This window comes from Jaculus jaculus, chromosome 6 (assembly GCF_020740685.1).
Source record: "Jaculus jaculus isolate mJacJac1 chromosome 6, mJacJac1.mat.Y.cur, whole genome shotgun sequence".
NCBI lineage: Eukaryota > Metazoa > Chordata > Mammalia > Rodentia > Dipodidae > Jaculus > Jaculus jaculus.
This window is the reverse complement of record NC_059107.1, coordinates 92,289,761-92,432,002: the sequence shown is the minus strand read 5'-3', so window position 1 is coordinate 92,432,002 and position 142,242 is coordinate 92,289,761. Positions and strand designations below refer to the sequence as shown.

Here is a 142,242-nt window from a genome sequence, read left to right as displayed (position 1 = left end):
CACTTTATCCGCTGAGCCATCTTCCCACCCCCAAGAGTCAGTAACTTGTTGAGTCCCTAGTGTGTACAAAGCATTTCCATAGTCATCATCAAAGGACAGGAGGTGGGCTGGAGAGATGGCTTAGCAGTTAAGGCACTTACCTGCAAAGCCAAAGGACCCTGGTTCAATTCCCCAGGACCCACGTAAGCCAGATGCACAAGGGGGTGCACGCGTCTGGAGTTCATTTGCAGTGGCTGGAGACCCAGGCGTGCCCATTCTCGCCCTCCCCCACAACCTTGTAAATAAATGAATAATTTTAAACAACAACAAGAAAAGACAGGAGGTGACAATGGTGTCACAGGAGAGAAAGCAGGCACTGCTTTGCTTTGAGACAGAGCCTTACTATGTACCTCATGCTGGCCTTGAACTCACAGTCTCGCTGCCTTGTGCTAGGATTATATGTGTGTGCCACCTCACCTGGCTTATAAACACTGTCCAATGTAGCCCCAGGAGGAACCCGTGCTGAGAGGCAAGGTGGAGGACTGAAGGGCCTCTGGCTCAGGGCTTGAGCTGTGAAGGGGCTTTGGGGCAGGAGGAGGTGGAGAGAAATGGCTAAAACAGTCTAATGTGGAGAGAAGCAACACTGGACTTCTATGCTTCCTTCAGCCTCCACAGCCCCACGGCATCCCCGTGTCCTCCTCCGTCTATCTTGACTGGTTTCCTGAGGCTGCCATAACAAAGCACCACAAAGGGTTATCTTAAAACAACAATTTGGGCTGAAGAGATTGCTTAGCGGTTAAGGCGTTTGCATGCAAAACCAAAGGACCCAGGTTCGATTCCCCAGGACCCACGTTAGCCAGATGCACAAGGGGACGCACGCTTCTGGAGTTCGTTTGCAGTGGCTGGAGGCCCTGGTGCGCCCATTCTCCCCCTCTCTCTCTCTCTCTTTCTCTGTCAAATATATACACATACAATAATTTGTTTTACCAGTTGTGGAGACATGAGCAGGTTAGTTCCTTTGGGAGGCTCTGGGGGAGAGCGCACACTGGCCCAGCCCCTGCTGGCTGCTGGCATTCCTTGACATGGCATGGCACCTTTCAGTGCTCTGCCATGGCCACCTTCACGTGGCCTTTCCCTCGCCTGTCTTGCTCTCCCTCTCCTTTCTCTGATGGGGAAATCTGCTTCTGGGTCTAAAGCCAGGATGATGACGTCATCTTCAGGTTCTTGTTTTGGAAAAAGATCCAGTTTCAACGTGTGATCACATTCACAGTACGGAGGCTTGGGATAGGGTCACATCTCTTTGGGAACCGCTGAAGGACCCACTGCCCTCTAGCAGCTATTGTTGAGTGATGGCTTCCACATGCCCCTTCCCCCACAACTGGGACCGTCCTCATTCCCAGTACCAGGCCCCCAGCAAGGCTGGAGAAATTCCACAAGCTGTTCTAGTTCACATATGACATCCATCTCTCCTCAAGTCTGGCTACTCCCAGAAAACCTGTTTTCCCTCTTACAGACTGTACTCTCCCACACCCCTCAGACAACTGGGACACTGTCTTCCCAACACACAACCCAGCTCCTCTCCAGGGACTCCATTCTCCTTTCTGGGAACACCCTGACAGAAGGAGAAAGCCTCACCCTTCCCTCACTACCGCCAGAAGACCCTTTCTTAGCTTCTTTTTTTTTTTTTTTTTTTTTTTTTTTGAGGTCAGGTCTCACTCTAGTTCAGGCTGACCTGGAATTTGCTACGTAATCTCAGCATGACCTCAAACTCATAGCAATCTTGCTACCTCTGCCTCCCAAGTGTTCGGATTAAAGGTGTGCACCACCACACCAGGCAGCCTTTTACTTTTCTCCTGAGCCACCATGTAGGAAACCCAAGAGCCCTGGGGGCCAGCACACTGAAAAGGCCATGTGTTAGGCGCACAGCCGGGAGACATAGCTCAGCCTTCCTGTCTCTCCTACTAAAGGGTCGGCAGTGACGGGAGAAGCCATATCAGAAGAGGCATCTCCAACTGCAGCTGTTCCAGCCCTCAGCTGTTTGAGTGTTCGCAGTTCATATCTAAGGCATCACGGAGGATGGACAAACCTCTTCTCCATGCCCTGGCTGAATTCCTAATCCACAGAACATCTATAGGCATAGTTAAGTGGCATGGTTGCCTGCCACTAAGTCTGAAGTCATTTGCTATGGAGCAACAGAAAGCTAGAACAGAAATTGCCACCTAGAAGTAATGCACTTCCACAATAGAATGCAAAACAGGACTGGAGAGTTGGCTCCACGATTAAAGGCACTTGCTTGCAAAGCCTGGCAGCCTGGGTTCTATTCCCCAGTGCCCATGTAATGCTAGATACACAAAGTGGTACATTCATCTGGAGTTCGCTTGTAATGACAGACAGAAAGGGACAGACAGCGAGAGAAAGGGAAAGAGAAAGAGAGCGCATGGACTTGACAGACAAAAACTGCAATGCAGGAGGCTCTGGCACACCCATGCGCTCGCTCTGTCTCTCTCTCTCAAATAAAAATATTTACAAATTTTTGCTTTAAAGTGCTGGAGAAATGGTAGGTAAGGTGTTTGCCTGCAAAGCCAAAGGATCTAGGTTTGATTCCCCAGGACCCATGTTAGCCAGATGCACAAGGGGTGCATGAATCTGGAGTCTGTTTGCAGTGGCTGGAAGCCCTGGTGTGCCCATTCTGTCTCTTTCTCTCTCTGGCTCTTTCTCTTTCAAATAAACAAAAATTAAATATTTTTTAGTTTGTTTTATTTATTTGAGAGGGGGCCAGTCAGAAAGAGTATGGACAAGCCAGGGCCTCCTGCCACTGCAAACGAACTCCAGATATATGCACCACTTTTTAAAAATTATTTATTTATCGGGCTGGAGAGATGGCTTAGCAGTTAAGCGCTTGCCTGTGAAGCCTAAGGACCCCGGTTCGAGGCGCAGTTCCCCAGGTCCCACGTTAGCCAGATGCACAAGGGGGCACACGCGTCTGGAGTTCGTTTGCAGAGGCTGGAAGCCCTGGCGCGCCCATTCTCTCTCCCTCTATCTGTCTTTCTCTCTGTGTCTGTCGCTCTCAAATAAATAAATAAAAATTTAAAAAAATAAAATAAAATAATTTATTTGTTTATTTGAGAGAGAGAGAGAGAGAAAGAGAAAGAGGCATTAAAAAAAAAGGGAGGATGGGGGCTGGAGAGATGGATTAGTGGTTAAGTGCTTGCCTGTGAAGCCTAAAGACCCCGGTTCGAGGCTCAATTCCCCAGGATCCACATTAGCCAGATGTACAAGGGGGTGCATGCATCTGGAGTTCCTTTGTAGTGGCTGGAGACCCTGGCGTGCTCTCTCTCTCTCTCTCTCTCTCTCTCTCTCTCTCTCCCCTCTTTCTCTCTCTGTCACTCTCAAATAAATAAGTAAAAACTTTTTTTTAAAAAAAAGAGAATGGGCATGCCAGGCCTCTAGCCACTGTAAACAAACTCCAAACACATGAGCCACCTTGTGCATCTGGCTTACATGGGTCCTGGGGAATCAAACCTAGGTCCTTTGGTTTTACAGACAAGTGTCTTAACCACTAAACCATCTCTGCAGCCCACATGCCCTCACTTTGTGCATCTGGCTTTATGTGGGTACTGGGAAATCAAACCTGAGTCATTGGACTTTCAGGCTGAGCCATCTCTCCAGCCCTAAAAATATTTTTTAATCTAAAACATATGATATTGGTTTGGGGACTAGGGAATGAGAGATATGTGGAAGGCCCCCAGAAGACTGGTCTGGAAAAGCAAGAAGAGCCTAAAGGAGGCTTCAGAGGAAGACAATCAGAGCAAAGTCTAGAAAATAGCTACTGGAACCTGAAGGAGCAAACAGCATCTGATAGTAAAAAATTTTAGCAAAACTTATCTGCACAAATGTTAAAAGCAGGAAAAGTAATCAACTGATGTCTCTGGCTAAAATTTCTAAGCAAAATGTTGAAAATGTCAGTCATGTATTTTGTTTTCGTTTGTTTACTTGTTTTGAGACAGGGGTTTACTATGCAGCCTAGGCTGGCCTAGAACTTACTATGCAGACTAAGCTGGCCCCAAACTCTAAGCATCTTTCTGCCTCCCAAGTATGGACATTACAGGTGTGTGCCACAACACTGAGCTTATTTTGGCTTTGTATCATAAGATACTGACCTGAGAGAAAAGCTAAAGGAAGGAGGAATTCATGTTTTTTCTTATTTGTTTGTTTTTTAAGACATGTTCTTTGTATATATTCCAGGCTGGCTTGGACCTCACATTCCTGCCTCAGCCTCCTGAGTGCTGGGATGTACCACCCTGCCTAGCTGGTTCTATGTACTGTTTTTACTTTTTTAAAATTTATTGATTGACTTTATTTATAAAAAGGTGGTATTTTTATATCCCTTCTCCCCTGTTCCCATTCTACTGATTCTGATTCTGTGGGGGAGGGGGGTTGTTTGTTTTTTGCCTGTTTGTTTATTTTGGATTTGCAAGGTAGGGTTTCACTCTAGCCCAGGCTGACCTGGAATCAGAATTTACTATGTAGTCTCAGGGTAGCCTTGAACTCCTACCCCTGCCTCCCGAGTGCTGGGATTAAAGGTGTGTACCACCACGCCCAGTGTTTATTCTGTGTTCTTAAGGAAAATTTGGAGGAGCTATAAAAAACCCACAGCCAACAGAGAATTCTCAAAGATATAAAAGGGCCTCAGATTGAAATTCAAAGCCAGGGAATCGTTTCTCAGAGTAGATGAAGCCAAAGGTAGAGAAGATGATGACATAACAGTAACACTAGTTGTTAAAAATATAAGATCTACGGATCTGGAGAGATGGCTTAGTGGTTAAGGTGCTTGCCTGCAAAGCCAAAGGACCCAGGTTCAATTCCCCAGGACCCATGTAAGCCAGATACACAAGGGGCGCATGGGTCTGGAGTTTGTTTGCAGTGGCTGGAGGCCCTGGTGCACCCATTCTCTCTCTCTACCTGCCTATTTCCCTCTCTCTCAAATAAACAAATAAATAAAATTTTTAAATTTTTTAATTCTCAATTCTCTCTCTCATAAGAAAAATTACAAAAACAGAAAAAAAATCTCTTATCCCCTACCAGCTAGTATCATATGAGGATAAAATACTTTCTGAGGCCAGGCATGGTGGAACATGCCTTTGATCCCAGCACTCAGGTTGCAGAGGCAAGAGTATCACTGTGAGTTCAAGGTCAGCCTGAGACTACATAGTGAATTCCTGGTCAGCCTGGGCTTAAAGCAAGGCCCAACCTTGAAAAACCAGGGAAAGAAAAATATAAGCTCTAGCCAGGTGTGTTGGCACATGCCTTTAACCTCAGTATTAGGGAGGCAAAAGTAGGAGGATCTCTGTGAATTCAAGGCCAGCCTGGAACTACAGAGTGAGTTCCAGGTCAGCCTGGGCCTAGAGTGAGGCCCTACCTCAAAAAAATAAAGGTTAAAATACAAAAATAAAAATGTAAGGTCTAATGTGGTACCTTAAAGAATCTCTGAGACAGGGCTGGAGAGATGGTTAAGCACTTGCCTGTGAAGCCTAAGGACCCCAGTTGAGGCTTTATTCCCCAGAACCCACGTTAGCCAGATGCACAAGGAAGCATACACATCTGGAGTTCGTTTGCAGTGGCTGGAAGCCCTGGTGCACCCATTCTCTCTGTCTACCTGCCTCTTTCTCTCTCTGTCTGTCACTCTTAAATAAATAAACACATTAATAAAAGAATCTCTGAGACAGAAGCACTCTAAAAGATACTAAGGCATTTGTTGCGGACACATTCTATTAAGCAGTATTGCTGCTAGGAGGTTGAAGTATATGTATTATCCCTTAGTAGCCTCACTGAGAATCCAAGCTAGAGAAGATCTTATCTTAAAGAGGCTTGTCTGGGCTGGAGAGATGGCTCAGCCATTAAACGCACTTATTTGCAAACCCTGATAGCCTAGGTTTGTAAAGCCACATGCACAAAATGGCACATGTGTCTGGAATTCATTTGCAGTGGCTAGAGGCCCTAGCACACCCATGCTCATTCTCCCTCTAGTGTCTCTCCTCCTCTTTCTCTCTGTCCAAATTAATATTTTTATATTTTATTTTTTTTAATTTAATATTTTATTTATTTATTTATTTGAGAGAGAGAAAATGGGTGAACCAGAGCCTCTAACCACAGCAGATGAACTCCAGATGCATGAGCCACTTTTTGTGCATCTGGCTTACATGGGGTACTGGGGAATCGAACATCGGTCCTTAGGTTTCTCAGACAAGTGCCTTAACCAACTATGCCATATCTCTAGCCCATAAATAAATATTTAAAGAGGCTTATCAGTGTAATTTTTAAAAACTTTTTATTACCCAGCATAGTGGCACACACCTTTAATCCCAGTACTCAGGAGGCAGAAGTAGGTAGGAGGATCATGGTAAGTTCAAGGCCACCCTAAGACTACATAGCGAATTCCAGGTCAGTCTGGGCTAGAGTGAGACCCTACCTTGAAAATTTTTTTTAAAAAGACCTAAAATATTCTTAGGGCTGGACAGATGGCTTGGTTATTAATGCACTTGCCTGCAAAGCCAAAGGTCCCAGGTTCCATGCCCCAGGATCCACGCAGGCCAGATGCACAAGGTGGTAAATGCATCTTGAGTTCATTTGCAGTGGCTGGATGCTCCAATGCACCCATTCTCTCTCTCTCTCCATCTATCTATCTGTCTGTCTGTCTATCTATCTATCTATCGCATCTCTTTCTCTATCAAATAAATAAAATATTTTAAAAATTGATTAAAAATTTTAAAATTAAATTAAAAAATTGATTAAAGTCTAGGTTCCATGTCAGGCTTATACTTGTAATCCCAGCACTAGGAGAGGCTGAGGCAGGAGGATCACTGCAAGTTAAAGGCCATCCTGGGACACATAGTGAACTACTAAGGGCGACCCTGTTTCAAAAAACCAAACAGCCAGATATGGTGGTGCATGCCTTTAATCAGGTGAGTTCAAGGCTACCTTGAAACTACAAAGTGAATTCCCCAGGTCAGCCTGAGCTACACTGCCTCAAAAAAAAAAAAACAAAAAACTTTTTATTAATCACTATGATTTTTTTTTTTAGTTTTTATTTTACTTATTTGAGAGAGAGAGGCAGATAGAGAGAAAGAGTAGGTTGCCAGGGCCTTTAGCTACTGCAAACAAACTCCAGATGCATGTGCCACCTTGTGCATCTGGTTTACATGGGTACTGGAGAATCGAACCGAGGTCCTTTGGCTTTGCAGGCAAGTGTCTTAACTGCTAAGCCATTTCGTCAACCCCCAGTGTGTGTGTGTGTGTTTAAATATTTTTATTTATTTACTTATTTGAGAGAAGGAGAGAAAGAGAGAAAGACAGATAGAGAGAGAGGGAATGGGTGTGCAAACAAACTCCAGATGCATGCACCACCTTGTGCATCTTGCTTACATGGGTTCTGGGGAGTTGAACCTGGGTCTTTAGGCTTTGCAGGCAAGCACCTTAACCACTAAGCCATCTCTTCAGCCCAATCAGTGTGATTTTTGTTTAATGAAATGATCTCCCAGTAAGACTCACATAAAAACTGCAGACTTAGCTTGGCATGGTGGCTCACACCTTTAATCCCAGTACTCGGGAGGTTGAGGTAGGAGGAAAGGATCACCATGAGTTGAAGGCCAGTTTGAGGCTACATAGAAAATTCCAGGTCAGCCTGGACTAGAGCAAAACCCTACCTCAAAAAGCCAAAAACAAAGCCAGGCGTGGTGGTGGTGCACACCTTTAATCCTAGCACTTGGGAGGCAGAGGTAGGAGGATCACTATAAATTAAGACCACCCTGAGACTACATAGTGAATTCCAGGTAAGCCTGGACTAGAGAGTGAGACTCTATCTTGAAAAAATACAAACAAACAAACAAAACTACAGTCTTTAGAAAATATAATTGTTTTGGGCTGGAGAGATGGCTTAGTGGTTAAGGCATTTGCCTTCAAAGCCAAAGGACCCCGGTTTGATTCCCCAGGACCCACATAAGCCAGATGCACAAGGGGGATGCATGTGCCTGGAGTTCATTTGCAGTGGCTGAAGGCCCTGGCACACCGGTTCTCTCTCCCCCCTCTCTCCGCCTCTTTCTCTGTCTCAAATAAATAAATGAATAAAATGATATATATTTGTTTTGATAGAAGTACCACTAACATACACTGAAAGAGACAGAACGATATAAAATGAAATTATCCCGAAACTACTCAGTTGCAAATATGGGCCATTTTCCTGCAAAGGAAACCCAGAGGGTAAAGTTAAAGAGGCACAGAGAGTCATTGTCAGTGAGCCAGGGACCCTAATCAAAGAATGAATACCATGTGCCCAGTAGGAGTTCAAAATTGCTGTGACCAGTGACTGCTGGGGTCCTCATTGTAGTTTCAAGGTGGCCTTGAACTCATCTGAGTGTTGGGGTTAAAGGCATGCACCACCACACCGGGCTGTTGGGATTTTTTTAAAATAGGGTCTCCCTTATTTCCTCCTTTTGAACCATTGTCTTATGCAGGTCCAACAGTCATGTGCTCTGTGGGGGTGGGGCTAGGGGACTAAAATTTGTCTCCCTAGTTCTAAAGTCTTCAGATTGACAGCAACCATAGCTCAAACCAACCCTGAGGAGACTTGATTTAGATGTGATTCTAGCCTTTAAGCCTGAGGCTGTAATGAAATGAGGTTTCTGGGATTTGAGGGAGGGGTGAGCATATTTTGCAAGGCTAGTGGGCACACTGGAGCACTTAAAGCAATGATTACAAATTCTTGGCCTAGTGGGATGTGGTGGAAGCCATATTGTGTGGATTTCCAGAGTTCTCTGGTCCAGAAAAAAAAAAAATTGTTTTTTGAAGTAGGGTCTTGCTCTAGCCCACACTGACCTGGAATTCACTATGGAGTCTCAGGCTGGTCTCAAACTCATAGCAATCCTACTTCTGCCTCCCGAGTGCTGGGATTAAAGATGAACGCCACCAAACCCTGCTTGTCCAGCTATTTTAACAAAAGTTCTGGCAGACTCTGCTAGGCTGTTCTGTGGTGCTGTGGTGGAATGCACTGACTTGACTGGTTGTGAGTTACATTACATTTTTATCCTTGAAGCCACATCGTGCCCTCCAAAGGTGAAGTGGTAAGGGATATTTCCCCAAATGGAAAACTGAGTATGGTTCCCAGGAGAAAGCTGGATGTCAAGCAAACAAAAACAACATATGTCTTACCACACAAAACATTGATCTTGTCTCAAGAAACTCAGCTGAACTAAAATATCTCTATCACACCATCCAAGGCTCAGGGTCAATGCAGAAGAGGTGGCAGAAAGAATGTAAGAGCCAAAGGAAGGGTAGGACTCCTTACAACGTGCTCTTCCAGACACAAAATGGCCTGGATATCCATGACCTCACAGTGCCTGACACTACCTACACAAGACCATCATAATAGGAGGAAAAGATCATGACATCAAAATAACAGAAACTGATTTGAGAGGAGGAAGGAATATGATGGAGAATGGAGTTTCAAAGGGGAAAGTGGGAAGAGGGAGGGCATTACCATGGGATATTGTTTACAATCATGGAAGTTGTTAATAAAAAAAAAATTGAAAAAAAAAAAGAAACTCAGCTGGGCCAGGCATGGTGGTGCATGCCTGTAATCCCAGCACTCAGGAGGCAGAGGTAGGAGGATCACCATGAGTTCCAGGCCAGCCTGAGCTAAGGTGAGGCCCTACCTCAAAACAAACAAACAAACAAAAAACTCAGCTGAGTGGTGTGGGGATGACAGACAGGAAGTACCTGTAATATGGAAAAGTGTATGCTAGTGCATTTGGATGGGGAGGGAGTTCATAAAGCCTGCTCCAAGACCTTTGAGCTGAGTCGTAAAGAATGTAGTGACACACGCCTTTAATCCCAGCACTCAGGAGGCAGAGGTAGGAGAATCACTGTGAGTTTAGGCCAGCCTGAGACTCCATAGTGAAGTCCAGGTCAGCCTGGGCTAGAGTGAGACCCTCTCTGGGGGGTGGGGGGACAGGGGGAAGAAATAACAAATCTGGGTCAAGCAGATGAGGGAAGGGATCTTTTTTAAAAAAATTTTTGTTTATTTATTTGAGAGCTACAGACAGAGAGAGAGAATGGGCACCCCAGGGCTTCCAGCCACTGCAAATGAACTCCAGATATGTGCGCCCCCTTGTGCATCTGGCTAACATGGGTCCTGGGGAATCGAGCCTCAAACCGGGGTGTTCAACCTTCACAGGCAAGCGCTCAACTGCTAAACCATCTCTCCAGCCCAGAAGGGGGCCTTTCAACAAAAGGAGCTGCTTACACAAAAGCCTGGTGTGAGATGTTAAAATGCATTAAGGGTTGGTGAGCTGCCTGGTGTAGCTGGAACAGGCAGAAGGGAAGACCGGCCACAGAGACAGGGCTGGTGTGGAGGACCTGCTGTGTCCTGCCAAGAAGTGGGACTAGATTGGGTAGGCAGGAGGAACACTGAATATGGTTAAGGAGCAGAGTGATAGGTCAGATGTGTGTTTGGGAAACAACTCTGAAAGACAATTTGGCAACATTTATCAAGTGACTTTCAAAACCATGTATTCTTTGGCCTAGAAATCACATTTGAAGATCTTTATCCTAAATAAATAATTTCCAAAAGGAAATCATTGAAGTAGTGTTCCTAGGCAGGAACGCTGGGAAAAATAAACATTAAACAATAGAAGGATTGTTTAACAAATTGTGGTGTGCATTATATTAAATATTTAGCAGCTACTAAAATTGATGATATGGGTAAATATTTATATAGCGAGTATTATAGCTTGAATATGAAATGGCTCCCATAAGCTCGTGTGTTGAAAGCTTAGTTTTTCACTGGTAATGCTATTTTCGGGAGGTCCTGGAGGCCTTGGGATGTCAGGCAGAACTGGAAGAGGGGGCATATCCTTGGGGGATAGATCTTACCCTAGGCTTCTCCAGTTTCTCTGTTTTCTGTCTGCCAGGAGGTGAGCTGCTTTGTTCCACCATAAGCTCTTATCATGGTGTTCAGTGTCTTTTCAGGCCCACAACAACAGAACCAACTGACTGTGGGCCACAAAACTTCTGAAGCAGTGAACCAAAATACATCCTTCCACCCTAAAGTTGTTCATGCCAGATATTTTGCTACACTGACAAAAAATTTAAAAATCTAACACAGAAAATGGTGTGGCGGTTTGATTCAGGTGTCCCCCATAAACTTAGGTGTTCCGAATGCTAGGTTTCCAGCTGATGGATATTTGGGAATTAATACCTCCTGGAGGGAGTGTATTGTTGGGGGCGGGTTTATGGGTATTAAATCCAGTTTCCCCATGCCAGTGTTGGGCACACTCTTCTGTTGCTATTGTCCACCTTATGTTGGCCAGGGGGTGATGTCCACCCTCTGCTCATGCCATCGTTTTCCCCTGCCATCGTGGAGCTTCCCCTCAAGCCTGTAAGCCAAAATAAATCTTTTTCCCAGAAGCTGCTCTTGGTTGGGTGATTTCTACCAGCAATGTGAACTGGACTGCAACAAATGGGCACTGGCAGTGAGGCCACTGCTATGACTACACAACTGCACAGATCTGGAGCCTCTGGAGTCATTTTGTGAGAGGAATTTGGTAAAGCTTGGGGAAGCAGGCTAGAAAAGGTTACGCGGCTATCAGTGAACCTTGGTGAGTGATTCTGGTGGGAGTTCAGAATGCTGAAAGCAAGGCAGATGCAAAAATCATGGGGCTAGAGAGACGGCTTACTGGTTAAGGCACTTGCCTGTGAAGCTTGAAGACCCAGGTTTGATTTCCCCAGTACTCACATAGGCCAGATGCACATGGTGGCACATGCATTTGGGGTTTGTTTGCTGTGGCTGCAGGCCCTGGCATGCCCATTCTCTTTATCTGCCTCTTCCTCTTCCTCTCCCTCTCAAATAAATAAATAAATGGGGCTGGAGCACTATGGCTTAGCAGTTAAGGCACATGCCTGCAAAGCCTAAGGACCCATGTTCAATCTCTCACTAGATCCCACATAAGCAGACACACAAAGCACAAGGTCACACATGTGCACTAGGTGGTGCAAGCATCTGGAGTTCAATTTCAGTGGCTGAGGCCTGGCATGCCAATTCTCTCTTGTTTTCACTCTCGCTCTCACTCTCTCTAAAAATAAAATAAATAACTTTTTTGAAATTATGCTTAGGGGCTGGAGGGATGGCTTAGTGGTTAAGACGCTTGCCTGCAAAGCCAGAGGACCCAGGTTTGATTCCCCAGGACCCACACAAGCCAGATGCATAAGGTGGCACATACATCTGTTCGTTTGCAGCAGCTGGAGGCCCTGACACACCCATTCTCTCTCCCTCTCTCTCAGTCTGTCTCTCCCTCTCTCTGTCAAAATAAATAAAAATAAAATAAATTATGCTCAGGCTGGAGAGATGACTTAGTGGTTAAGGTGTTTGCTGACAAAGTCAAAGGACCCAGGTTCGATTCCCCAGGACCCACGTTAGCCAGATACACAAGGGGGCGCATGCATCTGGAGTTCGTTTGCAGTGGCTGGAGGTTCTGGCGCGCCCATTCTCTCTCTCTCTCTCCACCCCCCATTCCCTCTTTCTCTGTCAAATAAATAAATAAATAAATATTTTTAAAAAACATTTTTTAAAAAGAAGAAGGCAGAGGCCCTGGAATGCTGAGCATGCTGGGGACCTGAGGGAAAAAAATAAAATAAAATAAAAAGAAGAAGAGCAAGGGGTGGTGGCGCATGCCTTTAATCCCAGCACTTGGGAGGCAGAAGTAGGAGGATCATCGTGAGTTCAAAGCCACCCTGATATCACATAGTAAATTCCAGGTCAGCCTGAGCTAGAGTGAAACCCTACCTTGAAAAAAGAAGAAGAAGGAGGAGGAAGAGAAGAGCTGGACATGGTGGCGCACGCCTTTAATCCCAACACTCAGGAGGCAGAGGTAGGAGGATCGCTGTGAGTTCAAGACCACCCTGAGACTACAGAGTTAATTCCAGGTCAGCCTGGACCAGAGTGAGACCCTACCTCAGAAAACCAAAAAGGTAAGAATAAAAGAAGTTTTGGTAAAGTTGAGACCACAAACTGTGTGGCAACTGCGGAGGTCAGGACCATCAAAAGGAAGCCAAGTAGGTTGCATGGGAAGAGAAAAGGTGCCTGGAAGGCATCACAGGACCTGACCAGACCCCACCCACTGCTGCTCAAGGGGATGAATGAATAATTTTTTTCTTTATTTTATTTATTTGAGTGGGGCGCAGGGGGAAGAGAATGGGCATGCCAGGGCTCCAGCCACTGCAAATGAACCCCAGATGCATGCGCCCCCTTGTGCATCTGGCTTATGTGGGACCTGGAGAGTCCAACGGAGATTCTTTGGCTTTGCAGGCAAATGCCTTAATGGTTAAGCCATCTCTCCAGCCCCATGAATAAATTCTTCTTTTTTTCTTTTTTTTTTAATTTTTATTAACATTTTCCATGATTATAAAATATATCCCATGGTAATTCCCTCCCTCCCCACCCCCAATGAATAAATTCTTGTTAGAGACTTACCTTTGAAAAGAAAACACTGTCAGGGAAACCTGTTCACACAGTGCCACCTAGGAAGTTGTTTCCCCGGGACCATTTCACCATGCTCAGCCACCCAGCACCCAGCACCCACCACTCAGCCACTCAACACTCAGCACTCAGCCACTCAGGCCAGTACAATTATGGACCTTGATCTCATTAACATGAAGCTGATTTTGCAGGCATGCAGCATATTGGAGTGGTGGGGTCAGGGAAACTTCCACCCAGAATTCAAAGGAAAGCTTGGGAGGCCAGGCAGTGTGTGACAGGATCAGAGAACCTGAAGGCCTCCCCACCCGGCTGCCACCAACCCCCCCCCCCGCCACCACCCTACCCCACCCCAGGCAGGAAACCAAGCATAAAGCTGTGAGGGTGAGACCTAAGCTGAAAAGGAGACACCCCCGCCCCCATGTCAGAAATGGCAAGAACACAGAATATCTACCAAGAAAAGCTGCAGGCAGCAAATAGAGCCTACCGAAGAGACAATACATGTGCTGGCAGCCAGCAAGGTTGTGGGCAAGCCCTTTGGCAGTCACATCATGCTGTTGTGTGCCCTGAATGCCAGACATGAAACAACAGGATCTAACCTTTGTCCTGCTGGGTTTCTGCCTTGCTGTGTGTGGTCTGACTTATCCTTGCTATTCCTCTGCCCATTCCTTTTGGAATGGGAATGTTTACAGGGGCTCACAGCTAAGAGTTTGCCTTGAGTCTCAGAGGAGAGTTTGAACTTGGATTTTTATTTATTTGTTTGTTTTGGTTTTCTGAGGTAGGGCCTCACTCTATCCCAGGCTGACCTGGAATTCACTATTGTAGTCTCAGGGTGGCCTCGAACTCACAGCGATCCCCCTACCTCTGCCTCCGAGTGCTGGGAATTAAAGGTGTGCACCACCACACCCGGCCTGAACTTAGATTAAAATTAAAATCCAGATGCATCCGCTACACTTTGTGCATCTGGCTTTATGTGGGTACTGAGGAATCAAACCCGGTCCCTTAGGCTTTTAAGTAAGCACCTTAACCACTGAGCCATCTCTCCAGCCTGAACTTAAGACTTTTTGTAGGATTCAAATATATATGCTTTGTTTGTTTGTTTTTGGCTTTATTTTTTCGAGAGGGTCTCACTCTAGCCCAGGCAGACCTGGAATTCACTATGTAGTCTCAGGGTGACCTCGAACTCATGGCAATCCTCTTACCTCTGCCTCCTGAGTGCTGGGATTAAAGGCGTGCGCCACCAAGCCCAGCTTCAAATATATTTGAGTATGATATTAAGGTGCATACAGATTCTTTCTTACAGACAAATGCATAAAAACAGCAGCTTTCTATGAAGATCCAGATGACTCACATGTGTCCACGACGTAAGCTGCTAAGCTGATGGAGTTACACCTCTGAAGCTGAGAGCCAAGATGACTTTTTCTCCTTTAAATTGATCATATAAGGTATTTTGTCACAGAGACCAGAAACTAATATAGTCATAATACTGAACAGTAATTTTTTAATTTTTTTAAAAAAAATTTATTAACAACTTCCATAATTGTAAACAATATCCCATGGTATTTCTCTCCCTCCCCCCCCATTTTCCCCTTTGAAACTCCATTCTCCATCATATCCCCCCAATCAGTCTCTCTTTTATTTTGATGTCATGATCTTTTCCTCCATGAATAGTAATTTTTAAATTTTTTATTTTATTTTTTATTTGAGAGTGAGAAAGAGGCAGACACAGAGAATGAGAGAGAGAGAGAGACAGAATGGACATACCAGGGCCTCTAGCCACTGCAAACTCCAGATGCATGTGTCACCTTGTCCATTTGGCTTTACATGTGAACTAGGGACTCAAACCTGGATCTTTAGACTTTTCAGGCAAGTGCCTTAAATGCTGAGCCATCTCTTCAGCCCCTGAATATTATTTTTTTTAATTTTATTTATTTATTCATTTGGGAGCAACAGACAGAGGGAGAAAGAGGCAGAGAGAGAGAGACGGAGACAGAGAGAGAATGGGCGCACCAGGGCCTCCAGCCACTGCAAACGAACTCCAGATGCATGCGCCCCCTTGTGCATCTGGCTAACGTGGGACCTGGGGAACCGAGCCTCGAACTGGGGTCCTTAGGCTTCACAGGCAAGCGCTTAACCGCTAAGCCATCTCTCCAGCCCTGAATATTTTTTTAAAAGCAAATTGTGAAGCTGGAGAGATGGCTTAGTGGTTAAGGTCCTTAAGCCTAAAGACCCAGGTTCAATTCCCCAGGATCCACATAAACCAGATGCACAAGGTGGTGCATGCATCTGGAGTTCGTTTGCAGTGGCCATTCATTCACGCTCTCTCTCTGTCTGCCTCTTTCTCTCTCAAATAACTCAAATAAATAAATATTTTAAAAATCAATTTTAAAGCAAATTTTGGGTTTGGGGAGATGTTCCAGTGGGTAAAAGTTCTTGCTGTGCAAACATGAAGCCCTCAACTTGATCCTTAACATTCACATAAAAGGGTTACTATGGTCAAACATACCTTTAACCACAGTAATGAGGGGGAAGCAGGATCACTATGAGTTCAAGGTCACCCTGAGACTACATAGTGAATTCCTAGTCAGTCTGGACCACAATAAGACCCTACCTCAAAAAAAACTATATGAAACCAGTGTTCAGAGAAGAAATCACAGGAGCTCAATGATAACACCACCTTCTCTCATGTGATTCCCTAACTCATCAATGACTCTTCATCTAAAATGCGACAGTCATATTTTCCATCATAGCCATCATATAACGCCCCTTCATGAGCTAAATTATGAACACATTAATATATTTCAGTTCTGATTTTTGTTTTTCAAGGTAGAGTCTCATTCTAGCCCAGGCTGACCTGGAATTCACTATGTAGTCTCAGGGTGGCCTTGAACTCACAGCGATCCTCCTACCTCTGCCTCCCGAGTGTTGGGATTAAAGGGGTGCACCATCATGCCCTGCTCAGTTCTGATCTTGACACAAGATCTTTGCCCGGTGTATACTGGAAGCTACATAGTCCTTGCCAACAGGGCTCCCAGTGGGCCCAATGCCTGACGGGGAGGAGCCAGAAGGCTGATGTCATCAGTTTTTTTTCCCCCCTCCTATTATGCAGGTCTTGTGTGGACAGTGTCAGCCACTGGGGCTGAGGGTTCCAAGTCAGCATGTGACCAAGTGAGACCCTTCCCTAATGAACAACAGAAGAGGAAACAAAGGGACTATAAATCAGGAAGCAACAAATACAAACCCAACATATAGCATATTTAAGAATGGCAAATCCAACCATCCATCAAATTTAACATATAATTTACCTGACATGGAAGGTGCAATTAGCACTTCTGATTCAAGCCTATATACCAGGCTTATCTGGCAGGTACTGACCTGGTGTAATCCCAGTTACCTTTTGGGATGATTTTGGTCTCAATTATGCTGCGCTCCTGCTTAGGTCCCTCATTGCTGCACTGTGGGCTCAGGTAGGCGGGTTGGGTCCCTGGATCGCTGCTCTGGTCGCCTGTGCTGGGTGCTGTGTAGGTGAGCTCCCTTCCCCAGGCCTCTGGTGCTTGCTGGCACTTACACTGGCAGTGGGGGAGGGGAGACTATGGGTGGTGGCTGAAGTTCTCTCACTGGTCCTCGCTATCCTCTTCCTCACTAGCTGCTCCTCCATCAGTCCCTGCCATCCTCCCTCATGGTTCTTGAGTTTGGCCACAGGTGGAGGCCGGTGTGAGTGGAGAATCCCCTCACCTGGCTTTTCCTGCGGCTCAAGCCGAACCTGGTGGCTGTGGCCCCGGCAGACCTGGTGCCTCTGCTGCTGGAGCCACTTCTGCCTGACTATGTGGTCTCTAGACGCTCTGGATCTCTCCTACTTCTCTGCTATAGTTGATAATTTCTTATACAGCTCACTTTTTAGTAGAAGAGTATATTTTCTTTAGCTTTTTCGCCCCTAGTCTGCTTTGGCGTGGTTCCTACACCACCATCTTAACCAGAAGTCCCCTTTTTTTTTTTTTTTTTTTTTTTTGGTTTTTAAGGTAGGGTCTTGCTCTAGCCCATACTAACCTGGAATTCACTCTGTAGTCTCAGGGTGGCCTCAAACTCATAGTAATCCTCCTACCTCTGCCTCCTGAGAGCTGGGATTAAAGGCATGCACCACCATGTGTGGTCAAATATGAGTCTTTAGGAGACATTTAATCATCTATCCCATAAAAACAGTAATAAACATATTTGTGAGGTACAGTGCTATTCCAATACATGTATACAATTTATATGATCAGATCAGGTTAATTGGTGTATCTATCATCTCAAATATTATTGTTCGGGGCACTCAGCCTGGGCCTCTCAGCTCTGGACCCACAACCATAGCCAGAAAGCTGACCACTCACCAGTGCTACCATCTTGGTTCCTATGTCCCTAAGGGGCACCTGAAAACATTTTTATTTATTTGAGAGAAACAGATAGATTGAGTATATGTGCACCAGGGCCCCACATAGCCCCCCACGTGCTGAGATTGATTACATATTTATACATATACATATACAACACCAGGACTGGCTGAGAATTCTTTTTTTTTTTAATTTATTTATTTGAGAGCAATAGAGAGCGAAAGAGAGACAGATAGAGAAAGAGAATAAGTGTACCAGGATCTCTAGCTGCTACAAATGAACTCCAGACTCATGTGCCACCTTATTCATTTGGCTTACATGGGTCCTGGGAAATTGAACCTGGGTCCTTTGGCTTTGCAGGCAAATGCTTTAACTGCTAAGCCATCTCTCCAGCCCAGAATTCTATATTTAAAAAAAAAAAAAAAAAAGGGCTGGAGAGATGGCTTGGCAGTTAAGCGCTTGCCTGTGAAGCCTAAGGACCCCGGTTCGAGGCTTGGTTCCCCAGGTCCCACGTTAGCCAGATGCACAAACGGGCGCACGTGTCTGGAGTTCGTTTGCAGAGGCTGGAAACCCTGGCGCGCCCATTCTCTCTCTCCCTCTATCTGTCTTTCTCTCTGTGTCTGTCGCTCTCAAATAAATAAATTAAAAAAAAAAATTTCTGAGGCAAGCCCAATGGACTGGACTTTTTTTATAAGAGAGAGAGAGAGAGAGAGTTGGCATACCAGGGCCTCCAGCCACTGCAATCAAACTTCAAACAAGCCGTGCGTGGTGGCACACGCCTTTAATCCCAGCACTCAGGAGGCAGAGGTAGGAGGATTGCCTTGAGTTCAAGGCCACCCTGAGACTCCATAGTGAATTCCAGGTCAGCCTGGGCTAGAGTGAGACCCTACCTCAAAAAAAAAAAAAAAAAAAAACTTCAAACATGTGCACCCCCTTGTGCACATTTGCAATCTTCTGCACTTGGGTCGCTTTGTGTATCTGGCTTGGATACATGCGACCTGGAGAATCAAATATGGGTCCATGGGCTTTGCAGGCAAGCTCCTTAACCACTAAGCCATCCCTTTTTAATGTTTTTGGCTTTTTGTTTTTTCAAGGTAGGATCTCATTCTAGCCCAGACTGACCTGAAATTCACTATGTAGTCTTGGTGGACTCAAAACCTCCCACCTGTGAAACACACCCAGTTACAGAGAGAATGGATGCACCAAGGCATCTAGCTACTGCAAACAGACTCCAGGTGCATGGGCCACCTTGTGCATCTGGCTTCACATGGGTGCTGGGAAATTGAACTCAGGTCATTAGGCTTTGCAGTGGCCATTGAGCCATTCTCCAGCCCCACACAGTCCTTTTTATTATTTTTTAACTTTTATTTATTTATATTTTACATTTCTATTTTATTTATTTATTTTGGTTTTTCTTTTATTTAATTTTCTTTGCTTTTGTACCAGGGCCTTCAGCCACTACAAACGAACTCCAGACGCATGTGCCCCCTTGTGCATCTGGCTAACGTGAGTGCTAGGGAATCGAGCCTCGAACCAGAGTCCTTAGGCTTCACAGGCAAGCGCTTAATCGCTAAGCTGTCTCTCCAGCCCTATTTTGGTTTTTCAAGATAGGGTCTCACCTGGTCCAGGCTGACCTGGAATTCACTATATAATCTCAGGGTGGCCTTGAACTCATGGCAATCCACCTACCTCTGCCTCCTGAGTACTGAGATTAAAGGTGTGCACCACCATACCCAGCTTTTTAAAATGTTTTTTAATATACTTTATTTATTTATTTATTTGAGATAGAGACAGAGGTAGAGAGAGAATGGGCATGCCAGGGCCTCTAACCACTGCAAATGAACTCCAGATTCATGTGACACCTTGTGTATCTGGCTTACATGGGTCCTGGGGAATAGAACCAGGGTCCTTTGGCTTTGCAGGCAACTGTCTTAACCACTAAGCAATCTTATCCAGCCCTAAAAATTTATTTATTTTTTTTTAATTATTTATTTATTTGAGAGCAACAGACACCGAGAGAAAGACAGAGGGAGAGAGAGAGAATGGGCGCGCCAGGGCTTCCAGCCTCTGCAAACGAACTCCAGACGCGTGCGCCCCCTTGTGCATCTGGCTAACGTGGGTCCTGGGGAACCGAGCCTCGAACCAGGGTCCTTAGGCTTCACAGGCAAGCGCTTAACCGCTAAGCCATCTCTCCAGCCCCTAAAAATTTATTTTAAGAGAGCAAGAGAGAGAAAGAATTGGTATGCCAGAAGCTGGGCGTGGTGGTGCACACCTTTAATCCCAGCCCTCGGGAGGCAGAGGTAGGAGGATTGCCATGAGTTCGAGGCCAGCCTGAGACTACATAGTGAATTCCAGGTCAGCCTGGGCTAAAGTAAGACTCTACCTCGAAAAAAAAAAAAAAAAAAAAAAAAGTGGTGCGTGAGAACCTCAGAACCTCAGCCACTACCATCAAACTCCAGCTGTTATGCCACCTAGTGGGCATGTGTGACCTTGTGCTTGCTTCACTTTTGCACATCTGGCTTATGTGGGATCTGGACAGTCGAGCATGGGTCCTTAGGTTTCGTAGGAAAGTGTCTTGACCACTAAGCCATCTCTCCTTTTTTTTTTTTTTTTTTTTTGAGGTAGAGTCTCACTTTACCCCAGGCTGACCTAGAATATACTACGGACTCTCAGGGTAGCCTCAAACTCATGGCAATTCTACCTTTTTGTCCCAAGTGCTGAAATGAAAGATGTGCACCATCACACCCAGCTTCGTTTTTGTTTCTTTTGTTTGTTTGCTTGTTTTTAAGGTAAGGTCTCACACTAGCTCAGGCTGACCTGGAATTCACTATATAGTCTCAGGATGGCCTTGAACTCTCAGCAATCCTCCTACCTCTGCCTCCCGAGTGCTGAGATTAAAGGGGTACACCACCATGCCAGGCTCATTTTTTTTTCTTTGCAATTTTTTTTCATTAACAACTTCCATGATTATAAAAAATATCCCATGATAATACCCTCCCTCCCCCCACTTTCCCCTTTGAAACTCCACTCTCCATCATATCCCCTCCTCCTCTCAGTCAGTCTCTCTTTCATTTTGATGTCATGATCTTTTCCTCCTCTTATGATGGTCTTGTGTAGGTAGTGTCGGGCACTGTGAGGTCATGGATATCCAGGCCATTTTGTTTCTGGAGGGAGCACGTTGCAAGGAGTCCTACCCTTCCTTTGGCTCTTAAATTCTTTCTGCCACCTCTTCCTCAACAGACCCTGAGCCTTGGAAGGTGTAATAGAGATATTGCAGTGCTGAGCACTCCTGTCACTTCTTTTCAGCACCATGATGCCTTCTGAGTCATCCCAAAGTCACTGCCATCTAAAAAGAGAAGATTCTCTACCAAAAGTGAGAGTAGCATTAACATATGGGTATGAACATTAAGAGAAGTGCTTACTGGGCAGTTTGATAAGCATAGTATATAGTATATACATTTAGTCAGATAGCAACAGACATTACACCCCTTGGGCTCATGACTACCCCTGTTTTAAGTTTTCAGTATCAGGGATGAATTCCCTCCCATAGTGCAGGCCTCCAGTCCAATTAGAGGGCAGTTGGTTTCCACCATGACAGATGTGCCACTATTGCACCTGTTAGCTCTTTTGTCCTGGCTGGCCAAATATAAGGCTTGCAATGTCCACTGTTGAGTATCTTCACTGGTGATTTTTCTTTCTCCCATTGAACTGCATACAGAATGGCTTCTTCTAGCTTTCTGTCAGCTGATCTACATGGAGGAGGTTATCAGCTCAGTTCCAGCAGGATTTCTTAGTGGCCTTGCACCAACTCATTTTTTAATATATTAATTTTTTATTTGCATATAGGGGAGGGCACATGTGTGCAGGTCACATGATAATCTCAGGGTCCTCTCCTTCCACCTTGTTTGAGAGAAAACCTCTCCTATAGTTTTCTGCTAGAAAGTCCAAGTAGCTGCCCTGAGTATCAGGATTCCCCTGACTCTGGCCCATTGCCACAGGTGCATTGGGATTATAGACTTGTGGGTCACTTGGTGTCTGGCTTTCTGGCTTCATGTGGGTGCTGAGGATTTAAACTGTGGGGTTATCATGCTTGCAGCACCAGTCCCTTTAACCACTGAAACATCACCCCAGCCCCTTGCCATTTATTTTAGAGTAAGTATCTCTAAGGGAGTGAGACGAGTCCTTAGGATATATGCCTAGGAATGTTATAGCTGGGTAACATGGTAGATCTAATTTTAGCTGTCACGAACCTCCACACTGACTTCCACAATGGCTGGACCAGATGGCATTCCCGCCAACAGTGTAGAAGGGTTCCTTTTTTTCCGCATCCTCGCCAACAGTTATGTTTATTTGTTTTCATGATGGTAGCCAATCTGACAGGAGTGAGATGGAATCTCAACATAGTTTTAATCTGCATTTCCCTGATGACTAGGGATGTAGAACTTTTTTTTTAGATGTTTATATGCCATCTGTGTTTCTTCTTTTGAGAACTCTCTATTTAGTCCCATACCCCATTTTTAATTGGGTTGTTTGATTTCTTATTATTTAATTTTTTGAGTTCTTTGTATATCCTAGATCTTAATCCTCTATCAGATGTATAGCTGACAAACACTTTATTCCCATTCTGTAGGTTGTCTCTTTGCTCTATTCACAGTGTCTTTTGCTGTACAAAAGACTTGTAATTTCACTAGGTCCCAGCAACTAATCTGTGGTTTTATTGCCTGAGCAATTGGGGTTATATTCAGAAAGTCTTTGCCAAGACCAGTATGTTGAAAGGTTTCCCCTACTTTTTCCTCTAGCAGTTTCAGAGTTTCAGATCTGATATTAAGGTCTTTGATCCATTTGGACTTAATTCTTGTGCATGGAGAGAGAGAGAAGGATCTATTTTCATCCTTCTACAGATACATATTCAGTTTTCCCAGCACCATTTGCTGAGGAGGCTGTCTTTTCTCCAGTGAATATTTTTAGCATTTTTTGTTGAAGATCAGGTGGCTATAACCACTGGGACTTACATCTGGGTCCTCTATTCTGTTCCATTGACCTACATATCTGCTTTTGTGTCAGCACCATGCTGTTTTTGTTATTATGGCTGTGTAGTATAGGTTAAAATCAGGTATGGTGATGCCACCAGCCTTATTTTTGTTGCTCAGAATTATTCTAGATATTTGAGGTTTTTATGCTTCCAAATGAATTTTTGGATCTTTTTTTAAATTTGTGTGAAGAATGCCATTGGAGTTTTGATGGGGATTGCATTAAATGTATAGATTGCTTTTGGTAAGATTGCCATTTTCACAATATTGATTCTTCTGATCCAAGAACAAGGGACGTCTTTCCATTTCCTAGTGTCTTCTGCAATTTCTTGCTTAAGTGTTTTAAAGTTTTAATTGTAGAGATCTTTCACTTCCTTGGTTAGGTTTATTCCAAGGTTCTTTTTTTTTGGGGGGGGGTTGAGGTAGGGTCTCACTCTAGCCCAACCTGACCTGGAATTCACTAAGGAGTCTCAGGGTGGTCTCAAACTCACAGTGATCCTCCTACCTCTGCCTCCAAGTGCTGGGATTAAAGGCGTGTGCCACCACGCGTGGCTTTTTCTTCTTCTTTTTTTTTTTTTGATGGAATTGTGAATGGGAGTGATTCTCTGATTTGACATCCTTTGTGTGTTTGTTGTTAGCATATAGGAAGGCTACTGATTTCTGTTTGTTTATTCTGTATCCTGCTACATGGCTATAGATGTTTATCAGCTCTAACAGTTTGCTGGTAGAGTCTTTAGGGTCCTTTATGTATAGAATCATGTCATCTGCAAATAATGATAACTTGATCTCTTCCTTTCCAATTTGTATTCCGTTTATGTGTGTCTCTTGCCTTATTGCTGTGGCTAAGACTTCTAGTACTATATTAAATAAAACTGGAGACAATGGACACCCTTGTCTTGTTCCTGATTTTAGTGGAAAAGCTTCAAGTTTTTCTCCATTTAGTATTATGTTGGCTGTAGGCTTGTCATAAATAGCCTTTATTATGTTGAGATATGTTCCTTCTATTCCAAGTCTCTGTAGGACTTTTATCATGAAGGGATGTTGGATTTTATCAAATGCTTTTTCTGCATCTAATGAGATAATCATATGATGTTTGTCCTGCAGCCCATTTATATAATGTATTACATTTATTGATTTGCATATGTTGAACCATCTCTGCATCTCTGGGATAAAGCATACTTGGTTGGGATGAATGATCTTTCTGATATATTCTTGTATTCTGTTTGCCAATATTTTGTTGAGAATTTTTGCATCTATGTTTATGAGGGAGATTGGTCTGTAATTTGCTTTTTTTGTTCTGTCTTTGCCTGGTTTTAGTATCAGGGTGAAGCTGGCTTCATAGAAGGAGTTTGGTATGATTCATTCTTTTTCTATCTTATGAAAAAGTTTAAGAAACAATGGTGTTAGTTCTTCCATCAAGGTCTGGTAAATTTCACTGGTGAATCCATCTGGGCCTGGACTTTTTTTAAGTTGGGAGATATTTTTTTTTTTTAATGATTGCATTTGGTTATTTTATTAAAATAAATTAAGTACATACTTAATCAGCAGAGATAATTGAACAAAAGGACAGAAAATCAGTATCCAAAGTTATAGCTTTACAAGGTGTATGGAGGGGAACAATCAGACTTAGCCAGCTGTCCTAAGTCAGACAGAGACCTCCATATTTATGTAGGGATCACTGCCTTCCGTAGACAAGAGTATTTTCTCATTTGTCCACAAGGTTGGTTCCTGTAGCCTCCAAAGTTGGGAGATTTTTGATAACTGCTTGGATCTCCATACTTGTTCTTCCCTGCTGTCCTCCCTTCATGTTTCTTGAGTTTGTGAGGAGCTCCAATGTGAGTGGAAAAATCCCCTCACCTGGCTTTTCCTGCAGCTCAAGCCGAGCCTGGCAGCTGTGGCCCCGTGGACCTGGTGCCACTGCTGCTGGAGCCGCTTCTGCCTGCCTATGTGGGCTCTGGACACTCTGGATCTCTCCTGCTTCTCTGATGACATGGGTAATTTCTTATACACCTCACTTTTTAGTAGAAGAGTGTATTTTGCTGTATTTTTTTAATATTTTTTTTTGGATGGGTTCTCCCCTAGGCTGCTTTGGCATCATTCCTACACCACCATCTTAACTGGAAGCCTGCCATTTATATTTGTAAAATTGGAAAAAATAAGATATTTTATTGAAATTGGTTACAGCTGCAATCTTTTTCTCTTCCTCCATGTTTCTGCTTTTGTTGGATAACATGGGGATGATAGCCATTTTTGGCTCCAGCTGAAGTTAAATTGAGTTGAGAATAACCTCCACTTGGGATCAATCCATAGGGTTTATAGTCGCGTGCATAGTTATTATGCCCTGCATATATGCATATACCTTTCAACAGTACTGTGATCAACTCATCACATGACTCACCTGTGTGGACACAGCCATAAGTCAAATAAAGACATTAAATGTGCTCAACAGCAACTAGAACTAGATGTCTGTAGGAGTGGAGGAGAATCAACATTTGAAAGTACATGAAACCAGAAGTTGGTCTGGGGAAAATTCTTCCAATTATCAGTCATGCGAGAATAGAAACAGGAAGCCAGGCATGGTGGCGCACGTCTTTAATCCCAGCATTTGGGAGGTAGAGGTAGGAGGATTGCCATGAGTTAGAGGCCACCCTCAGAGTGAATAGTAAATTCTAGGTCAGCCTGGGATAGAGTGAGACCCTATCTCAGAAAAAAAAAAAAAAAAAAAAGGAACAGAGTTTGGAGAGACAGCTTAGCAGTTAAGAAGCTTGTTTGTGAAGCCTAAGGACCCAGGTTTGATTCCCCAGAACCCACATAAGCCAGATGCACAAGGGGGCTCATGTGTCTGGTGTTCATTTGCAGTGGCTGGAGGCCCTGGCATTCCCATTCTCTCTTTCTCTCTATGTGCCTCTTTCTCTCTCTCTCTCTCAAATAAATATTTAAAAAAAAAAACAAACAGCTGTCTGTGGTGGCGCCACCTTTAATTCCAGTGCTCGGTAGGCAAAGGTAGGAGGATCACTGTGAATTCAAGGCCACCCTGAGACTACATAGTGAATTCCAGGTCAGCCTGGACTAGAGTGAGACCCTACCTCGAAAAAAGAAAAAAATAAAAAGACAACACATACAAAGTGTTTAAACACACAAACACAAAAGTGTTTGAGAAAAGCACAGTGACTCCAGTTTCTAAAATTGTCTAGTGTTTATGCTAGCTCCATCTAGTGGCAAAAGGGGTTTGTTCAGCTCACCAAAATCTGCCCTGTGTAGGCAGAGAGGCTCACACTTCATAATCTCAGTACCCAGGAGACTGAGGTGGGGGATCATTGAGTACAAAACTAGCCGGGCATGGTGGCTCATGCCTTTAATCCCAGCATTCAGGAGGCAGAGGTAGGAGGATTGCCCTGAGTTCAAGGACACCCTGAGACTACATATTGAATTCCAGGTCGGCTTACTCTAGAGTGTGAGACACTGCCTCAAGGAAAAAAAAAAAAAAAAACACAGCTGGAGAGATGGCTTAGTGGTTAAGCGCTTGCCTGTGAAGCCTAAGGACCCCAGTTCGAGGCTCGATTCCCCAGGACCCATGTTAGCCAGATGCACAAGGGGGCGCACGCGTCTGGAGTTCATTTGCAGAGGCTGGAGGTCCTGGCATGCCCGTTCTCTCCCTCTCTGTCTCCCTCTTTCTCTTTCTGTCACTCTCAAATAAATAAATAAAAATTACCAAAAAAAATTTTAATAAAAATAAAAGAAAGAAAGAAGGAAGGAAGGAAGAAAGTAGTGAAACAGGAAGTTAGGCAAAAAGGAAAGTACAAAATAAAAAGTGAAAAGAAGACTAGGTAGAGTGTCTGACTAGCATTCATGAGACCCCTGGGTCCAACCTCCAGTACTACATAAACCAGGTATGGCGGTGCATATCTACAATCCCAGCTCTTGGGAGGTGAAGGCAGGAGAATCTGAAATTCAAGGTCAGCAGGGCAGTGTCACACGCCTTTAATCCTAGTACTCAGGGGGCCAAGATAGAAGGATTGTTGTGAGTTTGAGGACAGCCTGAGACTGTATAGTGAATTCCAGGTCAGCCTGGGTGTGGTGGTTTGATTCAGGTGTCCCCCCATAAACTAAGGCATTCTGACTGCTAGGTTCCCAGCTGATGGAGATTTGGGAATTAACACGTCCTGGAGGGAGTGTATTGTTGGGGGCGGGCTTATGGGCTTTAAAGCCAGTTTCCCCTTGTCAGTGTTTGGCACACTCTCCTGTTCTCCACCTGATGTTGGCGAGGAGGTGATGTCCACCCTCTGCTCATGCCGTCGTTTTCCTCTGTCATTATGGAGCTTTCCCTTGAGTCTGTAAGCCCCAATAAACCTTTTTTATTTTGGGGTTTTTTGAGGTAGGGTCTCACTCTAGCCCAGGCTGACCTGGAATTCACTCTGTATTCTCACGGTAGCCTTGAATTCACAGCAATCCTCCTACCTGTGCCTCCCAAGTGCTGGGATTAAAGGTGTGCACCACCACACCTGGCCAAAATCTTTTTTAAAAAAATAATTTTTATTTACGTGAGAGAGAGAGAATGGGCATGCTAGGGCCTCCAGCCACTGCAAATGAACTCCACATGTGTGCAACCCCTTGTGCCTCTGGCTTACATGGGTCCTGGAGAGTTGAACCAGGATCCTTTAGCTTTGCAGGCAAATGCCTTAACCACTAAGCCTTCTCTCCAGCCCCCAAATAAACCTTTTATTCCACAAGTTTCTCTTGGTCAGGTGTTTTATGTCAGCAATGCAAACCTGACTACAATACTGGGCTGGAGTGAGAACCTATCTTGTAAAATGAAACACGAAAAAGAAATTCAAGGTCACCCTCCACTACGCAGAAAGTTAGAGGCTAGGGATGGAGGAGACAGCTTAGCCAGGAGAAGCGCTGGCTGCAAGCATGGGGCCCTGAGAGCAGCAGGTTCAATTCCCCTGTGCTGAGTGCTTGATGGCCTGGCTCTGGAAGAGTGTAAGACTTCCCAAGCCAGTGGCTGTGAAGAAGTCCCCAAGCCACCAAACCAATGGCTTTCAAGTTCTTGTCTCTAGCAAAGAACTGAAAAATGTAGACACAAAAAAAGGGTAAATTATGGAAAAATATATTTGTTTTTTCAAGGTAGGCTCTCACTTTGGCCCAGGCTGACTTGAAACTCAACTCTATAGTTCCAAACTGGCCTTGAACCCAGTGATCCTCTTCTGTCTCCTGAGTGCTGGGATTAAAGGAATGTAACACCAATTCTGGCTGAAATAATTAAGAAAGAATAGAAATAAGAGAAAAGTAGAAAAGCTCCCAAGCTAAGAGGGGTTTCTCCCTCCCAACCGGGTAGGGTCCACAGAAAGAAAACCCCAGGGAAATTCATGTGGGATCTTGGATCAGATCTTTTTAAATTAGACATCCAATTAGGATGAGCCTTGTTGGCTTGTTCAAATGTATATGCAGGACTTTGGTTGGTGGGCCTAGGAAGAGAGAGAAGACTCAGAAAGGGCCCTCCAGGGCTGGAGAGATGGCTTAGCAGTTAAGGCACTTGCCTGTGAAGCCTAATGACCCAAGTTCAATTTCCTAGGACTCACATTAGCCAGATGCACTTGTGTTTGGAGTTAGTTTGCAGTGGATAAAGGGCCTGGTACCCCCATTCTCTCCCTCCTCCCGTGTCTCTCTCTCTGTTTCTCTCTCTCTCCCTCTCCCTCTCCCTGTTTCTCTCTCTCAGATAAATAACAAAAATTGAAAAGAAAGAAAGAAGGCTGGGCATGGTGGCACATGCCTTTAGTCACAGCTCTTGGGAGGCAGAGGTAGGAAAATTACCATGAGTTCAAGGCCACTCTGAAACTACATAGTGAAATCCAGGTCAGCCTGAGCTACAGTGAGACCTTACCCTGAAAAACCAATAATAATAATACTAATAATAAAGGGTCCCCCAAGGATGGAGACACTGAAAGAAGGAAGAAGAATCTGGAAGCTGCTCCTTATCACCATCTTAAATTAGACTAAATCAGGACTAGAGAGATTACTTAGCAGTTAAGGTATTCGCTTGCGAAGCTAAAGGACCCAGGCTCAATTCCCCAGGAACTTCATAAGCCAGATGCACAAGATGGCCATGTGTCTGAGTTTGTTTACAGTGGCTGAAGGACATGATGTGCCCATTCTCTCTCTCTCTCTCCCTCTGCCTCTTGCTATTTCTCACTAAAATAAATAAAAAATGTGGCTGGAGGGATGGCTTGGCAGTTAAGATGCTTGCCTGCAAAGTGAAAGGACCCAGGTTCAATTCCCTAGTACCCATGAAGCCAGATGCACACGTGGGCACGTGCATCTGAAGTTCATTTGCAGTGGCTAGAGACCCTGGCATGCCTATTCTCTCTCTCCTCCTTGTCTCTCTCTCCTTGCAAATAAATAAATAAATAATTTAAAAAGAATTTAACATAAATAAAAATTTTAAATTACACTAAATCAGACTGGAACTCTGGTCTCACCAGGGCAGGGTTGTGTCCATGTTCTTTTGGGCCTGTTACTATAGCTGATCACCTGCAAAAGAATGTTCTTTCTCTGTTTCTCTTCTGTCTCTCTCTGCTTGCAAATAAATAAATAAAAATAGGGCTGGAGAGATGGCTTAGTGGTTAAGGCACCTACAAAGCCAAAGGACCACAGTTAGATTCTCCAGGTCCTACATAATCCAAATGCATAAGGTAGCACATGTGTTTGAACTTCTCTATCTCTATCTGCATCTCTTGCTCTCTCAAATAAATAAATTTTAAAAGAATAAATACTAGAAGCTGGGCATGGTGGCACACGGCTTTAATCCCAGCACTCAGGAGGCAGAGGTAAGAAGAATCAGTGTGAGTTCAAGGCCACCCTGAGATCACATAGTGAATTCCAGAAAAGAATGGGCTAGAATGAGACCCTACCTCAAAAAAAAAAAAAAGTTTGAGGCCAGTTCTGCAGAGTGAGTTCCAGGTAAGCCTGGGCCAGAGTGAGACCTTACCTTGAAAAAAAAATTTTAAAAAGAGTAGGTCTGTTAATGTTCACACTGATATATTAGTGTTACTTTCACTTTTGCTTAGAGAACCTTCTCTTTTCAGATGGCAGTGATCTTAGGATGACTCAGAAGGAACCATGATGCTAAGAAGAGGCCCTTGGTTTCCCACCAGGAATAGATGGTAAGACCCTATTGCTGAAGACGCCACATACTTGGGCTGCAAGGCCACTGAGAAATCCTGCTGCAATTAAGCTGATAACCTCCTCCATGTAAACCAGCTAACAGAAAGCTGGAAGAAGCCATTCTGCATGCAGTTCAATGGGAGAAAGAGAAATCACCAGTGAAGATACTCAACAGTGGACACTGCAAGCCTTATATTTGGCCAGCCAGGCCAAATGAGCCAATAGATGCAATAGTGGCACATCTATCATGGTGGAAACCAATTGCCCTCTAATTGGACTGGAGGCCTGCTCCATGGGAGGGAATACATCCCTGATACTGAAAACTTAAAACAGGGGTAGTCATGAACCCTAGTGTATCTGCTGCTATCTGGCTAAATGTATATACTGTGCTTATCAAATTGCCCAGTAAGCACTTCTCTTAATGTTCATACCCTTATATTAATGCTACTCTCACTTTTGGTAGAGAATCTTCTCTTTTCAGATGGCAGTGACATTGGGATGACTCAGAAGGTATCATGGTGCTGGAAAGAAGTGACCGGAGTGCTCAGTACTGTAATATTTCTATCACACCTTGCAAGGCTCAGGGTCTAATGTGGAAGAGGTGGCAGAAAGAATGTAAGAGCCAAAGGAAGGGTAGGACTCCTTACAACGTGCTTCCCCCAGACACAAAATGGCCTGGCTATCCATGACCTCACAGTGCCTGACACTACCTACACAAGGTGACTCATGCATCTGGGGTTCATTTGCAGTGGCTGGAGGCCCTCGTGTACCCATTCTCTCTCTCTCTCTCTTTCCCTCCCTCCTTCTTTCTCTCTGTCAAATAAATAAATAAAAATAAAAATATATTTTTTTAATGAGACAGAGAGATGGAGAGATGGAGAGATGGCTTAGCAGTTAAGGCATTTGCCTGCAAAGCCAAAGGACCTCAGTTTGATTCCCCAGGACCCACGTCAGCCAGATGCACAAGGGGGTGCATGCGCCTGGAGTTCGTTTGCAGTGGCTGGAGGCCCTTGCATGCTCATTCTCTCTCTTCCTCTCAAATAATTAAATAAAAATAATTTTTATAAAACATATGAGACAGCTAGGTGTGGTGGTGCACACCTTTAATCTCAGCACCTGGGAGGCAGAAGTAGGACGACTGCTGTGAGTTTGAGGCCACCCTGAATTCCAGGGTGAATTCCAGGTCAGCCTGAACTAGAGTGAGACTCTACCACAAAAAATAAATAAATAAAAAATAAAAATACAGAGGGATGGAGAGATGACCCAGCAGTTACATGCTCTCTCTGCACATACACAAGAGTAGATCTGAGACTGTAAAGTTCAAAAATCCAGATCCTGGGCAGGTGAGATGGCTTAAGGACCCATGTTCAACTCTCCTGATCCCTCTTTAGCCAGACACACAGTGAGGCATGTGCAAGGTTGCACATGTCCACTAGGTGGCACAAGTGTCTGGAGTTAGATTTCAGTGGCTGAGGCCCCAGTACACCAATTCTCTATCTTTCCTCTCTCCCTTGCTCACTTGCTCTCTCCAAAATAATAATAAAAAATCCAGATCACACTTAAAAAACAGTTGTGTGGCTGGGCGTGGTGGTGCACAACTAATCCCAGCACTCAAGAGGCAGAGGTTGGAGGATTGCCCTGAGTTCAAGGCCACCCTGAGACTACATAGTGAATTCCAGGTCAGCCTGAGCTTGAGTGAGACCCTACCTCCGGCAAAAAAAAAAAAAACAAAAAAAAACAGCTGTGTGTGTACCTTTAACCCTAGTCCTAGAATCACAAGTCAGGAGCTCAGGAATCAGTTTAAAACAAAAGAAAGCAGCAGGGTGTGGTGGCACACATCTGGGATCCCAGCACTCAGGAGGTGGAGATAGGAGGATCACCTTAAGTTCAAGGCCAGCCTGAGACTACATAGTGAATTCCATGTCAGCCTGGGCTATGGTGCGACCCTACCTCACAAAACCACCACCACCAACAGCAACAAATGACTCCTGCTCAAAACAAGACCAGGGCAGAAGAGCAATGGAGTGGAACAACCAATGTTCCACGCTGGCCATAGTAAACCAGTGATACCCCGAGCACAAAGGAGTTATGGAGCACCACAAGGGCACATACATGTGCACACACCTCACACATACTACATCACACACATATGCATGCACGCACACGCACGCACACACACACACACACACACAAAGTCTGTGGCAATCCTCCAGTATATAGAAATGCCTAGATTACCTTGCTCTTGTGGTGAACTCAAGAGACAAATTTTAACTTCATTGGCACCTACACAGGAGTCCTACTTTAGTCCCTTATACGTTTATCAAATTACTGGTCTCAAATAGTGGACATATAGTGGGTCTGGTCAGGTAGGGAGATGCCAGTATTTACTATTCTGATCCCTATTGGATATGCTAGGCTATCCTGGCTTCTAACTTGAACCTGCTGCCGAGGAAGACTCCTCTGTTTCTTACCTTTCCAGCTACCCTCCATCCCCAGTCTCTGGCCCAGTCTACATTTTATCTAACTTCAATCAAGTGCCTTTCACTGAACTATCTCCCCAGCCCTCACATTTTACTTAACTTCAAACCAATTTGATGCTTTTCTCCCTTTCATTTTAATTTTCCCAAACACACATGGCTTGGTCACCTAACTTGCATCCAGAATAGATTTTTCACTCAACAAATATTTGCTGAGCAACTTTGCATTAGGCATTGAACTAGGATGTTCAATACTGAGAGAATAGCATAATGTTGGAAGCCCATCCTCTAGAGCCAAAGTGTCTAGGTTGAAATTCTCATACTATTGTGTGTGTGCATGCATGCATGCATGTGTGTTGTATGTATGCATGTATGTGGTGTGGTATATACATATGGTGCACACATACACATCTGTGCCAATGTCTCCCCTGCAGAGGCCAGAGAACACTGGGTATCCTTCCTGTATCTCTCAATCCTTATGTTTTCTGGAGACAAAGCGCTGTTTATTTTTTGTTGTTGTTGTTGTTGTTTTGTTTTTTTCAGGAGTCCCAGCAGTTTTCTGTTCCCCATAAGTCTGCAGTTACAGGCATGAAATGGCCTTGTGCAAATGTTTGAGTGTTGGGGAATTAAACTCAAGGGGGGGGTCTCCAGGCCCTCTCGCGTGCTTGGCAAGTGCTCTTGCCCACTGAACCATTCTACCCAGCTCCTGGTATGATCATTTCTAACTGTGCGACCTTGGGCAAGTTACTAACATCATTTTACCCCAAGAACTCAAGTCCGTAGGTGGTGGGGAGATGGCTCAGTGGATAAAGCATTTGTTGTGCAACTCTGAGCACCTGAGGTGGGAATCTCCAAACACCCACAAAAAGGAGAGACCTGTGAGGTGGAAGGTGAGGACTGACCTAAAAGTTGTCCTCTGACCTGTGCACTCATGCAGTGATTCACATCCACATCGAGTAAGATCTAGAATTCATCCGTGTATAAAAGGGATAATAATTATGGCCCTTCTCTTCTGGATTCGGTGGGAGGATCAAGTGAGTAAATATATGCAAGGGGCGTAGAAGCATGTTTGGTACCTGGTAGGCAGCGCGAGAAGTGCAGGCCTCTCAAGGGGTCTAGCTGCGCCTCCTGGCTCTCTAACTACCCTATCCTAAACCACGTCCAAGTTTCTATATCATAGATTGATTGGAGGGTCCGAGGAGAATGATACCGGAAGGCCTGCTCAACCGCACCGCCCGCCAGGCCCACACAGGGGCGAGCCCGCCATCCACCAGGCCTCGCCGCTGGGCGCAGGCGCAGGCGCGCAGGCGCAGCTACCGCAGCTTCCGGTTCCGCCGGCATCCGGGGACTGAGCAAGATGGCGGCGTCCTCGAGAGTGGACGTTGAGGAGGCCTCGGCGGAAGAGAATCCGCGAGTTCTAGAACCCGGGGCTGCCCCGTTCGGAAATTTCTCTCATTATTCCCGCTTCCACCCTCCCGAGCAAAGGCTCCGCCTTCTGCCCCCGGAGCTTCTTCGACAGCTCTTTCCTCCCGAGGGCCCCGCGGCGAGGCCGATCCTGGGGCTCGACGTGGGGTGTAACTCCGGGGTGAGTGACGCGGGAGGGATCGGCGGCCTCCCCTCCCCTCCCCTGTGGCTCTGGCTTGGGCGTGGCCTCACACCATCAAAACTTGCCCAAAGTGGGCTTCAAACCGAGAAAGGGGCTGGAGAGATGGCTAAGCAGTTAAGGCACCTGCCTGCGAAGCCCAAGGACCCACGTAAGCCAGCTGCATATGGTGCCTCATACGTCTGGAGTTCGTTTGCAGTGGCCTCCCATTCTCTCTCTCTAACAAATAATTTTTTTTAATGCGAAATAAGCCCGGGCGTGTATAGGTAGGAGGATCGCCATGAATTCAAGGCCACCCTGAGACTACATAGTGAACTCCAGGTCTGCCTGGGATAGAGTGAGACCCTACCTCGAAAACCAAAATAAGTAAAATTTAAAAAAAGAAAAAAAAGCAAAATATACTATCTGAAGAAAAACCAGAGTATCCAAAATGGGCGCTAAAAGTTTAGCATTGGGTCGGGCGTGGTGGCACAGGCCTTTAATCCCAGCACTTGGGAGATGTAGGAGGATCGCTGTGAGTTCAAGGCCACCCTGCGACTACATAGTGAATTCCAGGTCAGTCTGAGCTAAAGGAGGACCCTATTTTGGAAAAAATAAAAATAAGCTTTAGTGTTGACCTTTGTGAAATACCATTACCTGACCCATAAGGTCCACTGTCTTTCTGTCGGGAATCCACAACTTCATTCCAAATTCCCATCTCTGGCTTGACCTGGGAGGACAGCCACCTTATCTGGATTCCTCTCCAGCATTGCAGGCGACCCGGGAGAGAGGAGTTGGAATGGGTTTAGTGGGAGGGAATTGACAGAGGTGACAGTCATGTCTGTAGTGTGCTATTCGTATACACCCTGAAGGCAGGTACTTGTTTACTAAAAAACTGTTGACAGAGTACAGTGAGGAGAAAAGAAAATAGGACATCCTGTCAGAGGGAAAGAAGGAGAAAGGGCTTACCACTCTTCCCACCACAAAGTATTAGGCCTATAAGGATTAGAGTTGAGCCACGTGCAAAATTAGGAAACGTCAGTTTTATCTACTGGTAGACAAGGCAATAAAGGAGCAAGCCCGCTCACCCAGTGACTGCAAGTACTTCGGAAGTCAGTGCCTTCACTCCATTGTAGGAGCTGGAGGAGGGCATAGAATTTTCCTGTGATACATCTCTGGTGGAAGAGACTGGTTGCACAGCATGGTGACACACACCTGTAATCCCAGCACTGGAGGCAGAGGCAAGGGGATGCTGGAAATTTGAAGCCAGTCTGTTACCAAGAGAGAAACTTGCTGTGTACTGAACATGTGACTTTAGACCAGTAATTGACCTCTCAATTTTTTTGTTTGTTTGTTTTTGAGGCAGGGTCTCCTACCTCAAGCTGACCTGGAATTCACTATGTACTCTCAGGCTGGCCTCAAACTCTTGGTAGTCCTCCTACCTCTGCCTCCTAAATTCTGGGATTAATTAAAGGCGTGCACCACTGCACCCGGCACAGATTAAAAAAAAAAAAAAAATGCACCCGGCACAGATTAAAAAAAAAAAAAAAAAGCCTGTGCTTTGAGTTATGATAAGGTAAGCAACCTTATGACCACTGTTAAGGTCAAATACAAGATCTAGTCTGTACCTCCTAAAGTTTCTCATTTGTCTTCCTGTTCCTAAAGCCCCCTCTTCACCCAGAGGCAACAACCAACCTGTTAACTATTTTCTTGCTTTTCTATATAGCTCATCATTTTACTCCCTAAGCAGTGTAGTTTAATTTTATTCACTTTTGGATTTCACATAAATGAAAACTTGCATACCAGCTATGGTGCTGCATGCCAGTAATCCCAGCAGTTGGGATGTGAGGCAGGAGGATTGCAAACAGGTTAAGGCCATCCTCAACCACATAGGAAGACCAATTTCAAAAAGAAAAGTCTGGTATGGTGGCGCACGCCTTTAATTCCAGCACTCAGGAGGCAGAGGTAGGAGGATCACTGTGAGCTCAAGGCCACCCTGAGACTGCATAGTGAATTCCAGGTCAGCCTGGGCTAGAGTAAGACCTTACCTCAAAAAACAAAAACAGAAAAGAATCTTGCCATATATATTTAATGTGACTTGATTTTCTACTCCATAATATGATTGTGAGAATCATCTATGTTATTACACCAAGCCAAGCTCCTCCACTTTAAACTTCCATTTAGTATTCCACCTTAATGATTATTGCTTTTGTCTATGCTACTATTATTGGACATCTGGATGGTTTCTTTGTGCATTTTCTTCACCTGTGCTAAAAGCTACAGTGGTAGTCAATAGGAAAATGCCTTGAAAAAAACAATATAAGCCAGGCATGGTAGCACACATCTTTAATCCCAACACTACAGAGGCAGAGGTAGGAGGATCACTGTGAGTTTGAAGCCACCCTGAGACCATAGTGAATTCCAGGTTAGCCTGGGCTAGAGCAGAACCCTACCTTGGGGGGGGGGCACTATATAAAAGAACACAAATTTGAGTTAACTATAATGGTGAAAATCACAAGTCATTGTGTGATTGGGTTTGGCTTGAAAGGTCAGTAGTGACTTCCAGGACTAATGGCTGTAGAAGCAGAATAAGTGTCTGAAGGATGTGGTGATGTATAAGAAAATAAAATTGAAAGTCATAGAGTTGAAAGCTGATTGAAAACTTTTTGGCATCCAGACTCCCACCTTCAGGTCTGAGAAATAGATTTTTTGCACGATAGTGCTTACTCTATGCCTCTCCTTGCTTCTGGACTTCTTTCTCCTTTGGGTTTGAGATACCCAGAAAAAGATAAGAGTTTACCAATATATCTTTAAATGGATAATATTGCTTGCTCTAGGCTCCTTTGTTTTTATTGCATCACTGGGCTATAACTTTCAACTGTGCAACCCAGTCTGTCATCAGTGTCAGAATATAGGAGGCCTGCCATGGTGGCACATGCCTGTAAATCTCAACACTCAGGAAGATCAGGAGTTCAAGATCATTCTCAGCCACATAGCAAGTTTGAGGCCATCCTGGGCTACATGAAACCCTACCTCAAAAAAAAATTTTTTTTTTTTTTAAAGAACGAGGATATAGTGATGACGTATTACAGCCTGTGACCCCTGGAGGGCACGGAGAGTCTGCTTATGAACAAGTTTTGTACAGCCTCCTTAGGTTCAGGATCCTCACAGCTAAAGAAGCCAGACGTAAGGGGCAGTCTCCGTGGATGAGAGATTTCTCTTCCACTAATGGTTGAAAGCTGCAATGACAAAGCTCTTTTGGATTCCTTTAGGAACTAAGTGTGGCTATGTACAAACATTTCCTCTCCCTGCGTGATGGGGAGACCTGCTCAGATGCCTCCGGAGAATTCCGCCTCCTCTGCTGTGATATAGATCCAGTCCTGGTGGAGCGAGCTGAGAAAGGATGTCCTTTTCCTGATGCCTTGACCTTTATCACCATGGACTTCATGAGCCAGAGGACCAGGAAGGCTCTTTTGAGCTCTTTCTTAAGCCAGTTTGGGCGTTCAGCTTTTGACATTGGCTTCTGCATGTCAATAACCATGTGGATTCATTTGAACCATGGGGATCAGGGCCTGTGGGAGTTCCTGGCCCATCTTTCCTCTCTCTGCCGCTACCTCCTTGTGGAGCCACAGCCCTGGAAGTGCTACCGTGCAGCTGCAAGGCGCCTCCGAAAGCTGGGACTCCATGATTTTGATCATTTCCACTCCCTCAACATCCGAGGTGATATGGCCAACCAGGTTGTACAGATCTTGACCCAGGACCATGGGATGGAATTAGTATGCTGCTTTGGCAACACCAGCTGGGACAGAAGCCTTTTGCTCTTCAGAGCAAAGCACACCATGGAGATTCATCCGATCTCTGAGTCTCTTATAGAAGAGACAGAGAGGAACGGGTTAAGATTCTGAAGGCAGTAAGATGGAAGGACAGGAAAACCAGGAAAGAGATATTGAAAAGATACTGGGAATTATGTTCCCTGTCCTGTGACAGTCAGACAGCCTCAAAACCTTGAGCTAGGCCATCTGGATTGAGATTGTGGTCCTGGTTGTGGGAAGAACAACTGCTTTTGGAGATTGTTTTGTGGTGCTGGGGAGTAAACTCCAGATCTAGTCACTAGGTAAATAGTCTATCACTAGCAACCTTTCCAGCTCTTGGGGGTTAGAATGTTTGCTGGGCTCCTTAAATCTGATGTGGTTTCTTCAGGCATTTTCTGGGCCTGCTTTAAGGCAAAGTCTCACAATGAAATCTGTAATGAGGAAGCTGTGGGCCTGGCTAAAAAAAATGGTTAGTAGAAAAAGCATCTTACCTCTTTCTTTTTTTTTTTTTCTTTTTTTTTTTGGTTTTTCGAGGTAGGGTCTCACTCTGGTCCAGGCTGACCTGGAATCAACTCTGTCATCTCAGGGTGGCCTTGAACTCATGGTGATCCTCCTACCTCTGCCTCCCGAGTGCTGGGATTAAAGGCGTGCGCCACCACGCCCGGCTCATCTTACCTCTTTCAAGCAGACCAAGTCTCCCAGCATTCCCAAGAGTAACACAGCAGTTACAGATACTGGAAAAGATGCATTGGAACTGGGCAGATGCTTCAATGGTTAGACAGTTGCTTGAAAAGATGCATTAACTAGCACTTAAAAGATACCTGGGGGCTGGAGAGATGGCTTAGTGGTTAAGCGCTTGCCTGTGAAGCCTAAGGACCCCGGTTCGAGGCTCGGTTCCCCAGGTCCCACGTTAGCCAGATGCACAAGGGGGCACACGCATCTGGAGTTCGTTTGCAGAGGCTGGAAGCCCTGGCGTGCCCATTCTCTCTCTCTCCCTCTATCTGTCTTTCTCTCTGTGTCTGTCGCTCTCAAATAAATAAATAAAAAATTTAAAAAAATTAAAAAGATACCTGGGCTAGGTGTGGTGGCACATACCTTTAATCCCAGCATTTTGGGAGGCAGAGGTAGGTGGATCGCTTTGTTGAGGCCAGCCTGGGACTACAGAGTGAGTGCCAGGTCAGCCTGGGCTAGAGTGAGACCCTAGAATGTGAGGAAAAAAAGATACCTAGGCCTGGCATGTTGGTCATGGTCTTTAATCTCAGCATTAAGGAAGCTGAAATAGGATTTACCCATGACCTTGAGGCAAGAATGTACTTCAGGGCTGGAGAGATGGCTTAGCGGTTAAGCGCTTGCCTGTGAAGCCTAAGGACCCCGGTTCGAGGCTCGGTTCCCCAGGTCCCACGTTAGCCAGATGCACAAGGGGGTGCACGCGTCTGGAGTTCGTTTGCAGAGGCTGGAAGCCCTGGCACGCCCATTCTCTCTCTCCCTCTATCTGTCTTTCTCTCTGTGTCTGTCGCTCTCAAATAAATAAATAAATAATTTTTTTAAAAAAAGAATGTACTTCAGAATGAGTTCTAGGTCAGCTGGGGCTAGAGTAAGACCCTGTCTAAAGAAAGGTAAGAAAAAAAAAAGGCTGGGTGTAGTGGTACATTCCTTTAATCCCAGCACTTGGGAAGCAGAGGTAGGAGGATTGCCATGAGTTCAAGGCCATCCTGAGACTAGTGAATTCCAGGTCAGCCTGGGCTAGAGTGAGACCCTACGCAGTTGGCAAGCACTGTACCACTGAGCTACATCCCCTCAGCCCTATTGTCATTTTATATTTTTATTATATACATATAGTAAAAAAATACATAATATAAAATTTACTTGCTAACCATTTTTCTTTTTGGCATGTGTGGTGTGTGTGTGTGTGTGTGTGTTCATACATCCACACACATGAGTATGTGGAAACTAGAGATCAACATCAGATGTCTTCCTCAGCTACTCTCTACCTTATTTTATTTTTTAAAGGGGATAACAGAGAGTTTATTCTGGAGCCAAATATAAGTGACCACGTCCTGGGAACACAGATTTAGGTTGTCTACCTTATTTTTTTGAGACAGGGTTTCTCACTAAACTTGGAGCTTACCCATTTGGCTAGGGTTAATTAGCTAGCCCATAAGTCCCACGGATTCTCCTATCTATACATCTCTCCAAGGCTGGGATTACAGGCATGTGCTTTGGATACTGAGGATCCAAACTCGGGTCCTCATGCAAGCTTTTTACTGACTGAGTTATGTCTCCAGTCTCTTGCTGGTTTTTAGTGTACAGTTCAGTGACAAATACATTTACAAGAGATTCTCTTTTAATAAGGACCTCAGGTGATTCTAATACAAACAATACTGAGTGCTTTGAGTTCCATCCAGCCTTCTACATATTTTTCCTAGAGTTAAGTTTTTTCACTTCCATTCCTTTAACAATTCCTTAACCTACATGCTAATAGCTCCTAAATATAGTTGTAGCCCTGCTCCATGGTTCCAGATAACATTTTTGCCTGTTTTGTATTATAATCCCCTAATACTTCCTGGTATCTTAAATTCAGCATATCCCAAAAGCAAAACCATGATCCTCTTTCCAATCCTAATCCTGTCTCAATTAGTGGCATTCATTTATTGCTCAAGCTAGAAACCTCAGTTGACTCCTCACTTACACTTCCCACATTGCAATAGGCATAATTTGCCAATAACATGTAAATCCCATTCATTATGTCCTGTGACTGGTCCTACTAGGAGTTCCTATGTTAAGTGGCCTACCTTTCCCATCCATTCCCTATTTTGTAACCATAGTTAATTCATCTGTACAATTAGAGCACCTTCCTTTCTCTGTTCACATGAGCTCAAGGATGCAAAGGTATTTTGCAGAATGTAATGTTGAACAAAAATAAGGTGCTATAAGGCGGGGCATGGTGATACATACCTTTAATCCCAGTACTTGGGAGGCAGAGGTAGGAGGATTGCTGTGAGTTCAAGGCCACCCTGAGACTGCATACTAAATTCCAAGTCAGCTTGGGCTAGAGCGAAAAACCAAAAATAAATAAGATGCTATTAGGCTGGGAAGATGGCTCTGGCTAAAAGCACTTGCTTGGGCTGGAGAGATGGCTTAGTGGTTAAGGCGCTTGCCTGTAAAGCCTAAGGACTCATGTTCAACTAGCCAGATCTCACATAATCCAGATGCACACAATGATGCATATGCAAGGTCACATGCACACAAGGTGGCACACATGACCAGAGTTCAGTTACAGTAGCTGGAGGACCTGGCATGCCAGTTCTCTCTCTTGCTCTCATTTTTTTTTTAGCCAATCTGTCAGGCTTGCCTCAAAAAGGGGGAGGGGGGTCTTGCTTTGAAAGCCTGCTGGCCCAGGTTTGATTCCTCAGTACCTACATAAAGCCAAATGTACAAAGTGGCACATGTGGGCTGGAGAGATAGCTTAGCATTTAAGGCGCTTACATGCAAAGCCTAAGGACCCAGGTTTGATTCTGCAGGTCCCCCGTAAGCCAGATGGATATAGTGAAGCATGCATTTGGAGTTCGTTTGCAGTGGTCATTTGTAGTAGCAAGAGGTCATGGCACACCCATGTACTCTCTCAAGTAAATGAATAAAAAATATTTTTTAAATGTACTTTTGGGCTGGAGTGATGGCTTAGTGGTTAAGATGTTTGCATGCAAATCCAAAAGACCTCGGTTTGATTCCCCAGGATCTACGTAAGCAAGATGCACAAGGCGGTGCATGTGTCTGGAGTTCATTTGCAGTAGCTAGAGGCCCTGGTGCATCCATCCCCCCCCTCTCCCTTTTCCTTTCCCTCTCCCTCTCTTTCTCATGCTCTCTCAAATAAAAAATATATATATTAAAAAAATACATATGGTACTTCTGTGAAAGGGAAAATGGGAAAGGGGGAGAAAGGAAATTGTGGTTTATTGTCTATAATTATGGAAGCTGTCAATAAAAAAAAGCTTAAAAATAAAAAAAAAGGTGCTATTTCTGACAATGCAAAAAACATGCCACAGGCTATAATTACACTTGTCAAAGCAAAGATGAAAAAAATCTCAGAAAACGTTTTACCTAAAACATGTATGCTTTGTCTAATTTGTTTTTCAGGATGAAGTAAGAAGGGGCTCAGATTAAGGGCTGCTGAGCATTTTAATGGGAGCAGTGTTGAAAGCAAGAGTTAGGGGGTTAGTGGAAACAAGGCTAGTTAGTAGTTAATGGTCTCTCAGTGGTTACAGAGTTGAATTCACCCATTCTCTTTAGATCTTAACTTACAAACTAACTGGTGACCCTGTTGGGTGCTCCTACCATCCTTTACCAAAACAGTGCAGAATAACTGTATTTGAGGCCATGGTATAATACATAATGGACCTCCAGGATGTCCACATAACCAATCCCTGAAACCTGTGACTATTAGACAGCAAAAAGGACTTTGAGATGTGATTAAGGACCTTGAGATAGGAAGGTTAACAAGAATGATGATAATGTGTCCTAATTATTACTTCTTGTGAGAGGCAAGCCAAGCATGGTGGCACACGCCTTTGATCCCAATACTTGGGAGGCAGAGGTAGGAAGATTTCTGAGAGTTTGAGGCCACCCTGAGACTACATAGTGAGTTCCAGGTCATCCTGAGCTAGAGCGAGACCCTACCTTGGGGAAAAAAAAAGAGGCAAAGGGAGATCTGACCACAAGGGATGTAATGACAGACATCAGCAGTTATTGATAAGAGAAAGGCCTGCAAGCCAAGGAAATCAGTTAGCTTCCAGAAGTTAGATAAGGGGGCGGGGCCTGGAGAGATGGCTTAGTAGTTAAGGTGTTGCCTGTGAAGCCATGTTCTACTCTCCAGATCCCACATAAGCCAGGCATGCAAGGTGGCTCATGTATCTGGAGTTGATTATGGTGGCTGGAGGCCCTGGCCTGCCAATTCTCTTTCGCCCTCACTCTCACATTAAAAAGTGGGGGGGGGGAGGTGCTAGAGAGATGCCTTAGTGGTTGAGGCATTTGCCTGGAAAGCCAAAGGATCCCCATTTGATTCTCCAGGACCCACATAAGCCAGACTCACAAGGAGTGCATGCATATGGAGTTTGTTTGCAGTGACCAGAGGCCCTAGTATGCACATTCTCTCTCTCTCCCTCTTTCTCAAATAAGGAAATTACACACACACACATATATATATATGGCCAGTTTGTTGGGTTTACCTCTAAAAAATGTTATAAAGGGAAAGAAATACATTCTTTCCTGGATTTTCCAGGAAGAATGAAGAATGCAATCCTGCCAATATCTTGGTCTTTAGATTGCTGGCTTCCAGGAGTAAGAATAAATATGTGTTGTTTTAAAGTACTGAGTTTGTGATTTGTTACAACAGAAGAAGATACTTAATATCTTTCGTTTTGTTTTTCAAAATAGGGCTCGCTCTAGCCCAGGCTGACCTGGAACTCTATGTAGTCTCAGGGTGACCTTGAACTCCTAGCAATCCTCCTACCTCTGCCTCCCAAGCGCTAGGATTAAAGGCGTGCTCCACCACGCCTAGCCTAAATTTTTTAAATTAATGTTTCTCAAAATAACTCATCCATATCCTATTGCCCCACCCATTTATTTTTTTTTTTATTTTTTTTTCCTCACAGCAAGAATTTTCAATACCTCCTGTCTGCATTACTTTATATTTGTTTTTCAACCCTTTAAAACCTGGTTTTGCCAGTCTCCTGTGATGTGTGGTGAAAGTCAGTAGGAATGTCTGTCCTGGTCCAACCTCGGTAGCACTGAGAGGGAGCTAGATGTTTTTTGAAAATCTTTGAATTGGTAATGGCTTTCATTCAGTTTTCTTTCCCTGGCAGCTTTTTTTTTGTTGTTGTTGTTGTTGTTTTTGTTTTTTTGTTTGTTTTTTCAAGATAGGGTCTCACTCTAGCCCAGGCTGACCTGGAATTCACTATGTAGTCTCAGGGTGGCCTTGAACTCACAGTGATCCTCCTACCTATGCCTCCCGAGTGCTGGGATTAAAGGCATAAACCACCACGCCCGGCAACCTGGCAGCATTTTTCTAATGGTGTTCCTTGGGGTTCTGTCCAGCCCCTCTTTCTTTCCTTCACTTCAGTTACCCACTGTTATAATGTCTCAAAGATTTCTCTTTATTTTTTTTTGTTTTTTTTTTTCGAGATAGGGTCTTGCTGAGACTGACTTCAAACTCACGGAGATCCTCCTACCTCTGCCTTCCTAGTGCTGGGATTAAAGGTGGGTGCCACCATGCCCAACTGATTTTTAAAAAATATTTTTATTCATTTGAGAGAGAGAGAAGAGACAGATAGAGAATGGGTGCACCATGGCCTCTAGTCACTGCATAGGAACTTCAGACAGGTGCCCCTGGCTTACATGGGTACTGGGGAATCTAACCTGGATCCTTGGGCTTTGCAGACAAACACCTTAACTGCTAAGCCATCTCTGTAGCCCAACTCAAATTTCTTTAGTTCAGATCCCGTTCCTGAGCTTCAAAATTACTTATCCAACTGGGCAAGGTGGTGCACACCTTTAATCCCAGCACTGGGGAGGTAAAGGTAGGAGGATCCTGTGAGTTCAAAACCAGCCTAAGACTACATAGTGAATTACAAGTCAGCCTGTGCTAGAGCGAGATCCTACCTCAAAAAAAAAAAAGAAAGTAAGTAAAAGGAAAATTAGCCAGGCATGATGTCACATGCCTTTAATCCAAGCACTGTGTGTGTGTGTTTTGAGGCAGACCCAACAACTGGTCCTTTTTGGTTTTTTAATGTATTATTACTATTATTATTTGACAGAGAGAGAGAATGTGTGTGCCAGGGCTCCAGCCACTGCAAACAAACTCCAGACGTATGTACTCCCTTGTGCATCTGGCTAACATGGGTCCTGGGGAATCGAACCTGGGTCCTTTGGCTTTGCAGACAAATGCCTTATTTACTAAACCATCCTTCCAGCCTTTTTTTGTTTTTGTAATGCAAGAGAATGAGAGCAAGAGTGAGAGAGAATTGGTGCACTAGGGCCTCCAGCCACCGTAGTCAGACTCCAGACACCTGCACCACCTTGTGCACATGTGTGACCTTCCATGCTTATGTCATCTTGTGCATCTGGCTTACATGGGATCTGAGGAGTTGAACATAAATTGGTTTGACAGGCAAGTGCCTTAACCACTAAGCCATCTCTCCAGCACATAATCCCAGCACTCAGGTGGCAGAAGCAGGAGGAGTGCTGTGAGGTGGCCAACCTGAGGCTACACAGTGAATTCCAGGTAACCCTGAGCTAGAGTGATGCCCTACATGGAAAAACAAAAGAAACATCCAGGCATGGTGGTGCCCAGCACTCAGGAGGCACAGGAAGAAGGAGGATTATCATGAATTTGAGGTCACCCTGAGACTACATAGTGAATTTCAGGTCAGTCTGGGCTAGAGTGAGAACCCCCCCCCCCAAAAAAAAACCCAAATTATCCAAAAGCCTCCTTTTGTTTGTTTTCTTTTTCGAGGTAGGGTTTCACTCTAACCCAGGTTGACCTGGAATTCACTATGTAGTCTCAGGGTGGCCTCGAAATCATAGCAATCCTACCTACCTCTGCCTCCTGAGTGTTGGGATTAAAGGCGTGTACCACCACGCCCGGTTCCAAATGCTTGCATTATTGCTTCCTACTTTTTTTTTGGTCTGTGTTCATTGTACATAGTGTTGGATTTCATAAAGATAATTTCAAGTTTATCATGTATTTTGACCTTAGTTATCTCTCACCCTCTTTCTCCTTTCTCTTCCCCCCTCTTTAATCTTCCTTTCCCCAGTCTGCCATCTGTTTTTATGCCCTATATAAAATGGTTTTAGCTTCCCAACCTTTTCACCTTGTACCACACATAGAAAACGATGAGGTTGCTGGGCATGGTGACATACACCTTTAATCCCAGCCCTTGGAAGGCAAAGGTAGGAGGATTGTTGTGAGTTTGAGGCCACCCTGAGACTATACAATGAATTCCAGGTCAGCCTGAGCTAGAGTGAGACCCTACCTCGAAAAACTAAAATAATAATAATAAAGAAAATGATGGGTTTCTATGCTGGGTGATGCAATCTAGTATATCTACGGGAATTTGTGTTGCCATGAGAATTGAGTTTCTTGTGTACATCTGTAACTTTTCATGAGGCACAGCAACAATTGTGAAGAAACCTCTAATCTCTTGGACAGACATTTCTACATGGCTTCTCTGGGCATTTCAACATCAACCTGTTTGGAAGTAAGTGCATCATTTCCCAAATCTCTTCCTTTTTAAAAAAATTTATTTCAGGAAGCAGGGACAGGGGGCTACCATCTTCAAGGTATTCAGTCTAAAGGTCACAACTGTTCTGCTTCCCTCCATATCAAGGCCTTTGACTCTTACCAATATATATTTCTCTTTTTTTGTTTTTGTTTTTCGAGGTAGGGTCTCCCTTTAGCCCAGGTTAATCTGGAACTTACTCTGTAGTCCCAGGCTGACCTCTAACTCACAGTAATACTCTCTTACCTCTGCCTCCCGAGTGTTGGGATTAAACGATCTCTACGATGAAAACTTTAAAACACTCAAGACAGAAATTGCAGAATAGATGACACTAGGAAATGGAAAGACGTCCCATGATCTTGGCATTTATTTATTATTTGAGAGAGAGAAAGAGAGAACGGGTACGCCAGGGCCTCCAGCCTGTGCAACTGAACTCCAGACGCATACATCTCCTTGTGCATCTGGCTTACATGGGTCCTGGAAAATCAAACCAGGACCCTTTGGCTTTGCAGGCAAAAGCCTTAACTGCTAAGCCATCTCTCCAACCCACCATGCCATGATCTTGGATTGGAAGAATAAATATTGTGAAAATGTTAATCTTACCAAAAGCAATCTACACATTTTTAAAAAAATTTTTTTTAATTTATTTGAGAGGGACAGACAGAAAGAGGGAGGGAGAGAGAGAGAGAGAGAGAATGGAGCGCCAGGGTCTCCAGCCAGTGCAAACAAACTCCAGATGCGTGTGCCCCCTTGTGCATTTGGCGAACGTGGGTCCTGAGGAATCGAGCCTTGAACCGGGGTCCTTAGGCTTCGTAGGCAAGCACTTAACCGCTAAGTCATCTCTCCAACCCGCAATCTATACATTTAATACAATCCCCATAAAAATTCCAATGGCACTCTTCACGGAAATAGAAAAAAACAATCCTGGGCTGGAGAGACAGCAGTTAAGGTGCTTGCTTGCAAAGCTAAAGGACCAAGGTTTGATTCCCCAGGACCCACATGAATCAGATGCACAAGATGGCGCATGCATCTGGAGTTCGTTTTCAGGAGCCGGAGGCCCTGGAACACCCATTCTCTCTTTTTCTCTCTTTGCCTCTTTGTCAAAAAAATTAAAATAAAACTTTTTTAGAAATCCTGAAGTTCAGGTTGAGGAAATGGCTTAGCGGTTAAGGCATTTGCCTGCGAAGCCTAAGGACCCTGGTTTGATTCCCCAGGACCCACATAAGCCAGATGCATAAGGGGGCGAATGCATCTGGAGTTCCTTTCCAGTGGCTGGAGGCTTTGGTGCACCTGTTGTCTCTTTCTCTCTGCCTCTTCTTCTCTCTGTCTCTCAAATAAGTTAATAATATATTTTAAAACACTTTATTAAAAAATCCTAAGGTTCATTTGGAACCACAAAAAACTCAAATATTCAAAACAATATTTTTTGTTGTTTTATTTTTTTGAGGTAGGGTCTCACTCTAGCCCAGGCTGACCTGGAATTAGCTCTATTCTCAGGGTGCCCTCAAACTCGTGGTGATTGTCCTATCTCTGCCTCCCAAGTGCTGGGATTAAAGGCATGTGCTACCATGCACGGCTCAAAATAATTTTGAGCAACAAAAATAAGGCTGGTGGCATCACCATACCTGATTTTAACCTATATTAAAGAGCCATAGTAACAAAAACAGCACGGGGCTGACACAAAAACAGACGTAGATCAATGGAACAGAAGAGGATCCAGATGTAAGACCAGGAAGCTACAGCCACTTGATCTTTGGGAAAAAAAAAATGCCAAACATACTCACTAGAGAAAAGACAGCCTCTTCAACAAATGGTGCTAGATATCTAGATGTAGAAGGATGAAAATAGATCCTTAACTCTCTCCACGCACAAGAATTAAGTCCAAATGGATCAAAGACCTTAATATCAGATCTGAAACTGCTAGAGAAAAAAAGTAGGGAAAACCCTTGAACATATTGGCATAGCCAATATAATATAATGAATGAATATAACCCTAGTTGCTCAAGAAATAAAACCACTGATCAACTGCTGGGACTTCATGAAATTACAAAGCTTTTGCACAGCAAAGGATACTGTGAATAGAGCAAAGAGGCAATTTGCAGAGTGGGAGAAAATCTTTGCCAGCTATACTTCTGACAGAGGATTAATATTCAGGATATACAAAGAACTCAAAAAACTAAATAAGGCTGGGCGTGGTGGTGCACGCCTTTAATTCCAGCACTTGGGAGGCAGAGGTAGAAGGATCCCTGTGAGTCTGAGGCCACCCTCAGAATACAGAGTGAATTCCAGATCAGCCTGGGCTACAGCAAGACCCTCAAAAAAAAAAAAAAAAAATTAAATAAGAAATCAAACAACCCAATTAAAAAATAGGCTATGGGGTTGCCGGGCGTATGGGTGTACCTTTACTCCCACTCAGGAGGCAGAGGTAGGAGGATCACCATGAGTTCAAGGCCATCCTAAGATGACATAGTGAATTCTAGGTCAGCCTGGGTTAGAGTGAGACCCTACCTCAAAAAACTGAAGAAAAAAAAAAAAAGGCTTTGGGCTGGAGAGATGGCTAACCGGTTAAGGGATTAAGGTGCTTGCCTGCAAAGTTTAAGGGCCCATGTTAGACTCTCCATGTGCCACGTAAGCCAGATGCACAAGGTGATGCAAGCGCACAAGGTCGCACATGCACACAAGGTGGCACGTCCATCTGAAGTTCGATTGCAGTGGCTGGAGGCCCTGGTGCACCAATTCTCTTTCTCCCTCTCTCTCTCTTGCATAAAAAGACAAAGGCCAGTCTGTTGGGTTTGCCTCAAGGAAAAAAAAAGACTATAAGGCTAGGCATGGTGCCACACGCCTTTAATCCCAGCACTGGGGAGGTAGAGGGAGGAGGAGCACCATGAGTCTAAGGCCACCTTGAGACTACATAATGAATTCCAGGTCAGCCTGGGCTAGAGTGAGTCCCTACCTTGAAAAAGCAAAAATAATTAATTAATTAATTAATTAATTAAAATAAGTAAAGGGGGGCTATGGAACTAAATAGAACGTTCTCAAAAAAGGAAATAAAGATGGCCTTCATAATCCTTAGCCATCAGGGAAATGCAAATTGAAACAACTTTGAGGACTGGAGAGTTGGCTTAGCAGTTATGGCACTTGTCTGCAAAGCCTAAGGACCCAGGTTCAATTTCCTAGTACACACATAAACCAGCTGCACAAGGTGGCATATGCATCTGGAGTTTGATTGCAGTGGCTGGAGGCTCTGGCATGCCCATTACCTCTTTCTTTCTTTCTTTCTTTCTTTTTGTTTTGTTTTGTTTTTTCGAGGTAGGGTCTCACTCTGGTCCAGGCTGACCTGGAATTAACTCTGACATCTCAGGGTGGCTTTGAACTCATGGCAATCCTCCTACCTCTGCCTCCCGAGTGTTGCATTACCTCTTTCTATGTGTCTGATTCTTCCTCTTTCTCTCTCTGTCTCTCAAATGAATAAATAAATAAATTTGAAAAAATATTTAAAAATAAAAAGAGCTGCGCATGGTGGTGCATGCCTTTAATCCCAGCACTTGGGAAGCAAAGGTAGGAGGATTGCTTGCAAATTCAAGGCCACCCTGAGCCTACATAGTGAATTCCAGGTCAGTCTGGCCTAGAGTGAACCCCTACCTCAAAAAAACAGAAATAAATAAAACTACTTTGAGATTCCATCTCACTCTGACAGCTGGAGAGATGGCTTAGCGGTTAAATCATTTGTCTGGAAAGCCAAAGGATCCCATTTTGACTCTGCAGGACCCAAGTAAACCAGATGCACAAGGGGACACATGCATCTGGAGTTTGTTTGCAGTGAGTGGAGGCCATGGCACACCCATTCCTTCCCTTCTTTCTCTATGCTTCTTTCCAATAAATAAATAATATATATTTTTAAATGACAATAAAAAATATCAATAAATGCTGGCGAGGATGAGGAAAAAGAGGAAGCCTTCTACACTGTTGGTGGAAACGTAAACTGGCACAGCTATTGTGAAAATCAGTGTGGAGGTTCCTGAGACAGCTAAAAATAGATTTACCATATTACCCAGCTATAGCACTGCTAGGCGTATATCCTATGGACTTGTCTCACTGCCCTAGAGATACTTTCACATCCATGTTTATTGCCACTCTATTCACAATAGCTAAGAAAGGGAACCAGCCTAGATGTCCCTCAATTTATGAGTGGATAAATGAAGATGTGGTACATTTTTCTATTCAGCAGTAAAGAACAACAAAATTATGAAATTTGGAGGGAAATAGATGGACCTGGAAAGGATTATACTTAGTGAAGTAACCCTGCCCAGGAAGCCAAGTGCCACATGTTCTCTGTCATATGTGGAACTGAGCTACAAATGTTTAAATTTGCATGTGAGTTGAATAAAACAGAGCCCAGTAAGCTAGAAAAGGGCTATAAGGGAGGAAGGAGAGGAGTTAAGGGGATGGTATTGTATATATGTAAGTAACTTGGGGGCTGGAGAGATGGCTTAGGAATTAAGACATTTGCCTGCAAAGCCAAAGGACCCAGGTTCAATTCCTCAGGACCCACATCAGCCAGATGCACAAGGGGGTGCATGCATCTGGAATCCGTTTGCAGTGGCTGGAGGCCCTGGCACGCCCATTCTCTCTCTCCCTTCTCTGCTTCTTTCTCTCTTTCTCAAATAAATAAATAAAAATAAAGTTTTTTAAAAAATAAGAGAACAGAGCCGGACGTGGTGGCGCACGCCTTTAATCCCAGCACTCGGGAGGCAGAGGTAGGAGGATCGCCTTGAGTTCAAGGCCACCCTGAGACTACAGAGTTAATTCCAGGTCAGCCTGGACCAGAGTGAGACCCTACCTCGAAAAACCAAAAAAAAAAAAAAAAAAAGAGAACAGTAAATGAGCAGATTACTGGGGGTGGAATGGCCTAAGTGAGGTCGGGGAAAAAACTGAGTAAAAGAAGAATGAGGAGAGGATTAATAAAAATCTAACAGGGTATTAAAAGCAGTATGGAAACTTACTTTTTTGGACAATTGTGCACCCAGAAGCTATAGATGGTTACTAGAAAAATTTCAGTGCCAGGGACAGAATACCTTCCAGTGAGTTGTTAGCCAGGTAGGTCCCTGCTGGCCCCAAAACATTACAGGCCATTGTCAAGGTTCTTGGTTTCCCTCCAGGAATAGATGCTAAGACCCTATTACTGAAGACTCCACATGCTTGGGCTGCAAGGTCACTGAGAAAACTTCCTGAAGCTGGGCTGAAAACCTCCCTGTAGACAGACCAGCTGTAGAAAGCTGGAAAAAAAAAAAAAAAAAAAGCCATGCTGCATGCAGTTCTATAGGAGAGAGAGAAATCATCAATGGAGATAAGCAGTGGATACTGACAGCCTTAAATTTGGTCAGGCAGGCCAAATGAGCTAATGGGTGCAGTAGTGGCATGTCTGTTATGGGGAAAACCAACCGCTATGTAATTGGACTGGAGGCCCACTCCATGGGAGGGAATACATGCCTGATACTGAAAACCTATGACAGGGGAGGTCATTAGCCTTAGGAGTGTAACACCTGCTGGTGTCTGCCTAAATGCATAAACTATGCTCACCATACTGCCCAGTAGACACTTCTCTTAATATTCATATCCATATATTAATGCTATTCTCACTTTAGTTAGAGAAGCTTCTCTTTTCAGATGATGGTTACCTTAGGATGACTCAGAGAGCACCACAGTGCTGAGAGCTAACAGAGGAGTGCTCAGCATTGAACCGTCTCCATTACACCTCCCCAGGCTCAGGGTCCATTGCAGATGAGATGGCAGAAAGAATGTAAGCGCTAAAGGAAGGGTAGGACTTCTTAAAATGCACTCTTCCAGGGCTGGAGAGATGGCTTAGTGGTTAAATGCTTGTCTGTGAAGCCTTAAGGACCCCGGTTCGAGGCTCGGTTCCCCAGGTCCCACATTAGCCAGATGCACAAGGGGGTGCACGCGTCTGGAGTTCGTTTGCAGAGGCTGGAAGCCCTGGCGCTCCCATTCTCTCTCTCTCCCTCTATCTGTCCTTCTCTCTGTGTCTGTCACTCTCAAATAAATAAATAAATAATTTTTTTTTTTTTTAAATGCACTCTTCCAGACCCAGAATGGCCTGGATATCTATGACTTGGCAGTACCTGGCACTACCTACACAAGACCTTCATAACAGGAGGAAAAGATGATAACATAAAAATAAAAGAAACGAGGCTGGAAAAATGACTTAGCCATTAAGGTGCTTGCCTGCAAAGCGTATGGACCCATGTTCTACTACTCTCCAGATAACACGATAAACCAGATGCATAAAGATGAGGCAAGCAAAAGCTCACACATGCCACTAGGTGGTGCAAGCGTCTGTAGTTCAATTGTAATGGCTGAGGCCCTGGCATGCTAATTCTTTCTCTTTCCCTCTCTAAAAAAATAAAATAAGGGCTGCAGAGATGGCTTAATGGTTAAAGGCATTTGCCTACACAGCCAAAGGACCTTAGTTTGATTCCCCAGGACCCACGTAAGCCAAATGAACAAGGGGGACCACATGAGTCTAGAGTTCGTTTGCAGTGGCTGGAGGCCCTGGCCACCCATTCTCTCCCTTTCTCTGCCTCTTTCTCTCTCTTTCTCTCTCTCAAATAAATAAAGTTTTTTAAAAATAAAATAAAATATGGCTGGAGGGATGGCTAAGCTATTAAGGCACTTGCCTGCAAAGCCAAAGGACCCAGATTTGGTTCCCCAGGACCCACATTAGCTAGATGCACAAGGGGGCGTATGCACCTGGAGTTTGTTTGCAATAGATGGAGGCCCTGGTGCGCCATTCTCATCCCCCCCCTCCTTTCTCTGTCAAATAAATAAATAAAACTATTTTTTAAAATAACATAGATGAGCTTCAGAGATGGCCTAGCAGTTAAGGCACTTGCCTGCAAAACTAAAGGATCCTGGTTTGATTTTCCAGGACCCATGTAAGCCAGATGCACAAGGTGACACATGCATCTGGAGTTCGTTTGCAGTGGCTGGAGGCCCTAGCCCATTCATTCTCTCTCTATCTCATAAATAAATAAAATATATTTTAAGAAAACAGAATAAAATAGATTAGTTGAGTGGGAAGCAGATATGATGGAGAGTGGAGTTGTAATGGGGAAAGTAGGGGGAGGGTTTATTGTCTATAATTATGGAAGTTGTCAATAAAAAATTTTTTTTTAAATAAAGAGGCCAGGGGCTGGAGAGATGGCTTAGTGGTTAAGTGCTTGCCTGTGAAGTCTAAGGACCCTGGTTCGAGGCTTGAGTCCCCAGGACCTAAGTTAGCCAGATGCACAAGGGGGCACATGGGTCTGGAGTTCGTTTGCAGTGGCTGGAGGCCCTGGCGCACCCATTCTTTCTCTCTCTATATCTGCCTCTTCCTCTCTCTGTCTGTCGCTGTCAAATAAATAAATAAAAATAAAATAAAGAAGAGGCCAGGCATGGTAGCACATACCTTTAACCCCCACACTCGGGAGGCAGAGGCAGGAGGAGCACTGTGAGTTCGAGGCCACCCTAAGACTACATAGTGAATTCCAAGTTGGTCTAGGCTAGAGTGAAACCTTACCTCAAAAAACAAAAAGAAAAAATCCAGGCATGGTGACGCACACCTTTAGTCATAGCTCTTGGGAGGCAGAGGTAGGAGGATCACTATGAGTTCAAGACCACCCTGAGACTCCATAGTGAATTCCAGGTCAGCCTGGGCTAGAGTGAGACCCTATCTGGGTGTGGGGGGAGGGCCCAAAATGACTCGCTGTCATTGTTTTGTCAAATATTTGCCCTCATTATGATCTCCATATAATTTCCTACATTAACTTTTCTCACTTCCCACCCTACCAGGATGACTTGCTCATTGTCTTATGAGGATAATTTGCACTTATCTCTAAGACGGCAATCCTTATCTTGCCTGGATTTTACTTAAGCTTTCTCTGCCCTTCAAATCCCATTTTAAATAAGCTTTCTTCAAAGAGGAGTTCTTAATTTGAGCCAGTGGGAGCACACTGTTTTCCCTCCGTTTTTATATTCTGGGCTGCTGTTTGAAGGCACATCCTATATACCTGAAACAAAAGCAATTTTAGTAAGACAGCCATTGTGTCCAAGAGTCCCATTGTATTTCCCTGTAGAATCCAACTCAGAACCTGTATATCCTGGCCAGTGAGTACAATGCAAATTTTGAGGATTATGAGCTATCTAGATCTGGGCAAATAGATATGTTAAGAACCAATGAGGAGGCAGAAAAGCATGAGCATCTCTGCAAGTTAGAGGTCTATGTAGTAAGTTCTAGGTCAGCCAGGGCTACATAGCAAGACCTTGTTTCAAAAAAAAAACACAAAAAAACAGGTCTGGGGAGATGGCTCAGTGGTTAAGGCACTTGCCTGCAATGCCTTACGACCTGGGTTCCATCCTCCAGTACCCATGCACAAAGTGGTGAATGCATCTGGAGTTCGTTTGCAATAGTTGGAAGCCCTAGCACACCCATTCTCCCCCCTCACTCTCCATGCTCAGTAAGTAAAGAGTTTACATCTCAAAGGGTGGGGCGTGGTGGTGCATGCCTTTAATCCCAGCACTCGGGAGGCAGGGGTAGGAGGATCATCACAAGTTCGAGGCCACCCTGAGACTATATAGTGAATTCCATGTCAGCCTGAGCTACAGTGAGATCCTACCTCGAAAAACCAAAAGAAAAAAAAAAAAAGTTTACCATTCAAGCATGAGAATCTGAGACCTACATAAAATGACAGGTGTGATGGACGCCTGTAATTCCAGTGCTGAGGAGGCAGAGACAAGATTCCCAGGACTGACTGGATAGACAAAACAGTCTATTGGTGAGGTCCGGGTTCAGTGGTACTAAAAGCTTGGGCCGATAAATTTGCTTCCACTTTTTGTATGTGCGTGACGCTGTCGTCCTCTCAAAAAAAAAAAAAAAAAAAATTCTGGACGGGTAAAAGGCAGGCAGGAGCATTTAAGGCCAAGGACACACACAAGCCTCTTCCCTTGGATTTACACCCAGAACGTATGCAGAAAGGCAAATCACACACACACACACACACACACACACACACACACACGCTCACAACCACAATACACGTGCACGCCCAGTCCTGCAGAAGCAGATGGGCATGCCCATGGGCCCGTGCACACATCCTGAGTTTTCTCTGTTCTAGATGCCCCCAATCCACCCCGACTCGGTTCAACCTGGCATCCCCAAGCACGGCCCAGGGTCGCTTTCCCAGGCCACGCCTGGCTTGCTTGCGGAAGAGCGCTCCTCCACAGGGGGGAGGGGAGGCCCTTCCCACCCGGGCGGAAGCGGCGCGCGCCGGCCCGGCAGACTTCGCTCTCGTCCTGGGAACATCTGGACAGAGCTGGGAGGGGCACGCGCCAAGCTGCACTCGGATTGGCTGCGCAAGAGGAGGGAGGCGGGGTCCAAGCGAGGGGCGGGGCCCATTGGCCCCTTTAAAGCCTTGACATCAAGAGGCGGCTCCGGTACCCCCCTTCTCTGCCCCCCTCCCCTGAGCCACGGCGATGGACTCGGCGGATCCCGCCCGCCCTGGCCCAGCTCAGCCCCTGATTTCGGTGAGTTGCTGGCCTACTCGTGAATCAAAGGGTGGTAAGGTGGGGCGGGGGGTCTGTAAGCCCCGGGCAGCGGCCCAGGGGTGTGGAAGGTAAGGCTCTCTCGTGGCAGCCTTGCTCCGGGGGCGTCAAGGCTTCCGTCCATCACCTCGCCGCCTGCCGCGTCCTCGGGCCGCCCGCTCCCAAAGGGGTCCAGCTGCGACTTTGTCCACCCCACCCCACCCCCTCCCGCCCCCTGCGCCATCCTCGCGCACACTCGGTGGCCCCGGAAGGGAAACTTTCAGGAGTGGGGGATGTTCCGGTGGCCGGTCTCCCTCCCTCTTTGAAAGCACTGACCTTGCCCCACCTGCGCATCCCCCCTACCCCCTCGGTACCCACTGTCCCAGGGCCGCTTAGCGGTGCTGGGTTGATGGCGGGGGGGGGGGGGGCTCTCTGTAAAGCGCAGGCGCCAACTCGAGCCTGGGGCTTCTCTTCGCACTCCTTGTAGTCCCGATGGCCCGGGGCGGTAGGGCGTGGGGGAGGCGGGGAGAGGCGGAGAGACTGGGTCTCTGAGAACAACCTTTTCAAGGCTCTGGAGGGGCTTTGGGTAGAAGGAAGCTGCCACTGAATAGAGGCTGAGGGAAGGGAGAAAGGGTTGGGCCGGCGTGGGACTGGGACAGGGCAGCGCCTGCAGAAAAGGCTCGCAGGGTCTTGGTTGGGGTGCTAGAAGAAAGCAGAGAAATTTGTCTGTGCCCGCCATTCCGTTGGGTGAGCAGACCTGGGAAAGCTGTCGGGATCCCAACTCCCCTCTTCTCATCCTGATGAAAGGCCCCTCCGTCTCTCCAGCCCTGGCACTGCCCCAAGGGCACAGAAGGCCCTCACCTCCCCATAGGCCTTGTTTTCCAGAGAATCTGTTCTGATTCAGCCAAGCGCACTGTGCCTACCCAGCAGCTGCTTTCAAAGACTACCTTCTTGAGGAGCCAGGGGATATAGATTGAGGGGTTCCCTAGCTTTACGGACAACCTCCTATTGCCCTCCATATCACTTCTCTCTCTTCTTCTGTGGGTCCTCCTGTCTAAACACAGCTGTCAGCTAGGGGAAATGGTTGGAGGCAGAGGCCTGCAACTGGAGTGGTTTTAGGAACCTCGGAGAGTGGGGTCAGTGTCCAAACCATTGTGTGCCCAATAGTTTTTTAAGGAAAACGAATGTTGCCCAGTTGTCTTGTTGCAGACCTTCTCTTACAGACGTTATGCCAGCCGGGTCTCTTGAGATCCCTCTCCTGGCCAGTCCTGGGGACTCTGAGTTAACCCCACCACTGCCACCACCACCACCACCCAGGTGGGATTGGTGGTGGGGGTTCATGCCCCAGGAAAGTCACATGTATTTTTGTCTGGAGTGGTGTTCCCACTTAGCTCATTTGTTTTCAAAGCCTGTGGTCTGTGCGTAAGGTGGTTTTGCGCTCCACTACCCCCCCACACACACCCCAGCACACTTTTTCAGCTCAGACATTTGGAAGAGGGTGAGAACCTAGAGAGGGAGGTGGATGTCCTGGGCTGCGGGGAAAGCTGTGTCCATGATAATCAGGCACAGAACCTGCGTGCATGGGGACTCTCCTGCTGTGCACGTGGACGGTCAGAAAGACATCCTGGGCCCTGCTCGGCTCATCTTTCTGTATGACTTTGGCCGAGACAGTTTGCCTCTTTGGAGTGATCGCCTTGAGAACTCAATAGTGGTACCAGAAAGCTCTAAAATTCACTTCCACTCTTTGATATTCAGTGGTTCCACTGGTATGTGACTGAGGGCGAAATCTCCTCTGCCAGGGTGGATGCATTTAGAGCTAAAATGTTTGTTAGGATTAGGAGTTAAGGTAGAGAACTCCCTTCTATCTGGGAATAGTCACTGCCCTGCCCAACCTGGTGCCTTGGGATATGAACTCCTGCCGGCTTGGGTTTGGCCCACCCATCAAGGCTTCTGCTGAGACATCCTGGCTGAGCCAGTCTTTGAGTTGGGTCTTTGAGGAGGGGTTTAGAGAGGAGGAGGCAGCCAAGGGCCAGCCTGGGTAGGCAGATTCCCAGGAGACAGTTTGCATCTCAGCTGTTGGGACTTGTTTTAGGATCTGAGCCAGAGAACCCAGCACACTCATCCACCCTCTTGTGGGAAGAGGGCAAGGAGGGCCCCATCCTACCCCCTGGCCCTGCACATCTCACCTCTGCACTCGGCCCCAGCTCCCAGGTAACAGGCTAAGCAAGGAGAATGCCCCCACGCCACCTTTCCCAGCTCCTTACCTCGGGGTTGGAGGAGGGCAGGGGAGAGCTTTCTCAGGACTCTGGCATTCCAGGTTAGGACTTGCTCTCCAGCCCGAGAGCCAAAAGACTTCATGTTCTTGTTTGTTTTCATCTTTGGTCTCCCAGGTGAAGGGGAATGTGGAAGGAGAGTGGTGATTAGAGAGACCGCGGGGTATGAGGCGTGCTGGCCTCCATTGCTTTTCCTTCTGACAACCCCACCAAGCTCAGAGAACCCTCTGCTCTTAGCCCTGCTGCCCTGTATGGGTGAAGCTACCGAAGGAGACATCTAGGTTAGCCTCCGGGAGACCTTCCTCCTGCTGTGAGCCCTTAAAATGGATAATGGACACTCCCAGGGAGGCCAGTTTCCCAGAAAGTGGTTAATGGTGGAGTCCTTGTCAGAGTGAAGGATGCAGCTGTTGCTAGGCAGAGGCTGCAGTTAGTTCTCTCTTGGGGTATAAGCTCTGAGGCTGGCCAGTCATAGGCAGCTAGAAGCAGGAGGAGAGGGGACAGCCAAAGTGGGGCTCTTTGGACCACCAGGACTGAATCTCTCAGAGCACATGCCCTTTCTCACTCCTACTTTCCTATGGCCCCTCCCCCAAATAACTGTTGCTACCCAACTGCTTTGACAACCCTCACAGAAAGGAGCTGGCAGGCTCCCCTTTCCCGTCTGGCTGCACTAATGGACTGATTGGATTTTCTATACTTGGAGTTTGGGGTTCCTGATTAAACATGCAGATTTATGTAAATCAATCTGAGATCTGCCACCACATCAAAACAATGTAGAGCTTCCTCGGGCTGGAAGGAATCCTAGAAACAATGTAGTCCAAGTTCTGCCCTCAAGTTAAAAATGGGGCAACCAGAGTCCCGAGGAGGAAGTGATTCATGTGGTCGTGAGTGTCAGAGGCATGACTTCTGACTCTGGCCTCTGGTTTTCCCTGGTTGCTTTTTGCCTTAGTTTCCCATTCACAGGGAGCTAGTTGTTTTTAAAGCAGAGAGGGGCAGTTCTTGAACCTAAATTGCAGAATGCTGGTGCCATAGACAGAATGTTAATCCAGGCAGAGATAACATAGAGAGAATGTTGATCTCCCCCCACCGCACTCCCCAGGGGCTTTGTTCAGTTTTCTAACCTGCTGAAGAAAAGCTTCAAATCCCTTCGAATAAGATCCTTACTATTCCCTTGGATGTTCTGCTGGAGGGCTAGAGGACAAGGTTGTTGGCTTGGCCTTTCTGATTCTTTGGAGCTGAGATTTTTGCTTAAGTATCTGCACAGAATGAGATATAGGGTAGGCTGTGTGTGCATGTGCAGTGCCTTCATTTATTCCCTTCCCTCCTTGTGTGAGTCTGCTGCTTTGTGCTTTGGTCACAGTGGGAAGAGATATTTGGCCCTGTGAGCTTTTGCTCATTCTCCCTTTCGCTCTTAGACAACATAGGCTAACTGGTCAATTCTCTACAACTTTCCGCAACAGTGACCAGACAGGCCCTGCTGTAGGGAGGATCTCATTATTTTAGGACCAGTGCCAAGGGTGGATGGGGGCTACGAAGATAAGCTTGAATCCCAAGAAGTCATTTCAAATTACTTTTCTCTTTCTTGTGCTGGGATCAAACCCAGGGCTTTAGGCATGCTAGGCAAGGCACTGGCGCTCCATCCCCAGCCTCCTCATTTTTTTTTAAATTTTTTTGTTTATTTATTTATTTATTTGAGAGCGACAGACACAGCAAGAGAAAGAGAGAGAGAGAGAATGGGCGCACCAGGGCCTCCAGCCACTGCAAAGAAACTCCAGACGTGTGCGCCCCCTTGTGTATTTTGCTGATGTGGGTCCTGGGGAATTGAGCCTCGAACCGGGGTCCTTAGGCTTCACAGGCAAGCACTTAACCGCTAAGCCATGTCTCCAGCCCCTCACTTTTTTTTTTTTAATGAATCCCTTTTGAAATTTTTTTGAATATTTTGTTTACTTATTTGAGAGAGAGAAACAGAGAGAGAGAGGCAGATAGAGAGAATGGGCATGCTGGGGCCTCCAGCCACTGCAAACAAACTCCAGATGCGTACACCACCTTATGTGTCTGGCTTAATATGGGTACTTGGGATTTGAACTTGAGTCGCTAGGCTTCACAGGCAAACACCTTAACAGCTAAGCCACCTGTACAGCCCCATCCAAACTTCTTCACATGTTCTGGCTCAGTTCCCCATTGCCTTCTTGTGAACTGCGCCTGTGGCATGGAGCTGCGCCCTCCCTCACCCCATGGTGCCTGAGCGCGCGGATAGCTGAGGTGCTCGGACTGCCATTTGCTTGCCTTGCTACCCTGAGGGAGGCTCAAGGACAAAGGTCTCATTTCCCAGCCAGGCCTGCCAAGTGGGACCTGCTGCAGCCTGCGGAGGGGCCTTGGGGTGTATGTTTGGGTTCACCTTCTTCTCAACCCACATCTGGAGGGCAGGCTCCCAAATCACTGCAGGTGTGGGGCTGGGGCCTCCAGCTCCCCGCTGCCCAGCAGCTCTCGGCACCGAGGTCCTTCTCCTTGGGCCTCAGTTTCCCAGCCAGGGCTCATAGATTAATGACACATCATCATTTGGGTGTGGCACCCGCTCCATAATTACCGTTTTCTCAGTTCTGGCACTCATGCAGATAAAAGAAGTCTGAGGAGGCCAGGCTGTTATTAAGGTGAATTATCATTGCTGTTATTACTGATTTCTGAAAACGCAGTAGGTACTGAGAAGAACCCAGCTGGGAGAAGCACCCTGAACTGCTGCTCTTTGAGCCCTGGGAATTCAGAAGTATTCACTGAACTTTTTTTTTTTTTTCTAATTAAAAAAATTTTTTTTGAGGCAAGCCCTACAACTGGCCTTTTCTGAATGAGAGAGAGAGAGACAGAATTAGCGCACCAGGACCTCCAGCCACTGCATTTGAACTCCAGACATGTGTGCCACCTTGTGCACATGTGCGACCTTATGAGCTTGCATCACCTTGTACATCTGGCTTTTGTGGGACCTGGAGAATTGAACATGGGTCCTTAAGCTTCGCAGGCAAGCACCTTAACCTTCACTGAGCTTTTTATCTGTATTTAAAAAAAAAATTACAAGGCTAAGGAAGGGTGTAGCTCAGTACTATTGAACTTGAAAGACTACGGGTTCCATCCCCAACACTAAGAAAAAGAAGTAAGAAGCCAAGCGTGGTGACACCCACCTTTAATCCCATCACTCGAGAGGCTGAGGTAGGAGGACCACTGTGAGTTTGAGGCCACACTGAGACTACATACTGAATTCCAGGTCAGCTTGGGCTTGAGTGAGACCCTACCTCAACAAATGAAAAAAAAGGAAGGAAGGGAGGGAGGAAGAAAAAGAAGCAAGAGCCATTGCTCCTGCTGTTGGCTGCAGGGCTTCAGTGGTAGGTGTTGCTGGTCTACGATGATCTCATTCTCATGCCTGATTTGCTCTGACCTTCAGGGTAGAAGATTGGTGACCTTTTTTCTTTTCATAGATGGGACCCTGGAACTCCTGGGGTGTAGCCCTGAGGTCCTCAGGAGCTAAGTTGCCAGGGCTGAATCACTTCACAACAGTTGGCTTGATGTGAGGGCCATAACTGGTCTTTTATGCAGGGATCCGTTGAGGCGTCCCTAGATTCTACCTGCAGCGGCTGTAGACACCTCTACTTGCCTCAATCTCCCCTTGATCCACGTGCCTCTCAGCCCTCAAGTCAGTGGTGTCTGCTTCTTTTATCTGTGCCCTGAATAGACTGTCCCCTTTCTAGAGCAGAAGTGACAGTGACCCTGATCAACTTCTGAATGGTGGTGTAACTGCCCACATCACAGCCTAAGGGGTTGGGATGTACAAGGGCCTCTCTTTCCCTGGGGAAGAAAGGGACATCCCATGGTCAGTCCTCACATGCTTCTTTGTCCCCGGGCCATGATATCTCTTTCCTCAACAAGGAAGAGAGTGAGCTGGGCATGGTGGCGCAAGCCTTTAATCCCACCACTCAGGAGGCAGAGGTAGGAGGATCACTATGAATTTGAGGCCGCCCTAAGACTACATAGTGAATGCCAGGTCATCCTGGGCTAGAGTGACGAGTGGAGGAGAATGGATGACCACAGCTGGGAGGAGCTTTCGAAAGAGCTTGGTTAGCCAGTGTGGTGGTACAGGCCTGTGATCCCAGCAAGACCTTGTCTTTAAAGATAAAAGAAAGCTGGACCTGATAGTACATGCCTTTAATCGTAGTACAGCAGAGGTAGGAGGATCACTGTGAGTTTGAGGCCACCCTAAGACTACATAGTGAATGCCAGGTCAGCCTCAAAAAAAAAAAGAGAGAGAGAGAGAAAGAGAGATTTGGTAGTTTGATACTTTCTAACATTTTAATTAATTAATTTATTTATTTATTTATTTATTTGAGAGTGACAGAGAGAGAGAGAAAGAGACAGAGAGAGAGAGAGATTGAGAATGGGCGCACCAGGGCCTCCAGCCACTGCAAACGAACTCCAGACGCGTGCGCCCCCTTGTGCATCTGGCTAACGTGGGACCTGAGGAACCGAGGCTCGAACCGGGGTTCTTAGGCTTCACAGGCAAGCGCTTAACTGCTAAGCCATCTCTCCAGCCCAATTTTTAAAAATTTTTAATTAATTTTTTTTTGAGAGTGACAGAGAGAGAGAGAAAGCTTTCTAACATTTTTAAAAGTGGGAATAAAAGATATATGCCTAGGAGTGCTATAGCTGGGTCATATGGTAGATCAATCTTTAGCTGTTTTAGGAACCCCCACACTGATTTCCACAATGGCTGGATCAGATTGCATTCCCACCAGCAGTGTAGAAGGGTTCCTGTTTTTCCACATCCCCGCCAACATTTATGGTCATTTGTATTCATGATGGTGGCCAATCTGACAGGAGTGAGATGGTATCTCAATGTAGTTTTAATCTGCATTTCCCTGATCAGCCCATTCTTTTTTTTTTTTTTTTTTTGAGGTAAGCCCAACAGACTGCCTTTTTAAAAATTAATATTTATTTTTATATTTGAGAGCGATAGGCAGAGAGAGAGAGAGAGAAAGAGAGAGAATGGGCATGCCAGGGCCTCCAGCCACTGCAAATAAACTCCAGATGCATGCGCCCCCTTGTGCATCTGGCTAATGTGGGTCCTGGGGAATCAAGCCTCACACCCGGGTCCTTAGGCTTCACAGACAAGGACCTAATCACTAAGCCATCTCTCCAGCCTGACTGCCTTTTTTCTATGAGGGAGAGAGAGAGAATTGGTGTGCCAGAGCCTCCAGCCACTGCAATCAAACTCTAGATGCGTGCGCCCCCTTGTGCAGGTGTGACACTATGTATCTAGCTTACATGGAACCTGGAGAGTTGAACATGAGTGTTTAGGCATTGCAGACAAGCACCTTAACTGCTAAGCCATCTCTCCAGCCCAGGTTCTCTTTTATAAAAGCAAAAATCATTCTGATCATAGTACCCACCTCAGGTTTCCCCTGTTGATGCCAAACCATGGGCTGGACAAATGCTGACATTAACTCAGATACCAGGATTTAGACCCAATCCAACCTCTAAGGAAATTTCAAGCTGTGAAAGGTCATTCGTTCAGGCAGCCAGAACTTACTGTGTACCCAGTTTCTTTAGGGTCACATTGGTGATCAAAAAAGAGCCAGACATGGCGGCACACACCTTCAATCCCAGCACTTGGGGGGCAGAGATAGGAGGATCTCCCAGAGTTTGAGACCACCATGAGACTACATAGTAAATTCCAGGTCAGTCTGGGCTAGAGTGAGACCCTATCTAGGATAAAAAGAAAGAAAAGAAAGGACCCAATCTGTGATGGGGAGAGCGCTCAGTGGTTAAAGGCACTTGGTTTCAAGCCTGTCCACCTGAGTTCAATTCCCTATAGTAACCTTGTAACCAGCTGCAAAGTGGCGCTTGTGTCTGGGATCCCAACATGCATTTAGTGATGGAAACCAGAAGGCCAGCTAGACAGGTAGGCCCCCATGTAACAACAACACAAAAAGTCCCTGTTTCGTGGAAGGAGAGACAAATATCAAAGGTTGTTCTCAGACCTCCACAGAAGTGCCATACATACACACACAATTAAAAATAAATAAATAGAGCCGAGCGTGGTGGCGCACGCCTTTAATCCCAGCGCTTGGGAGGCAGAGGTAGGAGGATTTCCAATAGTTTGAGGCCACCCTGAGACTACATAAATTCCAGGACAGTCTGAGCTAGAGTGAGACCCTACCTTGAAAAACAAAACAAACAAACAAGAAAAAGACTCATTCATCAAATAACCAAACAGGTCTAAAATTATAGCTCTGGTAAGGATTGTATAAGAAAGGACGTGCGCAACCCTTACTGGATCATTACACACTGCATACATGTATTGAATTATAATACTGTACTCCATAAATCAGTACAAGTATGTCAACTTAAAAATAAAAGAAAGGACATATGCTGGAAGGGCAAGTACTCACAGGACCTGCCCCGCGTGGTACGTGTGCATGTGAGGGTGGCACGTGCCAGGGTGTGTGGTGTGGCACACTGCTGGAGGCCAGAGTCGGCCAAGATTGCAGATAAGGCCACACATGACCTAAAGTACTGCATTTCACAACTTCGCGTCTGTGGCTTCTCTCCCCTGAGAAAGAGGAGGACCCCCACCTTCTCTTCCAGATGGAGCAGACGCCTCTTTCCCTCCTCCCAGACCTCCGTCTATGGCTTCTGTTTTCCCAGCTCTGGCCTTGAGGGCTCCTGGAACTGGACCCTTCCTCCTCTCCAAGCTAAAGGGAAGTGGGGGAGGGTGTTTGCTTCTTATTTCCTCTGTAGACAGCACCTCACTTCCTCCCGCCACCAAGAAGACTAAAGCTCTTGGCTTTGCTGTCCCTTCCTGTCCTCCCCCACTGCTTTCCTGAGAAGCCTCCAGGCCCTTTTGGAGAAAGGCAACATCAGAGGCACCCTGAGCAACTTATTCACACCACAGCCACCATCCTTCCTGAGCTGGGGAGGGTCTTCTAAGCTGTCATCCTTTTCTCTTCTTTTTTCTTTTGTCTTTTCAAGGTAGGGTCTCACTCTAGCTCAGGCTGACCTGGAATTCACTATGTAGTCTGGAGTGGCCTCAAACTCACAGCGATCCTCTTACCTCTGCCTCCCAAGGGCTTGGATTTAAGCCATGCCTGGCCATGTGGTCCTTTTCTAGGCATCCTTCTTTGCCCTGCCAAGAGATAGCAGAGAGGACTCATCCCATTTTACAGAGAACAAAATCGAGGCCTTCCCAAGGGTCATGCCGAGCTGAACCAGAATCCAGAAAGCATGGCTTCCATTTGTGGAGTCAAAGGACAGCCGAGCCCAGTGGGGGCTTGTTGAACTAGACCTGCAATCTCCTCCCAGATAGAGCCGGGCAGCCTAGGAGAGGACATCTGGGCTTGGCTGGCAGACACCCAGATGGCCAGCACTGTAGCTGCCTGGATGCAGGAGGCTGGCCAGAGCCTGTTCATTGTGGAAAGAGACTAAGAGAGAAAGCTTGGAGAGCAAACAGGGAGCTAGCAGGGTGTCTGACCAGCTTTCCTGGGTCCATAGGGGTGGCCTGAAAGCCTCCCAGTCCCGCAATCTCCCCAGACCCCTTCTTCTCTCTGATAGCAGGTAGCTATCGTTGGTTCCAGCAATCAGCTCTGTCCCTGCCTCTGTTCCTCTGTGGGACCCAGCATGTCTCTAAGTACACCCAGGATCTTAAAACGTGCCCTCTCCCTTCTGCTCAGCGGTAGAAGAGTTAGGAACTGGCTCGGACAAGGAGAATGGGAAACCCTCACCGTTAGTACCTTCACATCCAGCAGCGGGATTCGTTCTGTGCGCACGTACTCCCAAGGTTTCTGCCGTTGTTATCTGTATATATGCCCATCCTCCCATCTGCAGCAACAAATTAAAAGTTCTATATATATATGGTGTACAACATGATATTTCTTTCTTTCTTTATTTGAGAGACAGAGAAAGAGAGAATGGGCATACACCAGGGCCTCTGGCCTTTGCAAATGAACACCAGATGTATGCACCACCTCGTGCATATGGCTTACGTGGGTCCTGGGGAATTGAATCGGGGTCCTTAAGCTTCGCAGGCAAACGCCTTAACCACTAAGCCATTTCCGCAGCCCTAATTTTTATTTTTATATTTATTTTTTTAGTTATGATCTTGGGGATTAAACCATTGAATGCAAGCAAGTACTCAGGGACTCAATAAGTTATCCAGGCTTGCCTTGAATGAAGGCACTCTATCCCAGAATGGTCTTGAAATTATTTTTTTCCCCCAAAGTAGGGTCTCACTCTAGCTCAGGCTGACCTGGAATTTACTCTGCCTTCCCAGTGCTGGGATTAAAGGTGTGTGCCACCACGCCCAGCCCTTGAACTTTTTTTTTTTTTTTTTTTTTTTTTTTTGGTTTTTCGAGGTAGGGTCTCACTCTGGTCCAGGCTGACCTGGAATTAACTCTGTACTCTCAGGGTGGCCTTGAACTCATGGCGATCCTCCTACCTCTGCCTCCCGAGTGCTGGGATTAAAGGCGTGCGCCACCACGCCCGGCTCCCTTGAACTTTTATTCATTTATTTATTTTATTTGAGAGAGGGAGGCAGATGGAGAGAAAGAGTGCACCAAGGCCTTCAGCCACTATAAATGAACTCCAGACACATGCACCACCTTGTGCATCTGGCTTATGTGGGTCCTGGGGATTCAAACCTGGGTCCTTTGACTTTGCAGACAAGCCCCTTAACTGCTAAGCCATCTCTCCAGTGCCCCCTTTCTTAAACAAATAATTTTATTTATTTATTTGAGAAATAGAGATGGGCATACCAAGTTTCCTCTTGCCCCCCCCTACAAACAACTTCAGACACTTGTGCCACTTTGTGCCTCTGGCTTTATGTGGACACTGGGGAATGAGAACTCTGGTCATTAGGCTTTCCAGGCAAGCGCCTTAACCACTGGGCCACCTCTCCAGCCTTGGTCTTTTCATCCTCCGTCTCAGCCTCTGTAGCTAGGCTTTACAGGCCTGTGTTGGCAGCCCCAGCTCAAAGGTAGTTTGGTAGGTGTTTTGGAGCTGGGAAGTCGAACTGGAGTTTTGTACCCTCTGTGGTCTATGTTGTCCCACTGCAAACCTCAGCCTCTACTCTAATAGCCACCGGTTTTTCTTTTTTTTTTTTTGTTGTTTGTCAAGGTAGGATCTCAGCTCAGGCTGACCTGGAATCACTATGTCATCTTAGGGTGGCCTCACGCTCACATGTTAAAGGCATGCACCACCACACCTCTACTCCCTGAGTTGCACGGGCTGTGCCTGACTTCCTTCACTTAGCAGCAGTCTTTCAGGTTCCATGCTGTGGCAAATGATAGGATTACCCTCACCTTTCAGACTTACTAGTATTTCCCTGTGTACAGGTGCCACATTAAAAAAAAAAATCCATGTATCTATTTACTTAGGCTGATTCTATCTCTTGGCTATTGTGAATAATGTTGCAATTAACATGGGAATGCAGATAATCTCTTTGACATTGATTTCATGTCCTTTGGGTATATTACCCAGTCATGGGATTGTTGGATTCCTAGTAGTTTAAGCTTATTTTTTTTTCTGAAGTGCTTCTGTTTCCAATAATGGCTGTACTAGTTTACATTGCCAACAACAGTATTCCCTTTTTTCCCCATATCTAACAGCAATTATAGCAAGTGGAAGATGATTCCTCATTAAGATTGTGATTTGTATTTCCTTGATGGTTAATGTGGTGAGAAGTTTTTCATTACCTGTTAGTTATTTGTATTTCTTCTTCTTTTTTTTTTTTTTAAATTTTTATTTATTTATTTGAGAGCGACAGACAGAGAGAAAGACAGGTAGAGGGAGAGAGAGAGAATGGGCGCGCCAGGGCTTCCAGCCTCTGCAAACGAACTCCAGACGCGTGCGCCCCCTTGTGCATCTGGCTAACGTGGGACCTGGGGAACTGAGCTTCGAACCGGGGTCCTCAGGCTTCACAGGCAAGCGCTTAACCACTAAGCCATCTCTCCAGCCCTATTTCTTCTTTTCTAAAGTATTTTTTAACATTAAAAAAAATTTTTTTTCGAGGTAGGGTCTCACTCTATCTAGTCAGGGCTGACCTGAAATTCACTATGGAGTCTCAGGGTGGCCTCAAACTCACGGCAATCCTCCTACCTCTGCCTCCCAAGTGCTGGGATTAAAGGTGTGTGCCACCATGCCCGGCTTTAATCTTTAAATTTTTTCTTATTTTATTTTATTTATTTGAGAGAGAGCGAATGGGCATGCCAGTGCCTTTAGCCAGTATAAACGAACTCCAGACACATGCATCACTTTGTGTGTCTGGTTTACCTGGGTTCTGGGCTATCAAACCTGGGCATTTGGCCCTCATTGGAATTCTGATAGGGATTGCATTGAATCTGTAGATCACTTTGGACATTTTAACAATGTAAACCAGTCCATGAACACAGGCTGTCTTTTCATTTCTGTCTTCAAGTCTCATGTCTCTTCTTCAATTTCTTTTATCATTATTTTATAGTTTCAATGTACAGAAGTTTTCTTCATTAAGTTTATTCTGTAGCTGTCATTAATAAAATAAGTTGGGCCAGGTGTGTTGGCACACACTGTAATCCCAGCACTTTGGAGGCAGAGGTATGAGGCTCACTGTGAATTCAAGGCCACCCAGAGACTACATAGTAAATTCCATGTCAGCCTGAGCGGGAATGAAACCCTACCTTGAAAAACAAAACAAAACAAACAAACAAACAAACAAGGTAGGTTGGAGGAGGGCACTGTTTGGCTTTGGTTTGGGGTTTTCATACAGTCTCTTGTAGCTCAAGTTGGTCTCTTTGTGTAGCTGAAAATGGTTTTTTGTTTGTTTGTTTGTTTGTTTTTCGAGGTTAGGGTCTCACTCTGGCTCAGGCTGACCTGGAATTCACTCTGTAGTCTCAGGGTGGCCTTGAACTCTCGGCGATCCTCCTACCTCTGCCTCCCAAGTGCTGGGATTAAAGGCGTGCGCCACCACACCCGGCTCCTGAAAATGGTTTTTAATCTTCTTCAATTTTTAATTTAATTTAATTTAATTTTTAATTTAATTTTTTTTTCTTTTTTGTTTTTTCGTGGTAGGGTCTCACTCTAGCTCAGGCTGACCTGGAATTCACTATGTAGTCTCAGGCTGGCCTCCAACTCATGGTGATCCTCCTACCTCTGCCTCCCAAGTGCTGGGATTCAAGGCATGTGCCACCATGCCCTGCTAATTTTATTTTATTTATTTTTTATTTATTTATTTTTTTATTTTTTTGGTTTTTCGAGGTAGGGTCTCACTCTGGTCCAAACTGACCTGGAATTAACTCTGTCATCTCAGGGTGGCCTTGAACTCATGGCAATCCTCCTACCTCTGCCTCCCGAGTGCTGGGATTAAAGGCGTGCGCCACCACACCTGGCTAATTTTATTTATTTGAGAGAGAGAGAAAGGGAGAAAATGAGCACACCAGGGCCTTCAGACACTAAATGAACTCCAAAGGCAGGCGTCACCTTGTGCATCTGGCTTACCATGAGTCCTAGGGAACCGAACCTGGTTCCTTTGGCTTCGCAGGCAAAATGCCTTAACCATTAAGCCGTCCCTCCAGTCCTGTGTAGCTGAAAATGACTTTGATCCTCCTGCCTCTGCTTCCTGTGTACTGAGATTGTTTTCTTTTGTTTTTTAAAATATTTTATTTATTTAATAGAGGGAGAGAAGCAGAGAGAGAGAGAATGAGTGCGCCAGGGCCTCCTAGCCACTGCAAACAAACTCCAGATGCTTGTGCCACCTTGTTCATCTGGCTTTACCTGGGTACTGGGGAATAGAACCTGGGTCCTTTGACTTTGCTGGCAAACACCTTAACTGGTAAGCCAACATAAGAGATTGTTTTCTTAATTGCTTTTTCTCATAGTTTGTTGTTACTTTATAGAAATGCTGATGATTTTTTTTATGCCTGTGTCTTTTATGTTGCCTACTAGACGATATTCCAAGAAGTCTTGAAAGAGCTGACCCATCTCTGACTTAATTATTCCTCCAATACTCACCATTGTGTCCCATAGTGATCTGTTCAGAAATATCTGTAGAATGAATAGACTAGTTCTGTTTGTTAGAGGGTGGTCACCGAAGCCAGGGCTGAGAGCTTCCCTCTCTCTCTTTCTCTCTCTCCTGCTCTTCAGTGCTAGAGATTGAATATAGAATTTCACACATGCCAGGATGCCAGGTACAAGTGCTTCTGCCACTGAGCTGGTTGAGAACTTTGAAGAAGTCATCTCAATGCCAGGAACAAATGTGAAAAAGTTTTAAAATATTTATTTATTTAGCTGGGCATGGTGGCGCACGCCTTTAATCCCAGTACTCAGGAAGCAGAGGTAGGAGGATTTCTGTGAGTTCAAGGCCACCCTAAGACTCCATAGTGAATTCCAGGTCAGCCTGGGCGAGAGCGAGACCCTACCTCGAAAAGCACCCCCCCAAAATTATTTATTTATCCAAGAGAGAGAGAGAGAGAATGAGCATGCCAGGGCCTCTATCCACTTCCACTGCAAAAGAACTCTAGATGCATGTGCCACCTTGTGCATCTGGATTTAAATGGGTACTAGGGAATTAAATCTGGGTCCTTTAGCTTTGCAGGCAAGTGCCTTAACTGCTAAGCCATCTCTGCAGCCCCTAAAAATGTTTTTTGCTCACCCTCAGTAGGCATGTAATGTAGATGATCCATTGTAGGGGATATTAACAACTTCCATAATTATAGACAATAAACTATGGTAATTCTCTCCCCTTCCCAACTCCACTCTCCATCATATCCCCTTCCCCTCTCAGTCTCTCTCTCTCTCTTTTTAAATTTATTTATTTGAGAGAGAGAAAGGAAGAGTCAGAGAGAAAGAGAATGGGTATTCCAGGGCCTGTAGCCACTGCAAATGAACTCCAGATGCATGCACCCCCTTGTGCACCTGACTTATGTGAGTCCTGGGGAATCAAACCGGGGTCCTTAGGTTTCTCAGGCAAACGCTTTAACTACTCAGCCCCCTCTTTTATTTAGATGTCATCATCTTTTCCTCCTGTCATAATAGTCTTGTGTAGGTAGTGCCAGGCACTGTGAGGTCATGGATATTGAGGCCATTTTGTTTGGAAGAGTGTATCATAAGGAATCCTATGCTTCCTTTGGCTCTTTCTTTCTTTCCTTATTTATTTAACAGAGGAAGAGGCAGAGGGAGAGAGAATGGGTGCATCAGGGCCTCCAGCCACTGCAAAGGAACTCCAGATGCATGTGCCCCCTTGTGCATCTGGCTAATATGGGTCCCTTGGCTTTGCAGGCAAACGCCTTAACCGCTAAGCCATCCCTCCAGCCCGGCTCTGAGATTCTTTCTGCCACCTCTTCTGCAATGGACTCTGAACCTTAGAAGATGTGACAGTGATGTTTCAGTGCTGAGCACTCTTCTGTCACACATTTTTAGTACTATGGTGCTTTTGAGTCATCCAGACGTCACTGCCATCTGAAAAGAGAAATTTCTCTAACCAAAAGTGAGAGTAGTATTAATATATGGGTGTGAACATTAAGAGAAGTGCTGACTAGGCAGTTCAGTGAACATAACATAAAAAAGATGATGACATCTAAATAAAAGAGGGGGCTGAGTAGTTAAAGCGTTTGCCTGAGAAACCTAAGGACCCCGGTTTGATTCCCCAGGACTCACATAAGTCAGGTGCACAACATAACATATTCATTTATTCAGACCCCAGCAGGCATTACACCCCTAGGGCTCATGACTACTCCAGTCATAGGTTTTCAGTAGCAGGCATGTATTCCCTCCTGTGGAGCAGGCCTCTAGTCCAACTAGAGAGTGGTTGGTTTCCCCCATAACAGACATGTCACTATGGCACCTGTTGGCTCATTTGTCCTGGCTGGCCCAACCTAAGGCTTGCAGTGTCCACTGTTGTTTATCTCCACTGGTGATTTCTCCCTCTCCTGTTAAGCTGCATAGCTTTTTCCAGCTTTTTGTTAGGTGGTCTACGTGGAGGAGGTTTTCAGCTCAGCTCCAGCAGGATTTCTCAGTGACCTTGCAGCCCAAGTATTTGGAGTCTTCAGCAATAGGGTCTTACCATCTATTCCTGGTGGGAAACCAAGGGCCTTGACAATAGCTTGTAATATTTTGGGGGTATCAGGGACATCCCTGGCCAACAACTCATCAGAAGGTATCCATCCCTGGCACTGATAATTTTCTAGTAACCATCTATGGCTTTTGGATGTGCCATTGTTCAAAAAAGCAGGTCCCTTCCCCCTCCCCCACCCTTCCTTTACTCAATGACCCTCACTTAGGGCATTTTACTTTTTTTTTTTTTTTTTTTTTTTGGTTTTCCAAGGTAGGTTCTCACACTAGCTCAGGTTGACCTGGAATTCACTATGTAGTCTCAGGGTGGCCTCGAACTCACAGCAATCCTCCTACTACCTCTGCCTCCCGAGTACTGGGATTAAAGGTGTGGACCACCGCACCCAGCCCATTTTACACATTCTTATCTTACCTCTCTCTTCTTTCTGGCCTTTTTCTAGCTGGAGGAAAAGGAGATTACCAGCCCCATTGACCAAAGGGTGGGCTGATGGAGGGTATGTAGTATAGCCAAAAATACAGAAATGCCTTTTCTCCTCAAGGAGATTCCCATCTAAGAGAACATAAGAAGTCCTCCTCCCTGCTGGAGAGATGGCTCAGCAGTTAAAGGCACTTGCTTGCATAGCCTGCCAGCCCAGGTTCTATTCTCCAGCACCTACATAAAGCTAGACACAAAGTGGTGCATGCATTTTGCATTCATTTGCAGTGGCGGGAGGAAAGACTGTGGAATGCCCAGAAATGCACATGCATAAATAGATAATTTTGAATATTTTTCTCCTTACAGGGGACAGTTAGAACATACAACATTTTTTTTTAAAATGTTTGATTTATTTATTTTATTTGAGAGAGAGAGAATGGGTGTGCCAGGGCTTCTAATTGCTCCAGATGCATGTGCCACCTTTTGCATTGTGTGTGAGTCCTAGGGAATCGAACTTGTATCCTTAGGCTTTGAAAGCAAGTGCCTTAACCACTAAACCATCTTTCCAGCACCACATTACATTTTTCTAAATACTTTGGTTTTATTTATTTATTTGGCAGAGAAAGAGGGAGAGAGAGAGAATGGATGCGCCAGAGCTTCCAGCCACTGCGAATGAACTCCAGACATGTGCGTCCCCTTGTGCATCTGGCTAATGTGGATCCTGGGGAATTGAACCTGGGTCCTTTGGCTTTGCAGGCAAATGCCTTAACCACTAAGCCATCTCTCCAGCCCCCACATTACATTTTATTTTTTTTTACACTCCCCTCTTCTTTTATTTATTTATTTATTTTTATTTTCACAATTTTTATTAACATTTTCCATGATTATAAAAAATATCCCATGGTAATACCCTCCCCCACACACACTTTCCCCTTTGAAATTCCATTCTCCATCATATTATCCCACATTACATTTTATAGTATGGTTCTGTCGCAGTCACTTTAGGTAGAGAGATAAGCACAAGCTTCATCAGACTAGGAAATATTTTCAAAATAATTGTTTTGGGGTCAGACCAAGGTCTTGTAGGTACACTGATCTGTCACCAAAGCAGTGGGAGGTCCTGGAGCTGTATAAAGTGGGGAAGACACAGTCAGATTACTAGCTTCAGAAAATTGCTCTCATGAGCCCAGTGTAGTGGCAGAGGTAGGAGGATCACTTTGAGTTCAAGGCCAGCCTGGGACTACAGAGTTAAATCTAGGTCAGCCTGGACTAGAGTGAAACCCTACCTCAAAAAAAGAAGAAGAAGAAGAAGAAGAAGCCAGGCATGGTGGCGCACGCCTTTAATCCCAGCACTTAGGAGGCAGAAACACTGTGAATTTCAAGTCAGAAGGAGCTAGAGTGAGAACCTACCTTGAAAGAAAAAATTGCTCTCATAGAGTTCCTTGGAAAAGTGGCTGTGGGCTGCAGAAAATGGCTCAGCAGTTACAGGCTTGAATAGTGGTTAGTTATGTCAGGGAAAATATAAAATGAACTTGGGATATATTCTGGTGACAGAAAGTAAGGGAGCGTCAAAAGTGGGGGAAGCAATATTTAAAAGGACACAGCCAGTCTGAAACTCAGTAGTAAAGATGAAGTTTGAGCAATTAAGTGATTACAGTATTGGATTATAACTCAGAGAATAAAATAAATAGAACATTAAAGCATGATAATAATGACACACAATTGGATAATACAGACGAAAGGACAATTTTTCCTTAAAGAGAACGTCTAAAGGTGAAAGAAATTGAACCACCATGGTAATGGCTACAAGCAAGATCTACTTACAAATCCTAAAATTGGTGGGTGAAAATATAAGCAGCATACTTACATAATCTCAAAATATTGTCTTCCAAAATGTTTATTAATTGCAACAGAAGCAGGCTGTTTAAAATTTGTCTTGTGTTGCTGGGCAATGAATCCAAGCCTTGAGCATGCTAGGTAAGCACTCCACTGAACTATTTCCCTAGAAGAAAAGCAAAAATACTAACTTTTTACCTGAAAGAAAATCACAAGTAGATAACATCTACCAAAGAGCTCCAATTTAAAACATCAGCAGAAGTAAGATGATCTCATTTTATGAAACAATACACTGAGAAATGCATTCTCTGTGGTAGTCTTCCCACAAATATGATCTCCACCTGATCAGCAAGAACCTTAAACAAACCCAGGTTGGAAAGACATTTTCCAAAGTGCTTACCCTTCAAAAGTGTCCAGGTCCTGAAAGATGAGGAAAGATTTGAGGAACTCCATGACCTTTGAATAAGCACAGAGTGGGATCCTGGATTGATCTCAGGATAGAACGTTATAGGAAACTGTTAAAATCTGAATAAATTCTGTGGTTTCATCTTCTAAAAATTGTTCCACTGAAGGAAAATATAGAACAGTGAGAACATGTTACTATTTTTTTTGGAATTCATTTTGATATTTTATGAAAATTTATTAAAAGAAAATTTTTATCACATGATTCCCTTACATAATATATGTATGTTAATTTTTGAGTCCACATTAGCCATAACTGTACAGAATACACTATCCTGGTATTATCCCCACCCTCTCAGACTATATCCACTATTTGACTCACTTTGGTAGAAAATGGAGCTGTAGTTCTCTCTTCCTCCTTCCTTCCATCCTTCCTTCCCTCCCTCCTTTCCTTCTCAGAATTAAATCTAAAGCCTTGTACATTTTAAGCAAATGCTTTACCACTGAGCTATATCCCAGCCCTCTCTTATTTATTTGTTTTGGTTTTTTGAGGTAGGGTTTCACGCTAGCTCAGGCTGACCTGGAATTCATATGTAGTCTCACGAGGGCCTCAAATGCACAGTGATCCTCCTACCTCTGCTTCCAGAGTGTTGGGATTAAAGCTGTGCGCCACCATGTGTACCTCCATGCCCAGCCCGCTTTTCATTGTTCATTTGGAAGCAGGGTCTCACTAGCAGGCTTGAACTTGTGATCCTTCTTCCTCAGTCTTTCACATAACTGGAATTACAGACTTGTGCTACCAGATCTGTCTTCTAAGCACCTCTGATTGTTCAAGTGGACTTGTTTTAAACTTTTTTCAAAAATATTTCTTTCTATTCTTTTGTTTTTTAGTTTTTCAGGATAGAGTTTCACTTTGGTCTAGGCTGACCTGGAATTCACTATGGAGTCTCAGGGTGGCCTCAAACTCACAGTGATCCTCCTACCTCTGCCTCCTGAGTCCTGGGATTAAAGACGTGCACCATCACTCCCGGCTCTATATTATTGGTATTTTATTTTAGAGAGTGGGAGAGAGAGAATTGGTGTGCCAGGGCCTCAGCCTCTGTAATTGAACTCCAGGCACTTGCGCTTGCCTTACTTATCTTTATGCATCTGGTGTATGTGGGATCTGGAGAGTCAAACCTGAGTCCTTAGGCTTCACAGGCAAGTGCCTTAACTGCTGAGCCATCTCTCCAGCCCCCCAAAATATTTTTTTAATTTATTTGCAAGCACAGAGAGGGAGAGGAAATAAGTGCTGCAGGGCCTCCTGTCACTGTAAACGAACTCCAGATGCATGTGCCACTTTGTGCATATGGCTTTACATGGGAATTGAATCTGGACCATCAGGCATTGCAACCAAGTGCCTTTAACCACTGAACCATCTCTCCAGCCCCCACACATGCCCTTTAGATGAATAAATTAAGCCAGGCATGTGGGTGCACACCTTTTATCCCAGCACTTGGGAGGCCAAGGGAGAGGAGTATTGCCATGAGTTTGAGACCACCCTGAGACTACAGGTCAGCCTGAGCTAGAGTGAAAACCTGCCTTGAAAACCACCCCCCCCCAAAGTAAACTATATGGGATGTGAACTATATTTCAGAGCTTAGAAGGAAAATAAGTACTGAGGCTGGGGATAGGTCTCAGTGGTAACAGTGCTTGCTGCGCACACATGTGGACCTGAGTGTGATCACCAGCATACACATAAAAAGCCAGGCATGACCATATATGTCTATAGCCCCAGTGCTGACGTGGGCAGAGACAGAAGGATTGCTGGGACTTCTTAGCTCAGTCTAGCCAAAAATTGGCAAACTCCAGGTTTAGTCAGTGAGATGCTTTCTCAAGGAAATATGACAGAAGGGCCTTCTCTGGCCTCTGTAGGCCTGCACACAAAAACACTCACCTGAATATACATGTACATATACCACTTGCACACAGGAAAAGGGCGGGAAGTAGTGATCACCAGAGACACTGAAAAGGCAGAAAAGACTGAAAAATATTGTTTGGATTTAGTACTGTGGTAATTACTGCTTCTACTTAAGACAAAGGTAAAGAAGGGATGAGGGGCTGGAGACATGGTTTAGTGGACAATACACTTGTCCGCAAAGCCTAAGGAACCAGGTTCAGCTCCCCAAACCCACATAAGCTAGACACAAAGTGATGCATGTGCACAAGATAGCATACGTGTCTGGAGTTAACTGCAGTGGCTAGAGGCCCTGGCGCACCGACACACACACTCTCTCTCATAAAAGAAGGGATGAGGAGATGGCCTGTTTATTTGTTTGTTTGTTTGTGACAAGTTTGGCTTTAAAGGGAAATGTGGAAATAAATTTCAGGAGACTTTTAAAAAATATTTATTTGTTTGTTTTTGTTTTTGTGAGGTAGGGTCTCACTCTAGTTCAAGCTGACCTGGAATTCACTGTGTAATCTCAGGGTGGCCTTGAACTCATGGCGATTCTCCCACCTCTGCCTCTCAAGTGCTGGGATTAAAGGCATGTGCCACCAGGACCGGCTAAAATATTTATTTATTTGCAAGCAGAGACAGAAAGAATGGGTGCACCAGAGTCTCCAGCCGCTACAAATGAACTCCAGATGGATGTGCCACTCTGTTTATCTGGCTTTACATGCATACTAGGGAATTGATTCTGGGATGTTAGTCATTATGGGCAAGCAGCCTCCAGGAGACAATTTCTTAAAAAGCCTAAGGACCCATGTTCGACTCTCTAGATCCCACATGAGCCAAATGCACAAAGGTGAGGCACAGTGCAAGGCCACACATGCCCACTAGGTGGTGCAATCATCTGGAGCTTGATTGCAGTGGCTGAAGTTCTGGCATGCCAGTTCTCTCCTTTCTCTCTCCCTTTGTCTCTAAAAATAATGCCAGACGTGGGGGCACACACCTTTAATCCCAGCATTTTGGAGGCAAAGGTAGGAGGATCGTCATAAGTTTGAGACCACCCTAAGACTACATAGTGAATTCCAGGTCAGCCTGGGATAGAGTAAGATCCTACCTACCTGAAAAAAACAATAGCAGGGGCTGGAGAGATGGCTTAGTGGTTAAGGCACTTGCCTGCAAAGCCAAAGGACCCAGGTTCGACTCCCCAGGACCCACATAAGCCAGATACACAAGGGGGTGCACACATCTGGAGTTCGGTGGCTAGAGCCCCTGGTGTGCCCATTCGCTCGCTCTCTCTCTCTCTCTGCCTATTTCTTTTCTTTTCTTTGTCTTTCTTTCTTTTTCTTTTTTTTTTTTTTTTTTTTTTGTTTTGTTTTTTGAGGTAGGGTCTCACTCTGGTCCAGGCTGACCTGGAATTAACTATGTAGTCTCAGGGTGGCCTCGAACTCTCGATGGTCCTCCCCCCTCTGCCTCCCAAGTGCTGGGATTAAAGGCGTGCACCACCACGCCCGGCTCTCTGTCTATTTCTCTGTCTCTCTCTCTCAAATAAATAAAAAATAAAAATATTTTTTAAAAAAACAGCAACAATAAAAAGATAGGACTGCTTCTTTTAATTGAAAGAAGGATCAAGGCTGGTCCCCTCAGGGATGAAGGGCACAACCAGGTGATTCAGACAATCCTCCCTCAGTTGAAAAGTTCATAGTTGCTAGTCTTTTCCACAAGGTTTTCACAAACATTTGACCCTATCTTGAGCAGTTTGGCATGACACATCACAAATGTGTGGCACGGGGCAATTGGACAGTCTCACTGGACATCATCATCATCATCAAAGAGAACTTCAAACTCACTAAAAACAAAGTCTGCATGAACTGCCTTTTCATTGGCTGCCAAATTCATCAGGGGCCCGGTGCTTCGTCCAGCCCAGCGCCCTCAGGGAACATCTTGTCCTAAAAAAATATTTTTATTTCTTTACTGGACAGAGAGAAAGGGAGGGAGGGAGAGTGTGGGAGTGTCAGGACCTCTCACAGCTGCAAATGATTTGTACTTATGGCTTTGTGTGGGTACTGGGGAACTGAACCCAGGCAGGAAGTCTTTGTGAGCAAGCCTTTAAATCTGAGCCATCTCCTCAGTCCCCAGGAGATTACTTTTCTTGTTTTGTTTTGTTTTAATATTTTATTTTTATTTATTTATTTATTTGACAGAGAAAGAGGGGGAGAAAGGGAAAGAGAGAGAATGGGTGAGCCAGGGACTCCAGCCACTGCAGACAAACTGCAGACACATGCGCCACCTTGTGCATCTGGCTTACATGGGTCCTGGAGAATCGAACCTGGATCCTTTGCTTTGTAGGCAAGTGCCTTAACTTCTAAGCCATCCTCCAGCCCTTTTTGTTTTGTTTTGTTTTGTTTTTTAAGGTAGGGTTTTGCTCTAGCCCAGGGTGACCTAGAACTCACTATGTAGTCTCAGGGTGGCCTCAAACTCACGGTGATCCTCCTACCTCTGTCTCCCCAGTGCTGGGATTAGAGGCGTGCGCCACCACACCCAGCTAGAAAGTTTTGAAGGCTGGAGAGATGGCTTAGTTGTTAAGGTGCTTGCCTGCAAAGCCTAAGGACCCATGTTCTACTCTCCAGATCCCATGTAAGCCAGATGCACAAGGTGATGCAAGTGCACAAGGCGGCACATGCACACAAGGTGGTGCACACATCTGCACTTCAGTTGCACTAGTAGGAGGCCCCAACACACCGATTCTCTCTCTGTCTCTCATAAAAAAATACAAAACAGGACTGGAGAGATGGCTTAGGGGTTAAGGTGCTTGCCTGCAAAGCCTCTAGGCTCTGGGGTGCCCACTCTCTCTCTATTGCTTCTGTCTTTCTCTCAAATAAATAAATTTTTTTTTAAATACAAAAAAAAAAAAAAAACCAGGCTGGGCATGGTGACACACACCTTTAATCCCAGAACTTGGGAGGCAGAGGTAGGAGGATCCCTGTGAGTTCGAGGACACCCTGAGACTACATAGTGAATTCCAGGTCAGCCTGGACTAGAGTGAGACCCTACCTTGGGGGGGAAAAAAAAAAAATTGACCCTTTTATAGGGCCTCATGGTCCCCAGGCCACTTTTTAAGAGCCTGTCCTAGAACAGTCTCCACTTGGCACAAAAGAACTTGGGAGACTAAATAATTTGCCCAAAGTGATACAGTAACTAAATAGCAGAGTTAGGCTAGTCTGTGACTGTTCCTTTCTGGTATAAGGCTTTTCCTATCCTCTTGGCTGGGCTGGCCAAGTCAGCCCTTCCTGGCTAATCTTTTGGGAGTGGGGCCTAGGCTGCTTGGCTGCAGAGCCCCTGGTGTGTGGTCCTATAAATAAACCCATTGTGTTGGAACCCCTTCCCTCTTCCCCACTTCCAGCAGCTGCTATTTTTGTTATTGGGTTTTACTCTGAGAACAGAGATGAGGAATGTTGAAATCTAGCTTTGTGGGGCTGATAACGCATTGCCTTTCCTCTTGCTCTGCCTGGAAGGGTAGAAACTGGTCCTGTTTTAGTTAAGTTTGGAAGAACCCACCGCACAGTAGGTTCTTTTTTTAATATCTATATTTTTTATTAACAACTTCCATGATAGTAAACAATATCCCATGGTAATGCCCTCCCCCCCCCCCACTTTCCCCTTTGAAATTCCATTCTCCATCATATCCTCTCCCCATCTCAATTAGTCTCTCTTTTATTTTGATGTCATGATCTTTTCCTCCTCTTATGATGGTCTTGTGCAGGTAGTGTCAGGCACTGTGAGGTCATGGATATCCAGGCCATTTTGTGTCTGGATGAGCACATTGTAAGGAGTCCTGCCCTTCTTTTGGCTGTTCCGTAATGGACCGACCCTTAGCCTTGGAAGGTGTGATAGAGTTATTGCAGTGCTGAGCACTCCTGTCACTTTTTCCCAGCACCATGATACCTTCTAAGTCATTCCAAGATCACTGCCATCTGAAAAGAGAAGGTTCTCTACCAAAAGTTAGAGTAGCATTAATATATGGGTAGGAACATTAAGAGAAGTGCTTACTGGGAAGTTAGATAAGCATAGTATATACATTTATCCAGGCAGCAGCAGATGTTACACCCCTAGGGCTCATGACTACCCCTGTTTTATGTTTTCAGTATCAGGGATGGATTCCGTCCCATGGAGTGGGCCTCCAGCCCAATTAGAGGGCAGTTGGTTTCCACCATGACAGACATGCCACTATTGCACCCATTGGCTCATTTGGCGTGGCTGGCAAAATATAAGGCTTGCAGTGTCCACTGTTGAGTATCTTCACTGGTGATTTCTGTCTCTCCCATTGAACTGTATTCAGAATGGCTTTTTCCAGCTTTCTGTCAGCTGGTCTACATGGAGGAGGTTATCGGCTCAGTTCCAGCAAGATTCAGCCCAAGTATTTGGAGTCTTCAGAAATAGGGTCTTACCTTCTATTCCTGGTGGGAAACCAAGGGCCTTGGCAATAGCCTGTAATGTTTTGGGGGCATCAGGGCCCTCCCTAACAACTCACTTGAAGGTATCTCATCCCTGGCACTGAACTGTTTTTAGTAACAATCTATGTCTCCTGAGTGTTCCATTGTCCAAAAAAGTAGGTTTCCATATGATTTATTTACATCCTCTTAGATTTTGATTAACCTTCCCTCCACCTTTCCTTTACTCAATCTCTTCCCCTGACCTCACTTTGGACCTTTTCACCCCCATTAATCTATTCTTCTACTTACATATATACAATATCATCCTATTAGGTCCCCCCTCCCTTCCTTTCTATTCCCTTTATATGAAGTGCATATGAAGAGGAGTTGTAAGGAGGATGCAGTTGGCCCCTTCCCCAGAACAGAAGACTCTCGAAAGGGCTATTATATCACCGCACCATTTGTTAGGGGGAGGGAAAGAGACTCTTGTCTATACTCTTTCCCTTTGGAGAGCAGAGACCAATTGGAATTCTCAGGGCTGAAGGATGCTTTGGGCCAGAGATTAAGTGGCCTCTCTCAGGCTTTGTCCTTATATCCTTCCCCACAGCCACCTCAGCCTTGAGCTGCTATTGGCTAGAAAGGGTGTTTGCTATTGGTGCAGAAGATGCTAAGTTTACCAGTGGACTCTTGGGGTGTGACAGACTGGGATTCCGGAAAGCAGCTGGCAGGGGAGCCCAGGGAATGGGTTGGTGTTATGCATGATTCTGTAATTTAAGTGATCGTCCCCATCTCTGCCTTCCTGCAGCTGCCTCCCCCTCCCCCACCCCTGCCCCTGGCTTTCCTCCCTGAAGGACTGTGTGGGGAACAGCTGGGAAATGAGGGGGCTCCTCAGGGCCAGAAAGCCTTGGCTGGTGGCCCAGTGACAGAGTGATGGAGGACTTGCTTCCCCGTCTCTGGACCCTCGCTGGAGAAGAGTCGGGGCTCAGACCCGTTCTTTTTTGGGTTTTTGGTGTTTTTTTTTTTTTTTTTTTTTTTTTTTTTGGCTGACTCAAGGCCAGCGTGGCCAGGGCTCTTGGGACCTAGAAGCTCCATGCCCCTCTTAGCTTTAAAGGGGAGGCGGGGCTGTGGATGTGGCTCAGTGCTTAGTATGCATGAGGCGAAGGATGAGGCCCTGTTGGCAGGGAGAGGGGGTTATTATATGATGACTAGGCCAAAAGAGGTGACTGTCACCCAGTTCACTCCGCAGAGTGCTTAGGTAATGCAGACACTTTTTTAAAGCTTTGTTTTTGTGAGATGGTCTCATATAGCCCAGGCTGGCCTCGCATTTACTGTGTAACTAGAGATGGCTGCTTCCACCTCCCAAGTGCTGGGATGTACCACACTGGCTTTAATTTTAAATTTAAATTCTGTTATTTTGTGGCTTTTTGTTCGTTTGTTTGTTTGTTTTGTTTTTCAAGGTAGGGTCTCAATCTAGACCAGGCTAACCTGGAATTCACTATGTAGGCTCAGGGTGGCCTCGAACTCATGGTAATCCTCCTACCTCTGCCTCCCTAGTGCTGGGATTAAAGTCATGCACCACCACCCTGATTTGTGGCCATATTTTTTATTGCTTTTTTTTTTTTTTGCTTGCTTGCTTGCGTGTATAGCGTGGGAGATGGTGTGTGTGTGTGTGTGTATTTCACATGTGGTGACAGATGCACAGGGAGACCGGGAGAACACTTGTCCTTCCTATACCACTTTCTTTCATATATCCTTGAGAACTCATTATATAGCCCAGTCTGGCCTCACATGCACAGGAGTCCTCCTACTTTCCACGAGTTGAAGTTATACAGGTGTGAGCCACTACACCTAGCTAAAAGGAACACTTAAGAGCCACTGCAGGGCTAGAGAGATGCCTTAGCAGTTCAGGCGCTTGCCTGTGAAGCCTAAGGACCCAGGTTCAATTCCTCAGTTCCCATGTAAGCTAGGTGCACAAGGTGACACATGCTTCTGGAGTTCATTAGCCGTGGCTGGAAACCCTGATGCGCCCATCCTGTCTATCTGCCTCTCTTTTTCCCTCAAATAAATAATTTAATTAAGTTAAATTGATTTGAAAAAAGAACCACTGTGTTTTCCCCTCCCTGTTCCTGTCTGGAAACTGTCTCACCACGCCCTCTAAAGGACAGCCAGAGAACACTCTGCCCTCCCTTCCTCCCCTGCACATTGAGGTCACCTCCCCTCTGAATGGGGCCTTTTGTAGGAGGAGGGGCCTTCTCTTGGCAGTTCTGGCGGGAGAGGCTTCCAGTTCAAGTTAAAGTTCCTAAACCAGCGGCCTGTCCCTACCCAGCCTGGTTAGCATGGAGTGTTCCTGACTCAACACGCAGATGTGGGACTCCATGGAGGAGTGGGTGAGACCCAGACCTGGAATTTCCTCTGTAGGAATGAGCACAAGGGCAGTGAGAAGGATTAGGAATTTCGGGGTTCTGAGGGGGGAGGAATATGCTTGGCTCCTGGGGGGACAAAGACACTCCACACCTAGAGCTTCTTGGGAACTGATGGGCTAGTTTTCTCTCCTGAAAGTCAGTAAGAAAGCCCTTTGTCTAAAGGACCAAGTTCCTAATTCAGTTTAGTTTGAAGCTGGAGGTGACAGTGTCACTGATTTCCTAGAAGGCCCATGGCACTGGAAATTCTTTGAGATTTTTTTTGTTTTCTGGTTTTTTGAGGTAGGGTCTAGCTCTAGTCCAGGCCGACCTGGAATTCACTCTGTAGTCTCAGGGTGGCCTCAAACTCACAACACTCCTGCCTATCTGCCCCCTCCTCCCCTGCCCCCCTCGTGCTGGGAGTAAAGGCTTGTGCCACCACACCCAGCTTCTTTTAGAAAGCTTGAACTCAGACTGCCCCGCACTTAGCATAGACATGTGCTCCTCCCCACCACCAAGTTTAAATGCAGGGCTTGTCCTGTGACTCCTCCCCGGGCTAAGTTAACAGCTTCCTGCTTTGTGCTTGTGGTAGCCTGAAGACTCCATCCTGCGCTGGCCCATTCCTCTGGCAGGAGGGCAGCTTCTCCCACAGTGGGCGACTCTGCCTTCCTTTGGGCAACACTGTTGGGCTGCAGGAGAGAACTGTAGGCCTCTTGCAGTCTATGGTGAGCCTCGGGGGTTCTGATTTGTCCATGGTCCACGAAAACCTCACCAACAGGGCCTTCCTTACTACTGACCTGGATGCTTTTTCATTATTTTAGGAAACAAATAGTCTAGTAAGCCACCTTCATCCTCTCTTTAGATTTTATTTATTTATTTATTTTGAGATACATAGAAAAGAGAGAAAGAAGAGAGAGAATGAGTGTACCAGGGCCTCCAGCCACTGCAAACAAACTCTAGATGCATGTGCCACCACCTTGTGCTTTGGCTTATGTGGGTCCTGGGAAATCGAACCTGGGGTCCTTTGGCTTTGCAGGCAAACACCTTAACCGCTAAGCCATTCCTCCAGCCCTTGCTTTGGATTTTTTTAAATTTTATTTTTATTTATTTGTTTGAAAGATATTTCAGACATAGAGAGAAAGAGGCAGAGAGAAAAAAAGAATGGGTGCACCAGGGAGTCCAGTCACTGCAAATGAACTCTAAACGCATGTGCCACCTTGTGCATCTGGCTTTATGTGGGACCTGGGGAATCGAACCTAGGTCCTTTGGCTTTGCCTTAACCACTAAACCATCTGACCAGCCCCTCTTTTTAGATTTTGTTTTTGTGTGAAGAACACAAATCCAAGTCTGGGAGGCAAAGGTAGAAGGGTCACTGTGAAGTTCGAGGCCACCCTGAGATTACATAGTGAATTCCAGGTCAGCCGAGGCTAGAGTGAAACCCTACCTCAAAAAACAGAAACAAGCATGGTGGCACACGCCTTTAATCCCAGCGCTTGGGAGGCAGAGGTAGGAGAATTGCCGGGAGTTCAGGCCAGCCTGAGATGACCTTGTGAATTCCAGGTCAGCCTGGGCTAGAGTGAGACCCTGGTGTTGTAGTGCATGCCTGCAACCCCAGCACTTAGGATGCTATAGATGGTCTCAAGCTGAAGGCCAGCCTGGGCTGTCAAGTGAGAACCTGTCTCAAGAAAAAGGGAATACAAATCCTTGGCTTGGACTTCCCCTAGCTTTAGTTTTATCTTGTCTAGATTCTGGACACTGTGCTTTCTTTTTTTGGTTTTCCTAGGTAGGGTTTCACTCTAGCCCAGGCTGACCTGGAATTCACTACATAGTCTCAGCGTGGCCTCGAACTCACAGTGATCCTCCTACCTCTGCCTCCTGAGTGCTGGGATTAAAGGCGTGCGCCACCACGCCCGGCGACTTCATCCACCCTCCCAGCTTCATTATACCTACTGTAAAGTGCCAATAGACAGACAGACAGACACACACACACACACACACACACACACACACACACACTCCTGCTTCCTGGGGTTTACTGCGGCGGCGGGGGGAGGGGGGGGTTGGGGGGGCGGACAGGACAGGGAGGGACAGATGGTGTAGGATTGAGGGAAAGCTGGTGATCGCTGGAGGCAGGCCTCTTCTTGGGCAGTGGGAGCCACCTACTGGAGCTGGAGGATGATGTCAAGAAACCAGAGTTGACAGATGGGGGCAGAACTGGTAAATAGTGAAGATAACCTGAGACCTTTTTAACTCAAGTCTGTGAGGGGGTAGGCAGGGAAATAACTCTTAATTTTTTTCTACTTTAATTATTTGTGGATTTAATTATTTGTGTACTTGATATGTATGTGCATGAATATGTATATACCATGGTGTGCATGTAAAGGGCAGAGAACAACCTTCCAGGTGTTTCTTCTTTGCCTTCCACCTTCTTTTAGTTCAGTGCGTGTGTGATGTTTTCAGCACTGGGGATTGAACCTAGGGCCCTCATACACGCTGGGCAAGCGCTCTACCACAGAGCTACATCTCCTGTCCCTTTGACCTTTGTTTGAGATAGGATCTCTCTTGCCGCCGCTGCTGTTTGTGATCTTCTAGATTCTCCTGGCTCCACCTCCCACTGGCATAGGTGTGTTGATATTACACATGTGTGCCACTTTGAGTCTGGTTTTATGTGGGTGCTGAGTAGGATCGAACTCAGGCCAGCTGGTTTGGAAGCAAGCTTTTTTTTTTTTTTTTTTTTTCAGGTAGAGGCTCACTGTAGCCCAGACTGACCTGGAATTCACTACCATAGTCTCTGGATGGCCTTGAACTCACGGCGATCCTCCTACCTCTGCCTCCCAAGTGTTGGGATTAAAGGCGTGCGCCACCACGCCTGGTGGAAGCAAGCACTTTTAACTGCTGAACCATCTCCCCAGCCCTGGGCCTATATATTTCTAAATATAGCTAACATGATAATGTCATAAGAAAACCAAGTTATTTACAGGTTTTCCTTTTCTGTTTTCTTTCTCTTTTTTTTAGTATTTTTTTTTAATTAAAAATTTTTATTAACATTTTCCGTGATTATAAAATATATCCCATGGTAATTCCCTCCCTCCCCATGTTTTCTTTTTTTTTAATTTTTCTTTTTTTTTTAAATTTATTTAAGAGTGACAGACAGAGAAAGAGGCAGATAGAGACAGACAGAGAATGGATGTGCCAGGGCCTTCAGCCACTGCAAACAAACTCCAGACACGTGCGCCCCTTTGTGCATCTGGCTAACGTGGGTCCTGGGGAATCGAGCCTCGAACCGGGGTCCTTAAGCTTCACAGGCAAGCACTTAACCGCTAAGTCATCTCTCCAGCCCATCCTTTTCTGTTTTCAAAAGCTCCTATCCACCCTCGGATGCATATACAAGTCAGAACGAAGGCTTCTTGGCACTGGGAGTATAGCGCAGTGGCATGGTGCTTGCCTACCATGCCTAAGACCCTGTGTTGAATCCCCAGCACAGCCAGATGGAAAAAATATTCAGAAAGGGGCTGGAGAGATGACTTAGCAGTTAAGTCATTTGCCTGCAAAACCAAAGGACCCAGGTTCAATTCCCCAGGACCCACATAAGCCAGATGCACAAGGTGGCCTATGCATCAAGTGTTCCATTTGCAATGACTTGAAGTCTTGGCACACCCATTCTCTCTTTCTGTCTTATCTGCCTCTCTCTCCCTCTCAAATAAATAAAATAAAATTTGAAAAAAAAATTTTTTTTAAATCCAAAGATTTTCACCGTTGGGTCTGGCCTCAACCTCTAGCCTCTAGGGTATGAGGCAGAGGCCAGTGAAGACGGAGCCAACCCTGGCGCTGGGAAGTTAGGGGAGACGTGGAGAGGAAGCCTCAGCACCAGAGGAGTCTGGGACTCAGGGTCACCTGTGTACAAGGACAGGGTGGCAGCAAACTGCACAATGTCAGGCTTTGTACTGCTGTGTCAGCATGTACAAAGTTCCAGCTCGTGCTGGACACTGCTTTCATTGTCTCATTTTGTCCTCCAGCTGCCCTTTGGACTGAGTAACCTTACCCCCACTTTACAAGCCAGAAGATTTAAACCCAGCTCTTATCCTACTGCGTAACTCCAGGGGGTCTATACATTGTACTTGGCCTATAGAAGCTCTGGGGTGTGCAGAGCCTAAGGATAAATTATTCTGTGGAGCTGGCAGTAAGACCTGGATGTGTACAGAGAAGCCACACAGAGAGGGCTATCTGGGCCTGTCCAGTGTGCCATGTGAACAAGTCATGTGATTGGGGTAGATCTTTTGCCCCAGAACCTGTTTCCTCCTGGGCTGGTAACTCCTGTCAGGCTTGTTAGAGAGGAGAAATCAGACACGATGATACAGAAGAAAGTTCCAGCATCGTTCAGCACGCAGGATATTCCCACGGTGACTTTGTGTTCCTCGGTTCACTCATAAAAAGTCGCGTCACTTGTAACACATTTGTGTACTGTTATGATCATGAGGATTAAAGCAGACAGTGCGGGTTTGGAATGGTGATGAAACGCCACAGGGAACTGTTAGTCCCGCTATGAGGTGAATGGTTCCTGCCGGAAAGCGGGGGAATGTGCCCTGGCTTTTTCCTCTGCCCTTAAGGCTTTTCCCATCCCAGGATTCCACCTGGGCTTCCCACGCGTCTCTGCCTGTTACCAAATCTCAAGGCCTTCTCATGCCCAGTGTTACTATTGTGTGCCTCGCCAGGAAGAGTGGAAGCTTTGTGATTGAAAGGGCAGAGCTTTGGGGTTTGTTCACCCCTCTGCCCTGGCACCCAGCACACAGTAGGAACCAAGTCAATGTTTATGGAGTGCATGACTGATACACAGTCTCCTTGTTTCTCCACAGGTGAGGTGACCATCCGGGCTGCCAGAGTGAATGGGCCAACCTGGGTGAGAAGCAGAAACTGGTGTGGGTGGGTGGGGCTTGGGCCCCGTGCATGCTGGTGATAGGGACTGGAGAGGGGTAGTGGAGAAAAAGGCAGCATTGTGCCCCAGGGTGGCAGAGGGGAGTGAAGTTCAGGTGCCTTGTGAGCAGCTGCTGAGAGCCCCGACTGCCTTATTGAGGCCGTGGAGCAGTCAGTGGTGCAGACATTGGATATTTACTCCTTCCTGGGAAAGAGAGTTTCTATCTGCTATGTATTCATTATTATTATTATTATTTTAAGTTTTTTGAGGTAGGGTTTCACTCTAGCCCAGGCTGACCTGGAATTCACTATGTAGTCCCAGGCTGGCCTTAAATCACAGCAATCCTCCTACCTCTGCCTCCCAAGTGCTGGAATTAAAGATGTGTACCACCACACCCAGCTAGTATTCATTATTTTGGCATCACTGCTCAAAATACTTGGCAGAAATCATTTCAGGGCTGGGCATACTCACCTTTAATCCTAGCACTCTCCAAAGGAGGTAGGAGGATCACTATGAGTTTGAGGCCAGCCTGACACTACACAGAGAGTTACAGGTCAGCCTGAGTTACTGGGCTGCTATAGCAAAACCCTATCTCAAAAAAAAAAAATCCTAGAATTCTTTAATAAGACTTTCTTTAAAAGCAGTGACCTACTCTTCTGAGGCTGTCTCTATGAGATGAGAGCTTATCAATCTTATACTGTGTAATGTCTTTTACGTAGGAAGTTGCCACTTGTCATTTTCACTTGTGAAAACTAAAGATATAACTTATTCACAAAAAAAAAGAGAAGAAAAAAATAACTTAAGGGAGGAAAAGTTTATTTTGGCTTTCAGCAGGGAAAGAAGGGTAAATTTGCTGTCTGTTGGCAGAAGCGTGAGGTGGAACTGTTCATATCATAGCTGGCCAAGAAGCAGAGAGAGTGGGCTAGAATCAGGGACCAGGCTATAGCCTTCAAAGGCCCACCCCCGGTGACCTACTTCCTTCCAGCTAGTCCCCTATTTCTTAAAAGTTCCACAGCACCACCAGGCAGGAAACATGTACCCGACACATGAGCCCGTGGTGGACATTTCAGATTCCAGCATTAACATTCTAGAACTCAGACGGAAGGAGAGGTGAAAGCTAGAAACAATGGCAAAGGCCTGTGAGTCTGAGGGATCACATAGCACAGTGAGGTGTTTGTGTGGCCCATGACAGACGAGTTCTTTTGTCATCAGTCTGCGCCCTGCATGCCAGGCTTCGCAACTGGAATGTGAGTTTGGACCAGGGAGTGAGTATCATGTCCCTACCCACCGGAGATGATGGCCTGGTAGGGAAAACTGTCACAGAACTGCCCAGGAATAATTCAGACAGGGGTGAGAGTCTGAGGAATGAATTGGAAGACCTAGCCAAGTGGCAAGATAGGTGGTATCAGGAGACCTGGCAGAGAAATCACCATACACAAAGAGGCTGGTTCTTTGGGGCCTCAGTGGCAGTCGGCACTTGCCTGCAAAGCCTAATGACCTGGGCTTGATTCCCAGTACCCACGTGAAGCCAGATGCAGAAAGTGCTGCGCATGCGTCTGGAGTCTATTTGCAGCTGCTAGAGGCTCTGGCGTGCCCGTTGGCTGTGTTTCTCTTCTCTCTGTCTTTCTCTGCTTGCAAATGAATAAGTATTAAAAAAAAAAATTAGATGGGCTGGAGAGATGGCTTAGCGGTTAAGCGCTTGCCTGTGAAGCCTAAGGACCCCGGTTCGAGGCTCGGTTCCCCAGGTCCCACGTTAGCCAGATGCACAAGGGGGCGCACGCGTCTGGAGTTCGTTTGCAGAGGCTGGAAGCCCTGACGCGCCCATTCTCTCTCTCTCCCTCTACCTGTCTTTCTCTCTGTGTCTGTCGCTCTCAAATAAATAAATAAAAATTTAAAAAAAAAAAAAAAGACAGAAAAAAAAATTAGAGGGAAGTGTTGAAGACACATAGGTTGCTTCCTGCTGTGTCTAGGAGGTGAGGCCCAGGAAGAAGAGTCTTGTCCATCTAGGGAAGTAGAACTAGGACGCCACTCAGTACCTGGCCCCTGCTGTGGCTCTGAGTCTTAGCCTCACCTTGACAGACTGCTGCCTCCAGGGGTATTTATTTTCCTGTCTATGGTCACATTTGGCCCTCTCAGTGACCCTGCTAGGAAGGAATCCTTCAACCCATTTCTCATAATTAGGAAACTGAGGACTAGCTGGTTGCCTAAGTGAGGGAGTGAGATATGCAAGTTTTTATATGTTTACCAAGCTCAGCCTGGGCAAGGCTGGGTAAAGCCTTTGACTACAAAGCCAGAGTTTTGGCTGAGCCTCATTACCTTCAGCATGTCCCTCCAGGCATGGATTAGCTGGTCCTTAGAACAAAATCCCAAGTGTCTTATTTTTTCCTTTAGTTGAGATTGTTATCAATAATAATCGTCCTGTATTTGAAATTTGGATTTGTTTTTTACTTTTTCATATCACTTTTGCAGACCTTATTGTTTGTCAACAGTAGGATTAGGTGATCTCCAGTGGTACTTTGTAAACAGGGACACGTAGTCCCAGGGCAGCTGACTGGCCTACCCGTATGTTACAGATTCCAGTGAGAATCTAGGGCCTGGGCCCCTTTCTTGGCAGTGGCTGTCTGTCCATAGTGAGCATGTGTGTCGAGCAGGGGTTTCTATAGTAACAGTCTCTGTCCCCAGATGGAAAGAGTGAGCAGGAGTTGTCCAGCCTGACCTTCCGTTGTTGCAGTGTCACAACTTAAATAGAATCCCTGTCGTCTAAACTCCAAAGAAACCAAAGAAAGAAGGAATTTTGTCTTCGCCCTCCTTTTGCCAAGGAATAGCCTGCCAGGGCCTCTCTCTTGTTTTCAGGGCCTGACATTGGAGGCCATGGACCAACCCGCCGGGGGTCCTGGAAACCCAAGGGCAGCAGCCAGTGATGATGGCAGCATGGAGCCCAGCACATGCCAGGAGCTTCTGCACCGACTGCATGAGCTGGAGGTATGTGGCAGCAGCAGAGCTGCCCACCCCTGAGCTTAGCGTTGGCTGGGCCAAGCTAGTGGAGACTGGGCATTTCTTTAGCAGAGCTCCTCTGCGAAGCCCTTTCTTGTTTTTAGCTTTCCAGGACAAGAAGCATGCACAGTAATGAGCTATCCTGTCCCCCAAATGTCTCTCCTCTCTCCCATCTTCATGTCCCTACTGACTGAAGGGGAAAGGGTAGTCACAGAAGCTACCAAAAGAAGCAGTTAGATGATCCAGGGCCCTGGAGACATTGTCCCACCATATAGTTCAGGCCAGCCTTGAACACATGGTCCTTTTGCCTCAGCTTTCTGAGTCCTGGGAATAAAGATATGTACCACTGTGCTTGGTTGAATTTTGGGAAGTTTAGAGTTGTCTTTTTTTTTTTTTTTAATGGTCCTGGGAAGTGAATCCAAGACCTTATATATACCAAGCAAGCGTTCTACCATTGAACTATACTCCAAGCCCTTTGAGACAGGGCCTCAAACATTTTTTTTTTTTTAGGTAGCATTTCACGTTAGCGCAGGCTGACCTGGAATACACTCTGTATTTCCAGGGTGGCCTCCAACTCATGGCAATCCTCCTACCTCTGCCTCCCAGATGCTGGGATTAAAGGCGTGTGCCACCACACCCAGCTCAGGGCCTCAAACTTGAGATCCTCTAGCTTCAACCTCCCCAGCAGCTGGGATTACAGCCCAGCATCCTGTGCCCATATCTGGGGGGAAATAAGTGTTCCTTTTGGCAACTCCCACTCAGCTCCTGCTGGCCACTGTTGCCTTCCAGCCCCCAGTCTCACTGAGGCTGGACTCCAGAAAACAGGTCTATCTCAGTTCTGTCCTCCTGCACCCTTGGTCTGTCTCTGCAGGTCTCCCCACGTGAGCTGTAGCTAATCTACCCTCCCCCTGCTCCAGGGGAAGAATGAGCCCAAAGCCTCCCTTTTCCCCTCACTCCTGCAGGCAGAGAACTCCGCACTTGCCCAGGCCAATGAGAACCAGCGGGAGACGTATGAGCGCTGTCTGGACGAGGTCTGTGGGGTCTGCAGTGGGGTCTACTAGGGATGGGGGTGGCTGGACCCATCTTGTCAGCTCAGCTACAGGGCTTTCTATCCCCAGGTTGCCAACCATGTGGTGCAGGCACTGCTGAACCAGAAGGTGAGTGATTATAGGCTGACAGGCCCAGGGTGTAGTTAAGAGGCCCTTCACTGGGGTCTGTAGGAGGGTTCTTGGAGGAGGTGGCTTATTGACCCTCTACTTAGACCCCTCTGCCTGCTTCTGGAAGGTCCATTTTTGGAGGCAGGTGTGGGGGCAGCTAAGGTCGGGTCTCCAAAGTATGGGAACTTTGGTTTGAACTTGAAGTCTTCCCTTACCCTGGCCCCAGCTGTTTTCTGCAGTTGTGATGGCCCTCAAAGAAGCATTTGTTATCAGCATGAGTGCCCTTAAAGTATTTACTAATATACTGCGGGTCACTTTGTGACATATGGGCCACTCTGACCTCAAGGTCTTTTCTTTCTCCGTCTTATCCAGCCACGTTCATGTGTGGTTTCTAGGAGGGAGGGAGTTGGCTGCAGTGACCTCCCATTAGGGTGGCAGATCTCAGAGAACTGAGCCCACAAGAGGCTGTATACTGGGAGCACAGCAGGTTGGAAGGGACAGCTCTGTGCTCATTCCTCTCTCCCCTCCCGCCTCTCACCCTTTCTTTCCTCTACCTCCCGGGTGGGCAGGACCTCCGGGAGGAGTGCATCAAGCTAAAGAGGAGGGTGTTTGACCTGGAGCGCCAGAACCAGATGCTGAGCACACTGTTGCGGCAGAAGGTCCAGCTCACGACTGGCTCCCTCCCTCAGGTGGGCACCCACGCTTCTCCTTCCCTACAGCAGCCCTGACTGTCATCAACGTTCCGTGTTCACCGCCCTGGCAGCAGCCAGCGGGCCATCGGCCATTTCCCTCCACTAGGGGCTGTGGCCACCTGGGGATGGCCTGCCCAGCCTGATAGATGTGCATGTTCCCCAGGGAGTCCCTCTAAGCTTAGCTGCCACCTGCCTCCTAGGTGTTGCATCCCTTTTTGTTTGTCTGAGATAGGTGGTAATGGCAGGCTGGTCTTCCAAGTGGTAGGATTATAGGCATGAGCCAACACCCCTGACTTCTCCCTTCAGGTTGACCAAGAAAGTTCACATCTGCGCCTACCATGTGCGGGGAGTTGGGTGGAGGCTATAGATGCAGTTATTTCCAGTTCCCAAGAGGCCTCTGTGGCCACTGACGTGGCCTCTTCCTGGCCAAGGACAGGGGTGGGGCCAAGCATAAGGCAGCAACAGACCTTGTGTCACAGAGAGAGCAGGAAAGGTACTTGGCCCTGGCAACTCAACATGGATAAGTGGCTATTCTGGGCACTGGCACTTTCATAGGCTATGATCTCTGCTGGCAGCTCCAGGTAGCCAAGGGGAGCTAGCTGTAGATTGCTTTTCTTGGGGCAGCCAGCCCCTTCCCCTATTTTGACAAGAAAAGAAACATTTGTGCTGTGGTTGTGTGTATGTGTCTGTGTATAAACCAGCCAGGCATCTCTGATCCCCCATGTCACCAAGACAGTATAAAACTGGATCCCAATTAATTCTCCCCAGCCTGCACCTGTCCCACTGGAGGAGTTACCCCAGAACCTCCAAGGCCTGACCACCAGCCAAGCTTGTGCCTTCTCAGTGACTGTTCATACATAACAGAGCACAGAGCAGCTTCAAGTCACTTGTTTTTTTTACTAGTGAACTCTGGGAATTGGAATTTGGGCCAATAGATTTCTCTTCATCAGAGTCTACAAATGTAATGGAAAAGTGTTAAACTGGAGTTGGGCAAAGTATCAAAAGTTTATAAACTACCATTCTTCCCCTTATAAATGGATACAAAAATACCTATATCTCCTGTTGTTGTGGGGCTTAAATGAGATAATGTACAGGACTTGGTAGCAGCAGCAGTTAACCATTCGTGGGATTCCAAATTGTGCCTTGCTGGGATGAAAGCTCTTGTGAGCAATCTTTTACCAGTGCCTACAGAGCTGGGCTGAATCTCAAGTTCTGAAGGGCCATGTCCTATGCAGGGTGGATGTGACCCAGTAAAGCCAGAACCACTGGGAGACAAGTCAGTAGACATGTGCTACAAGTGTGGTAATAATGTCACTTATCCAAGGCTGCAGGAGGGGAGACAAGCCCTCAGAGAAGGACAGGGAAGGATTCTGTAAAGAGATGACCTTGGGGCTGGAGAGATGCACAAAGTGGCGCATGCATCTGGAGTTTGTTTGCAGTAGTGTGTGGCACTTGCGTGCCATTCTCTTTTCTCCTCTCTCTCTCTCCTTGCAAATAACTAAAAAAATAAGATATTTTAAAGTTCTTTTTTTAATTTTATTTACTTATTTCAGAGAGTGAGAGGTGTAGATAGAGAATTGGCACCCCAGAACCTTTGGCCACTATAAACAAACTCCAGACACATATGTGGGTCCTGGGGAATCAAACCTGGGTTCTTTTGCTTTGCAGGCAAGCATCTTAAGTGCTAAGCCATCCATCTCTCCAGCCACAAAATAAAATATTAAAAAAAAAAAATAAGAGCCAGGCATGGTGGCACATGCCTTTAATCCCAGATTCACAGTCCAAAGAGGCCTAGGAGAAGGAATTCCCCATGGAAGGAATACATTAAAGATCCAGGGCAGGGAAACCTAGAGAGTGGTAAGCTGCTGGGCTTGGCTGGAAAGGAATGTGTGAAGGACAGGACGTGACAAACTGGAGCTGGTGTCAGGAAGAACTTAGAGACCAGGACCCACAGAGGAAATCACACTTGTTTCTATGGCTGCAATGAGCAGGCATTGGAGGCTTTGAGCACAAAACTACTTTAGACAGGGCTGGAGAGATGGCTTAGCAGTTAAGCGCTTGCCTGTGAAGCCAAAGGACCCCGGTTCAAGGCTCAATTCCCCAGGACCCACGTTGGCCAGATGCACAAAGGGGCGTATGTGTGTGGAGTTCATTTGCAGTGGCTGGAGGCCCTGGCATGCCCGTTCTCTCTATCTGCCTCTTTCTCTCTCTGTCGCTCTCAAATAAATAAATAAAAATGAACACAAAAAAAATTTTAAGTACTTTAGAAAAGTGCTTTAGCTTCCTTGTGCTCGAAAGACTGAAAGGCCACTGTTAGGTCAGAGAGACTCACTGGAATGCAAAGCCAGACAGGGGAAGAGAGGGGTACTGATGGAGCTGGCTGCAGATGGCCAGGAGCGAGGCCAGATGCTGTAGACAGGGTTTGAAAGCTCTGAGGGAAGAGGGTAAGGGAAGGTTTAAGGCTGATTTATACTTATCCAAGATGCCAGGGAAGCCGGGAGTGGTGGTGCACGCCTTTAATCCCAGTACTCAGGAGGCAGAGGTAGGAGGATCACCATGAGTCCAAGGCCACCCTGAGACTTCATAGTAATTCCAGGTCAGCCTGGGCCAGAGAAAGTCCCTACCTTGAAGAACACAATCTTCACTGTAGATGTTTCGTGTGAGACCATTTGGGGAAATGGACTGACAACTTTGTGTTTTTCAAGGTAGGGTCTCACTCTAGTCCCAGGCTTGCCTCAAACTCACAGCAGTCCTCTTACCTTTGGCTCCTGAGTTCTGGTATTAAAGGCATGCATCACCACGTCTGGTCAGCCTTCTCTCCCTCTTTTTTTTTTCTTTTTTCTTTCTTTTTTTTTTTTTTTTTGTTTGTTTTTTAAGGTAGAGTCTCACTGTAGCCCAGGCTGACCTGGAATTCACTATGTAGTCTCAGGGTGGCCTCAAATTCACAGCGAGCCTCCTACCTCTGCCTCCCGAGTGTTGAGATTAAAGGCGTGCGCCACTACACCCAGCTCGCTCACTCACTCTCTCAACATTTTAAATTTTTTTATTTATTTGACAGAGAAAGAGGGAGAAGGAGATAGAGAGAGAGAAGGAGAAAGAATGGGTGTACCAGGGCCTCCAGCCACTGCAAACGAACTCCACATGTGTGTGCCCCCTGAGCATCTGGCTAATGTGGGTCCTGGGGAATCGAACCTGAGTCCTTTGGCTTTGCAGGCAAATGCCTTAGCCACTATACCATCCCACCAAACCCCTTTTTAAAAAAATATTTATTACTTATTATTTACTTGAAAAAGAGAGAATGGGCACATCAGGGCCTCCAGCCACTGCAAATGAAGTCCAGATGCATGTGCCACCTTGTGCATCTGGTTTACATGGGTGCTAGGAACTCAAGCCTGGATCCTGTGGCTCTGCAGGCAAGCACCTCAACTGCTAAGACTTAATCTCTCCAGCTCAGCCTTCTTTTTTTTTTTTTCATTTTTATTTTTTTGGTTTTTTGAGGTAGGGTTTCACTCTAGCCCAGGCTGACCTGGAATTCACTAAGGAGTCTCAGGGTGGCCTCGAACTCACAGTGATCCTCCTACCTCTGCCTCCCAAGTGCTGGGATTAAAGGCGTGCGCCACCACACCCGGCTAGCCTTCTTTTTTTTAAGACCTTCAATCTGTGCCCTCCTCAGGTCACAGGTTATCAGACCAGGAGGGGCTTCCCTTCTGACCCCTCTGTAAGAGGAAAGCAGAGCAGTGCTGGAGCCAGGATGTGCACATGAGGTTAGACCTGCTGCTGTGCTTCGACCACCAGGCATTGCTCTTCCCCCCAGGCCTCAGGCTAGTTCTACCTGCCTGCCACCTGGGCCTGTCCCATGCTCACTTGAGGCTCCTCTTGCCAGTGTAAGGGCAGCAGCAAGAGCCACACCGTGGGATGGGACACATTCCTCAAGGAGCACGCTGGGATAGAAAGGCCTGGCTCCGTGAGGAACCATTTAGCTACTCTCCTCTCTGCAGATCCCACTCACTCCGCTCCAGCCACTCTCGGAGCCACCAGCCTCCCCTTCACCGAGTTCTGCTGAGAGACCAACCACCGCACTGCCTCTGGGACACTCGACTGGGGAGAAAGAGGTAGGAGGGGTGGGCACCGGAGTCTGTGCTAGAGAGTTCACTGCTGCTTCCTGCCAAGCCCCAGGAGAAGGGCGATTAGCCAGGCACGGACTCTTGTCCCGGCTGGAAGCAGGAGCCCTCAACTGTCAGCGTCATACCAAGAAAAACAGGTCCCCACCCCCAGCCACTAGCCTGCAAGCAAATGCATTAAGTCATGCAGCTAGAGTCATAGTTAACACTTACAGCCTCAGTTCCTGACAGGCGCCGTGCAGGACACCACAGGACTCTTATTTTGTGAAAGCTTAAACATAATTACCATCTCACTGCACGGATGACACTGTGAAGCCTAGAAGCCAAATGACTTACTAAAAGTCAAGCAGCTGGGTGGAACTTCGACTTCAACCTACATAGTGTGACTCCAGAGCAGATGTAGTTAACTACTGTGCCAGACTCAAGAAGGGGCCGGGTAACAAAGAAGGGAGGGGTTTGCGTGGAGTCATCTCTAGCTCTCTTCTGCTGGCAATCAGGCCAGCCCATCAGCTGTCTGACCGGGGAAAGCCCAGGCTTGCCTGCAGTGAGGAACTTGGGTCTTGGCCATGTCACACCCTCTTCTTCAGTCTCTTCTTTCTGGAGCTTGAAAAACAAAGAAAGCTCTCTCTGATACAAGCATAGAGGTCAGAACTGGAGCCAGTCAGGCTTGCCATTGCAAAGATTTGTGGGAAGGCTGGAGAGACGGCTTAGTGGCTAGGGCACTTACCTGTGAAACCTGAGGACCCATGTCGGACTCTCCAGGTCCCATGTAAGCCAGACACAAGGTGACGCAAGTGCGCAAGGTCGCCCTGCGTACAAGGTGGCGCAGGCACCTGGAGTTTAATTGCAGTGGCTGGAGGCCCTGGCTCCCCATTTCTCTGTTTCTTGCTCATGCTTGCTCTCACTCCTTCTCATAAAAAGAAAAAAGAGGGGAGGCTGCCTGCTAGGCTTGCCTCCAAAAAAAAAAAAAAGACTTGAAGGATTGGAGGCTGCACATGGGGTGCTCACTCTACTCTGAAATGTGCAGTTACAAAAGCTGGGGTGATCAGGGCTCAGAAATCCTTGAGGAAGCTGAGCCACTACATCCCAAAAGCTATGAATTCTCCTTTGAAGACAGATGCAGCCAGGCTAACCTGTTTCTGACATATTCTCCTAGACTTTGTATACCAGCTACATGTTGTCTCCATCTCCTGCTTCCTGTCCCCTCAGGTGTGTTGGGAGCAGCAGCTGCGGCCAGGAGGCCCAGGTCCCCCAGCCACTCCACCCCCAGCCCTGGATGCCCTGTCCCCATTCCTTCGGAAGAAAGCCCAGATTCTGGAGGTGCTGCGAGCCCTGGAGGAAACTGACCCTTTGCTTCTGTGCTCACCTGCCAGCCCCTGGCAGCCTGCAGGCCAGGGTCCTGGCTCCCCGGAACCCATCAATGGCGAGCTGTGTGGCCCGCCCCAGCCTGAGCCCTCACCCTGGGCACCCTATCTGCTGCTTGGTCCTGGGAGCCTGGGAAGCCTGCTACACTGGGAACGATTCTTGGGGGCCCCTGGGGAGGAGGAGGGTTCCAGGCAGTCCTGGGCCCCTAGCAGGGACCCACCACTGGCCCAGGGCCCCAGCTCTAGCTCATGCTGTGCTCCAGGCAGCAGTTCCTCCTCATCTTCTGACGAGGCAGGTGACCCCAATGAGGCACCCAGCCCCGACACCCTGCTTGGTGCCCTAGCACGCAAACAGGTGAATCTGGGCCAGCTCCTTGAGGACACAGAAACTTACCTCCAGGCCTTCCTGGCTGGAGCTACAGGCCCACTCAATGGTGACCACCCAGGTCCCGGGAAGCCATCTTCTCCAGACCCAGGCCCCCCACAGCTGTCCAAAGGCCTCCCAAAGTCAGCTTGGAGTGGTGGCACCACAGAGGCCAACAGGCTGGGTTTTCGTGCTACCTCAGAGGGCCAGGGGCCCATTCCCTTCCTTAGCATGTTTATGGGTGCAGGGGATGCCCCCCTGGGCTCACGGCCTGGCCACCCCCACTCTTCATCTCAGGTGAAAAGCAAGCTCCAAATTGGGCCCCCTTCTCCTGGGGAAACCCAGGGACCCCTTCTGCCCTCTCCAGCCAGAGGGCTCAAGTTCCTCAAGCTGCCGCCAGCCTCAGAGAAGATTCCCAGCCCAGGAGGCCCCCAGCTCAGCCCCCAGCTGCCCCGGAATTCTCGAATCCCCTGTCGCAATAGTGGTTCAGATGGCAGCCCCTCTCCACTGCTGGCCCGCAGGGGTCTGGGTGGAGGAGAGTTGTCACCAGAGGGGCCACAGGGCCTGCCCACCAGTCCCTCACCCTGCTCCATAATTCTGGACGCTACACAGCTCAGACCTCCCCAGTCACCCTTGCAAACCACGCTGTCCCCAGGACCAGTGTCTCCTTGTTATGAGAACATTCTGGACCTTTCCCGGAACACCTTTAGGGGGTCTTCCCCAGAGCCACCTCCATCCCCATTGCAGGTATCCACCTACCCACAACTGACTCTGGAAGTACCCCAGACCTCTGAGGTCCTCAGGAGCCCTGGAGCTCCCAGTCCTTGCCTCCCCGAATCCTGCCCCTATGGGGGTGCCCAGGAAAAGAGCCTGGACAAGGCAGGCTCAGAGTCTCCCCATCCCAGCCGCAGGGCCCCAAGCAGCTCATCGAAGAAGTGCACCCAGGGGTCGGGACGACGACCTGGGGATCCTAGCTTCACACCTCTGCGGGACAGGCTGGCAGCTCTAGGGAGACTGAAGACCGGTCCGGAGGGGTCTCTGGGCCCAGAGAAGAATGGGATGCCAGCCAGGCCTGGCACTGAAAAGACTCGAGGACTAGGGAGGTCAGGTGAGAGTACTGGAGACATGGTGGCCCCCACAGCCAGACCCCTTGAGCAGCCAGAAGCCAAGGGGGTCCTGCGAGGAGCAATGGCCTTAGGCACAAGTAGCCTGAAGCAGCAGGAACCTGGACTGGGGGATCCTGGGGCCCGAGTCTACTCCTCCCACTCCATGGGGGCTCGGGTGGACCTGGACCCTGTTTCACCAAGGAGCTGCCTCACCAAAGTGGAGCTGGCCAAGAGCCGGCTGGCAGGGGCCCTGTGTCCCCAGGTTCCCCGCACCCCTGTGAAAGTGCCAACTTCAGCCCCTAGCCTGGGCAAACCCAACAAGAGCCCTCACAGCAGCCCAACAAAGCTACCCTCCAAGTCACCAACCAAGGTGGTACCTCGACCTGGGCTCCCCCCGGGCACCAAGGAGCCTCCCAAGCCCGACAAGGGGAAGGGCCCGCCATGGGCAGACTGTGGCAGCACACTGGGCCAGGCCACAACCCCGGTACCTGGCCCCACCAACCCAAGCCAGGGCCCAGAGGGGCCAGCCCCACACTCGGCCATCGAGGAGAAGGTGATGAAGGGCATCGAGGAGAACGTGCTGCGGCTCCAGGGCCAGGAACGGGCACCATGCCCCGAGGTCAAGCACCGCAACACCAGCAGCATTGCCAGCTGGTTTGGCCTTAAAAAGAGCAAACTGCCAGCACTGAACCGCCGCGCAGAGGCCACCAAGAACAAGGAAGGGGCTGGCGGAGGCTCCCCGCTCCGGAAAGAGGTCAAGGTGGAAGCCAGGAAGCTGGAAGCGGAGAGCCTCAACATTTCCAAGCTGATGGCCAAGGCGGAAGACCTGCGCCGGGCACTGGAAGAGGAAAAGGCATATTTGAGCAGCCGGGCGCGCCCACGGCCCGGGGCTCCTGCGGCGGGCCCCAGCCCCGGTCTGGGACAGGTGCAGGGCCAGCTGGCCGGCATGTACCAAGGTGCGGACACCTTCATGCAACAGCTGCTCAACAGGTGAGGACCTGGGCCTCGTGGACAGATGCTCAGCAGGTCAGGGTGCACCTGATTCTGGAGCTGGGGCTACTCTGAGAGCTTGGGCTTTCCAGAAGTTAAGGGGCCCAGGGGGCTACTAAAGCACCTGGGAGCTGGTGACTTGGCCTGGAGGAAAGATTAGGCTGGTTGCCTTGTGCCAGTCTTGGCACGACTAGTTCTCATTTAATAGTTCCCGTCTTTCTGGGATTTGTCCACATAGCCAAGCCCTCAATGCAGCCTGGGTACACAAGTGAATGCTGGGTCCTAACGAAGCCGAAAGGTGTACCTCAGAAGAGGTACAAGGGGAGCTGTGGTTTAGGGACGAGGGACCCGCTTAGAGCGGAGTGTCTTTGGCCAATGAGAGAAAGGGCCTGGGCTCCAGGAGGGGACTCGGGTGTTCCCAGAAGCTCCAGGGCAGCTGGCAGGGGGTGTTGAGCATGGCCCAGACTGTGATCTGGTCTGCCAGCGTATCAGGGCACGTTGACCCTGGCTAGCTCCTGCTGTTCTTCTGGGGTCTGCCCAGGGTCCCTGCCTGATGTAAGCTTCAGTTGGTGGTGGTGGGAGCAACTACCAGCCACACACCCCTTTTCCCAGGGGTGGGTGACAGTGAGAGCCTCTCTAAGCCCAGCGCCATTGGAGGGTGGAAGATTGTCCATTTTCCATCACTAACGAAATACCTGTCAGGCTACTTTAAAAAAAAAAAAAAGATTTATTTGGCTCCTGGTTCTGGAGATAAAAAGGTCTAGAGGCTGGGCATGGTGGCGCATGCCTTTGATCTCAGCACTCGGGAAGCAGAGGTAGGAGGATTGCTGTGAGTTTGAGGCCACCCTGAGACTCCATAGTGAATTCCAGGTCAGCCTTGGCCAGAGCAAAACCCTGCGTCGAAAGTAAAACAAAACAAAAGGTCTAAAGGCCATATCTAATGATGGCTTTCTACTGATAGAGTCCTGAGGAAGCCTATGGTGTCATTGGGGAGACAAGGGTGCATGCGTGTTTGGCTCTGCTGGTCTCTCCCTCCTCTAAGGGTGTCCATCCTAATTACCCATGTGTAATCTTCGTCACCTCCCAAAGGCCCTAACTCTAAAAGCTGCAGTTAGATTCTTTCTACTTTCTTTTTTTTTTTTTTTCCCCAATCATTTTAGTTTTTTCGAGGTAGGGTCTTACTCTAGCTCAGGCTGACCTGGAGTTCACTATGTTGTCTCAGGGTGGCCTCGAACTCACTGCGATCCTCCTACCCTTGCCATCCAAGTGCTGGGATTAAAGGTGTGTGCCACCACACCTGGCTTTTCTAACAATCTTCTTAATGCCTTGGTGAGGGCTAAAGTTTTAATTGAAGCTTTGGAGTACCCTCAAAATCATATGGTAATGATAGTAACTCACTCCCATTGCACTGTTGTCCCTAGGGTTGATGGCAAGGACCTTCCGCCCAAGAGTTGGCGAGGCCCCAAACCTGAGTATGGGGATTTCCAGCCAATATCCACTGACCCCAAGAATCCCTGGCCTGCCTGTGGGCCCCGGAATGGCCTGGTGGACCCACTTCAGGGCTGCGGAAAACCCCCTGGAAAAGTAAGTTCTTGAGTAGGCGCTGTGTCGGGGTCTGGCTCTATGGAGGCCCCTCTTAGTCCTGGAAACTGCTGTCATAAGGAGGCTAGGCAAGAGAGGACCTGGCCACCATAGTTGTACTTCAGAGACCCTGACACCTCTCCTGGAATCCCATACCCATATTTATACCCCCTCTCCCAGAGGCACAGTAGTGGACGTGGGTAGGAACAGAAATGAATACCCAGATCTCTTGTACCCACACAGCCGAACAGTGAACCAGGCAGGCGGGAAGAGATGCCCTCGGAGGACAGCCTGGCCGAGCCAGTTTCCAACTCACATTTCACAGGTCAGCAGGGTCACAGATAGGAGCTGTACCTTGGCCCCTCCTCCCTTCACTCCTTTCTGTCATTACGGCAGATGTCAGTCTCAGTGATTTCTTGATAGCCAGTACAGTGTACAGTGGGCGGGAGGCCTCTGGGGCTGCACAGAGATGATTTTTCCCCCTGCTCTTAGGGATACCTGTGCATGGGTCAGTTGTGGGTGATGTAGCAGATTCTGTGGGATGAGTCCATGGGGCCAGGAAGGCCGAGTGGTGTGTGGTCTGAAGCCAGGAAGGGGAGCCGCGGGGCTAAGCCTCTGCCTCACCTCCTCCGTGTGCCATCTCCTCCCAAGCATGTGGCTCCTTGACGCGAACTTTGGACAGTGGCATTGGGACCTTCCCACCCCCAGACCACAGCAGCAGTGGGACCCCCAGCAAGAATCTTCCCAAGATCAAGTCACCAAGGCTGGAACCCCCACCAGGGGTGCCCCCAGCTCGGCCACCAGCCCTCACCAAAGTCCCTCGCCGTGCCCACACGCTGGAGCGGGAGGTGCCAGGCATAGAAGAGCTGCTGGTGAGTGGGCGGCACCCCAGCATGCCAGCTTTCCCCGGCCTGCTTACCACTCCTGCAGTCCATCGAAACCATCAGACCTGCCCTGACGGTGAGTGTCCTGTCAGGCGGGTGGGGTATTCCCAGCAACTGGACAGATCCATCTACTCGGTCCTCCTTCCTGAACAGATCCCTGTGAGGACCCAGGCCCTCCCCCGCCTGTCCAGCTGGCCAAGAACTGGACCTTCCCCAACACCAGAGCAGCCAGCAGCTCCTCAGATCCCTTCCTGTGCCCACCCCGGCAACTGGAGGGGCTTCCTAGGACCCCCATGGTGAGAACACAAAAAAAAGAGGACTAGGAGGCAGGAGGGGGTGACATGGGAGACCATTGGTCAGGTGCTTACAGCCTACACCTTCTGGAAGGAGGGGTGGGGGTGGGGAGACCATATCCACCTGCCCACCCTCAGTCCCCCTGGGGAAAGGGCTTCAGTTACTCCCCAGAACCTTAGCATGATCGTATAGTGGTGCCTCCTCCTCTTGGTTTTTCAAGGTAGGTACTGTAACCCAGGCTGACCTGGAATTCACTATGTAGTCTCAGGGTGGCCTCAAATTCACAGCGATCCTTCTACCTCTGCCTCCAGTGTGCTGGGATTAAAGGTGTACGCCACCACCCCCAGCCCTTCTTCAGCAAGCCCCCCTGCACTGAGGTGGATAGAGCGCCCCTCAGCCCTGTGCCTTTCCAGACTGGGCTGGGAGGTGGTGAGGAGCACCCTCTGAACAGTCCCTCCTCTCTAGGCTCTGCCTGTGGACCGGAAGCAAAGCCTGGAGCCCAGCCACCCGTCCTCTACGCCCCAGGGCCCCACCTTCGGGGGTAGTCGCACCCCCAGCACATCAGACATGGCTGAGGAAGGCAGAGTGGCCAGTGGAGGCGCTCCAGGGCTGGAGACCTCAGAGTCTCTAAGTGATTCACTTTATGACTCGCTGTCCTCCTGCGGGAGTCAGGGCTGAGGGGTTGCACCCACCACAGTCACCTCGGAGGCTGGGGACTCCAGGCGAGATCTGCGACCGTGCCCTACACCTCAGAGCTGGTGGGGCCCCATCTGAAGGGACCAAGGAGAAAGATGGATAAGAAGGTGACAGGGGTCCCCAGCATAGCCCACTGCTGCTGTGCATGAGATGACCATGCTCAGGGAGAGACCCCACCCTTGGTCCCTTTGTTCACCCAGAATAAGGCTCTTCCTGTCAGGGACTGGGGGGCTCAAGTCCACCTTGCTCCAGTTCCCACCTCAGGCTGAGCCATCTTGTGGTGCTGGGCTTCCTGCCCGCCAGCTGTGCCATCTCTGCCCAACTTGGCTGCTCCCCTGCCCTGAAGCCCCTATGGGGCCATCTGGAGGCCCCACGCTGGTGGAGTTTGGGGGACAAATTGCCTTCTCTCTCTGCCCTGGTCCTCCTTGCTACCTGAATGGTGCTGCCCTCCCTGCCCCATGTATTTGGGGGTCTGTTCGTCTGTCTTTGTTTGTGTGTGTGTGTGTGTGTGTGTGTATATATATATATATATATATATATATATATATACACACACACACACATATGTATAAAAGAGCGCCTGACCTGGTCCCAACCCGCACTGCGGTTAATTTATCTGTTGTTAAAAAGCAGCTACTCTGCTTCCAGCGTCTGCTTCTGCAGTATACCTAATAAAATGTGGAGGATCCTCCCCACTCTGGTTTGGGCCTTTGTGTTACGGCGCCTCCTCCTAGCAGCAAAATAACCCTCGGTGTACAGGTGGGTGTAGGTGCTGCATGGGCCCCAGGTGCCCTTGTGGGGCAGCCCCCACCCCCTAGGGGAACTGGATGGAATCCCCTAGGAGGTGACTAGCAGAGGGTTTGGCAATGGGACCCTGCCTTAGGTCCAGGACTATGCCTGGGGTTTGGAGGAGCCCCATAACCCAGGCCAGGTAGGGCAGAAGGCTGGGCAGGCCTTGGAGAAGAGAGTGGGGAGGACTGTAGGCATACACTCAAGCCCCGGCATGCTCCAGGGGTCAGTTCAGGGCAGCATCCCCATAGGTTGGAGTAGTGATTGGAGTAGTGATAGAGCCCAGTAGGAATGCCCCACATGCCCCACACGAGGCCGTCTCTGCCTAGACTTTCATCGCAGCTCCCCTGTGGCTTGTGGATCTTTCCTGTCAGGCAGAGCTTCTGAGCACTGGACTAGAAATCAAGAATCTTGATCTCAGGGCTGGGGAGATGGCTCAGCAGTTACAGTGCTTGTTTGCAAAGCCTGCCAGCCCAGGTTCAGTTCCCCAATACCCACGTGAAACCAGCTGCATGCAAAGTGGGTAGCGCATGCTTCTGGAATCTGTGTGTAGTGGCAAGAGGCCCTGGCACGCCTGTGCGCTTGTTCTCCCTCCCTCTGTTTCTCTCTTCCTTGTAAATAAAATTTCCAAAGCAAAGAAGAACCTTCATCTCCTTAGGGTTCTGCTCTTACCTGCTTGCACACCTTCTTCCCCGGAGTCATCACAGAAATGAACCACATGCAGAAGAGGTCTCCTCCCCTACTGCCTTTGCTATTACAGGTTTTCTTTTCCCTAGCCCAGGGTGACCTCGAACTCATGGTGACCTGTGCCTCCCAAGTGCTGGGGTTAAAGGCATTTGCCACCACACCTGGCTGATTATGGGTTTTCATATAAACTTACTATCTACATCTCTGGCTTTTCCCAGATGACCTCAGAGAAGGCTGCATCCTCCTAACTCATGTCTTGGTTTTTGAAGCTCTGTTTGCTTGAACCTAATGGACTGCATCCTTTGCTGACTTGGCTTGTGGGATGTTTCTCCCATGTCCTCTCTGGGAAGGAGCTGGGCATGGTGGGCTGGATTATCACCTCCATCTCTTCTGAGCTGCGACCAAAGGCTGTATCCACATTCTTCTCACCAGGGTTTGGCCACTTTGCTAATGGGCTCTGTGATCAAGCCTTTGAAAAGGCCAGGTATCTTGTTCCCAGTCAGTGTGAGCTGACTAAATGTCATTTGCTGAGCACTATGGCAAGGATGGTCCTCTGCCATATGTGATGTCTAGAGGCACCCCTGACCCTCTGCAGGCTGCCAAGGACCTCTGGTCCTCGAGGCCAACAGTAGCCCACGTGACTGCAAGCCCACTATCACAGACCCAGTGTGTCATCAGAAATGATTTGGGGGGGTGAAGGACATGCAGGAGAGTTGATTGTCACTCCAGGGAACCCAATTTTTTCCTGTACTTCAAAGGCTTTGTTTAAAAGACTCCTCGATCCTAGCTGGAGCAGAACACTTCATATCCCAGTTTGCAATATCTGCTTGAAGAACTGAGGTGACCTCACTATTTATTCAAGAACAAGAGGTGAATATTTGCCTTACATTGTACAAGGCCCCTTGTGCTAGGTTTCCCAACAAATGAAGCTGCCCATCCTCCAAAGAGCATCAACATAGACTATGAAAAGGACACAGGCTCCACTTACTGAGCACCCTACCTTTTGCAGGAAATATCCCCAAAACACCAACAGGTTTTTCTCTTTTGATGACTGAATTTTTTTTTCCCTTTTCCAATTTATCTACTTATTTATGTGAGAGGGAAAGAGAAAATGGGTGGGCCAGGGCCTCCAGCCACACAAACTCATGCACCACTTGTGCATCCAGCTTTATAAGGGTACTGGGAAATTGAACCTGGGTCCTTTGGTTTTGCAGGCAAGCACCTTTATCACTAAGCCATCTTTCCAGCCCTAAATAAATATTTTTTTTTAATTTAGAAATGGAACTGTGAAGATGGCTTAGTGGTTAAAGCGCTTACCCACAAAGCCAAAGGACCCAGGTTCTATTCCTCAGGACCCACATAAGCCAGATGCATAGGTGGTACATGTGTCTGGAGTTTGCAATGGCCAAAGACCATGGTGTGCCCATTCTCATTCGCTCTATCTCTCTCTGCTCTCTCTCTCTTTCTCTCTCTCTCCCCTCCCCAAATAAATAAAAAATAAAAATATTTTTAGGGCTGGAGAGATGGCTTAGCAGTTAAGCACTTGCCTGTGAAGCCTAAGAACCCTGGTCTGAGACTTGATTTCCCAGTCCCCACGTAAGTGAGATGCACAAGTGGCCCTAGGCTAGAGTGTTTCCCACTTTTTAAAATTTTTTTAATTTTTTTTTTTGACATCAACAATTTTTTTCTTTTTTTTAAATTTTTATTAGCATTTTCCATGATTATAAAAATAATCCCATGGTAATTCTCTCCCTCCCCCCCCACACACTTTCCCCTTTGAAATTCCATTCTCTATCATATTACCTCCCCATCTCAATCTATTTTTTTAATTTCTTGAGGTAGAGTCTCGCTCTAGCCCAGGCTGACATGGAATTCACTATGTAGTCTCAGGGTGGCCTTGAACTCATGTGATCCTCCTACCATTTCTTCAGAGTGCTGGGATTAAAGGCATCTGTCACCACACCTGGCTAAACAAGTTCTTCCAACTCCAAGAGCACAGAAGTGCTTACGGATCTTTTTGTTTGTTTGTTTGGTCTTTGTTTTTGAAGGTAGGGTTTCACTCTAGTCCAGGCTGGCCTGGAACTCACAAAATTCCTCCTTTCTCTGCCCCGAGTGCTGGGATTAAAGGCACGCGCCACCATGCCCAGCTCTGGGTTATCTTTATTTTTTGTTATTTTGTTAGTTTTGTTTTGGTTTGGTTTTTTGTTTGTTTGTTTTGAGGGGCTGGCTTTAGTTTTTGTTGTTGTTGTTGTTGCTTTTTAATGAGAGAGGGCAAGGGGATTGGTGCAACAGGGCCTCTAGTCACTACAAACTCCAGACACATATGGTCCTTGGTGAACATGTGAGATCTTGCACACGTGCATTACTGTGCATCCAGGTTATGTGGGACCTGGAGAGTTAAATGAGTCCTTAGGCTTTGCAGGCAAGTACCTTAACCAGACTTTTTTTTAAAAGTAGTTGAAATGGAATGCTGAGTGAGTTAGAGGAAGAATCTCCTTTTTTACTTTGACCCCACAGTCACTCCCTCAACAACACAAAATAATTGGTAATCCTTTCAGATTGGTTTTGTTATGTTTTTCGAGAGAGGATTTCACTCTAGCCCAGACTGACCTGGAAATCACTGTGTAGTCTCAGGGCCATCCTCCTACCTCTGCCACAATATCCAGTCTATCAGATGGTTTAAAATGTATTTATGGGCTGAAGAGATGGCTTAGCGGTTAAGGTGTTTGCCTGCAAAGCCAAAGAATCCTGGTTTGATTCTCCAGGACCCACATAAGCCAGTAATTTTTAAAAAATCATTTATAGCTGGGCGTAGTGGCTCATGCCTTTAATCCCAGCACTCAGGGGCAGAGGAAGGAGGATCATTGTGAGTATCAGGCCACCCTGAGACTATATAGTGAATTATAGGTCAGCCTGGAGTAGAGTGAGACCCTACCTCGAAAAACAAAACAAAAATCATTTCTTATAGAGTGACTGGAAAAACCTCACCACCAGGTGGTGCTCCAAGGTTTTTGCAAGGCTGCACATGCCACCCTGTGGTTATAAGAGGGAATTACAAGGGCTGGGGAGATGGCTCACCCCTCAGCGGAGGCTGACTCCCCAGAAGTCTGTAACACATATGCCTGTAACCCTAATCAGTGGAGGTTGGGGGAGACTAGAGAATTGCTGGAGATCGCTGAAGGACAGCAGCTAAGGGTTCAAAGGGCATACGCGGATGAGTGCGCACGCACATGGGGCGTGCTTCTGCACACACGTGCATGTGCACACGCGCACACACAACACGCACAGAGGAAATACAGACTGCCCTCCCTTCACCACTTGTGACGGGAGCATCAACCTCTGCAGACTCCGGGAGTACCAGGCACAGAAAGTGTGCATATAAGCCATCCAGGACATACCCCAGCGGTTCTGGCTGCCAGCCTAACATTTTCTACTCCAGCCGTGGTGGAGTTCCAAGGTCAGCGGCTGGACTTCTGGGGGTGGGGGGCTATAAGCCTCTCTTCCCCCATTCTCTGAGGTCAAGACGGTGTTCGGTTGACCTTCCATGGAGTGCCTGTCCTTTCATCTCATCCAATCATGTTATTTTAGCAATGAAAACTCGCCGGGCATGGTGGCGCACGTCTTTAATCCCAGCACTCGGGAGGCAGAGGTAGGAGAATCACCATGAGTTCGAGGCCAGCCTGAGACTACATAGTGAATTCCAGGTCAGCCTGGGCTAGAGTGAGACCCTACCTCAGGGGAAAAAAATAAATTAGCAATGAAAACTCCCTGGGCAGTCAGTCGGTGGTAAGCATAGAGCTAAGACACTAGCAGGTGAACATGGACCAACACAACAGCCCTTCAGGTTAGCCCAGAACTTGAGCAGCCTACAAGAGAACTCCGAAGTAGACAGATGTGAAGGGCTTATTCCTGAGCTTCTGCTCCTCTTCTTCCAGTCCTTCCCTCTCTTCTTCACCCCATTTCCTTATTCATTATGGAAAGCATAAAAAATGTCTCTGGACTGGGCACTCAGGAAGCAGAGGAAGGAGGGCTGCCTTAAGCTCGAGGCCACCCTGAGACTCCATAGTGAATTCCAGGTCAGCCTGGGCTAGAATGCGGCCCTACCTCGTAAAACCAAAACAAAATGTGTCTTTGGCTGGGCATGGTAGAAGTACTGTTGTTGAGTTCAAGGTCATCCTGAGATTACATAGTGAATTCCAGGCCAGGCTGGGCTAAAGCAAAACCCTACCTCAAAAAAACAAAAAAAAAGGACCTTCTTGGCATAGCAGGCAGTACTCTACCAGTCTCATCACATAAAGACCCAAGTGAAATGTCTAATGTCTGATTTTACAAGATGCCACCAAGTTTGGCAGAAGCTGTATTTTTTGACAATTATCAGCAGGAAATCATTGTTCCACTCCCAGTAACACTGGATACTATCAGTGTTTTAATTAGCTATGCTAATTAGATGTGTAGTGCTTTTCTTCATGGTTGGCTCTAATTTTTATTTCTCCAACGTTGAATGTGCTAACTTACCATGAAAAAGTAAAAATAAACAGTATCCTTTCTTATCAACTATATTTCAATGGACGTAAGTGAAAATTTCCCTCCACAGAAATAGTGTTAACGGCAGCAGGGCATGGTGGTGCACAACTTTAATTCCAGCACTTAGGAGGCAGAGGTAGGAGGACCGCCATGAGTTTGAAGCCACCCTGAGACTACAGAGTGAATTAATTCCAGGTCAGCCTGAGCTACAGTGAGACCCTACCTCGAAAAAACAAAAATAAATAAATAAATAAGCCAGGCATGGTGGTGCACATCTTTAATACCAGCAATCAGGAGGCAGAGGTAGGAGGATCACTGTGAGTTCAAGGCCACCCTGAGACTACATAGTGACTTCCAGGTCAGCCTGGGCTACAGCAAAACCCTACCTCGGATAAAAAAATATATAAAATATATTAAAAAATATATATATAAAACCAGGAGTCCTGCCACTTCCTTGCCAATTGGTCCTACTCACAGCCTTGAACATAGTTCTTTATGCAAAGGGTAGAGGTGATAATAGAGATGCAAATGACAAAATCACTGAGACTATTTTGTGATTAGCCCTAAACATGCCATTTAAACCACACCCTTGAAAGGAACCTGACAGAAGAGGGGCCAGAAAGAATGCAAGGGCAGGAAGGGTGTCCATACTCAGAATGTCTTGGATAAGGCCTGCTATACACATGGACTCACAGCAGATGGGGTATCCTGTGTATAATAAGCCTGTCAGTGTCTCATCATAGATGAGATAGGGCACCATGAGACCCCACACCTCCCAGAATAAATAGTGGAAACTAATGGTTGCTGGGAAAGGGGACATCATATCCTTTAAGGGGGCAGCCACTCAAGGATTGCCCATTCTCCAGTAAATAACCTTCCACCCATGATAATGCCCGTGACCCTGATTTAAATCAGTGGGTGGAAAGAAATTACAAACAGCTGGCTGTGGTGGCACATGCCTTTAATCCAAGCACTCAGGAGGCAGTGGTAGGAGGATGGCTGGGCATACAAGGACAGTCTGAGACTACAGAATTCCAGGTCAGCCTGGGATAGAAAGAGACCTTATTTTAATAAAAAAAAAAAGGGGGGGGGGTTGCTGGAGACATGGCTCATGGCACTTGCCTGCAAAGCCCAAGGACCCAGGTTCAATTCTCCAGTACTCACATAAAGCCAGATGCACAGAGTGACACATGCATCTGGAGTTCACTGCAGTGGCAGGAAGCCCTAGCACACTTGTCTGTCTCTCCACACCCATCTCAACTCTAGTGTTCAAGGTGGAGACCAAAGAATCACAGGGGCTCCTGACAGCAGCTCTGGATTGAAGGAAAAAGCCTCAACTTCAAGGAAATACGCAAATGAGTGATAAAAGAACACCTAACATTCTGCTCTGGCCTCCGTATACACATGTATCAGGCATGCACATCTGAGCACACACATATTGTGTGTGTATATATAACCAGGGCTGGGAAGATGGTTCAGAGGGTAAATTGCTTACTGTGCAATCTGTAATCCCAGCCTGACCAGGGAAAGACTAAGGTTGGAAGCTCTGTCTCCAACAAGGTGGAAGGCGGTCTCTGACCCATACGCACCATGACACAAGTGTGCCTGCCTGCACTAACACGAAGACTTTAAGTGGTGGTTGCACACTGGTGGGTTACAGAGCATGGGAGGCCTAAGTGTGGGTCCTTGCTTTTGTTTACATCGAGGGCAGTCTGAGTGCCATCCCATCCTAGCCCCCAATAGCAACTGGACAGTACCCCAAGCCCCAATCCAGTTTGTGCCTTTGATTGAACACATAAAAACATTAGGAAAGGTTAAGGAATTTTCTTTATTTTTTACAAATTAAGACTATGTAGATATTTATTTCTGAATCAAAAACACCTCTGTCTTCACAGTATGAGTTAGAATGCAGCCTAAGCTGACAACCAAGGAACTAGAAAAGAAAGTGGAAAGTACAGTGATAACTGTATTAAAAACCTGTTAGGCATTTTCTTTAAAAGTACTTTTATATCTTGTCATTCTTGGCACTGTTTCTAAAGAAAAACTCCTTTATCCCAAGCAAAAAGCACAAGAGGTGGAGTTTGGCTTCTAAAAGTGAAATTCAGATTCTCAGACCTAGCAGAGAATCCTCATATTTATGCAAAGTTGTTAATGACAGCTTCATATGAGGGAAGTCCCATTAGCAAGTTCCAGAGAACAGCACTCTCAAGCCCTTCTGTGGGCATGCCACTCGAGATGATAAACCAGCAGCCCCTGTGTCAAACTACACTGGTTGTGTACAGGGAAAGCCAAAAGTAGCATCGCATCCTATGGTAATGCGAAGGCTTGGTGCCCGTGTACTGAAACTGTTGAGTAGCCAGGGCAAGGACCATTCCTGATGCTGACCTCCTATACCAGCTGACTGTGGTCACCCACAAGGAAGGAGCTGGTGGACCCCCATCAGGACAGCCCACCCACATGTAACCACAAGTAAAAGGGAACTGGAGCACTTGCAGTTTTCTCACCTTGCTCTTGACTAGTAAGCTGCAAATTTCTGGAACGAGGTGAACAAACCAAAAGCTCAAGTGCATATAAAATAAAAATTTACCTATTCTTCCGAACCTCTGGATGGACACTCCCCAAGTGTCCAGGTCTAATAGAAAAAATGCACTGAGGAGCCATTAGGAATGCTGCCTGTAAGTCATTACACCCCTGTTTCACTGATCCCCACTGTTCTAATTCTTATCTCGGCTTGTCTGGCATTACAATGAGCTCCCTTATCCTTCTTCTCTCGGGACTTTCATCACAGCCACGTGATAAGAGTTAGTTAACAAAGGTGATAATCAATTTAAAAAGCCAACCAAAAAATACAAACACCAGGGGAAATTTGAAAAGTTGTTAGCTCTATCCTGCCATACATACTCAAGCCATTCCATAAATGCCTGACAAGAATGAACTCTTCCCTTTGTGCTCAAGTCCTCCCACCCCAATGATGGAAAACAGATTCCCTGAGGGTCAGGCAGGGGTGGGAAAGGGACACACACAGGTCCACATTCCCTTTGCAATGACAAGGTGTCAAGGTGTCTGCCAGACCAGCTCAGGAGGTGCTGAGAAAGCAAAGCGCTCACCAGTCTCTCTTCTTTGTAGGACTGAAAGCTCAGGTATAATGAGTCTGAGTTAACCAGGAGACGAGCAAGCTTCTTCTCAATGGAAAACACACTGCCCAGTTCCACAGGAATTGCGCACAAACCAAACAGCAAGGGCCAAAGGAGGCCCTACCAAACAGTCCAGGTCCATTTGCAGAGCTGCTTGGCAGGAATGCAGACTCCTGGAGTTTGCTCCCTCTGCTGGCCCCACTCTTCATTCCGGTGTACCAGATGCCTGAGACTATGGATGGCTAACAGAAAGAGTAGGAAGAACCCCAGGAATATAAAGCCAAACTCCAAACTATTCACTAATCTTTTTTTTTTTTCAATCAAAAAATTCAAAGTAGAGAAAACCACAAAGTACAAAAGCTTTTCTGATGCTTTTCATTATCATAGAACACGCCACCTGTAATGTGTGCAAAGAAATGAAGGGTGGAGGGACAGGAAGTCGAGCTGGGACAGACTGATGGCCATTTCATTTCTTCTCTTTTTTCTTGTCCTACAAATGGAGAAACATTACCCGATTAATTTCTCTGCATCTCACATCCAAAATCAAACTCATTAGTAGGCCTTTGGACAGGTTCTGGAAGGAATTCAGACCATGATAAGGGATGAAAAATGCTCCTTTAGCCCTCAACCATTTCCCACTCATGGTCCTCCACAATGGCTGGAACTTAACAAGCCATCCCCCTAATTCTTGGCGTGGGTGGGAGTTGCCTGACTATTCTTAGTGACTCACAACCACCACCACCATGGCTCAGTAAAGGCTTGATTGGCCTTTACTGTCCTTAAAGAGCAAAACCAGGGGGGGACTAGAGAGATAGCTTAGCAGTTAAGTGCTTGCCTCTGAAACCTAAAGACCCTGGTTTGAGGCTCAATTCCACAATACCCACATAAGCCAGATGCACAAAGTGGCACATGCATCTGGAGTTCATTTGCAGTAGCTGGAAGCTCTGGTGTGCCCATTACCTCTCCCTCCCTCCCTCTCTCTTTAAATAAATAATAAATAAAAAAGAGCAAAGCCAGGAACAAGAATACCCATTTCCCTGGGAAACTTTCTACCCTAGAGGCTGAAAAGGAAGTTCTACATACCCAATCAACCTAGTCAGGGGTCCCTTTCAATCTTAGGTAGAAACCCAAAGAGGGCACCTGTGTGATGCTCACTACAACCATGGCACAGTCCAAACAGAATGGAATTCCTCCATTTTGCCACTGCCTTTATCACCACAGCACTGTCTCCAGACTGGTTCCAGAATCAGGTCCATAAAGAAATGTTTATGGGGCTGGAGAAATGGCTTAGTGGTTAAGGCACATGCCTGTGAAGCCTAAGGACCCAGATTTGATTCTCCAGGACCCATGTAAGCCAGAGGCACATGGTAGCACATGCGTCTGGAGCTCGTTTGCAATGGCGAGAGGCCATAGCACACTCATTCTCTCTCTCAACTAAATAACAACATTTTTTTTTTTAAGTACTATATAGGGGCTGGAGAGATGGCTTAGTGGTTAAGTGAAGCCTAAGGCCCTGGCATGCTCATTCTCTTTTTCTCCCCTCCTCCAATAAATAAAAATAAATCTTAAAAAAAAAAAAAGCTGATGGGTTCATTTGCTTCCCTACCGTTGGACTACACTTTTTGTACCCCCCTCCTGACCCCCCAAGGTAGGGTCTCACTCTAGTTCAGGCTGACCTGGAATTCACTATGGAGTCTCAGGCAGGCCTCAAATACAGCAATCCCCCTACCTCAGTCTCCCAAGTGCTGGGATTAAAGGCATGTACCACTACACCCAGCCACCTAAGTCCTAACTCTTAAATTCTTCATAAAGTAGGTTGTTTTTATAGACACTGAAATTCTTTTTTTGTTATTTTGTTTTTCAAGGGAGGACCTTGCCCTAGCCCAGGGTTGGCCTGGAATTCACTATGGAGTCTCAGGCCTTGAACTCACAGTGATCCTCCTAGCTCTGCCTCCCAAGTGCTGGGATTAAAGGCATGTGTCACTGCATTCTACTCCGCTGAGGTTCTTTTTCCACCTGATAACTAGTTTCAGGAATAGTGTTGACCTGTTCCTTTATATCTAATAGCTGAAGACTTCTGGTTTGCCCTGCTTCAGTGGCCTGCATAACATGCATATTCAATGCAGTACATGACCCACTTTTTCAAGTGAAGTCCACAGAGATGCTGAGCAGAGTCATTCACTCATCTGCAGGGTATAGTATGGCATACTAACCTTGTCATTCATAGCCAGGATCATCATGAGTTTTCTGAAGAGTGTAACAAAATCTAAGAAGAGATCAACGCAATGCCTGAAAGAGAAGAACCAGTTTACTCACTATACCTCACACTCCAAAAGCCCAAAGTGGCAGAAAATAAACCTCACCCCTACTTCAAGTCAGCTTCTTTAACATTTAACCTCCACTAAGAAAGTAAAACTCTGGGGTCTGGATCATTCTCAACTCAGCAAAGCGTGGAATAAAGGGAGTGAGCTTTGGACTATGAAGAAACCAAGTCAGAATCCTGACTACTAAGCTCCAATAATTAGAATGAGACTACAAGAGGATTGCTTTATTTAAAAACTATGTGCTGGGCTGGAGATATGGCTTAGTGGTTAAGGTGTTTGCCTGCAAAACCAAAGGATCCCAGTTCAATTCCCCAGGACCCACATAAACCAGCTGCACAAGGTGGCACATGTATCTGGAGTTTTTTTGCAGTGGCCCAAGCACACCCATTCTCTCTCTCAAATAAATAACAATTAAAAAAGAATTCTATGTAGGGGCTAGAGAGATGGCTTAGTGGTTAAGCGCTTGCTTGTGAAGCCTAAGGACCCCGGTTTGAAGCTTCATTCCCCAGGACACACGTAAGCTAGATGCACATGCATCTGGAGCTCATTTGGAATGGCTGGAGGCCCTGGTGCGCCCATTCTCTCTGTTGCTCTCAAATAAATAAATAAAAACACTATGCATATATTTTCATTATTAAAAGGTTGAAAGAATTCAGAAACAATAAAGAGTGAAAGGATAAAAACTATTCCTCTTTCTTTCTCCTTCCTGAAGGTAGCTACTATCAAAATTGTGGAAGAAAAAAAAAAGCGGGGGTGTGGTGGCGCAAGCCTTTAATCTCAGCAATCAGTGAGCAGAGGTAGGAGGATCAAGGCCACTTTGAGATTACATAGTGAATTCCAGGTCAGCCTGAGCTAGAGTGAGACCCTACCTCAGGAAAAAAAAAAAAAAAAAACTGGAGGGCTGGGCATGTAGCTCAGTGGCAGAGCACCTGCCTGGCATGCATGAGGCCTTGGGTTTGCACTCCAGCATCGCAAAACAAGCAAGCAAGCAAATATAACAGGCTTTTTTGTGAAGTGAAGGAGATTGTGTTAGTGGTGCATAGTTCCAAAATCATCTTGAAGCCTCGCCACCTATGTTTAATTGTGGAATTGAATCAAAAGTATGCCTCATCCTTTGTTCTTATTACAAATTAGCTCTCACACTCACCAGATATAATCCTTATCTCCATTTTCAGCCTTTTCAATAATGAGTTGAGTATCAAAGAGGACAAAGCCACACATGACCATCAGCCCCAAATACAGGTTTGCCTAGCAAAAAAGAACAAGATGAAGTTACTATGTGGTAACAACAAAGTCTTTTACCTCTTGGCTGCTTGAAAATATACCTACCGTATGCTAGCAGGCTTAAAGGACAATAATGAAGAGTCACAATTTTGCTTCTATATTCTTTGAGGTCACTCAGTTGGCCTTAGGCAAATAATCTAAGAACAACCCCCTTTCTCATTAGCAGTGCCTGGCCATGTTCCCTCCATTTGTTCTTCTACCTGCAGCAGAAGGCTACAAAGGTTTGGTGGGAAGGCCTAAAGGACACTGCTCAATGAAGTGAGCATTCTAGAGGAGTTCTTAACCTCTCTTGCTTTGGTTACATGACAAAAATACATGAGACAAATGCTTGTTAGAATGTTCTATGTAAAATCTCACCCGGAAAAGCCAAATGGATCCAAAGAAAAGATTCCCCAGAGACGAGAAGAGCATCAGGCTCATGGCTGACATCAAGATACCTATGAAGACATGGCAAAAAACTATCATGACAGAAGCCAAAACAAAGCAATCCCATTAAGACCACTTTTTGGGCTGGGGATATGGCTTAGTGGTTTAAAAAGTGTTTGCTGCACAAGCCTGCCAAATGAAATTTAAATCCCCACATAAAGCTGGACGACATTTGTAATCCCATCACACCCATGGCAAAGGGAGGTGGAATCATAAGACACTTGGCTCATAAGCCATTTACAATGGCAAACAAGAGACCCTGTTCAAATCAGATGAAAGGTGATGACACCCGAAGTTGTCTTCTCATCTACACAGGTGTGCCATGGTGTGCATGCATACACACATGAACACAATAAAGAAAAAAAGACTATTTTCCCCCAAACTTAAGTCTTTTAATTTCAACCCAGAAGTCACTTAAAAAAAAAAAAAAAGCCGGATGTGGTGGTGCACGCCCTTAATCCCAGCACTTGGGAGGTACAGGTAGGAGGATCGCTGAGAGTTCGAGGCCAACTTGAGACTACATAGTTAATTCCAGATCAGCCTGGACAGCATGAGACCCTACCTGAAAAACAAAAAAAAAAAAAAAAAAAAGTCGGGTATAGAGACACACTCCTTTAATCCCACCACTCGGGAAGCAGAGGGAGGAGGATCACCATGAGTTTGAGGCCACCCTGAGATCACCTAGTGAATTCCAGGTCAGCCTGGGCTACAGTGAGACCCTACCTCGGGGGGGAAAAAAAAAAAAAAAAAAGAGAGAGAGAGAGAAATGATATAGTAAAGGAGACCTGGCGACAATTCTGGCTAGAGCAGAGCCCCCTCTGTTTCTTAGTTCGCCCTACCTCCCAGGAAGAGGTAGCTCCGGCGCCTGGCATAAAGGGCGCTGAGGCTGAAGCAGGTGAAGATCATCGCAGTGCCAATGAAGGCGGTGGGAAGGATGCTGACAAAGAAAGACACCATTAGCTATAGGCTGTAAGTATGTGGCCTACAGTTAGAAAATACACTCATAAAAGAAAAGAAAAAGACAGAAAACACAAAAAAACAGTTACCTGGGGTTGATAGCAATGCACAATTCAAGCACAGGGCCCAGGCCAACTCCTGTAAAACAAAAAAGACCCAGAGCACAGCATTACCAGCAATTCTGAGGACGCTCATCCAAAAGCTAATCATTGACGGCAAAATCATGCTCCTAAAAATACAAATATGTGAACTAAAGTAAACCTGTCAAAAAAATAATAAAGTAAATCCTTAAGTTTCTTGTTTTCGATTTATGTAGGTTTCCAAGCTAGGGTCTTTGCTCTAGCCCAGGTTGACCTGGAATTCACTATGTAGTCTCAGGGTGGCCTCGAACTCATGATGATCATCTGACCTCAGCCACAGCCAGCCTGTTTTCTAATTTTAATTAAAGGTCTTTTAAAAAATATTTTTGGAGCCAGGCGTGGTGGCACACGCGTTTAATCCCAGCACTAGGAAGGCAGAGGTAGGAGGATCACCATGAGTTCGAGGCCAGCCTGAGACTACATAGGTCAGTGAGGACAAGAGTGAGACCCCCACCTCAATAAACTAAACAAAAAATATTTTGGGGGGCTGGAGGGATGGCTTAGCGGTATAGGCATTTTCCTGCAAAACCAAAGGGCTAAGGCTCAATTCCCCAGGACCCACATTAGCCAGATGCACAAGGGGGCACACACGTCTGGAGTTCATCTGCAGTTGCTGGAGGTACTGCCATGCCCATTTCCCCCGCCTTCTGTCAAATAAATAAATAAAAATAAAATATTAAAATATATATTTTTTGAGCCAGGTGTGGTGGCAAAAGCCTTTAATTCCAGCACTCAGGAAGCAAAGGTAGGAGGTTCGCCCAGTTCAAGGCCACCCTGAGACTGAAACTGAGACTACAACATGAGACTACAGAGTGAATTCCAGGTCAGCCTGGACCAGAGGAAGACCCTACCTCAAAAAAAAAAAAAGAAAGAAAGAAAAAAAAAGTGGGGTGGGGAGGGTCTGGATAGATGGAGAGTGAGCACCAGGTCCTCCTGCTGCTGCAAATAAAAACAAGACAAGGGGCTGAAGGGATGGCTCAGAGGTTAAGATACATGTCTACAAAAAGACAAATGTGCATCTGGCTTTAATATGGCTATTGAGGAACTGAACATGGGAGGTAGGATTTGTAAGCAAGCAAGCCTTTAACCACAGAGTCATCTCCCCAGCCCTCCTCCTCCCTTCCTTATTTTAAAGAGAAAATATATACACAAGCCATTTATTTATAGACCTCTGAAAAAACCATCTTCTTAGCTCAAAATCATAGATGATCTCAGGAGGAATAGAAATAAAGGAGGCATGTCAAATATTTTGAGCTGAAGTGATATGAGACTAATATGGGCCAGATCAGGGATTATAACAGAACAAAAGGCTTTTCAAGCAGGGCCTGGTGGCCAGCAACCTTGCAGTGATGTAGAGTTGACTCCCTTGGGATTAAAGAAAAGGCCAGACTGGTTCTGCAGGTGAACATGTACCAATAGAGGAGGGTAATTTGCTCCAGCACATTTCTTTTAACTCTGGCTAGTCCTCTCCTTCTCATAATCCCCCCTCAGTATCTTAAAAACTAACTCTTCCTGACCAACAAAAACTTTAATCCCTAAATGTCTTCCTCCTTTCTAAAATTTCCTGTGTACAATGTAACTTAAAACAAATTATCCACTAGCATGTTGTTTTATAAACATTCTTATATAGCTTGAGTCCAATTTCCTGTACTGGTGATTCTAGAATGCTCTACTTTAAAGCTACACATACCTGTAAGGAAAGCAAAACCAGCAAGAAGTCCCAATCTTTTCTGTTCAGTTTCACGGCTATGAGGTGTCGCCATCAGCCAAATCATCAAACCCAGGGAGCCCAAGGCAGAGAGCAGGCCAGCCTGTCAGAATCAGTCAATACATAAATACTGGAAAGTTTCACGTGTATTGTGCATGAAACTTTACTAGGTCAAAAAAATAATCTGAAATTCCTAGTATTTCCTTCTAACTTGGAGGCAGAGAAAAGGCACTGTATTATTCAAGGGTGGGGAGAGAAATCAGAAGGTTTGAAGGTGATAGAATGACCCCCCCTTTTGGTCACATTAAAAAAAAAGAAAAATGCTAGCCGGGCGTGGTGGCGTATGTCTTTAATCCCAGCACTGGAGAAGCAGAGGTAGGAAGACAGCCTGAGATTACACAGTGAATTCCAGGTCAGCCTGGGCTAGAGTGAGACCCAACCTCAAAAAAAAAAGTAAGAAGAAAATAAAAAATATGGGTTGGAGAGATGGCTTAGCGGTTAAGCGCTTGCCTGTGAAGCCTAAGGACCCCAGTTCGAGGCTTGATTCCCCGGGACCCACGTAAACCAGATGCACGTGTCTGGAGTTTGTTTGCAGTGGCTGAAGGCCATTGGGCATCCATCCTCTCTCTCTCTCTGTCACTCTCAAATAAATAAATAAACAAAAAAAATTAAAAAATAAAAAACTAAAGCCAGGTGTGGTGGCATATGCCTTTAATCCCAGCACTTTAGGAGGCTGAGATAGGAGGATCACTGAGTTTGAGGCCAGCCTGGGACCACAGAGTGAGACCCTACCTTGAAATAATATTTTTTAACACTATAATGAAGACTATATTAATAAAAATGATTTTTACTTTTTAAAGAAAAGGTACTCTCAAGCCAGGAGTTGTGGCACACAGAGGTATGAGGAGCACCATGAGTTTGGGGCCAACTTGAGACTACATAGTGAATTCCAGGTCAGCCTGGGCTAGAGTGACAGCCTACCTTGAAAAAAAAAAAAAGATGTTGGCCAGAAGTGGTGGTGCATGCCTTTAATCCCAGCACTTGGGAGGCAGAGGTAGGAGGGTTGCCATGAGTTCGAGGCCACCCTGAGATTACATAGTGAATTCCCGGCCAGCCTGAGCTAGAGTGAGACCCTACCTTGGAAAATCAAACAAACAAAACAAAGCAAAACAAAAAGACAGAAGCCAGGCAGTGGCAAATGCCTTTTAAAGAGCCTAGCACTTGGGAGTCAGAGGTAGAAGGATCATCATGAGTTCAAGGTCAGTCTGAGACTACATAGAGAATTCCAGGTCAGCCTTAGAGTAAGTAAGTAGAGCCCTACCTCAAAAAAAAACCAGCACTTGGGAGGCAGAGGTAGGAGGATCACTGTGAGCTCAAGGCCACCCTGAGACTCCATAGTGAATTCCAGGTCAGCCTGGGCTAGAGTGAGACCCTACCTTGGAAAAAAAAAAAAGGCTGGAGAGACCAGGCATGGTGGCCCATGCCTTTAATCCCAGCACTCAGGAGGCAGAGGTAGGAGGATCATCATGAGTTCAAGGCCACCCTGAGACCACATAGTGAATTCCAGGTCAGCCTGAGCTAGAGTGAGATGCTACCTTGAAAAACAAAATGGGAAAGGGGGGTGGGGGATCAGAGAGATGGTGTAGTTGTTACAGTGTTTGCCTGAGAAGCCTAAAAACTAACATTTGAATTGCCATGTCCCAAGTAAGCCAGATGCACAGTGAGGCAAGCATGCAATGTCACACATGTGCACCAGCATCTGGAGTTCACTGACAGCAGTAGAAGGCCCTGGTGTGCCCATTCTCTCTCTCTCTGCCTCTTTCTAGCTCTCAAAATAAAAAATAAAAGTTAAAAAAAAAAGCAGTAAAGGTAGAATGTTAACAGTACAGTGATTATTTCTGGCTAACAGGCTAATATGGAAATATATGTATATTTTTACAGGGGGAGAGAGGGTTGGTTTTCATGGACCTTGCTTATATAAGCCAGGCTGGCCTCAAACTCATAATCCTCTTGCCACTGCCTATCAACTGCTGGAATTATAGGTGTTCGCATTACCTAGCTTCTGGAACTTAAAAAAGTACTTCCTTCCATATATTCATAGATTCTGAATTTTCTGCTAGCATTAGTTTTATAATGAGAAAAAAAATTGTTTTGTAATGAGCAAAGTTACAGGTATTAGAAGGATACATGCAGATACTGAGGTTGTTGCCTGTAAAGGTATAGTTAAATTCTTATCATTAGCTCAAATTATGTTATCATTAACAACAGTTACAAAGTCATAATGGACACTGAGTTAATAAATGTTGTGTGATTACTCCTGGGGGAAATACAGGGTCACATTTTCACAAAGAAAGTAAAACAGGACTGGAGAGATGGCTTAGAGGTTAAGGCATTTGCCTGCAAAGCCAAAGGACCTTGATTTGATTCCCCAGGACCCACATAAGCCTGATGTACAAGGTGGTGGTGCATGCGTCTGGAGTTTGTTTGCAGTGGTTGGAGTCCCTGGCACACCCATTTTCTGTCTCTCTCTCTCTCACTCTGCCTCTTTCCCTCTCTCAAAAAAAAAAAAAAGAGTAAAATATAACTTCATGTGTGTTTGTCATATGTTGTGCACTTGAGCTGATATCTGAATGAGGCTTACCTAACATGCGTATTTTCTCCGTAAGGCACATTACCTTTTTTTTTCCTTTTTGCTTTTTCCAGGCCGGGTCTCACTCTAGCTCAGGCTGACCTGGAACTCACTAGGTAGTCTCAGGGTGGCCAGGAACTCACAACAATCCTCCTACCTCAGCCTCCCAAGTGCTGTGATTAAAGGCATGTGTCACCACACCTAGCTTTACAATCTCTCGTTTTTTCTCGGTTTGAGGTCAGCCTGAGTTTACACAGTGAGTTCCAGGTCAGCCTGGACTAAAGTGAAACTCTACCTCCAAAAACAAAACAAAACAAAACAAAACAAAACAAAAAAAAGGTTTCAACACAAGAATTAAGGTCTGTCCTTTATAGTTTTAGTGTCTGGAACATTTTTCACACTGCCCTTGGCAAGAGATGCCTGAACAGGGCTGGAGAGATGGCTTAGTGGTTAAGCGCTTGCCTGTGAAGCCTAAGGACCCTGGGTCAAGGCTTGATTCCCCAGGACCCACGTTAGCCAGATGCACAAGGGGGCGCACGCGTCTGGAGTTCATTTGCAGTGGCTGGAGGCCCTGGTGCGCCCATTCTCTCTCTGTCTGCCGCACTCAAATAAATAAATAAAAATAATTTTTTTTTAAAAAAAAGAGATGCCTGAACAGAATAAATATTTCTCTGCTATGGCAAATGCCAATTTAAATGCACCTTGATATTTATGATTTAAAAAAAAAAGGATGAGAACCAGGCATGGTGGTGCATGCCTTTAATCCCAGCACTTGGGAGGCAGAGGTAGGAGGATCACTGGGAGTTTGAGGACAGTCTGAGACTACACAGTGAGTTCTAGGTCAGCCTGGGCTAGAGTGAGACCTTACCTTGAAGAAATTAAAAACAAGAAAAAAAAAAAAAAGGTGGTTGGGAATAAGACTTGATTAGTGTAAACTCCAATTTGTTTTCCCCCCCAAGGTAGGGTCTTCACTTCTAGCCCAGGCTGACATGAAACTCATGAGTCCCAGGGTAGCCTCAGACTCACTGCAATCTGCCACCAAGCTCATGCAAACTTCAAACTTTTGGGCTATTCTTTTTTTTTTTTTTTTTTTTTTGAGGTATCGTCTTACTCTAGCCCAGGCTGACCTGGAATTCCCTCTGTATTCTCAGGGTGGCCTCAAACTCACAGATCCTCCTACCTCTGCCTCACAAGTGCTAGGATTAAAGGCGTGCACCACCACATCCAGCTTTTGTTTTTTTTGAGGTAGGGTCTCACTCTAGCCAAGGCTGACCTGGAATTCACTATATAGCCTCAGATTGGCCTCAAACTCACGGTGATCCTCCTACCCCTAGCCAAGTGCTGGCATTAGAGGCGTGTGCCACAAACTCAGCCTTTGGCTGTTCTTTAAAGTATGCCTTCTACTTCTCTGACCAAACCCAAATTTCCCAAGACAGGGCAATAAACTGTTGAAGGTTTCACCTAACCATGAAGACAACATGTAGAAAAAAAATTTTTTTTTTTTTTCTTTTTGGTTTTCCAAGATAAGAGTTTCACTCTAGCCCAGACTGAGCTGGAATTCACTTTGTAGTGTCAGGGTGACCTTGAATTTACAGTGATCCTCCTACCTCTGCCTCCTGAGTGCTGGGATGAAAGACATGTGCCACCACTCCCAGCTTAAATCTCTTCTGATAATTAATCATATAACTGGAATTTTGTCTCCAGGTACTCTAAACATTTGGGCAATAAAAAAGAATGAAGAGCCAGGCATGGTGGAACACACCTTTAATCCCAGCACTTGGGAGGCAGAGGTAAAAGGATTGCCATGAGTTCGAGGCAACCCTGAGATTACATAGTAAATTCCAAGTCAGCCTCAGCTACAGTGACACTATCTTGAAAAATAAAAACAAAACAACAACAAAAAAAAAATAATGCAGAAAAACAGGACAGCCACCATGTTGAAAATGCCAGCACATAGGTCAAGTCTCTCCTGAGGTAGGGTCCGGGAGTCTTGTACATTAGCACCACACCACTCAGACCCAAGTATTAAAGAGAACCTGTTTTCAGTTTCTAGAGGAGCAAAGCTACCATAAAACTTTTCATGGCTTTTCAGGTTTGAATTAATGGCTGGCTGAGTTCAGATCTCAAACTATTAAGGATCAAGGAGGGACACAGGAACAGACTCCCCTCTGAGCTTCTTCTACTGTGGTCTGTACCTCAGAGAAATCTGTTCTTACCTGAATGAAGTGAGTGACCACATGGACATAGGCTCCCGCAGCTGCCACAAACATACACAGTGCAAAACTGGCATAAACCTTCTTCAGGTGCTGCTGTGTCGAGGGAGTTCTAGGAAAAAATGTTAACAAGAGATGGCACTCGTGTACCAGTATCATTACTAAGCTAAGAATTCTATCTCCTCTTGTCACAGAAGTAAGTGAAATTATATTACAAACTAATTTGAAAATAGGTTCACAAAACTTTCAGGTGTGTGTATATGTATACATAACGTATGTATATATGCTCATCTGGGTGTACTCTCCAGGATTGGTCTGTCTTCCACCTCATCTGAGAAATGGCCATTGGGTGTTGTTTACCAAATGTTCACCAGGCCAGCTAGCCTGTAAGCTTCCAGGAAATTCTCTTTTATCTACTTTCCACCCTGTCAGCAAACTGGGATTATAGAAGCCAGTGGGGAACTTCTAGCTCTGATGTGGTGTCTGGGTTTCCAAATTCAGATGTTCAGGTTTGCATGACAAGTGCTCTATCTATTGAACCATCTTCCCTAACCACCTTTTTCTCTTTCTTTTTCTTTCTTTGTTTTTTTGAAACACAGTGACAGGGTCTCACATAGACCAGTCTGGCTTCAAACCTGCTAAGTAGTCAAGGATGAACTGAATTTCTTTTCATCTTCCTGCTTCTACCTCCCAGATGCTGGGATGACAGCATCATACCTAGTTTATGTGGCACTGGATATCATACTCAGGGCTTCCTACATGCTACACAAGCACTCTATCAACTGCGCCAAATCCCCAACCCTCACAGAATTTAAAAATGCAAGAGGAGAGCCAACAGCCAAAATGTATGAACAACCAGAATCCAAAGTAGTATAAATAACTTGCCAGTGTCCACACAGCAACCCCTAGAATCTAGACACTTGTATCACACTTCTCTGGAACCAGCCCATTTGTTTATTTATCCATATAAACATTAATAAACTAGAAAAAGTAGACTGGGGAGGTGGCTCAGCAGTTAAAGATGCTCGCTTTCAAAGCCTGTGGGCCCAGGTTCAATTCCCCAGTACCATGTAAAGATGCACAAAGTGATGGGTGAATCTGGAGTTAGTTTGCACTGGCAAGAGACCCTGTCATATCCATTCTTATTCTCTCTCCTTGCAAATATATATACTTAAAAGCCGGGTGTGGTGGTGCACACCTTCGGATCACCTCGAGTTCAAGGCCACCTTGAGACTACACAGTGAATTCCAGTCAGCCTGGGTTAGAAGTAAGACCCTATCTCAAAAAACCAAAAATAAATATACATACTTAAAAAAATTAAAAGAAAAAGTAACTAGGAAAAGTAACTAGCTATGACAGGAAATGAAGTAAGGCTAAAACACATATGGGGGGCTTAGCAGTTAAAAAGCACTTGCCTGTAAAGCCTAAGGACCCTGGTTCAATCCCCCAGTACCCACATAAGCCATATGCACATGGTGGCACATGCATTGGAGTTCATTTGCAATGACTCCAGGCCCTGGCACATCCATTCTCTCTGTCTTTTCCTCTTTCACAAATAAATAAATATAAAATATTTAAGTTGGGCATGGTGGTACATGCCTTTAATCCTAGCACTCGAGAGGCTAAGGTAGGAGGATCATCATGAGTCCAAGGCCAGCCTGTGAGTACACAGGGTCAGCCTGGGCTACAATGAAACCGTATCTCAAAAATAAATAAAATATTTAGAAAAAACACTTACATATGGGAAAATTTTAGGAGAGCATCAAAGTTGATCTTCCGATCAAATACGTTCATGATTCCAGAGTCTGTTCAACACAGCCTCCACTCTGTAGAATCAAGAAGAACAGGTTATTTTAAAGATATCAGGACACATAAAACAGCACAAACATCTCTCCTATTAAAAAAAAGGAAAAAAAGGCAGACATGGTGATACATGCCTTTAATTCCAGCACTTGGGAGGCAGAGGTAGGAGGATTGTTGAGAATGTAAGGCCACCCTGAGACTACATAATGAATTTCAGGTCAGCTTGGGCTCAAACAAAACCTACCTTGAAAAACCAAAAATAACATATACATATTTTGAAAACAGAAAAGTTCACTATTTTAATGAGTCAAAAGAACTGCATGGGATGGGGGTTGGTGGGGAGCGGGGTGAGTGACAGGGCCAGTGCAAGGGGAATGGTGGGTGTTCTCTGAAGAAGGTGGGAGGGGATCCTGGCAGGCTCAGGATATAGAGATCAACAGAAAGCAGAGCAGGTGGAAGTGGCCAGGAGTCCGGAGGGTAATAAAAAAGTAACAATTGGGCTTCTTCGTGAGAATGAAAATACTTAGTAGCAGAGGCCAGTAAGTTAAAAAGGAGACATAAAAGGAAGAGAAAGGAAGGGAGGAGGGTACTTAATAAGTTGATATTGTATATATGTAAGTGCAATGATTGAGATGGGGAGGTAATATGATGGAGAATGGAATTTCAAAGGGGAAAGTGTGGGGGGGAGATTACCATGGGATATTTTTTTATAATCATGGAAAATGTTAGTAAAAATTTTAAAAAGAAAAAAAAAAACTAAAAAAAAAAACAAAAAATTAAAAACAACTGCATCCATCTTCTCCCAAATTATTTTACCATCATTGATTGCTATTCTCTCAAATTTTACCCCTCCCCCTACTTTTTTATGTGTTTTGTTTTTCGAGGTAGGGTCTCACTCTGGCCCAGCCTGATCTGGAATTCACCATGTAGTCTTAGAGTGACCTCGAACTCACAGTAATCCTACCTCTGCCTCCCAAGTGCTGGGACTAAAGGTGTGCGCCATCACACCCGGCTTTTAAAATTTTTTTTTTTTTTTTTTTTTTTTTTTAGCCAGGCATGGTGGTGCATGCCTTTAATCCCAGCACTTGGGAGGCAGTGGTAGGAGGATCACTGTGAGTTCAAGGTCATTGTGAGACTATATGGCGAATTCCAGATCAGCCTGGGCTTGAATGAGACCCTACATGAAAAACCAAACAAAATTTTAATTTTTTAGAAATTTACCCTTTAAGAGGTAGTGTGTCACCCACGTAAAAATCAGGCACAGAAGCCTACTCCTACAATCTCAATGCTGGGGAGGTAGAATCCCTGGGGCTTGCTGGCTAGCAAATCAGTGATCTTCAGGTTCCATAAGATACCCTGTCTCAAAAAAAAAAAAAAAAGCTCTCAAATAATTTTTTTTTTTTTAATTTTAAAGGGCTGGGGAAATGACTTAACAGTTAAGGCACTTGCCTGCAAAGCCAAAGGACCCAGGTTTGAGTCCCCAGAACCCATGTAAGCCAGATGCACAAAAGGGCACATTTGTCTGGTGTCTGTTTGCAACAGCTAGAGGCCCTGGCACACCCATATTCTCCTCTCTCTCCCCCCCTCAAATAAAATTTTTTTTTTAAATTTATAAAAAGGGCTGGGGAAATGTGCACCCACACACATATGAACATGCATATACACATGCACACACATAAATGTGCAAAAAGGACTTAAAATATTTTTCCTCAACTATATATATAATAAGTGCAATCAATGGGTGCATACCCATTGCTCCTAAATACTTAAGTGTGTATACCTTGAAATAAGTGATCAAAACCAGAAAATTAATACTGATACAATGCAATTATCTGTTCTACAGACCTTATTCAGGGTTCCCAAGTGCCTTTATGTATTTATATATATATATTTAATTTTTTTAAAAAAAGCATTTTGCTGGATGTTGTGGTTCAAGCCTTTAATCCCAGCACTTGGGAGGCAGAAGAAGCAGGATCACCCTGAGCCTGAGCCACCTTGAGGGTACATAGTGAATTCCAGGTCAGCCTGGCCTACAATGAGACCCTGCCATGAAAAATAAACATCTTAAAACCAAACTACATCCAGATTATATTACATCAAAACCATAAAGTTGAGTTCTTAAAATTTTGTTTGCTCCCCATCTCACATGCAATTCGAAATAAACATATCCAATCTACAAAATTAAAGATCAACTTAAGATCTGATTGATCAGGAGCTTCCACCTTTTTAAATGTAAATCCTCCCATTCTTAACACATAATGCTCATCTATTTCAAATCTACCAAAATAGAGGGATGAGGAACTAATAGGATTCAACACAATAGGTAAAGTTGCTTGAAAGAAACATCAACTACTTATGCCATTCAAATAAGCACCTAGCCCAACTCTCAGCACCATTACCCTGCAGTTACAATGCTCCAGTCAACTTCCTGAGGAATCCTTGGCTAGTGGAAAGATTCTACTTCGACAGTTCAGAAGCATCACTACAACTGGTTCCCAGAAGATCCCTTCCCTCAAAGGAAATAAAGTTAGTTGGTTGATTTTCTCAGATTTCCACTTTTCTCTTACCAACACCCCTACTTACCTCACTTCTTGTGTTAATGCAGTTTGTAAGGACGGACACAGTGGGAAGATGCAGAACCTACTAAAGTTGCTGCTTTCCCTCTAAGTCACAGAGCCCTCTTGATCTAGATGGTGCAACTATTGCAGTCTGTTGCAAGGCCAAGCAGAGCTTTCCATAACCATGAAGAACTGTTCTCCAGAGAGCACACTTAAAGGATGGTACAATCCAGCAACTGGAAAATGTCTTTAAGGCTTCCATTAACACCCCTAATGACATCCCTAGACAGAACTTGTAACAGTACTGAAGCAATCAACAGAGCCAGCAGCTAGGAAGCACCTCTTCTCTTGCTTCCAATTTCAAGTGCCAAAAAGAGGGAGAGGAGCCTCATGTAACTAGACCCTTCTAAGGGGAAACCGGGGGAGGGACAATGGCAGAACTACTCTTTGCCAGTTTGTTGTTCTGACATTTCCCAGTGAGTACTTACTGACTGCCTCTTTCTGGGGCTTTCTCAGTTGATGAAACAGCTAAGACAATCACAGGCTGTGTAGGTGAGAATGAGAATGTCAAATACTAGCTTTACCTCGATCTAGTAGAAATGCGTAGTATGAAATAATAATAAAACATTCCTCCCCGCCACATAGGTTCTCAGTAGGTAGGCCAGGCTGGGCTCAGTTGTACAATCCACAGCAACCCAAGTACTGGGATTACAGACATGTGCCACCATACCCAACTAAAATTTCCATTTTCTGCTGTCACTACCCATTTCAAAATTGTAGCTACCAAAGCTGTAAGAGCAAGGCAATTTTAAGTGTTATGGGGGTGGGGGAAGCAATAAAGTATAGTGTGCATGCCATAATTCATTTGAAAAATATTAAAATGCGAAAGGATGCTGGGCATGGTGGCGCATGCCTTTAATCCCAGCATTTGGGAGGCAGAGGTAGGAGGATCGCTGTGAGTTTGAGGCCACCCTGAGATTACACAGTAAATTCCAGGTCAGCCTGGGCTAGAGTAAAACCCTACCTCAAAAAACTAAACTAAAAAAAAAAAAAAATGTAAAAGGAAAATAGATGTGGGAGAAAAGGAAATATGATCCTTTGCTCTGGAGTTGTTTACATTGAGTTAATGTACAAATAAGTAATGAAATAAAATGTTCCCTCTGGTTTTTCCAGCCAGAGTAAACTTATCAGGTTTCTATCTTAACATCAAATGGTTGTGCTCAGAAGGTGCATAAAAGATTACCTACATTTTCAAAGGCCAATAATAGGCAAACTCAGTTGCACAAGATTAAACTGCACTCACAACTCAAAATCGGCAGCTCCCACCAGGTGTGGTGGCAATGGCCTTTAATCCCAGTACTTGGGTCACCAGCCATGACTTTGAAGCCACCCTGAGACTACATAGCGAATTCCAGGTCAGCCTGGACTAGAGTGAGTTAAAAAAAAAAGGGGGGGGGGATATGATAGAGAATGGAATTTCAAAGGGAAAGTGTGGGGAGGAGGGAGGGTATTACCATGGGATATTTTTTATAATCATGGAAATGTTAATAAAAATTGTGAAAAGAAAAAAATAATAAAAATAAAAATAAAATTTAAAAAAGGGGGGGCCTGGAGAGATGGCTTAGCAGTCAAGGCATTTATTTGCCTTCAAAGCCAAAGGATTCCGGTTTGATTCTCCAGGACCCACGTAAGCCAGATGCACAAGGGGGCACGTGCATCTGGAGTTCATTTGAAGCAGCTGATGTCCCTGGTGTGCCCATTCTCTTTCCCTCTCCCTCCCTTCCTCCCTCCTTCCCTCTTTCTCTCAAATAAATAAATGTTTTAAAAAAAAAAAAAAAGCAGCTCCCATACCAAAAGTATCTTCAGTCCGCAAAACAGCTGGCTCTTAAAGAGAGCTTGAAGGACTAAAACCAAATAAGTAATTTAGACAACATACCAAAGGAACTCAGTTAAACAAAATTCTTTGTTTAATCCATGTCAGCCTGGGCTAGAGTGTGACCCTACCTCAAGTATGTACATATGTATGTATGTGTGCGTACACACACACACCTTTGTTTAAAAGGTACATCAGAGTACTTGCTTCAGCAGCACATATACTAAAAAGGTAAATCAGGTCTGGAGAAATGGCTAAGCCATTAAAGGAGTCTGTTTGCAAAGCCTGGCAGCCCAGGTTTGATTCCCTAGTACCCATGTAAAGGCAGACACAAAAGGGAGAGCATGTGTCTGAATCCATTTGAGTTCATTTGTAGTGGCAAGAGACCCTGATGATGCATGTGCACACAGAAACATTTTTTATACTATTTATTTTTCTTTATTTGACAGAGAAAGAGGGGGAGAGAGAGAGAGAATGGGTACATGCCAGGGCCTCCTGCCACTGCAAACAAACTCCAGACGGGTGTGCCCCCTTGTGCATCTGGTTAATGTGGGTCCTGGGGAATCAAACCTGGGTCCTTTGGCTTTGCAGACAAATGCCTTAACTGCTAAGCTATACTCCAGCCTTTTTTTTTTTTTTTTTTGGTTCTTATTTTTTATTTTATTTTTTTTTTAATTTTATTTATTTATTTGAGAGCGACAGAGTCAGAGAGAAAGACAGAGGGAGAGAGAGAGAGAGAGAGAGAGAATGGGCGCGCCAGGGCTTCCAGCCTCTGCAAACGAACTCCAGACGCGTGCCCCCCCTTGTGCATCTGGCTAACGTGGGACCTGGGGAACCGAGCCTCGAACCGGGGTCCTTAGGCTTCACAGGCAAGCGCTTAACCGCTAAGCCATCTCTCCAGCCCTTTTTTTGGTTTTTAGAAGTAGGGTCTTCACTCTAGCCCAGACTGACCTGACCTGGAACTCACTCTGTAGTACCAGGGTGGCCTCCAACTCACAGTGATTTTCTTACTTCTGCTTCCCAAGTGCACCACTACACCTGGCTAATTTTTTTGTTTGTTTGTTTTTCAAGGTAGGGTCTGGCTCTAGCCCAGGTTGTCCCAGAATTCACTATGTAGTCTCAGGGTGGCCTCAAACTCATGGCATCTTCCCTACCTCTGCCTCCCACATGCTGGGATTAAAGGCGTGAGCCACCATGCCCTGCTTAAATAAGTTTTTTTAAACCCTAAAAATTTTTAAAAAGGAAGGGAGGGCTAGGAGATGGCTTAAGATAAAGCACTTGCCACCTACTGTGAGAACCTGAACTCCTGCAAAACCAGATGTAGCAATGCTCCTACTGAGGGGATAAGAGATGCAAACAGGAAAATTTCTGAAGCTAATTTCCAGGCCAGCAAGTCTGGTGAATGCAACAGTGAACAAGAGAACTTGCCTCAAACAAGAGGGAAGGCAAACACTGGACACTCATGGTTGTCCTCAGACCTTCACATGCACATAACCACAAATACATGCACACACAGATTCAATCAGTCAGCAAAACTCACCACCCAGAGTGGGGGTACAACTCAGTCACAGAGAGCTTGCCTAACATTACAAGGCCCTAAATTCAATCCAGTACTGCAACAAAACAACACACACCCCCAAACAAAAACTCAAGTTTTACATGGGTAGTGGCACTCACTTTTAATCCCAGCACTTGACAGGCTGAGGAAAAAGGATCATTTTGAGTTCAAGTTCAGCAAAAGACTACATAGTGAATTCCAGATCAGCCTGGGCTAGAGCTAGACCCTACCTCAAAGTACCAAAAAATAATAAAAATAAAAACCAGGAAAGAAGAGAAACATGCTGAAATATATGGAGCCAGGACAGAAGTAACTTCTGTGTACCTCAGTGTAGACAATTTAACATTAAGCTAGTACATCAAACACTTCCTGCTTTATTAATCCAGCCATTTTGATGTTGCTATATATCCAGAAGGCACCAAATTGATGTTAAAGAAAAATCTGAGTTCGGGAGATGGCTCACCAGTTACAGGCACTTGCTTGCAAAGCCCTTGGGCCCAGTTTCAATTCCTCAGCACCCACAGAAACCTGTATGAAAAAATAGTACATGCATCTATGATCCCAATGCATCTATAATAATGGGACCAGGAAAATCAGAAACTCCCAGCAAAAGACCCTGTCTTGCCAGGCATGGTGGCACACTCCTTTCTTTAATCTTTGCACTCAGGAGGCTACAGAGTAGGAGCATTGCCTTGAGTTTGAGGGCAGTCTGAGACTACAAAGTGAATTCCAGGTCAACCTGGGCTAGAGTGAGACCTTACCTCAAAAAAAAAAAAAAAAAAAAAAAGACCCTGTCTCAAAGAAGGTGGAGCAGAGATCCTTGAAGTAGCCCTCCAATATCCAAAAGCACAAACATATATACGCACATAAATTTAAAAAAAAAAATTAGAGAGAGCCAGAGAGAAGAAAAGAGAAATTGGCATACCAGGGCCTCAGCCACTGTAAATGAACCCCAGACGCTTGTGCCACCTAGTAGGCATGTGTGACCTTGCGCCTGGCCTCACCTTTGTGCACCTGGCTTTAGTGGGATCTGGAGTCAAACATGGGTCCTTAGGCTTTGCAGGCAAGCGCCTTAACCGCTAAGCCATCTCTCCGAATTTTTTTAATATATTCTATTAGAGAGAGAGAGACAGACAGACAGACAGAAAATAGGTGTGCCAGAGCCTCTAGCCACTGCAAGTAAACTCCAGATGAATGGTCCACCTTGTATATTTGGCTTATATGGGGGTGGGGGGGGGTTCAAACCTAGGTACTTAAGCTGCACAAGCAAGCACCTTAACTGCTAAGTCATCTCCAGTTCCCATTTACACTATTTTCCATCTCACAGGTCTGCAAGGTATTTTTTTTAACTAGTAACAATTAATTATTGGTTAATTTTTTTTTAAACATTATTTTTATCTATTTGAGAGAGAGAGAAAGAAAGAAAGAGGCAGACAGAGGGAGAGAGAGAATGGATGCGCCAGGGCCTCCAGCCACTGAAAACCAACTCCAGACAAATGCACCCCCTTGTGCATCTGGCTTATGTGGGTCCTGGGGAATCAAACTGAGGACCTTGGGCTTTGCAGGCAAATGTCTTAACTGCTAAGCCATCTCTCCAGCCTCAGTTAATTCTTTTTTTTTTTTTTTTTTTGGTTTTTCGAGGTAGGGTCTCACTCTGACTCAGGCTGACCTGGAATTCACTATGTAGTCTCAGGGTGGCCTTGAACTCACGGCGATCCTCCTACCTCTGCCTCCCTAGTGCTGGGATTAAAGGCGTGCGCCACCACTCCCGGCCAGTTAATTCTTTTTTAAAAATACATTTATCTGAGAGAAATAGAGAGCAAGAGTGTATGGACAAGTAAGAGCCTCCTGCCATTGCAAATGAGTTCCAGACATATGTGCAACTTTATGCATCTGGCTTTACATGGGTACTGGGGAAAAATAAACCCAGGTCATCAAGCTTTGTAAACCAGCACCTTTAACCACTGAGCCATCTCTCCAGCCCCTGCAAGATGTTTTGAGACAGTCTAATAACCACTAAGTGAAAATGTGGCATGGGGGCTGTAGAGACGGTTTAGTGGTTAAGGCTGTTGCCTTCCCCAGGACCCACATAAGCCAGGTGCCAGATGCAAAAGTTGGCACAGGCATCTGGAATTCGTTTGCAATGGCTAGAGGCCCTGGCATGCCCAATCTCTATCTGCCTTTTTCTCTCTCTCTCTCTCTCTCTCAAATACATAATAAATAAAATATTTTTAAAAAAATAAAAAGAAATGGGGAGGTAATATGATGGAGAACGGAATTTCAAATGGGAAAGTGTGGGGGTGGGGAGGGAGGGAATTACCATGGGATATATTTTATAATCATGGAAAATGTTAATAAAAATTAAAAAAAAAAAAAAAAGAAAATGTGACATGGTAGAGAGATTGTTGAAATTAAATGGACACTACTTTGGTGCTTTTCCTGCCACCACAGCTAAATTTCTGAAAATCCAAGGAATTCGTTTCAACGAGGGGTGGACCTAAATTGAGAGATGTCCCAGTGTCTGTCTCTCTCTAAATTTTGATTTATTTATAAGAATGAAAGACAGACACACATAGAGAGCATGAAATCCATGCTAAGCTCTCTAGCCACTGCAAGCAAACTCCAGACCCATGTGCCACCATGTGCATCTGACTTACATGGATTCTGGGGAGATGAACCTGGATCCTCCGGCTTTGTAGGCAAGGGCCTTAACTGCTTAGCCATCTCTTCAGCCCAGCCTCTCTCCTAAATTGGACCTAATCTGTGGGTTAGCAAACACTGCAAGTTGGGGAGATGGCCTAGCAGTCAAAGGTACTTGCAAGCAAACACTACACTAATATCAGAGGTGAGGAGGTTGCCTTGGAACAAATTGTAACTGGAGATGAATACCCCCACCTTCAAAATAATATTTATTTTGTGTATCAAACTCTGATACTACTAAATCCTCCTCTTTAACATTACCAGAGAAGTGAATTATAAGAAGGCCCTGAACCTGGCACGGTGGTGCACACCTATAATCCCTGCACTATGGACACTTAGGTAAGAGAATCACCATGAGTTAGAGGCCAGCCTGGGCTAGAGTGAGACTGCCTAGAAAACAAACAAGAAGGCCACGATGTCCTAAATACATAAACTTCCATTATAAACCATTATAAAATCCTCCTCAATAACCTTATTTAGCCCAAAGGAAAGCAAATTAGCACAAATTAGGATCAACAGCACACTCACTACATCTTCATCCTTGAAGCACTTCATGCTGTTTGAATTTTAATCTTCAAAGCGGAGCTTGCATCTGATTCAGCATGACTATCCCCCAGATTTAAGTATCATATCTCTACAACAAATTTAGGGCCCATTATCAAACCAAGAGTCCAGCAACCTCAAATAAATATTCCTCAGATGGTTCAAAGTGGAACCTACCTCAAGGGGGTCACTCAAATGGCCCTCAAATCTAGTCCAGTCTACAGCCTTTGTCTCTGGTTTTAACAGTCTTTGGGAAATACATCTAGTATAAAAACTGCAAAGGCCCAGCACTCAGGAGGCAGAGGTAGGAAGACCACAGTGAGTTCAAGGCTACCCTGAGAATATGTAGGTTAATTCCAGGTTAGCCTGGGCCAGAGTGAGACCCTACCTTTAAAAGAAAAAAAAAAAACAAAAAACCCTACAAAGGGCTCCATGCACTTTGGTTAGGAACTTGGGGTGATCAAAACTGGGTGGACAGGAATAGATGGTAAGACCCTATTGGTGAAGACTCCACATACTTGGGCTGCAAGGCCACTGAGAAATCCTGCTGCAACTGAGCTGATAACCTCCTCCATGTAGACCAGCTGACAGAAAGGTGGAAGAAGCCATTCTCCATATGGTTCAATGGGAGAAAGAGATACCACCAGTGAAGATACTCAACAGTGGACACTGCAAGCTTTATAATTGGCCAGCCAGGCCAAATGAGCCAACAGGTGCAATAGTGGCAGGTCTGTCATGGTGGAAACCAACTGCCCTCCAATTGGACTGCAGGCCTGCTCCATGGGAGGGAACACATCCCTGATACTGAAAACTTAAAACAGGGGTAGTCATGAGCCCTAGGGGTGTAACATCTGCTGATGTCTGGAAAAATGTATTTACTATGCTTACCAAACTGCCCAGTAAGCACTTCTCTTAATATTTATACCTTTATATTAATGCTACTCTCACTTTGGGTAGAGAGTTTCTCTTTTCAGATGGCACTGAGTGACCTTGAGATGACTCAGAAGGTATCATGGTGCTGGAAAGAAGTGACTGGAGTACTAAGTAACATCTCAATCACACCTTCCAAGGCTCAGGGTCTAATGCGGAAGAGGTGGTGGAAAGAATGTAAGAGCCAAAGGAAGGGTAGGACTCCTTACGACGTGCTCCCTCTAGACATAAAATGGCCTGGATATCCAAGACCTCATAGTGCCTGACACTACCTACACAAGACCATCATAGGAGGAGGAAAAGATCATGACATCAAAATAAAAGAGAGACTGATTGAGATGGGGAGGGGATATGATAGAGAATGGAATTTCAAATGGGAAAGGGGGGGAGGGTATTACCATGAGATATTTCTTATAATCATGGAAAATGTTAATAAAAATTGAGAAAAAAAAAAACTGGGTGAAATAAGCCAGGCATGATAATGTACACCTTTAATCCCAGCAGGATTAATCAGGAGGCAGAGCTAGGAGGATCACTGTTAGTTCAAGGGCAGCGTGAGACTACATAGTGAATTCCAGGTCAGCCTGGGCTAGAGCAAGAACCTACCTTGTATATTAAAAAAAAAAAAAAAAAAAGGTTGGAGGGGTGCCTGCAAAGCCAAAGGACCCACCTAATCAGATGCACAAGGTGGCATATGCCTCTGGAGTTCATTTGCAGTGGACAGAGGCCCTGACGTGCTTGCTCGTTCATTCATTCCTTTCTTTCTTTCTCCCTCCCTCCCTCTGCCTTATTCTCTCCTCAAATAAATAAATAAATAAAATGTTTTGTTTTGTTTTGTTTTTTAAAAAGCTGGGCGTGGTGGCACAGGCCTTTAACCCCAGCACTCGGGAGGCAGAGGTAGGAGGATTGCCTTGAGTTCAAGGCCACTCTGAGACCACAGTGAATTCCAGATCAGCCAGGGCTAGAGTGAAATGCTACCTCCTACCTCGGAAAAAAAAAAGAAAAGAAAAGAAAAAAAAAAGAGCTGGGTGTGGTGACGCACACCTTTAATCCCAGCATTTGGGAGTCAAAGGTAGGAGAATCACCATGAGTTCAAGATCACCCTGAGATTACAGAGTGAATTCCTGGTCAGCCTGGGCTAGAGCAAGACCCTACTTCGGGGAAAATAAATAAATAAATAAGAAACAAAAAACAGCAAAGGAAAATTTAGAAGACTTGAGAACATCACGAGAATATTCAGTGGTTTTCCCAAAGGTGACTAATACCCTTGGGTAGTTTATGAAATAAAATGAAACTCTTCAGGCCAGCAGTAGTATCTTCTACTGTAATAATACCTATCAACTTAAGTCCCTTCTGGATGTGTGGGGACAGAATTTGAGATGGTTAAACTAACACAGCAGGGTGGAAAAACAAGTAACTCACAGTCTAGTATTTAAATGTGTGAATGTTGAGTTGCTTACTTAATGCTTTTAATTGTAGACACTGAGATACCATGCCCTTTTATTGTCACATGAATCCATGAGAAAACAACAACATATCCCCCCCACTTTTTTTTTTTTTTTTTTGAGGTAGGGTCTCACTCTAGTCCAGGCTGACCTGGAATTCACTATAGTCTCAGACTAGTCTTGAACTAACAGTGAATCCTCCTACTGCTTCCTCCTGATTGCTGGGATTAAAGGTACGAGTGCCACCACACTCGGCTCATTTTTTTTTTTAAACTATTTTATTTATTTGAGAGAAAGAGAGAGGAAGAATGGGTACACCAGGGCCTCCAGCTCCTGCAAAGAATTACAGACTCATGTACCATCTTGTGCATCTGGGGAATCAAACCTGGGTCCTTAGGCTTTGCAGGCAAATAGGCAAATACCTTAACTGCTAATCCATCTCTCCAGCCCTGATTTAACATATTCTTTTTTTTTTATTTTTTTTGTTTATCCTTATTTATTTGAGAGCAACAGGGAGAGAGAAAGATAGAATGGACGTGTCAGGGCTTCCAGCCACTGCAGATGAACTCCAGACGTGCGCCCCCTTGTGCATTTGGCTAACATGGGTCCTGGGGAATCGAGCCTCAAACAGGGGTCGTTAGGCTTCACAGGCAAGTGCTTAACTGCTAAGCCATCTCTCCAGCCCTGATTTAACATATTCTTGAAGCTAGAACAAGTGAATTATTACACAGGTGCTAGAGAGTTGGCTCAGCAGTTAAGGCGCTATTCCTCAGTACCCATGTAAAGCCAGATACACAGTGGTAACATGTATCTTGACCATTTGCAGTGGCTGGATGGAGGCCCTGGTATGCCCATTCTCTTTGCTGAAGAGATGGCTTAGCGGTTAAGGCGCTTGCCTACAAAGCCAAAAAACCAGGTTCGATTCCCCAGGACCCATGTAAGGCAGATACACAAGATAGCACCTGTGTCTGGAGTTCGTTTGCTGTGGCTGAAGGCCCTAGCGGGCCCATTCTCTCTCCCTCTCTCTGCCTCTTTCTCTCTCTTGCTCTCAAATAAATAAATAAATAAAAATAAAGTTAAAAAAAATTTTGTTTTGGTTTTTCAAAGTAGGGTCTCACTCTAGCCCAGGCTGACCTGGAACTCACTATGTAGTCGCAGGGTGGCCTTGAACTCACAACGATCGTCCTACCTCTGCCTCTTGAGTGCTGGGATTAAAGGCGTGTGCCACCAAGCCCGGCTAAAAAAAAAATTTTTTTAACTAAAAAAAAAAAAAGAAACACCAAAGGGAGTATATCTTATAATCACAGATTATGTTTGCAGAAGCCATGGAAATGTGGTAATGAAATTCGGGTAGTCAAATCTTTCTTGAATTAAACCTCTTTAAGTACCCATAGAGCCCCAAATATACTATAAATAAATATCGATAAGTAACTTAAAAAGTCTTTGCCATTAACCTTTAACCTTAAAACCCTTGTCTGTTTCATGCACAGTCAGTTCTTCTAGTGAGTTACACATTCACAAGTTAACCATTACTAGAAGAGAGTCTCAAGTTCAAAATGGTTTTCGTTGTTCGATGCACGGAAGCCTGATTGGACAAGCAAAGCAACCTGACCTGGCACAAGATAATTTTTTTTTTTCAATCAAAAAAATATCAAGGCCTACTTATCACAACTCCAGTAAGTTGGTCCAAGAAAAATAAACAAATAAAAACGCCCAACGCCGCCCTTCCTGAACAGACTTTAGGACGCCCACACAGGGTTCAGGACCAAGCAATCAAGGCCATCTCACCTGTCCCAAGGTAACCAATCAGACTAGAGCCGGGTGCCCCGAGGAGCTGGGAAGCCCCGTCTCAGCACACACTCCAGCCTCTGACGTTGGCTTCCAAGTCACTAAGGAACCTCGCGTGTCACAGAGGAGCGTGACATCACACGGCCCGCCGTGACAGGGCAGTCTGGGCAAAGCAGGCCGGAACCCGGAGTCCCGGCCGCCGAGTGCTGGCCGAGGCCGCCGGACCCGGGGACGCGGGGAAGAGCCCCGAGCGGCGGGGTCGGGATCCGGGTGAGGGCGGGAGTGACCCCAGACCAGGGAGGTTTCGCTTTCCCTTCCCGCAGGGCAGGGGGAGGGACGTGCCCTGAATTCCAGCGGTGGGGACCGGGCCCTGCGCCTGCCCGACGGCGAGGGGGCGCGGAGGAAAGCGGGAAGGACGGAAGCAGGGAGACGAAGAAGACGCCCGCGCCAGCGACAGGTGCACGATCGCCGCCCAAACGCCCGAGAAGACCCCGCAGCCTCGCCCTCGCCCCAGCCCCGCCAGAGCACAGGCGCATGCGCAGTGCCGATCCGTAGCTTCCCCTCCCCGGGTCTCGAAGCCGAATGGGGCCCGTTCCCTGAGCGTCCACCTCCGCCCACATGAAAGCTGCCCCCGCTCCTGCTCTTAACTCCGTTCCCACTGCCCACTCCCGGTATGCCCGGCCCTGTCTTCACACGTACCCCGTCTCACCACAGTCTCTCGGGAGCCTACCAGCTCGTCTCACACCAGATGTGCTCTGACGGCCAGGGTTGCCTCCAGCTCCCTCCTCAGTGCCCGCCCCTTCCCCAGAAAAATCCCGCCCTCTCGCCTCGCAGATCCCGTTCTCATTGGCCCTTTGTTGCACAGCTGCCTCTCCGTTGGCTGTGCGTTCACAGGCAGCGCCGCTTACGTCACAGTCATTAGCTAATGGCTTTGTCAATCAAGACTCAGGCCACCAACCGGCCTACCCGCCTCGTAGCTATAGGCCTCCGCCTTCATCTTCGTGAGGAAGGAAGAATGGTGTCCACTACCTGCCTCTAATAGAGAAAGCAAAGTGGTTTAGGCCCCACCTGAGATACCGAGTCAAAAGAACAGCCGCCCCCCACAAAACTAGCGACCATAGCGCTGCGAAATCCCAGGGCCCTGGCTTTAGGCTCCTCAAGGTATATTAAAGGCGGAAAGCGAAAATAGTAGCCCCAGTTCAGGGTCAGACGTATGCACGTCCGCCTGGAGAGTCTTCTTTAAGACCAAGATGGTCCTGGGCTTCCAGGCTGCCAAGGCTGGGCATACAGGCCGCAAGGACACCTCCGATCCACCTGCTTCGGGGAAGTGGGGGGTTCTTCGTAGTCACTGTAACCCTGTAAATCGGGTGTGGAGGACGAGAGGGCAGTGAGGACCTGTCCTTGCTGATCTGGCAGTCAGACTGCCAAGTGAATCAAGGAGCTGGAGTTTCCCCCAGGGTTTGTCCCTAGCAAGAACCAGTTCAACAGCTTCCAGTAAGGAGTTGTGACAATGATTAAAAAAAAAAAA

The 142,242-nt window shown here is 46.1% G+C and overlaps 3 protein-coding genes and 1 non-coding gene across 6 annotated transcripts; 2 read left to right on the top strand and 2 right to left on the bottom strand.

The window, feature by feature from the left end:
- Nucleotides 1-24,505: 24,505 nt before the first annotated feature.
- Nucleotides 24,506-24,646, bottom strand: LOC123461976. The gene has a single exon (XR_006638018.1).
- A 9,256-nt stretch (nt 24,647-33,902) lies between these two features.
- Nucleotides 33,903-38,426, top strand: Bcdin3d (BCDIN3 domain containing RNA methyltransferase). The gene is made up of 2 exons (XM_004649815.3): nt 33,903-34,130; nt 37,400-38,426. The coding sequence occupies exons 1-2, from the start codon at nt 33,903-33,905 to the stop codon at nt 38,030-38,032; spliced, it is 861 nt and encodes a 286-aa protein (XP_004649872.2). The 3' UTR covers nt 38,033-38,426.
- A 17,246-nt stretch (nt 38,427-55,672) lies between these two features.
- Nckap5l (NCK associated protein 5 like) lies at nt 55,673-105,396 on the top strand. Of its 2 annotated transcripts, none has more exons than XM_045152075.1 (13): nt 55,673-55,788; nt 88,400-88,443; nt 91,312-91,440; nt 92,415-92,483; nt 92,571-92,609; nt 93,179-93,298; nt 97,300-97,413; nt 98,632-101,246; nt 102,668-102,830; nt 103,071-103,152; nt 103,479-103,787; nt 103,865-104,007; nt 104,471-105,396. In XM_045152075.1, the coding sequence occupies exons 3-13, from the start codon at nt 91,330-91,332 to the stop codon at nt 104,681-104,683; spliced, it is 3,978 nt and encodes a 1,325-aa protein (XP_045008010.1). In that variant the 5' UTR covers nt 55,673-55,788; nt 88,400-88,443; nt 91,312-91,329; the 3' UTR covers nt 104,684-105,396. The 2 variants fall into 2 exon arrangements, with proteins under 2 accessions (XP_045008010.1, XP_004649871.2); XM_004649814.2 differs by lacking the exon at nt 55,673-55,788 and adding an exon at nt 83,421-83,534.
- Nucleotides 105,397-112,510: 7,114 nt separating this feature from the next.
- Tmbim6 (transmembrane BAX inhibitor motif containing 6) lies at nt 112,511-141,552 on the bottom strand. 2 transcript variants are annotated; one of them, XM_045152873.1, is made up of 10 exons: nt 141,414-141,552; nt 127,255-127,342; nt 125,520-125,628; nt 120,657-120,777; nt 118,916-118,964; nt 118,709-118,806; nt 117,801-117,880; nt 117,307-117,407; nt 116,049-116,124; nt 112,511-114,325 (listed from the first exon to the last, which is right to left on the bottom strand). In XM_045152873.1, the coding sequence occupies exons 2-10, from the start codon at nt 127,308-127,310 to the stop codon at nt 114,302-114,304; spliced, it is 714 nt and encodes a 237-aa protein (XP_045008808.1). In that variant the 5' UTR covers nt 127,311-127,342; nt 141,414-141,552; the 3' UTR covers nt 112,511-114,301. The 2 variants fall into 2 exon arrangements, with proteins under 2 accessions (XP_045008808.1, XP_045008809.1); XM_045152874.1 differs by lacking the exon at nt 141,414-141,552 and adding an exon at nt 140,715-140,825.
- Between the last annotated feature and the right edge of the window lie 690 nt (nt 141,553-142,242).

Excerpts from the sequence above, each read along its gene's own strand:
- Bcdin3d (XM_004649815.3), top strand. The coding sequence starts at position 33,903 with ATGGCGGCGTCCTCGAGAGTGGACGTTGAGGAGGCCTCGGCGGAAGAG. Across the intron at positions 34,131-37,399 it reads ACGTGGGGTGTAACTCCGGG|GAACTAAGTGTGGCTATGTA; the intron begins GTGAGTGACGCG and ends GGATTCCTTTAG.
- Nckap5l (XM_045152075.1), top strand. The coding sequence starts at position 91,330 with ATGGACCAACCCGCCGGGGGTCCTGGAAACCCAAGGGCAGCAGCCAGT. Across the intron at positions 92,484-92,570 it reads ATGAGCGCTGTCTGGACGAG|GTTGCCAACCATGTGGTGCA; the intron begins GTCTGTGGGGTC and ends TTCTATCCCCAG. Across the intron at positions 103,788-103,864 it reads CCATCAGACCTGCCCTGACG|ATCCCTGTGAGGACCCAGGC; the intron begins GTGAGTGTCCTG and ends CTTCCTGAACAG.
- Tmbim6 (XM_045152873.1), bottom strand. The coding sequence starts at position 127,310 with ATGAACGTATTTGATCGGAAGATCAACTTTGATGCTCTCCTAAAATTT. Across the intron at positions 125,629-127,254 it reads CTCCTAAAATTTTCCCATAT|AACTCCCTCGACACAGCAGC; the intron begins GTAAGTGTTTTT and ends ATTTTTTCCTAG. Across the intron at positions 120,778-125,519 it reads TGGTCACTCACTTCATTCAG|GCTGGCCTGCTCTCTGCCTT; the intron begins GTAAGAACAGAT and ends TGATTCTGACAG.